The 127507-nt window shown below is 38.4% G+C and overlaps 3 protein-coding genes and 1 long non-coding RNA gene across 6 annotated transcripts; 2 read left to right on the top strand and 2 right to left on the bottom strand.

Annotated features, from left to right (window-relative positions):
- Positions 1–10056: 10056 nt before the first annotated feature.
- Positions 10057–28053, bottom strand: BST1 (bone marrow stromal cell antigen 1). Of its 2 annotated transcripts, XR_005954417.1 has the most exons (10): positions 27722–28033; positions 23506–23635; positions 22328–22463; positions 21766–21848; positions 21102–21178; positions 18526–18618; positions 16965–17051; positions 16447–16506; positions 12314–13368; positions 10057–11659 (listed from the first exon to the last, which is right to left on the bottom strand). XR_005954417.1 is itself a non-coding variant. In XM_041458671.1 (9 exons), exons 1-9 carry the CDS (start codon positions 27889–27891, stop codon positions 13254–13256), a joined length of 951 nt encoding a protein of 316 aa, XP_041314605.1. In that variant the 5' UTR covers positions 27892–28053; the 3' UTR covers positions 10057–13253. The 2 variants fall into 2 exon arrangements, 1 of the variants encoding a protein (XP_041314605.1); XM_041458671.1 differs by having other exon boundaries at positions 10057–13368; positions 27722–28053.
- Positions 28054–32164: 4111 nt separating this feature from the next.
- On the top strand, positions 32165–66507 carry FBXL5 (F-box and leucine rich repeat protein 5). The gene is made up of 11 exons (XM_041459261.1): positions 32165–32320; positions 44062–44277; positions 45991–46086; positions 46868–47051; positions 49276–49458; positions 51800–51925; positions 52406–52554; positions 52740–52822; positions 54605–55327; positions 58106–58254; positions 65862–66507. Exons 1-11 carry the CDS (start codon positions 32183–32185, stop codon positions 65936–65938), a joined length of 2124 nt encoding a protein of 707 aa, XP_041315195.1. The 5' UTR covers positions 32165–32182; the 3' UTR covers positions 65939–66507.
- A 627-nt stretch (positions 66508–67134) lies between these two features.
- LOC121349143 lies at positions 67135–75596 on the top strand. The gene is made up of 4 exons (XR_005954465.1): positions 67135–67264; positions 68835–69042; positions 72336–72425; positions 75487–75596. It is a non-coding gene; the product is annotated as an uncharacterized LOC121349143 (long non-coding RNA).
- Positions 67226–120746, bottom strand: CC2D2A (coiled-coil and C2 domain containing 2A). Of its 2 annotated transcripts, XM_041459240.1 has the most exons (34): positions 120631–120746; positions 115348–115436; positions 114737–114838; positions 112809–112910; positions 111694–111867; positions 111375–111525; positions 110063–110199; positions 108663–108794; positions 106988–107197; positions 104704–104804; positions 101799–101939; positions 101228–101384; positions 98939–99168; positions 97873–98050; positions 96546–96702; positions 95291–95438; positions 93152–93290; positions 92119–92322; positions 88701–88793; positions 86826–86917; positions 84958–85125; positions 83402–83507; positions 81987–82096; positions 81770–81866; positions 80423–80521; positions 77698–77874; positions 75609–75812; positions 75052–75141; positions 74226–74339; positions 72659–72793; positions 70757–70879; positions 70068–70126; positions 69431–69608; positions 67226–68462 (listed from the first exon to the last, which is right to left on the bottom strand). In XM_041459240.1, the coding sequence occupies exons 1-34, from the start codon at positions 120668–120670 to the stop codon at positions 68274–68276; spliced, it is 4626 nt and encodes a 1541-aa protein (XP_041315174.1). In that variant the 5' UTR covers positions 120671–120746; the 3' UTR covers positions 67226–68273. The 2 variants fall into 2 exon arrangements, with proteins under 2 accessions (XP_041315174.1, XP_041315182.1); XM_041459248.1 differs by lacking the exon at positions 112809–112910.
- Positions 120747–127507: the final 6761 nt, after the last annotated feature.

Raw genomic sequence — 127507 nt, 5'->3', positions numbered from 1 at the left:
TTATCCAACAGTATAGGAGTATTGTAAGACAAAAGCAGCTAGTTCCCACTGCTACCTGAGAGTCCTGTGGATGATATTTTTGAGGCAGCTGGGGATAAGAGACTATCTTCCAGCTATTCCTAAGGCCCGATCACTCAAACTTTTGATTATCCTTTTCTTTTTTTACTGTCAAATGTAGATAGTTCAGGCACCCAAAGCATGGCTGAGGAGAGAAAGAATCCTTCATGGTAGAAACTGCTGATGAAAGGGGGTGTGCAGCAGGTGTGACTGAATCTTTCAAAACAACCACAATATCCACAGTGCTACTAAACACTCCCAGTACTGTGGACACCTGTAATTTCTGGATGTCACTTCTCAGCAGAACTTACAAATGAGAGAACTTGATCTGAAAAGAGCAGAAGCTGTTATAAGAATTAAACAAATTATATCTTCCCTGGATATTGTTGGAATAGCAGTGGCTGTAATCTCACTGATTCCCAATTTCACAAAGCAGATGCTGTCATAAAATTTAGGGAATGTTTGAGAGGAACACTGAAAATTACGTGATCAAAAGGCTGAGACAAAGAAACCAGCTAGCACAAAGAGACAGCTGTGAAAAAAATATGTGCCATCTAATCACACACACCATCTCCTGCAAAAAAAGCCTTTGTAACTCAGTGTCTGGGCATCCAGTTCAGCTCTTCTTTCTTTCATCTCCTCTGTAGATGCTGCTAAAATGTAAATTTTCCTGGTGAGTGGTGCTGTGGGCCCAGTGCATCACCTGCAGCATATAGGAGCTATTTTACCTGTAATTTGCTTTCTATTTTCCTGGTGGCAGCCTCCACTGCACCTAACCTAGAGCTATAGTCAGGCAAAGAGACTGGCAGAGAGACAGTGGTGCCTCATCTCTGTACCTGCACTGGTGGCCATCTAAAGCACACAAAAAGTACCCCATTGGTGTCTTCTGCACAGCCACATCTGCTGCTGGGAACACAGGACATGTTATACTCTGTTCACCAGATGAGCTGCCTGGAGCTGGTCTGAGCATCAGCATTTCCTTCCCAGCCCCAAATCTTTTTTTGTTCACCTGGTTGATGCTATATAGTTTTCTTCTTCAGTATTGTCATATTGTCTTGATCACTTTATGTTACTCCACACAGATTTCGACATTATTTACACTTGCTTCTCCTGTAAATTCTTTAAGATTACTTCTGATGACAAAATGCTTTATTATATGTCCGACTCTAAGTATCAGATATCAGGGAGGGTTAATCTCTTCAGAACAGGATGCTGTGGCTTCCATTCACAGAAGTAATACAAACAAGGCTTCTGCAGCCCAGTACATAAGATTCTGGTTGAAACTGGGTAATTAGTGCACAAGAATTTGGAAGGAAAAAGACTGACAGAGAGAGGAACAGAGAAGCAAACCAAGTGATTGCATAGGCTTCCTTTCTTTTGTAAACTCAAGGGAAATTCTCTTCCCACTTGCAAGGCTGCAAACAGCAGTGACACAAAGTGTGATAAATAAGCGACACCACTTGCTGCAGGTGCAATATAAAATCTACCTGATGGATGAGGTAACTGGCTGTCAGAGCTTTGCCAGCTGATCTGATACTACAGTGTTCCATAGTATATTGAATTTTTTTTAACCTCTTCAGCATTTTCTCAGTTCTTTGAAAGGATATTGTCTCCTTTTGTCTCCGTGCCTTGCTGCATAAAGAAGCTGTTTGAAAGTACATAAGCCTTTCTGTGTTTCCTGTGTGGTTTGTATACAAAGTGCAGGGCTCTGGTAGCACACAACAACTGCCTTGCAGCTTGTAGCAATTGTGTAGCAAGTGTAGAGATAGATTTAGCTTCCTCCAAGCTGAGGCTTTGCTGCATTTACCTTATAACTTTGGACTACCACATTGAATCCCTGTTTCGTTCAAATGGAGATTTAATTTGTACCTGACCTTTGTCTAAGTAGCTCACTGGAGCAATCAGTAATGTAGATATAAAATTGACCACTGAGTTTAAAGACACATAGCTGTATTTTCACTGTTTTATTTTAGACACTGGCAGCTTTTCAAATCTCTAAGATTTCAGTCCTGAACTCTTCTTCTAAGCATCCCGAAAAATTGTAAAAAAATTAGCTGTGCACCAGTCCTCAAAACTAGAAATGCTTTCTGTGTGTGTGAGGGCAGGTACATTGTCTCACTGCTACTGAATTTTTGTGAGGAGGTGCTCCTGAACTAATTTGTTGGGAAAATTAGTAATTTTTTAATTGCTATCTGCTTCTGAGTGGACACTTGTGGACTTGCCAATGCACTTGGGTTTAAGCACCCGGGACTTTTCAGTGCAAATAGAAACACTATTAGATCTTAGGCATCCTTGTATTTAAGAATTGCTGGATAGAAAGTGGTGTGAAACTACTTTCCCAAGTCCTCATACCTATATTAGTCACAAATGTGACCATACACTCTCTGAGTGTTCTCAGTATGGCTACTTTATTCTTATTTTTGCTGCAAGTAAGGTCATCATGATGAGTATTACCTTCCTTAGGAAGAAGGAGAGGTATGGGGCAGATCATTGCATTACATGCTGCTGTACACTACCACTTGGGCAGGAGAACACCAGCTCTCATCTCTGTTATTGCTGCATCTAGTTGTGGATGCACACACACTGCTCCGTGCTGAGGGTATGTTTTGGGGCTAACCCCCCTGGGTTTGGAACTGGGACTTCATCCAGGCTGCTTCATGCACAAGCTCTCCAAGGGGTGCTGCAGGCAAGAGCAGACCCACCTGACCTGTCAGGTTAATGGTTGGGCTCAATGATCTAGAAGCCTTTCCAACCTAAGTGACTCTGTGATTCTATGACCACAGGGCAACAGGCTCAAGTGGTTGGACCCAGGGCACAGAAATTCATCCTAGAAATTGATGAGTCATTATTTGCAGTTTGCCCACTACAGGCTGCTGGGGCTTTCCATGTCTTTCACCTGGATCACTTGTAAGCAGCCTGTTTTCCATGTGGAAGTTGATTTGTTTTGTTTTGTGTGCTGCGGAGGGGTTTGGGTGGGGAGACGAGAGTGCTGGATCAGCCCGCGCTGATGAGCACAGTGCCTGTGTCCTCTCAGTAATGCACTCTGCTGTCTCCACTGGAAACAACTAATTTTTCCTATGCTTTCTCACACAAGAGAGAGTGGGAGGACCAAATGTCACCACTGTGCCTTGTAGCTTTTGTTGGTGACCTTTTTACTACCCTGCACGCAAGCCTGGCTAAACAGGATGTAGTTGCTTCTTGGAACTTGAGCAGGAAGTTGAGGGTATAAGGAAAGAAAGAAGTAGCAATCTAACAAATCAAATCTAACAAATATGATAGTGCTTCTGCTTTCTGTGTAACTAATGTGGGAAAGTACATGCACAAAGAGCTTAATGCTGGTCTGCACCCCAAGGCTGATGCACCAGTTTTGAACTGGAGAACCAGAAAGAGCCAGCATAACATGTGACAAAGCAACATCTAAAACGAGAACTCTTGATTCAAGACAAAACCCTCCTGTATTTGCACATCCTCATGGCAGTCTCCTTCCCCCATCCCTTTTCCCTCCTCTTTCTCAAATACAATACTTGTGCACTGCTGAGGGGCAGGATGGGGGATCACATAAGGCCACCAGCACAAAGCTATTTTATTCTTGTGTGAGTCACTGGATGAGCTGTCCATCTGTCAATCACCTGTCAGATCTGCAAATGGGAAGAAGCTTACACGGGGCCCAGTGGACCTGCTTGGGCGGCTCATGGAGGTCCCCCCTCCATGCTCACAGCTTCTTTTGCCATCTTCTGCAGCTCTCTGCCTCAGCCCCACTTCTGCAGTTTGTCTGTGCAAAACCAGCCTCTCAGGGCAGATCAGTGCTCTGATGCTGGCCACCAGCAGTGACCTGGTACAGTAGAGAAGTTGTGCTTCCCTGTTTTTATGGGGGATGAAATGATGTAGTAGTAGTTTTCTCAAAACTCATGGAGTCAGTGACCTGTTTCTAGATGTCAATCAGCAGGATGGTAAATCAGAACAGACTATCAGTCAAAAGTTACTGCTTAGGGAATGTTGAAAAGTGGCTTTATGAAGGAGAACAGATACAGAACTGTAAATGCACTAACTTTGGTGTGATAGAAACATTTGTGACTGAATGACTGTGGTTTCTCAGAGGCCTGGTGGGTGTGACCCAGGATGTGATGTTCAGGAGCCACTGAACATCAAAGGAGGCCAAGAGAACGATTTGATTCAAGGACAATCTCAAAGCATGACAGTAGCCTATTCCAAAGGGCAGGAAGTCAAAGCTGTGGCAGGAGTCCAGGTTGGCCAAAGCAGGAATTCCTGACCAAGACCAAATGTTGGAAAAAAGAATAAGGGGAGAGTAGAAGCAGGGATGGACTATCTGGGAGGAATGTAGAAGCATTTTCTAGGCTGTTAAATTATGTAGCAAAGCTTGTCTGCACGCCCACAAAGGACCTTGGAGAGACAATGGTGGGGTGGGGAAACCAAGTAACATTCCTCCTGGGATATATTGTGGGATGCAGGAGAAGAGCAGTTCATGATCACAGAAGGCTTATACGAAGACATTTAGGAGGGGAAGCAAAGGTGGAACAAGAGGGATTTAAGTAGATTGTGAGGAATGAGAGTGGTAAAATAGACAGTGAGGGACTTGAAAGGGCAACTGCATATGAATAGCTGGCTGGTCAGTTTGCTTGGCTGTGCTCTGTGTCTCATTGGGCCAGTCTGTCCTGACTTCTCCAGCTCCTTCCCAGCTCTTCCCTGGGCGATGGTTTTCCAGTCTGTGTGCCCAGGTGTGTACTGGGGTGTGAGTACAGCAGTGGGTCTGTGTCCCTGGTGCTGGCGGCTGCAGTGAATGTGGGTGTGGGAGTGATGGTGTGAGCTGGTGAGCAGGTGACATGACTTGGGAGCAAGGGGGTGAATGTGTCTCTAAGGGTCCATTCTGGATGAAGCAACACTGGAATGTCTCTAAAGTCAGGAGCTGTGGGACCAGGAGAGTTCCAGCTGGTCCTGTGTGTGTGACAGACAAGCAGGGAAGAAATTAAGAAAGCCAAACCTAAACCAAAGTTAAAACTGGTGAGGTGTGGAAGGGCACCAGGAATGGCTTCCACAGACACACACAAAGCTGAACAAACACCAAGAAAAAGACGGGGCCACTGATGAACAGTGTAGGTGACCCAGTCTCAAAGAGCACTGATAAAGCAGAGGTGACTCAGAAACTTAACATTCTCTTCACTGGCAAGGTCTGTTCTCATGTCTCATAGGGTCTTTGTGCCTACAACACTCACATAGGAGTTTGGGGCAGAAAATGACTCCCCATAGCAAAGACTGAGTTGAGGACCATCTAAGCATGTGTGTTGAATACAATTCCCAGAGGAGACATATCTGAGGGCCATAAGGACAAGCGGGCTGATGTGACTGCAAAGCTGCTCTTATCTTGAGAGCTGCCTCAAGCTGTGACTCTCTGAAACTATCATTTTGTGATAATGATTTGCAGAATGTTTTCTAACCACTTACTAGTGGAACTGAAGAACTCTATCAGACAGGTCCCCAAAGATACTGGGATTTAGGGAAGTGAAGACAGATGGAAAACTACCTAATGTTTCCTTGAAGAAAATAGCTGAAGCCAATTACATGTAAGAGAAACCTCCAGGTAGCTTAAGGTTGACTGTGAATGCAACATGCTGTGGAGCATTATTTGTGCTGCCTAAATTAGAATTTTAAGTGTTCTTGATAAAACATGTTAGGCATCAGGTTTTAAAATAAATGCATCCATTATGACTGCTAAAATTCTATGGATGGCTAAGGGTGTCATAAAAATAAAGCCATCTTTCCAGTTAGGCAGTAGTGTCATGAAATAAAAAAGAGGACAATAGTGTGACAGGCCCGTCCAGAAAGAAAAGACTTAGTCATTGCCATTCTTGGAAAACTTAAAATATTACTGAATGATGTAGGGATGTCTGCAGGTTATCTGGCCCCAGCAATTGCTCAAATCATGGCTAAGTATAAGGTTAAATTTGGTTACTTAGGGTGTTCTTCAGTTCTTCAGTTTTTTTCTTCTACCTCTATGGATGAAGAGTCAAGAATCGATTTGGGAAGACACTCTCATGGTGATTTTTTTAAATGTTTAATCAGAATTTCTCTTGCTGCACAGTTTTACCATTGTCATTTGTCTTTTCACTGTGCACCCCTGAAAACCTATAGCTTCATCTTGACAAAGCTCTCTAGATAGGAGGAGAAATTATCCTTTCTGGATAACTTCCTGATATTCTTTTGGAAGATTTGTTGCTGTAGCATACAGAAGTGTCTCATGGAGAGCTGTGGTGCTCAGACTTTTATAAGTTCTGACTCCCATCCGCATGACTTTGTAAAGATTTTTTAGAAATGTTTCCTCTTAGATCAATATTTTTGGAAGAAATTGACGAGATTAAGGGAAGCTTAAGGGTAAAGAGTTACAGCATGGCTGTGTCAGGAGTAATTCAGGTTTTTTCCCCAAAAATTATTCCTGTTAAGGATTTGGTAAAGCAGAAGTTGTGGACTCTGGGTCCTTGAGTTCTAAAATACAATCTCCATCTCACCTAATTTGTGTCCTTCCAAATGTGTTTACTTTCACACAGGAGATCACAACTGGAAGAAGAAAGGAAGAAAACTATATTTTCCCCTCTTCAAACACTCTGTTAAAACATTGAGGAGAAATCTTTTATCAGTAAGTGCTAAATTTTCCTGATCAGTAAATTAACTTACAAAATCTTTCTGATTGCCTGGTAAGGTATGTTTATCTTCATATAGATGGTTACTCCTGTTTGCCTGTTTTCCTGTTAAGTTCTTCTTCAATTAATGGTTCAGGGATGTTTTGAAAAGCTTTTTAAATTTTGTGTTTATATATATTAATTTATCTAAAAATCTTTCCAATCAGGAAAGTCTTACCAGGCATACCATAAAAAACTACCTCCAATTTTTTGTATGACATGGTTTCACACCAGGCTATGGAGACAGCATAAGAAATAAGAGCTTTTCAAGGCCAATAACGGAGCTTAAGATTCCTCAATTAATTGCCTGTTTTTTTCCATGGGTGTTATGCTCTGCTGAAATGGCACTGGAATGACACATTTTAAATACAATATGAGTGGATGTGCATTCAAAGCTCATGTCCAGGGCAGGGCTGTTTGGAAGCAGCTACTCCTTGATCATTCTCCATGCAGACATGTACAGCCTGGTTCCTTTCCCTTGTCTGTCTGAGCAGCCCCAGCCTCTCTGTGTGTTGGCTGTGCGAGCTCGCTTGCTGCCAGCTGGAGCCCTGACAGCACTGACAGTGCTGTTCTCTGTCAGACAGGGTAACAGACACCAGTTACTGATTTTTTTTCTTTGTTCATTGTAAACAAAGATCCCAAAGGGTCCAAAACATTCTCCCTCTTTGGATCAAGTGCCTTCCTCCCATCTCCATGCTTGTTTCCCCTGCTGGATCTCTTCAGCGTCATCCCATCTGCTCCTTCCCCTTCTCTTGGAGAGCCTGGCAATTCTACAGGTGCATCCTGATCTTTGCTGTTCCTGAAGAATTTCCTGCTGCCACCAGCGCTGCTTCTTGTATTTTGTAATTCCCAATTCCTTTTTTCTTTAGCCAAAGTGCTGGGTTTGTAACAAAACAAAGTCACAGCTGGGGTTTGCACATTGATTTTGCCAAGGAACGAGGCAATATGCCAAGAGGTCTCCAACATACCAGCACACTGCTCTGGTGGAGAGGGATGTGGAGTAGCTCCAGAACAGTTTGGGGAAACAGGTTGCTTCATTCTTTTGTATCCTCTTCACCACTTTTTGTTATGCCTTTCTATTATACATGTCAGAAAATGATGTCCTTGGCAAACGAGAAGAACACATTCCAAAGTATATTGTTTAAAGTACAGCTCTGAAGAGTGGGAGGCCCAAGTTTAATGACTCATTCATTCTACTTGAATCAGGATATGAAGAAAGTGTTTTTTACTCAAGACATATTTAATTTATAAAAAATTTACACAGCTGTGCCTGTTGAGTTTGCAAGTAAGTGAAAGCTGTACCAAAGCTACATCCTATCAGTGAGTGATCTTACCATGATTTCTGATGAGGCTGCTGTGCTTTTCTTGTGCAAAGCATTTTTCAAGGTTTAATTTGGTGCAGAGAAAAAGCACATGCAGTAATCTCACCAACTTTCATGAAACTGAGTGCTTGTTTTCTAGCCAGTACTAATTGTTATGCTGCTCACACATTCTGAAGAGAAATACCCATAAGGCTCCCATCCCACTGAGGCAGCCAAGGAAACAAAGTTGATACAGAATTAGGCTCTTCAACTCCAGGAGTGCGTAAATAGCATAATTACTCCTAAAAGAACTATATAGGGTAGGTATGCCACTTGTAAAGGCTTTATGTGATGGCTCAAAGGTCAAAAAACCAAAACACTTGACAAAGATCTTGTCTAGTTGACAGCTATGTAAAATATGCATTTGTATATATGTGTAGAAATATTTGTCTGGGATTTGATGCTGCATTTTACAAGAGTATTGGTTATGCTTACTGTCCTTAACTGCTTTTGAAGTGATATACGTCAAGTGACATATGTCATATAACCCCATGCTAATGTGCGGTGGTGACAGAAAGTTCTGGGTGAAAGCCCAGAGCATACATTCTGAGTTGTGAAAATACCAGCTCTGGATCTTCTAGTACCTTTCATCAAAGCAAAGGGATAAGCAAAAATGAACTCAACACAGACCAGCATTTCCTACAGTTGGAATTTGGTATCAGAAGATTAAAATTTCCATGGGATGCTTATTTCTTTTAATTTTATTCTTTGCTTGCTGCTCTTCAGAATGGCACAAAGTGACCTAGGATCTTTTCCACATCTGTACCTTGACACAGTGTAGCAGATAGGATGCCTGTCATTTCTTTAGGACTCTTGACTTTACCAGCTGCAAATAGGGAAAAAATAAAAGATCTTCCTGCAGTTTGGTAACCCAGAATTCACCACAGTCTTGACTTATAATTCTGGTTTCTGCCTATGGTACTTAGATTCTTTGTTAATTATTTATTAAATATTGCAACTAAGGGCATAAGATACTCCAGGCATACTGGAGGAATTCTGGAGGATCATCTCTGTCTGCACTTATGGAATTTACTACACTTACTGCTTCCACAGCCCACAGGTATTCCTAGTCAGATGGCCACAAGTGAGAGATCACTTACATCACTTCCACAGCACTGCCTGCTGCTGGAAGGAAATGTATCCTATAATTTCCACCTTTGTTCTCCTCTTACAGAATTTCCAACAGCATCATTTTCTGCTCACATATTCTGCCAAAAATACAAAGTAACTCATCTGAACGGAGGTCAGGTTCACCTTAGCTGCAGAGACAGGGAGAAGGCAGCAGGAGGGGGCCTGCCAGGCAGCACGGGCCCTCTGGCACAGGGTGAGGGGACATACGTGCCACCCTCCCAGGCTCCAGTTTCCTGCAGCAGTCTCCCTGCCAGCCTGCACTGCAACTGCGCTGCTGCCCTAAGGGAATGAGGATCTCTGAGCTTGCCTTCGTAATTCTCAGGAAGCTAGGAAATCAGATGCCTGTAGATTGTTTACAAAATCTGACAGATTATATTCTTTTGCCTCTTATATAAAATTGCATGTAAATTTAGACTGGGCAGAAGCTGGAATTAGGAAAAACCTGAAAATCAAAAAGAACTTGTGAAGTGTTTCAACCACCCTGACATTTGGCTAAATTAAGATACTGTGCCTCCCCATACTGAGCTATTTTAAACCAAACTTCTTGGCTCTGCTAAAAGCACTCTTCTTCCACTTCACACTATTGTTGAAGCAAAATACATCAGAATTATTTCTAGGTAATTCAGTTGAAGAACACTATAAAAAGAGTTAGCTTTCATGGAACAAAAACTATTGTTCAAATTCTTGAGGTTTCAGGTCACATTTCACTACACTTAAGATTGTTGATTGAAAACATAGTCATGTCAGCTGAATATCACATCGAGACCAATATGACAAAAATAAACACCGGCAGTATAAAAAGGGCAGAGAGGTGATCAAGTTGTCCTCGCTTTATTCTCATAACTTTTTACTCCAGAGCACTCAGGACTTTGCATTTAAAAATAGGCAGAGCAGGTGTGAGCAGATGTATAAGTGTGCATGCACATACAGCTGGAAAAAGGAACTACTCTGAATTAGAGTTCAGCTTATATTCAGATACAATGATTGAAATGCATGTAGCAAAAAGAAAAAGTAGGTTAGTGGGAGGGAAGTGTATATTAATTTCTATACAGGAATGAAGGATGTGAGATAACGAAGTTCTTATGTGGTCCACAAAATGGGCACAGCAGGAAATACTGCCTTAGTCTCAGTAGCTTCCACAGGTCTGTCTGCAGAAATGCAGAAAACCTTGTAATGCTCCTGCACATGATGTTTTCATTTGCCACAAGTAATTGGATATGAATAGATTTACACAGGATTTTGGCATCCAACAGGACTCAATATTAAGTGATATACATATTGTTTCATCTGAAACATTTTCTCCTTCAAATTCACATCTGGGACAGCTGTTTTTGTACTATTGCTAGTACAAATATGAATGGTTGAAACATTTTGAATCTATATTTATGAACATACCCAGGCTTGAATGAGTTTAAGGAAAAGGGCAGATGCCTTTTGGACAGTATGATTTCTCCACATTTGGCACAGCTCTTACATTAGACATTGCTAATCAGAGCATTTTCACATTTTCAGAGTGTTCAAGACATAGCACAGGCTCACCTGGCTGACAGTCACTACTTCATTGTAACACATATCTGTAAATAGTGCTATTCATATTCTTATAGATGTAGAAATTAAAAAAAAGGCATGTTCATGTCTCTCCCTCCCTCTGGGAGTAACAAATAATCTCATTGTTTCTTGCTTTGCTGACACTCCTGCCCCTCAGCTTCCGAGGCGCCAGTCACACTGCTCTTTTGCAGATTAAAACCATTATGTTAAACTCAGAACAAACAATTCACACTCAGCTTGAAATTTGCTGCCTCTAAAAGTCTCAGGAAACCTATGCATCTAGACCTTTGCCCTGTTGATTTTTTTTACTAGTTATATTAGTTGTTATCTTTACAGATCTTCCCAAGTTTTTTAAGCAAGTTTGAGACACTTTATTGAACAGGTATTAAAAAAGAAATTGCTGTCATTGCTACTGAGTTGAAGTAATGGAAAAAGAGGAAAGAACATTAGAAATAAGAAAACACTGCAAGAGGTTCTGAGTGTGTTGTTTTTGACATAAGGCTATGCATTAAATAATCTCAATTGTTTCAATTGAAGTTATCTTACTTAATATTTTATATTTTTTTCCAAAACAGAATTATTTAGCACATTCTACAGAGTGTTTGGTACCATGTGCCAAACACTGATTGTGCTGCTGGAATCAATTACATGCAGAGGCTGGAAAGCAGAAGTTGGCCAGCTGGGATGCTTGGCTTGTGGCTGGAAGTTGCCTAAGAGGCTCATGGCTGGAGAATGGTATTGAGCTGTTCTCTGGATCTCACACACAGGTCAGCAGGTAGCACACACCAGCCCTGATGATGGCCGGGACACCTGGGAGCCTCTCACACACTGTCTCTGCAGCCTGTGGCCCAAAATGTGTCATGATATGACCTGATGTGGGCAAACAGAAGATTGATCACAATTGCTTGGCTTTAGCTATCTGAGATGTGACTCAGATACCTTTAGCTATGAGGTGTTACAGATACCTTTCTTACTACTCTGGTGGCTGCTGTAAACAATAACTCATGAAACAAAACAAAAAATGAACAGGATGTTCAAAGAACTAATCAAAGAACTAAAGTTACAGCACAGATAGGGAACAATTTTGAGGCATAACACAGCCCAGATTTTTAAAGGTCTGTAACTTCTGATTTCAGTACTTCTGCACTTTCAGTACGTTTTTGTGTCTGAAACAGATACAAAAATCCTTCAGGCTGGAGCCTAAACCCACCTGTGATGTAGGCAAACCCAAATATGTGTGCAATGTAAACAGATCTGCATTAAAACCAAATTAAAGATTATTACAGGCAGGGAAACAAGACAGATAAGCAACTACAATATATTTTAAATACTTTATCTTTCAAACATACAACATGACACAGCTGCATCAGGGATTGAAAGGATGTAAATCTACTACGGACCCTTAAATCAGATTCACTGAGATAACAGGAACATCCTCTCCAAGATTCCTGGCAACCAGTCAATACAAACACAAATAAATAATACAGGAGGTAACACAAAATGTGCAAAAAAATAGCTACGTACAATTATTCTCTGTAGAATGACTACTTTTTTCTGAAGATTTATGTGTCATCTTGGTAACTGGATGTCCTGGTGGTTTAGAGAAGCCTCTAGCTGAAGCACTGGAATTCACACAAGTAACCCAAGAAACCTCCAGGATGGCATCTGCTGTCTCCTCAATGTGTTCTGAACCCTGTATCCGAGTTCACTGCAAGCAGGCCAGTGTCTGACTTGGCAGGTTCTTATCTGAATTTGATATACCATAAATCACATTGTGGTGGAAAAACTGTGGAACTTTCTAGACCTGGTATTTCTGACTATTTGCTATCCAGTGGCCAGGAAACAGCCAGCTGAGGAACAGCTGTGAGGATGATGAAACAATTGATATTATGTGGTAAAATACTGTATGCAAGTATGCACCCAGAATCTTGCTGTACCCTAGTTTTTAAGTTTGGCCCAAGTACTGGAACACTTATAAAAATGAGTTTACCTTCCCACTGTCTTACCTATTGCATCTTGTATCAAGTGAGCAATCTAAGATCTCTTACACTTGAATTTATGTTTCACCTCTCCAAACACAATAATCAGTCACTTAGTTTCCAAGGTCAGATGCTAGAATGGTTTCACAAACAAATAATCTCTGTGGTTGATGTATGCTTAGTATAATTTTTCTTTCTGAAATATGTGAACATGTGAGCAGGAAGTATTTTTCTTGGTTTAATACTGGAGAATAAAGATAAGAGGAAATAGCAATGAACTTCTAGAAAAAGAAAATGAAGGATGAGGCTTTCTAGCAGCAATGGGATCATTTTTGATACTAAAACAAGCCAGTATCTAGTATGCAAGGTTTTAATATGCAGGTTTTGCAGTCCCAAAAGCAGGATGAAACTGCAGTTAGAAATCAGCTGAAGCAAAATTTATAGCCAGCTAAGTCAAACAGAGGATATGGATTCAGTTGATTAACTCAGTACACTAAAGCAAATCTGAACAAAAAGCCTGCAAAAGAAACAAACATGAGCTTGTTCCAGCTGCCTCCTCTGTCTGAAGATATAGGTCCTCTTTGTGCTGCTGGTGCAGATCTGAAGAAGAGAAAACAAACAGGATGTTCACAGCACAGAGCTGAGTTAGGATTCTTTTAAATATCAGGGGTTTGTTGCCAAGGGTGAAGTTTGTGGCACAAGTGCTAAGCTAGAAGTTTCTTTATATGAGCCTGCCAACAGATTCCCTTTGGCTGTCATGTTTCTATAAACAGAATATCTTTGCAAAACCCTGGGAAGTCTTCTTTCTACATTCACACAAGTGCCTTCTTGTTTCTCTACATCCATTTGCTGTCTCTGGCCTTATGCTTGTGATTTTATAGTGCTCTTCTATACAGCAGTGGTCCTGGAGGAGTGTATTTTCACAGCACTCGGTGCAATAGTACCCAGATCCACTCCTGTTTCTCCCTGACATTGCAATAATGCAAGTAATCCACGCCACCACTAACAGCTTGCATCTGGCTTCCTTCCTGCTTACATTCGTGAGCCATCTCTGCCATCTAGTGGGTATTTTTTACTCACAAGTTTATTCTAATGTCAGGGTGTCACCTTAACCTTCAGCTGAAGTCCAAATTTGACTGAGCAGGAACATCGTTCAAGTCTGGAGAGGAGTTAAGGGGCACCACCACCACGCAAGAACCCCAGGTACATTACAGCACCTTCTAGGCCATCCTTCTGCTACCCTGGCCCAGCTCTCTCCTGTGCTATGCCCATGTAACAGGAGTTGTGGTGACATAAAAAGTCATTACTTGTCCAACTCTGATGCTTTTGGGCTCAGGACATTATTCTCTGGAGGCTGAGAGGGCCTTTGCTATCAGCCTTGTAATAGCAAACAGCCCTGGTGAAAGGGGATGCATGAGCCCCTGCATGCCTGTTCCTCTGTTTACTATGGAAGTATGAACACTGACAGCACCTACTCTGCAAAGGAAACTTTTCCTAACAGATACCCACTCCAACAGTGACACCCCTACTGACCAGCCCCCTGTCAGTTAATGGACCATCACAGAACACAGAAAACGTACCTAAGAAGGTAATCATCAAATCATTTATATGCATCTGCCTAAGGCTCCTTCTGAAAAGGGAGCTACTTTCCATGGAGGTGGTGTTATTTACTGCACAGAATTGAGTGATTCTGGGAAGAATGTAAGTATTCATTGGCTTATAGTATTTAAATTACTTAAATTTCAGGGAGAGGAAATGATAGTTTTGCATTCAGATTGGGAAGCTCTATTGTGATTTGGGATATATAAGAAATTAACTTATATATCCCAAACTTATTACAGTGCCATGCACAGAGGATGGAATAGAGTGCTCATGAAGGAAACAAGCAAGGACACTTTCCCCAAGGAGGATGAGAACAGTTGAGTTGCTCTGGGGTTACCCCAGGAGAGTGTGAGACTGGTGTTTCAAGTACACCAGGGATTATGTTGCTTTGAGTACCGACATGGATGGGAAGGAAGGGGCGGCTGCTCCCCTGCTTACACACTGCAAACGCCATGCGGCAATACTGCAGAACTGCAGGCTCACCCCTAGCTGAAAGGAAAAACACATTAATGGTTTCCAAAACCTTCTCATCCAGGTTTCCTCAGCTGAGTAACACACACACATCACAAAACTTTGAGGGAAATTATTTAAAACCTGGGAGAGGAGAAAAATCTTCTGTCAAGAGCTCAATAAAATATTATATTTTTCAAAGTCCTGCTTTTTCTTCCAGTTTGTTAATATTGTCACTATGTTCACAGCTATTATTTTAAAGGGGATAACTGTATTTTCATTTGACACATTGTCCTGGGGTGACTATTCAGTTGCAGAACAAGGAAACCCTATTTTAATCCACAGTGCAAGTGGCATTTTGTAACCAATCAAAGCCCTAACAGGAAGCCTCTTCTATGACCTACCGCCTAGAGGTCTGGAGCTATCAGTGGTATTTATAAACCCACCATTTTCATAACATTTATATGCTGGTGCTAGGATATAATTTGCATGCAAAAATACATGTTGCATTGCAAGGTAAAAGATTTCAGTAACCAGCAAGAAGAGGGAATACTCACTTTCTCTGTAAGTGTGTACCAAAAACTGGACACATGTTAGAGAAGGTGATGTCCACCTCCTTTTCTGTACTGCATGAAGCACTACAGCCCCTCCCAGAGGCAGGCAAGCTCGGGTTGCACCTCTCTGCTGCCATAACCAGGGACAGAAAATCAGGACCTTCATAGCAGAAGTTATCATTGCAATATCACACAGGTATTAACAAACAAAAATTTGCACGTGCTTGAATAGGGAAGAAAGGACAGTAAGAAATAAAGCATGGATTATCCATAAGAGGAATATAACCACAAAACAGTGTTTATGTATCGATATACTCTACAGCATTCCAAACAGTGAGGAAGTTCTCATTCAGATGTTCAAGTATCTCATGTGTACCTATATATGCAACAGCATATAGATTATGAAACATAGTAAAAACTGAAAACAGCAATTTTTACTGTAAATTCACTGAAATACATAATAATTTAATGCTTCTCATATAATATAGATAAATATGGATAAGTAGGGAGCTTGGGAGCAATGCTTGCTAATAAGAAGTTATGTCTTGGATGTAATCTGCATTCTTTGTAGATAACTCACTGGCCCAAGGTAAATACACCAAAATATAGAGATTAAGTCTCACACAAAATGGAAGATCAAAAGAAAACTTCCTCAAAATTTAGAACTGAAAATTCCTGTAGTTGGAGAAATGTGCTTTAGATCTGTTGCCATTTGATCTATACTTTGATTATTCAAGAAATTATATCAATGAAAGCAACTTCAAATTTGTAATAGATTTTATATCAGAACAGTGATATGTACAAAGTTCACATCATCAGTGATATACAGTGTTATTGTGTGATCAATGAGAAGCCATTAACACCTAATTTTGAACAGCAGGTGCTCACAGACAGCTCTGCACAATTTGTGAATAGAAACTGCTAATTCAATCCACAGTAACTAACAAATTCAAGACCACTGTGTATTGCATATGGAGAATATACAACAGGTGGTAGAGGTGGGATCTGTTGACTTCTGCCTAATTTATTCAGTTGTAATGACACTGGGATAGGTTGAACTTCTTTTACTTACGATGCAAGGGCACACTTAGAATCATCAGGATTATCCAGGCAGAGTAAGAACATTACAGACCTGTGAAAATACTATCTTATTTAGCACCTTTCAGGCAGACAACTGAGAAAAAAAAAACGTGAAAAAATGAAACAAATTCACAGTACTATCATGTTTAAATCTTCCCTTCATTAAATTTATCTTACAATCTATGGGAATGACTAGAGCTGTGAAACCTGTTGTGAATAACTGGTAATTCTGCAACATTCAATAGTGTTTTTAACTATTGTTTAGATTTTAAATCCAAGTACAGGAGGCCATCTTTTCTGACATTGAGTAAGTAAAATGTTCCACTCAATCATACAATAAGTCGTAGTGTTTTGCTCAATAAACAACCAGAAAATTACAAGTCTGAAAAATGTGACATCATCCCTTCTGAAGACACAACATTAATGGCACTTCAGTATTGCACAGTAAGAATCAAAATAGACAAGGGTGCTTCTGCAAATGCAGCATAATAATAAAAGGTTTTCACTTACTTGTAATTGTCAGTGCAAGTGACATCAAAACCAAGAGTTTTCAGCCTGGTTTCTAATGTCTTTACACTATTAGTTCCACAGGAATCTCTGTGAGGAAGGATTTCAATATTATTCCAAATCTTTTGTTATATAATTTCTTTTCACTGAACTTGGTGGAATTAGTAAAGTAAATCCCCATTACTTTGCCTCTTCTGTATTCCATAACACCTCCAGAAGATGGTGTACATTGCTCTTCATGCTTCATTTGCTTACATTACTGTTGTTTCATAATTTATCCTTTTACAGTTTACAGAGTCTGGAAGATTAGCTTCTGTCAGTGTAGCATTTTCAGATTCTATTCACTAATAATCCCACATTTAATATTTGACTAGACAGAAAAAGACCTAAATAATTTTGTAAAATAGTAAGTGTTTTGTTTGTAATATTCTTTGGCAACTATTTAGGTAAAGTTGATGCTATCTGTATTTACAGAATAAGTGAGTTATAATAAATGAGAATTATACTTGTTGTTAGAAGCTTGTTCTCTCTATTGAATATTGAATAATAGAAAAATACAGAGAGAAAAACCCCAGAAACAATCCTAAACACAGCTCCTGTTTCTAGCACTGATTTTTTAATTTGTAGTCCAATTAGTGTAAGAAAGTTTACAGAATCTACTGAGACCTCTAAACTTGCACCAACATAAAGTATTAAGGGCAGTGCTACTTATCTGCTGGTCAGGGTAGATACCCATGACTAAAGAAACCATATGGAGACCAACAAAGTAATTGTAGAAAACAATTGATAAAAATATAGAATTATTCCCATGCATCCATTTACTGAAACATAAATTATGATTCAGTGCTTGTCTTAGCTTTTCTTTGTAAAAAGGGCAGCTTTTGCAAAGATTAGCTCTATGCTTTTTCCCTCCAAGAGGGTATGATTCTTTGATTTAGAGAGACAGGCTGAAAAATGCTAATCTGAACTATGCTATGTAGACTCCACAGCATTGTGGTAAAATACACAACATACAGCCCCAACTATTTGGACTGATCAGTTTTGTTATATTTGTTTATTACTTATTTGTTTGTTTGATTTATTTAAATTACCAAAATTAGACACTTTTAAAGCCTACATTTTATTACTGGATTAATTATTGAGAGAAAAAGAGCCATCAGAAGTTTGCCACTTCTACAAATTTTCAAACAGTTAAGATAGGTGAAAATGAAAAGAATGCATATGGCAAGGTGAAAGAACTATTACTCATCAGCACTTAATCTGAAATTCAGACTGACTTTTAGAAAAACTGTTCATGCTCTATCTTCATTCAGGGTCTGAAACCCACACACACACATCTAACCAAGAGTTGGCTCCAGATCTAATATTAGAATTTATTTATATTTTCTCTAACTCTGGTATTTCTCTACTCTATGAGAATGGCAGGTTGTGTCTCCTGTGTTCATGAAAGCATCTAAAATATTTTAAGTAGTATGTAAATATAATCAAACAGAAAGATAAGGTGAAATTTTAAAGAAAGGTCCAAAAGGGAGAAACTCATTTTTATTTTGAAGACATAACTTACCTATCTGGTCCTCCAATATCATCCACAACCCAAATGACAACTTGTGAGATTTTGTCTTTCTGGAAATTAGGTATTTCATAATCTGCAAAGAAGCTGATTCAACAAAAAAATTGAACTATAAAGAACATGAAAATTAAATAGTCCTTTTCCTCCTCTGTATTAATGAATTCACCTAAAAGTGAACAAAAATGAACTTTTAAAAATGCAAAAACAAATCCAAAAGCCTTTGATACTTCCTCATAATATCTAATCTAAGAAGATATTAAATCCAAAGGTTGATTTTAATGTCTCTAGATTGATTTTTTTTTTTTTTTTTGTGAGATGCTGACATTTCAAAGCCATAGATTTCTAACCTTTTTAGCAAGATGTAGTGTAATGATTTCCAATCTTTTAGGGGATTTTTCACTCAGAAAGCTTGTAAGGGCTGTGTCCTCACTGAATGCCTGGTCCAAGTCTGGGCCTTGGTCTCTCCTCTAACTTGCTATTTGCCTATCATGTGTCTTCTTAAACGTCTATATCAGCACTACAGTGTCTCCAAGCCCTTTTATATGTTCTGAGATCTCCACGAGAAGAAGGGACCATTAGCTGCCACTTCCCACTGGGTGTGACCAGCAGTGACAATGTGGGTCTGTCTTCCCAGGGCCTTCACGCTCTGCCATGCAAGCACAGGACATGTGCTGCTTGCCAGTCTGTTGGTTCATGAAGTCAGCAAATTATTTTAAATTTTTGGAGAAGTGGAACAGGAGGACAGATACCAAGAGTTGCTTTCTCTGGTCCGGTCTGGTATGGTAGTAGCTGACCAAAGACCAGTAGCAGCAACAGCAGGTTTGCCTTTCTGTCCAAGGCGTCCAAGCCTGTCCAATACATAGTGAAAATACAACAAAAATTAAAGATTACAACTCATTTACTCAGTCATGCATATTCTATTGCCAGAAAAAAAAAAAAAAAAAAGCTTGCTCCCAGATTTGGAGAAATCTTTAACTAGAGAAGTCAGAAACTGTGGAGGAACAATGTACAACTGACTTCAGTAAAACCAATTTTTGAACTGGCTTCTATTATTAAAGAAATCTGCCACCTAAATTCATATTGTGTGAATGAGCAAAGTTATTTTGCCATGAAATGAGAAATAAATCTTAACTGAAATGATATCAGGTGACTTAATGGTGATTTAAGTGTACAAACTTTAAAACCTAATAAACTTCGAAAGGGGCTTTGAAATACTTGTAAAGAGACCAGAGAGATGGTTAGGAAGACAGGCAGATCTTTCTGCTATTAATTATTCACCTTCCAACTTTTTTCAAACATGATCTCTTAAACAAATTCAGTCATAAATGGACCAGAAGACACACAGTAAAGAAAACAGATGGAGTAACTGGCTTTGTTTTCTCCTTGGCAGGCTGAGATCTAGTGGTGATTTCACTGGTTAAAATACCACCAGACTGGCAACCCAGGGAACTGGTGGAATTAATGTGTGCGTGAGATGTTTTTGAAATAAGGAATCTGTAAACTAACAGAAATAAGGAATCAAATCCTAAAATAAGGAATCTATAATAGATTCTGGGTATTGGCCTGCTGCCAGGTATTACCATCTGCAGAAGATTTGATCCCAGCTGACCATGTGACCAACCCAAAGAGATTGTTTAAGTCTTTGTGATTAGCTGAAAGCTGTGTACAGAGATGTTTTGGGGGACAGAGGTAAGTAGTCAGGAGGTGTTTTAGAAAAGATGGTTCTTGTTTCTCTCTTATCCAAAGATAAAACTGCCTTTTCAATGGTCATTTTTAGTCCTCAGTGAATACACAGGAGGAGGATGTCTTCTATGGGTTTTTAAAAGATGTAATTTTTGATCTGCCTTGGACAGGACAGTTGCTGAGGTAATGAAGGATGCATTTCTTACCACAGGTAAGCAGTCACTACAGACACATAGTAAAAGTTCTAAAGGGTGTACTTTTACAATAAATTTTGAATGTAAGCTTAGATGAGCTTCTGCATGGTGGTACACCTCTGAATCAGGAAAAATACACCTGTCCTTAATATAAAAGGAACTAAGTAGGAGAGGAAGCTCATCTTTGCTATTATTCTCCTCAACAATTATTTTTTTGCTTTCTGAAACAATAATAGACCGGAAACTACATCCACTCTTCGTCATGGAGAAATACATACTTTCCCTTTAGAACTTACCAAGTTTGCTGGTAGGCATGACAAAAGCTACACACCTTGGAACAATATCCTCTATTTGGATATGTCCCTGAGGAGACATTTTGTTAACATTCATCTTTTTGAAGATATACACATTTTGCCAGAGCATTCACCGTGCTTGCCACAGCAGTTTGTAAAATGCAGGAGTTGAAGGATTGTTCCCATCCACTGTGTATTAATCCTTCACCTAGGGACAATTAACAGTTTTCCCCACAACTCAGCAGACTTTGATACAACAGGTCCTTTCAGCTACACTTCCCATGCTTTGTGAAGCAGAAGACCCAAATAATTGGTTGACTTTTCTTTTTTGTAGTCATCCAAACTCTACACAGAAAATCACACCACACAGTCTTACACAGAAATCAGTCATTTCTCTTACCCTGGCTGTGGATAAGCTCCTCCCTCTGCAGAACCATTCAGCAAGACCTGTATCACCCCCGAGCTGTGCCGTGCATACTGCAATAGATAACAATGCTTTTCAGATCTCACAGGTTTGTCATGTAACTTGGTATTTTATTGCAAACAACATTAACCAAGGAAAGAATTTTACCATGAAGACTATCAGAACTGCAAAAATAATACTAGACTGGCACCCTAGCAGGTCATTGAAGTAAAAAGGACAGGAACAAAACAGGCCATGGTTTAATTCAATGATTCTTCTCAAGCTATTTTCTCACATTTATAAGTATTCTTCAGCACAAGAAAAAAGCGTTTTAGCATTCTCTGTTGAGTTTGATATGTGAGTAAAATGTTTTCAGCAAGGCTGTCCAGTTAGGACCTGTAATCAGTAGACAGTCAGTGTGCTTACTGTGCTTAGTATATGGTTTTTATTAACAAAGCTAACAGAATTTTAACACGTTATCTAGCTAAGGTGAATGTTAAGTTCTCCTTGCTAAAACACTGCAGCTAGTCTAAAACAATGTATTTGTATCAGGGGAAATAATCCAGTAGAGTTACAGTTAAATCTGTTTTGAACTAGCAATTCCTGAAGCAACCTGGACACGCTCGCAGATGTATGCAGTCAGCACTAATAAAATATTTACAGTGATTGAGGCCATCCTCCAAAAAGAATCCACTGCATTGTTTTCACACTCCGTCATGGTAGGGCAGGATTCATAGTCCAGGTCTGTGGGAAGGCATGTGATTTGTGCTATTAGACAGATGATAATGACTATAAAAAGCGAATTTAGCAAGCAACTAAATATATTTGTGCATTACTCACTGAACCCACAACCTGTGTTTGACATAGCACTGAAAGTTGTTGTATTTTTTCAATATTTTTCCATCCTTTGTAGTTTACACAAATGGTGACATTCTGAGGATTCAGTAATTTGGCTGAAATGGTCCTAACTCTGTTCCTGGGATGCAGGGAGCTCCAGGTTCAGAAGACTGAGAAAGAGGTTTATCCCCACTGCAGGACCATTTAGATTTCACTGTGTGCTCCCCTGACTGCAGTGTTAAATATTCACATGATACAAGAGAGAACAAGACAGTGAAGCTATCCCTGATTTTTCATGAGGTAAGAGCAAATTTGGTTTCTCCAGGACACAGTACTGGTCTCCATTGTGGTTTTACAGATAATTATCATAGCCCTCATTGTCTTACCAGGGCTGTCTGCCTGCCCACACCAGTTCAGAAAATCTCCAACGAAGCCAAACAGAGTATCACCCACAGACATGTAGCGACGTCCTCTGTCAGCAAAGCTATTGACTAGTAGCTGATTATTTTCCCAGAAAAGAGACTAGGAAAAAAAACATAGAGAAGAAATGTACCAACACTTGGGTGCGGACACAGTGACATTATGGGGTATGAAAACAGTTGAAAACATGTTTTGGTATTTCTTTCAAAATCAAGCTAATAACCAGAAATGTTAGCTATCCCTTTAAAGGAACAAAGATTTTTAATTTTCCAGAGGTATAAATTCTGATCAAAAGTGACTTGAAGAACAGTAGTAGTTTGATGAGAAGGGATATAGTCCTATTTTAAATATAGTTAGGCCTGGCTTTGCCTGCCTTAGAAGACAGATTTAGGGGAAGAAGGGAAAAGGAAGATATTTATAAGCCAGATATATACTACCAGAAATCTCTCACATTGCTATGTTGGCTTATGGTGTGAAAAAACCCCATATGTCTAGATGTTATTTCTGTGTTTGTAGAACTCCTCATGAATTAAGCCATGTTGACAGTAGTATTTGTTGGTTTAGCTTGTGTCATTTAGAAATGAGGAATAATTGTGCTAGAGGAAAAACTGTATTAAAGCACAACATGTCTTTTGTACTTCCTGGTTCTTTGCAACTGCCAGCACATCAAACTCTTACTGTCCTCTGGCACAGAACAACGTCCTCTCTCATTTCTGCTTTTGCTTGTTCAGCGTGTCAATGTTTAACATGGTACTGCCATGAGACTTAGCTGTGAGGAGTAAAAGCAAAAAGTGATAGCAGGCACAGCATTTGCAGCCAGAGCACCTAACTTAAGGAAAAGCAGAAGTGGAAGTTCAGGAACTATGGCAAAGCTCCCAGCACAACTGGAAAAATGGGGGATCTCTGTAGTATGAGAAGAGAGACATTGCTGAGAAGTTACTGCATAAAATAAATGGAGCCAAACACATTGAAACATGCTATCAAGTCTGAGTCTAGTTTATAAACTACAGAGTCCTGTTTATAAACTCCAGAGCAGTAAAAAAGAGTGACTCACAAATCAGTTACAGAATGACTCGTCAATTTTGAACTGTGTCATGTAAAATCTGTTGTATGTCACAGGGCAATTAATATAAAAAATTATTACCTTGTTAGGTGGAATCGTGTGAAATGTGAGGTTGATAAATAATTCATAATCCTTAGGTAGAATGCTGCAAGGATCCTTGTTAATAAATGCATTTTTAAATGCCTCCCATATCTGTGAACAATTCTTCTCACTGTAATCATTGAAACAAACAAATAGCAAAATTGTTTTTTCAAAGCTGAGCAAGAAAGATATTTGTTCCCAACTCCTTCAAATACCCCAATTAAAATCTGTATAAGGCTAAGGCAGAAAACTGAAGTCAGGGTGGTAAAACACTTGTTGCTCAGGAAGACCATAGAGACATTTTCTGAGTCATAACTGCAGCACACAAGGAAGTAGTAGCAAGGAAAATATTAGCATTTACAGTGTGGAATTAGAAACACATTATGATTCAACAAAAATCTTAGTAGGTATGGTATACACAGTGAGTTTGCTATTCAACACTGTAGAAATACTGAAGAAAAAGCTTTATCTGAAATTTTCCAGATTCAAAAAGTAATTTCAAATTATTCAAATTCATTTCAAATAAACCATAGCTAAATATCCAATGCTTCTGGAATGTAATACTACTCTTAAAATTTCAGATTCAAATGCAGGACCAGTTGCTAAAAAGCTTTGATGGTAATGATTGTTGCCCTGTTCTTCAAAGTTCTTCTAAGCTTTCTGATGTTTACATTTTTGTAATGGAGTTCTCACACACTTTTATGTAAATAATGATTGTTTTTGCATTCCTTTCTGGAGGAGGAGAAATTTGATGGACCGTTGGTTTGACCAGTGTCATTAGAGAGGTGGCAATTTCATCTTCCAATCCAGGGTCACTTTTTGAATTTTATATATATCGAGGTCGAGAAATAAACTTCCTTCTTTTTACCTTGAAGGTTTCAGAGTGTGTGTCATTCATCTCATGTCCTATTTTGACATATGATGGTGACAGATGCCTTCAGCTTCTGGGCCCTGGGACTGTGCAGTTTTATCTTGCTGGAATCAGTACAGTGATCAGGGACTGTGTGACAGGGACACGCTGTCACTACACAGTAGCTACAAGAACTACAAGAATGTTGTTAGCATGCAACACTTCAAGTGTTGAAATAAGACGCTAGGCTGTGCACTCCAACATTTCCCTTCTGCCAGCTCTGTCTTGGGGACAATAGCCTCCATGGAGGGACAAGACAGGCTGTCTACAGTGTCCTATCTCTTTGGACTTTCAGGATCTCACCTGTCACAGCTCTGAGCCTGCCTGGAGTAATTAAGAAGCAAATTTCTGTTTTCACCACTATTCCACAGTACCTTCCCCACATAATGCTGTGACAATGTCTATGCCAGGAACACTCTGCACAGGAGAATAATTATGTTATATGCATACAGCATTCATAACGTGAATAGCTGTCATTGCAAAGTCCCAGCTTGAACAACTGCAGTCCTGATAAGTAAACCAAACTTTGCCATTACAGTGTTTTGTTCATTTAGCATCATCCATAGACAGCATGGTTTCTGCTGGTTCAGGTTCTTTAGGGAGCTGCTTTGTGACACTGAATGTCACAGACACTTTAAAGGAGCCCTTGTGATGAACTTTGCAGGAAACAGACCACAGATTTTCTTACAGAAATCTCTGCTCATGCTTTCAACAACTATGTAAAAAAATCCCTACATACTGTAAGCAGATATGGATCTTGACCTGAAAATTTTCAGTGATGCAATATGATCCTTGATCAGTAGTTTCAAGGTTTAAACAGATTTACTTAATAAAAGAATTTGGACTCTATTTCTGATTTCAAGCTGCTATACTTTGGCTTCTGACAATTGTATATACTTAGGTCTCATTTTGCTAAAGAGCTTTCTACTTGAAGCACTTACATTAGTACTTGTGGGTTATGATCAACCGAACTTTTAAGATCTTTCTTGACAGGTGCATCCATCAGTAATTTTCTGGTTAACTCACGTATTGCTTTTTTTTTTTTTTTCATGACTTCTCACCCAGTTTTGAACAGCTTGTAAATCAAAAGGATTATTCTGCTCTGATACTCAAAACTTCTTAGCTGGCAAAACCACTTTTTGAAACTACAGGGTAGGAAAGGACTGCTTCAGGACAATTCCTTCTAATCTTAATAGACACTAATAAGTCACATTAATTTCACACTATTTAGTTAAAAAATTGTTTTCAAAGCTTTCATTATATACTACAAACAAACAAATATGGATGAAAAGCATTATAGGAACATTTGTGTTATTTAGTGTACTCCTGTTAGGAAATGTCAAATATGATCTTAATTAAAATTCCTCACTTCTGCATGGCCACAGCATTTGGTAAAGTGCCTCTTTTCATTGCCATTTTGTATATTCTGTTTTAACACGTAGGAAGGTTTTTCTTATGTTCCTGTAAACATCTTTATGTTTTAACTATCTTGCAGTATAAAGACATGTTTTGCAAGCTTCCTTTAATTTAGCAAAGTATTTTTAGAAAATTTGCGCATAAATTCAGAAGCAAAACCTATCCAGGTGGTCATGTCTCTGTAAAAGCTAGCCAGGGGCAACTAAGAAACAGACAATGAACATAAAGGGCTATTAATAATTGTAATACCTATTTTGCAATAGATATTACAATTGCAATATTGCAATAGACCTGTGCAATGTGAAATTTCCATTTTGTTTGGATAACATTATTTGCTTGTAGACCTAAGGGAAAGAGAAAAATCCCCATAATTAAAAAATTGTAAGAAATCAGTTGTGTAGCTCTTCTTTTAATAATTCCATTTTTGGTCTAAATTCAGGAAAGTAGTCCTAATGTCCTGCCTGGCCTCATGCTATCCTGAGCAAGAATACTTTGATGAATATGTTCAAACTTCTCAACATGATTTTAAAATCATGTTGTGAAAGTGTAACCAGAATTCAGTAAATCACAAAACTATCATAAACATGAGACGTATAGAAATGTTTTCCAGAATATTGCATTTATATCTCTAAAAGTCCAAATCAGTTGACAATACGGTTCAAATTTCTACAGCAACTGTCCTTTATGTTGCTCATTTTAGCATATTCTGTATCATTATTCATGTCCTGCTTCAGATATAAATGAAGTGGCATCTGTTAAGTCCTGCAGAAGCTCTACCTGTCTAGAGCCTACTGCATGACCAGACTACCTACACAACTGTAAATTAAGTTCACATATTTTATATCATGTAATATATCGTAGGAATGTAGAAATCTACACTTAAAGTTTACTTCCACTTTCCATTGTGACATATTTATAAATTTGCCAAGCTTGAACTGTTCCACTGAAATTCATACTCTGTGTTATTTGCATTAGGATGATCTTTTTTCCTTCATAAAAAACTTGAAAGAAAACACTTCTAATAGGTTAAGAGTATTATTGTGCTGAAGTGTATTGTTTTGCCTTTGTTAAAAGTGAAAAATTTGTTTTAAGTCCTGTGTCTTCCTCTTTTACAACAGGAACTGAAAATGGGAGGCTGGGGAATCGAGGTGATATTTGCAATAATCCTGTTTTAAGACAGCAATTCAATGCCACAGGAACCCAGATAGGGCCCCTCTGCAAATACCTCTTCACACTTTTAGGACAACATTTTAGTGGAAGAATAAAGGGCTGAACTCCAGGAGACTGTCCTTCTTATTTTCTTCCTTTTTAGTGAAGCCCATGAATGCAAGGAAGACAGAAAAGTGCTCATTTTAGCGAAGTGTGAGATTTACCTCCAGTTCTGTATAATTAGCACAACCAATAGAAGCTTATAGATAATCCCACCAGAGCAGTTGATTAACACTTGATTTTTCAGGTGGATGAGCTAAACAGGTTCCTTCAGTACCACAGGACGGCTGTAAAGTGAGGTGTTCCCCTTCTACACGACCTGATATAGAGGCATGCAAGGCAAAGCTGGTCTTCCCAGGACTGCTGTCAGATTTGGTACTTCCAAAATACCATCCCTGTCATTTCTGTGTGTTGTTCTCCTTACAGAAAGTAAGGGGGGGGGGGGGGGGGGGGGGCAAAAAAAGTGAAATAAAGAACTGAAGAATTATAAGTCTTGCCTCAATTACTCTACTTTACTTAAAATATGACATCCATCAAAGTAATTTTGTTATTTCCAGACAGCTACAAGCATGTTGGCTTCAAAAGGATCACTTCCATGGCTAGAAGATAACATCAAGCTTCTGATTAACACCCATTTTGTACAGAACATAAAAAACTAATCCAGAAACAAGCAAAACTTACCCAACAGCAGGATTCACAATTCTAACATAATCATAGCATCTTCCAATGACAATACTTTCCAGGTTTTGAGTAGTACCTTCACCTTTCCATTTCCTTCCCTGCACTCCTGAGAAGCTGTTCATACACAGAACAGATACAAATAAAAGAGGAAAAAAAAGGCTCATCATCATGAATTTTTGACAATCCAAATCCTTAACAGAAAAAAAAAAAAAAAAAAGGAGAGTTCAATGATACAATTTAAATGGAAACCTTCAGTCTGAACGTTTAATATTTTCAGTACTAACTACAGCTGAGTACACAAGACAAAGGCGGAAAAAAAACCTTGCTGGAAACTATAACCTAACTATTTCCTGGAACGATTGCAGCACAGGGATACATCACTTCCTCGTGTCTAAACTATTCCCCACTTCAGAAAAACGAGAAACTTTGAAGGCCACCTGGTGATAACAGAAGAGAATTGCAGTATATCTCCGTAAAGGGAGGAAAAAACCCCTTGCCACTTGAATACTTAGCATGGCTTTGGTTCACTTAATACTCGTTGCTGTGCTACACTTCCCTAGACCACTAAAAAACGCTTGCAAGCAAAACAAACCAAAAACTAAAATACGCAGTTACAGCAAGGACAGTGTAAATATCCAAGTCCTCGAGTTATCTTGTATCACACACAGGGGTAACATTAGTCAGCTCTTTTTCCATCTCTCCCCTGGACAGTGACAGTGGCATTTTGGTGTGATGATGCATGCATCATGTCTTTGTGAAAAAAACCTGCCTTGCAGTCATGAATCAATCATAACGAGAGATATAAGGATTACGACTTACATCCCGTGCACTGAACAAATGTCTTCAACTTCATGTCTTCATGTTTTCAAAGAGCTGTCGTTCTCCTCCAGGCTCTTTTCCCTTAAGTACTCTGCTAGAACATCAAAAGGCACCAATCAATCTAATCTTCAGAATATTCTCTGGTACACACTGCTGTAAATACAACCACACTGGGGTTTTTTTCCTTTAAAAAAATAAATTCAACCTCCAAGTATTTTGTATTCAACCTCTAAATATTTTTGCAGTCACATTTTGGAGGACCATGCTAGTTCTTCTCTTTCTCTCTCTCTTTCTTTCTTTCTTTCTTTCTTTCTTTCTTTCTTTCTTTCTTTCTTTCTTTCTTTCTTTCTTTCTTGTCAGTGAATATATAACTTTTTTTTTGTGTACGTATTTATGTAGTGTCACACTTCTGTTGATGCACTGGTAGTCAGCTGGTGGATTTTGCTGAGAGAAAAATCTTGCTAATCGTTGAGTAAATTCCTGATGATGGATTTCTGCTATAAACGTGATAAAAGATATCCAATTGGTTTGCTACCTGCAGCAGAGTCTTCAGGAAAGCCAGATTTAGTCAGAAATGGATATTCAGTGTTGTGCTTGATTTGGTGGAGACACAGGAAATGATGTACTTTACTCCTGTTGCTTCTCTAATGCTTTTTCTTCCTATTTCTCTTCCTAGCCTCTCTATGTCCATGCTGATAGGGCACCAGAACAATAATCAAATGTTTCAAGCCAATACTTTGGATTCAGCATTGGAGAGTGCAATATCCATGTAAGCCACTGAATATTTCCTTTTATTATTAACTTTGCTGCAACCAAATTCTGTTCAGTAATTTCAGAATCTAACAGAAACCAGTATGTGATGTGATCTTCTATACAGAAATGTGCAGAAATTGTCACTGATTTTTGCATTAAGGCTAGAACTTTTGCTTAAAATATGCAGTATAAGTTAAGAAGTCACACAGACAGATACTCTCTAAGTACATTCTAGGTTAGGATGCAGCACCTTGGTGAAGAAGATGTGGCTTCCCTAACAGACAGATAACCTGTCAAAACAGCCCAGAGGAACTGGATCCAAGAGTTGTTGGGATCCCCATTTCAACTCCTGTCAAGCTTCCTTTCCTCACTGGCAACTTCTGGAAACACAACATCAGGCCAGAAGGGTCTCTATCTGACTCAGCACAGCCATTTTAAATTCCTAGTTTTGTTCTAAATATTTCACATGAGGGCTAAATTAACAAATTCCAGGGTTCCAGTGGTTTGATAGCCTTGAGAGAAAAACCTTAGCTCTGGCCTGAACTTGTCTACTTTTAGTTCCAGTCACTGAATCTCATGATACCTTTTTCTGTTACACTCATGAAGAATCCATCCTCAGAATCATCTCTCCATGTAAATTCTTGTAAAAAAATTACCAAGTCTACCCTTAAACTAGTCCATGAAAATTCAGTATTTTAATCCCTTTATCAGGTAATTTCTCTTGTAATATTGTAATTCACTGCCACAAACTGGCTGCCCATCTTGACTCCTGAGGTCTGGCAATTCATGGTGGATGCAGATCACTGTTCCTCGCTCTCCCTTCTCTCCTAGAAGATGTTACTGCTCATGAAGAAAAGTCAGAAAATTGGCAGTGTACCTGCTCTGGAGATACTGTAGTTCACAAACTGAATATTAACCCAAGCAACCATGAAATTCAGCATGTGTTTACATTCTGAACCCCAGAAGATGAGGAACCAACATGTTCTCTCCTGTTATTTCTATCAGATGGGAGTGGTAAGTTCCAGCAGCAGGAAGGTGTAACAGATGGTAACGTTAATCCTCTGTTACTACTCAAGCACGAATTTTGGAATAAGCTCAATTCTCTATGACCACATGCTTTAGGCCTGGAAATAAGACCTGATATTCACAAGCTCCTCTGTAAGCAATGAACTTCAAACATTGTTTCTTAAGGGTTTGTGTCTTCAGTGCATAAGTCTACCTACAGCAGTAACACAAGATCTCATCTGCTCCCTTGTGTGCCAGGGCACACTCTCTGTGAAAAACATGCTCAGAGCTCTGCTCACTTGCCAAGCAGTAAACACAGCTGTGTGCTGGCTAGCCAGCTGTGTGACACCTGTGCTTTGCCTTCCTTTCTTCCCTCCCATGTAACTGCTTTTTTTTTTTCCCACCCCAAAGTTGTAAGAATTTAACCTTCTGAGGTTTGTACATATTTGCAAATATGGCTAAGTAGGTCAGTGTGTTCAAAAGTCCTTCGAAGAGGAAAGGATTCATGGAAAACGCCTAGTACTGCAATTGCTTAAGACTAATTTCCTTAGATAAAGAGATAAAAAGATTATTGTGCACAGTGTCAGCTAAGTAATGCTCACAACACAAGCTCTTCTGCTTAGTTCACTATTTACTGCTTTCACTGGCATTTTATTTCCAACATTAGTATGTTGAGAAATACCAGACTAAAAAACTCACGTGACATTGCTGAAAATATTTCAACATATTTACAATGAATTGCTTACACCCATGACCTTGATAGCTCTAATAGATTTAATACCTGCAGCATAGACCTTGTACAGCTTTCAGTCACAAGGGCCTGCTGCACCTATTGTGTGTTTGACAAAGTATTTTGGTGGCATTTACAGAACGTTGCAATGCTGGTCAACAGTTTTACAACACTACACGTTGGTTGACAGTTACAGCTTTTGTCAAATCGATGTGCAATCTCAACTTGGCCCAGTGATCCTGTTTACTCTGAAATGTTGCACAAGCAGATCAGTATGACAGGCAGGTGTTTCTGGTCCACTCGCCTCAAATGTTAGACAAACACACTTAACTTTACTTGTTTGGCACAAATGCTGCGAAAGGCTGGGTGCAGATTCCGTGCTGTAACGTATACAACTAGCTTTCCTAGGACCTTTCTTGATGAGGTCACACCGCAAACCCTGTGTCCAGTTCTGTGCCCCTCAGTTCAGGAAGGACACTGAGGTGCTGGAGCCTGCCCAGAGAAGGGCAACACAGCACAAACCCTGCGAGGAGCAGCTGAGGGGGCTGGGGCTGTTCAGCCTGGAGGAGACCAAGGGGGACCTCACTGCTCTCCACAAACACCTGAGGGGAGGCTGGAGACAGCTGGGGGTTGGTCGTTTCTCCCAGGCAAATAGCAGTAGGACAAGACACAGTCCTAAACTGCTCCAGGGAAGGCTCTGGGTTGGACATTAGGAAGAATTTTTTTCGCAGGAAGGGTGATTAGACATCGGAATGGGCTGCCCAGGGAGGTGATGGAGTCATCGTCCCCGGAGGTGTTTAAGGAAAGGCGACGTGGCACTCAGTGCCACTTTCTAGTACACAAGGTGCTGGGCTGCGGGCCGGAGTCCATGACCTCAGAGGTCTTTTCCAACCTAAATGATTCTGTAATGGTTTTTACATCCACAAGCTGTGCCAAGGCATCGGCTCTCAAGTCGCACAGTACTGCAGCTCACTTGGACGAACCGAGGCTGTGCCTCCGAGCGCGATCGCATCCCAGCCCGGGAATTCCCCGACAGGAGCCACCCCGGCCAAGCAAGGCCCGGCTCCGCCGCTCCCCGCGGGAAGGGGCGGGGCAGCCGCGCACGCGCGGGGCGGCGGGCGCGGTCACGCGGGGCGGGCGCACGCGCGGTGCGGATGCTCGCGCCGCCGTTCGCGCCGCCGGGAGCGGCGCGGCTCCATGGGGAGAACATGGCTCCCTTCCCCGAGGAGGTGGACGTGTTCTCCGCCCCGCACTGGCGCATGAAGCAGCTCGTGGGGCTCTACTGCGACAAGGTAGCGCGCCGGAACGGCCCCCGCGCCGCTGCCCCGGGGCGGGAGGGAGGGTTTGGGGAGTGCGCAGCTGTCAGCGCCCCGGCCCCGCCGGTAACTTCTGCCCTGCGCTGCCGCGGGGCTCCTGAGCCCCTCAGGGGCTGCCGGTGCCGCTCCCCGGCGCGCAGGGCTGCGGCTGCCCTGGCTGCCCTGCCGGGCCGGCCGGCGGGCGCCGCGCGCAGGGAGCGCCCCCGGCCCGGGCAGCCCGGCAGAGCCGCCCGCGGGCCCGGCGCTCCCTGCGCGGGCAGAGCGGCCCGGCCGTGTGCCCGTCGGGCAGGGCGCGGGACCGTGCTCGCGGCTCTGTGCACGCCGTTCTGCTGGTGAGCGGCGTAAAGGTACCCTAGGTACGCTCTTTTATTTTAAATAGATGTAGTTTTGCTCGTGGATAAAGGTAATTTTTATTCTTGCATCAGGGTAGTTAAGTAATCAAGGCTGGGGTGTCACCTGAAAGGCAAACTTCCCTGCAGCAGCTTTGAGTGTTGTGGGAGGGTTTTAGGCAAATACTTCACAGCCAGCACTCCTACTGCAAGAAGTTTTGCCTCCCATCTCCGGGCATAAATGGATGTTTGGGAGAACCAGATTGGCTACAGGCACTTAAAAGAGCGGTGAAGTTACTTGGGAGGCAATTATCATAGCTTACTGCTGCCAGCAGCATGGGGGAGTTCATGCTTCCCGATTTCCTCATGGCACCTTGCACTGCTCTGGGATTCACCAGATCCTTTCGTGTGCCTCTTCATTTGCTGATAGGTTAAAGAAAACGTAGAGCTGTTTTTTGCAGGATTTGCTGACTGGACAGGCTGGGCATAGGGTCTGGGGAGAGGAGAGGGGGAGATCTTGTGTAGTTTCTTTCACTTTGCTTTTTATTTAAGAGTACATTTGCAATCAACTTAATCTGCAGCGGCAGAAAAATTTGAGCTATCGTAACAGAGTGGATTTTATTGGAATGGAAACAAACACCCCCACTGACTCCTGGTAGCTGTTTCAGTGTGTTGTTGACAGCAGCTGAACAGGTTTCATTTAAACACCCAAATCGTGCAGTTGTTTGGGTTTTGTTCCTAGAGAGGCATTTTTGTCACTTTTATTGAGCCTCCCACAAAGTTTTGACCAAATTTACCATGCCTGATAAAACTTCCTGGGGAGCAGTTACTGGTTTTCCTGAGTATTGGAAAATTTTATTAAAACTATCCAGTTTGTAATGTTCATAACCTTTCATTTTCTAATAGTCTTTAGACAGGGATTTTCTTGCTCCCTTTTAAAAAAAGTGTTCAATTTTACATCCTTTAACCCTATTGCAGAACTTGGGTTCTGTGTGCCTTGCCTGTGTCTTGGGGTGTGTGCCTTGCCTGTGACTTTTTATAATGCCAGCTTTGCACCAGAAAAACTTTCCAGTATTTGAATTTCCTTCTTGTGTGATTGAGATGCTGCAATTAGATAAGTCTGTAGTTCTGCTTACATGGCAAGTGTAATCTCCAAAGCCATGCTCTTGGTAAGTTTAGTTTGACCTTGAGGGTTCTTTAATTTTGTGAATTACATGTTACCTGTATTCATCGGGTTCCCTGTACACTGTAATATAGTTGCTGCTAGTGTCTGATTTTGGTAAATTCCACCGAATGTTAGTGAGGGTGAAATGGGCTCATCCATCTTTGCTTCTCAGGAGAACAATTACATTGTTTCTGGTGGATGAAGTGCGTAGGCACTTAAATAATCCTTTAGGACAAAGATACACAGTTTATTTTGTTCTTCCAGGACTTCATGTGAGACAGAACAGTAAATTGGACATTTAAGCTGTTTAGTGCTTTAGGAAAGTTATCCTACTTTTTTAGCTGATGCTAGCAAAGATCTCCCTATACCTTTGCTGCATTCTTAAATGGCATTTTTACCTGTGTTGTGTACACTGCCCTGGACTCCGATAATATGCGTAATTAGAATTATGTTTAATAAGGAGATCCACACTGTTGCCAAATCTATCTCCTAGTCTGATAAGGAAATTCGTTAAGTGCTCTGAGGATGTCCCCCCTGTAGGTAGTGGAGTGCTACAGCAGACAGTCTTTATAACTGAAATGCTTGTCCTAATGGCTGACGTCATCTTTGCCACAAATAGAGCAGATTCTGTTTTCCCATCTCTAGTGAACCGTTCTTCGTTTTCAGAAAGATCTTGTGTCGATTTGCAGTTGTAGCCCTGTCCTCCATCTTAGTTGTGTGTTCTCTGGCTTAAGCAAACGGATTCATTCTCCTTCATCACGTGGGTCACGCTTGTCTACCTCAGTGTACTTGTTGCTTTTGTCAGAACTAAGCTGCCGTTCCCTAACAGTTTAAGCTATCTGACTGCTGCTGTTATGATTTGCCTGCCTCTCTAGCTCCCATCAGTGCTTGAGGTGACTCAGGCTCCAAACTGGCAGAAAACATTTTTTTTTTCTGAAGCAGGGTAGGTTTTCTGTTGATGTAGTGCTGCCAGCAAGCACCGGTCAGATTGGTACTGAAGCCAGTGGGAGGCAGAGAGTGGGACTGTGACAGCCAGCGACTAGATTGACTGAAGTTACTGTGAAGCCTCAGCCTAATTATGTCTGTGCTTTCCTGAAATCTTGTGCAGAATGGGACAGCGCTGGTGTCGAGTAGAGCAGATTTGTTGTTCTGCAGTTCTTTTTTTAACATCAGCATACTCGCTTTGTGCTTCTCTAATCCCATGCTTCCCTGAGGACTGATGCTCAAATTCCCTTTCATTTTTGTCATTAGACTCCTATCCTGTATGGAGCACTATGCACTCATCCAAGTCCGCATGCTGATGTCCAGTGAGGCAGTCTCTGTTTTCGCATTATGGTCTTGTGTTTTCTGCACTCGAGAATGTGCCACTTGTCTAATACCATCTTTCCTAGCTGTGTGTGAAAGTATTGTATCTGTCACAAACAAAACAACACAGATTTCAGCTGATAATTAAAATCCCATTTTGGTTTGGCTGGAGACTGGTAGCTTGGGCTTGAGAGCACTGTTTGCAAGTGTTTGAGCTACCCTGTGATTTCCTGCAGGCTCAGTTACTTTGCTGTAAGGCAAAACAATACCAAAAACCTTATATCATGATCTGTAACATGTATCATTTTCCTTTTAAGTGGTTTGGTTATCTTATGAAAAGGAAGTCAGATTCTTTTTTCTAAACAAATCTATGCTGGCCAATTGTTACTTCTTATAGCTTGAAGATTGGGACTACTCAAGTTGCAGACTCTGGTCTTCCTACAGACTGCAATGAAATTTTGGCTAGGCCTTGCCCAGAAACAAGACACTGGTTCTTTCAGTATAGGATTTCAAGCTTCCTGCTCGCTTGTGAAGTTACTGCAGCCAAAGCATGTTTTCAAATCTTTGTGTTACAGAATTGCCCAGCGAGTTTGGGGTGCTTTAGGAGTCAGAAAAATGGTTGCACTCTTAAATGCTGTAATGAAGATATCGGTGTTTGATTGCTTGTTCTCATGTCCTTCTGTCTGCCTCTCAAAACTGGTGTGGGACTTCATACTGTGACTGAGTGGATGTAATAACTGGCTGCTGCTGGAAGGGTTAATTGCTGATGATATCCTTTATGCTTGTCTGGCCGCTTGATGAGCAGCTAGTTCATCTAGGGAACTGAAGCGAAAGGAGATTCAGTAAAACTGGCTCAATAGGAGGTCGAACAAGCTCCAGAACCAGGTTGTCAGTATGGGAGGGAGCAGGATGAACCATGGCAGGAGGGAACAGCTGCTTTAATAGCTCACCTTTATTGTGAAACCTTTGGGTGTTCGAGCAAAAGCATCTAAGGTCCTTTTGTTTGCCTGACTTCAGTCTCCTGTGATCTCATCTTTCTACAAAAGACCTCTATAGTTATTTCTCATGGTTCAGTAATTGCTTTGGCTAGTTCTTCCTGGAAATTTGGATCAATTTTGTTGTATTCTGGTGACTTGAATGCATTGAACTTGCATAAATATTTAACTAGTATTTTTCTTTTCTAGTCTACACTTCTGACTCTGCTAAAAATTAATTGCCATAAATATTTTTCCTAGTTAATTTTTTCATGCAGATTTGAGCAAAGGAGACATTAAGTTTTTCTTTTGTCATCTGCCTTTCCTGTTAAATAGTTGACTTAAAGTATCGCTTCTCTTATTTTATAATCTGTGTTCTCTGTCCTAATTTGAAGTCTAAAGGCTGTTCTGTTGAAGTTACCTGCACTTACTTTTGGCTTCTGCTGAAGAGAATGAAATGTGTTCATATGTTACATTTGTAATTTTGTTATGCCATCTGTAGTATGATGAACCATTTAGAAGTGAAAAGTACTCTGAATTGAGTGGATTTGGCATTGTAAAGCATTGGACAGGGCATTATATGACCACGTCAAGATCATCCTTTTTCTGGCAGCCAGGGAGACTGAAATCTGAAAAACTGGACCAGTTAACTTAGGACTTACTGTTTCAAAGTGAAATGTTTTTCCCTTGATGCCCTTGAGAGCAGAAAACACGTGTTCCAAGAAGATAAGTGTATCTGGGTTTCTAATAAAAAAAAGTTGGTAAAGCTTTTTTTCTCCTTTTGAAATCCCTTTTCAATATTTCAGTACACTGCCTTTCATTTTCCAGTGTTGCTTCAAATAAGTGTATGTTGATTTAAAAATTCATACTTTTTGGTTATTCCCAGTTAAGTGCTGTAGCATTGAGCATCTGCCTTCACCTGTGTTTAGGATGAAAGAGCTACTTGAGATGTTTAGTCCTAGTGAGTCTGCAAATTTAGGCAGGCTATGCTTTCACTGCAGGCAAAAGATGGAAGGAAATTCCTTCATTGATAGAAGGAAATTAAATTTCCTCATTAGCATCCAGGGATAGAGGGGCAATTTGTTGTCTATGTTTAGTTCATCAGGGGCTGTACCAGTTATCTTCCATCTTAGCTTTGGGGTGCTGAATAGTTCAGTAACTTTTTGCCATACCTTCTGGGTAATGGCAGCTTTGAATTTTTTTTTTCTGAAGAAGAATATTTTGAAAATGAATCTGGAAGTGACAATGTGTTTAAAATATCTACATTTTAAATATGTTTTGAGTGCCACAGGAGGTCTGAAATGAGGGACAACAGTGATAAAATGTGTTTGGGGTTTTTTTTGAGGTTTTTCAGAGCTGTATAGCAATTTCACTTTTTTTCCGGACACTTCCAGCACTTGTTACCTTCTCATTTCTTTAATTTTGGTTATCAAAACACCTATTTTTTCTTACTTACCAGATGCTTTTATATTTTTTTTTTTGCCTGCCAGACATGGTAGTGGTTTTTTTCTCCCAAGTATTTGCTTATTAACTATTTTTGCCCCAGCATTATATGAGAAAAGTTTTCTGTTCACCTTTCACATTCTGCTCTGATTTTTCATCCTCTCTCCCAGTCTGCTCTGGAGAGTGGTAACAACTCACCTTTGTCCTTTTTGCAACAATTTATTCTCTCATGTTCTGTGTTACCAAAAAAAAAAAAAAAGAAAGAATGAAACTATGCCTTCTACAAATCCTGGAACTGAGGAACTGTAATGAGTGTGTATCAATATTAGTACAGGTTTTGTGCAGCTATCCTAGAATATGTGAGTATCAATATTAGTACAGGTTTTGTGCAGCTATCTTAGAATATGTTGTTTTTTTTTTTGCAGATTAAATGCTGAAAGTTGTAATTATTGAGACTTGGCTTTTTGCTTTTGCAGTTAGTGCCCAAGATGGATTAAGCTGGAGTGGTGAATTTTTCCAGTGTCCACCATTGTGTTAGGAACTTGTAGTCAGGCTCATACAGAGGTGCAAAGACATTTTTGCTCTGGTTCTGTTTTGTGAGTTACTGCAGTGGGAGACTTACACCTGGGGCTTCAGGTATGACCTCACAGAAGGCCAGAAGAGCAGGTCTTAGTAGGAACCTGTATCCTTGAGGGTGTAAACCAGGAAAGAAGTCTTCCATGGCATGTAGAATAATGTGACACAGATAGATAAATAACAGCATAGTTGCAAGTGTTCATCATGATTTCATTCAAGGCCCTCATAGCTCATATATTTAGTAGCTTTTTCATTGGTTTTAGATTTTTAAATTATTTTTGGTTCTTCTCTACAGACCTGGTTCTACAGACCTACAGGCCTTTGTTCTTCTAGCCTTGGTAAGCTTCTGCCTGTGGAAATCACATGGTGAAGGAGGCTTAGCTGATTTTATCAGTGCATCTTGAGCTGTGCTTTCTACTGTGAACCCTAAGAGGATCTGACATTTGTAGCAATTGCATCACTGAAAATCTTGGTTGAGTTAGTCCCATGTTGTTATTCATATCTCATTGTGAAATGCTCTCCATGATTCAAAACCTGATCTATAGGTGTTCATTAGACAAAATTGACTGTGGATATAGTACAGGACACTGATATGGCAGACACCAATAAAAATGGAAATACAAGAGGTTTTTTCACTGTTCTCTTATGCTTGGCATTTATCAGCTGGATCTTAGCCTTTGAAAATAGAATATGAGGTTTTACCTTCCCTGTTGCCGGTGTTCTTTGAAAACAAAATAATTATGTAATTTCTGTGTGCCTGAATGTTCTGTGCTGTTTGTTGGTTGGTTTTGGTTTGTGGAGCTTTTTGTTTGTTTTGTTTGGTTTAGAGGTTTTATTTTTTGTGGGGTTTTTTTTTTGAGGGGTTTTTTTTTTTTGAGTACTTGGGTTTTTTAAAAAGAGATTTCAGGACTTTAGTGATGCTGCAAAACAACTACAAAATTACACAGAGGACGGGGTTGCATTGAGAAGACAACATCAGGGCATTTGAAAGCTTTGGATTTCTTGCTGAGTTCTGCCACATTCTGTCCTTCCTGCTTAACTAATTGCTGTTATTTTGGGTTGACCCATTGCCAAGAAACGTGCCCAGGATAGAATAACTGATTTCTCCCCTGACTTAAGGTTTCATACACATAAACAGGTGGGAGTGTGAAGCAGTTTAGCTAATTCTCTTACTATTCACCTCATACGTTTACATAAAGAGCAAGCCAAGGAGAGGTGACACTGAGGACAGTCATTCTCTTGGCTAGGCTACCTCAGCACCCGAGTTCTTCCTTGGGAACAATATTTCTGAAACTTCCTGTGGATTCCTTGTAAGACATGGCTTGTAACTGGGTGTTACTAGTGCTCCAGCCAGGTGAAAAATGAACCCAGTAAAAGGCAGAGCTCCTCCCTGGATTAGTACACCAGATGGGTTCATCTTGCAGCTGCATGATTGCTAGCACATATTCCAGGGAAGCAGCAGGAACGTACAGTCAGAGGCAGGGCTGCTCCTTTGGTGTTTCCTCCTTATACCAACGCCCTCATTTCCAGCAGATTAAGTATAACATGAAACTGCATGCTCTTGCTGTTGACACAGGCACATCTTGTTATGGCTTTTGTTCCTCCATTTTCTTGTGCTTGAAATTGAGATAAATACCTCTGCAGAGTCCAGATTTGTCCTTAGAGTTTTAGTGCTACTGCATATGCAGAGTGCTAATACCTAAGAATTAGGTAGCAGTGAAAAGGTACAGCTGACTAGTAATGCCTACTTCTTTTTTCTTCTGGTGCTATTCTATTCTAAAATTCAGTTGTTTTTTTTTTCATAGAATAGGATAATAGAATAGTCTGAGTTGGAAAGGACCCATCAGGATCATTGACTCCAATTCCTGGCCTTATGCAAAAATCCCAACCCCAGGAGTCAAACCATGTGCCTGACAGTGTTGTCCAAAAGCTTCTTGAGCTCTGTCAGGTTTGGTGTTGTGACCGCTTCCTTATGGAGCCTGTTCCAGTTCCCAGCCACATTGTGGGTGAAAAACTTTCCTGATCTATATGCTGATATATTTTTTCTTTTAATCAGAATGGTCTACCAGCTCCATAATGAAAAATATTTTACTATTTTTAAAATTAATTTTAAATCTAATGAGTTAACTAGTGGTAGAAGTCTAATCTACATTGATTGTCAGGAATATTATGTCTTTTATATCCTGTGGCTGTCAGCTGATTGTCTTGATGTGGTTATACATGGAAAACAGAATATAGAGGAATGACCTGTCAAAAATGTAACTTGGGATGTCACATGAAAAAGAACAACAACTGATCAAGAAGACCAGAAAGAAAAAAATGTCTTCAGTTTTTTTAGGTTCCAGACTGAATTTTTGAGGTTAGTGGTTGTTCAGAATTCTTATGCTGATAGGGAAAATCTTCATTTGAAATTAAGCAGTTTGTGAATTTGTGGCCGCATTAAACTTTTTAACATTGAGAAAAGGTTAAAAAAGATTAAAAAGATTCCATTTTAAATTTGTGAAATCTGTAGGAGAGTGGAAAAATAAATTTTTCTGCTCCTATTCCACTTCCTCAAATTTGTGTTGTTTTCCAGCTTGTAGTTGGGAATAGAGATACTCATAACTGGGAATGTTAGCATGCAGCACAGACTTCACTTACGGCTGTGCTAGTCTGATAAGAGCAGTGTACTTTTTCGTTATTCCTCTTTGCTGCTTTCTCTTGTCGGTTCATAGTATTCTTGGAAGGAAGAAGCAAACATTATTCACTCCTTAAATGTATTTTTGGCATAGTTAGTAGGAAAAAACTGTTTCAGTTTACTTACTGTAAACTAACATTGCTGGAAAATTAATTTCCTTTTTCTAAGAAGACATTTTTCCATATTGGCACATGTATAAAACACTTCCAGAAACCAAGTTAAATACTGTGTTTTGTTTGATTTTTTAATTAGCAGTTTTGAGCTTCCTTATTTATTCACAACATTTTAGATAGAAATGTCTATGTCTTCATCAGATAGAAAGTTTCATTTTTTTAATGAATGCGCTAAAGTAATGAGGGAGATGCAAGAGTTGAGTGTAGTTATTTCAGTTGAGTGTTGTGAACATGAAGCACTGTCTAAAGAGCAATTGCTGTTAATATTGCCAGTATTGGTATCTTGTTCTTAAAACACAAAAATTAAACAGTGTGTTTTAGAGATGTACAAGTCTGTACATTCATCATGACCATGTTAATGGCTCTGTTATAGTCCAGTAGGGTGGACACTCACGTGAAACTGGCGTGTACTTGTCTGAGCTACAAAGATTTTTCAAGTATGGCTATGCTTTAATTGCATAATTTATTGTCTTTTAATAAAAGTTTAATAAAGAAAGTGAATTTAAAAGCTCCTGGCTACTTCTAGATGATGCCTGCATCAGCCATAAGTCTCTGAAATGTTTCAAACAGTTGTTGCAATACAAAGGACTGAGTGTTTGGACAGTTGCTCAGGCTGTTTGGATTATGAATAATTCTTACATTTCGGGAGCTACTGAAACTGTTGCTCTTGTAGTACTGCTCCTCAATTAGAGTTTGCTTTCCAAACACAAAACCAGTTGTGCTGTAATGTACAGCTGTTTAAATATAATGTCTTCAGAAGCCCAGAGAGCTCCCAAGTTTCTTGAACACTGGTGGCTGTGGTTTAGTGTGGTGTATTTTAATCCTGTTCAGGGTTTTCACATGTGCCGTGCTTAATATTTTTGATGAATCAAAAAAAAAAATCCATTATACAGTCCATTTCCTTCTCCTTGCCATTCTCTCTTTGAATCTGGGGATGTGTGATTTTTCTTCTTGCACTACTAAACTCCTGCACTAGTTTTTCTTGTTAGAGCTGGTGAAAAGTGGACCTTGGAATGGAGTAGCTGCTGTCTGTTAATAGTCTTGTCCCCTACCTTAAAACTTCATCAATCCTGGTAATGAAATTACAGGTCTGACCAAGTGACTTTGTTGCTAGGCTACCTGTCCTCTGAAAAGCTAGTTGTTCTCAGCTTTGGCTGACCTTTTTAATACAGTGATTTCTGATTCAAGTGTAGTTACTGAACTTCAATATCCTCTCCATAGGTCCTAATCTGTTGGGTATCTACTGGAAGCCTCAGGAGCAGAAGTGACTATACAATGTTACCGTGGCTTCTATAACAATCCGTTTCTAACGGAGGCTCTTAAATTGCGTGCACAAAGAGATTATTTATTCCAGATTTGTGGATGACAATAGGTGGATTCAACAGAACATTTTGAGTCTTGAAAAACCTTTGAGTCAAGATGATGAGAAGATGCTAGATTTTTATCAGAACCATTTTCATTATTTGTTTTAAAGCTAACAGTGCAATGCCGTAGATTTGTGGAACCTTCCTGTTACCCACTTCAGCAGTCTTGTTTACACTTTTTAAGTCAGTCAAAATGCTAAGCTTTTGGGAGCATATGGGATTTTTGGAGGGAAAAGGGTCTTTAGGGACTGCCTCTAGTTACTTTGTGGATCCTTGTGGGTAGAATGAACTGTATCTACACTGTTCTTAATCAAAGGAAATGCCACCTGAGAAACCCCAGGTAGTTATTGAGATGTGACTCACAGGTGCCAGGAGGTGGGGAGGCTGTCCTGAGGAGTTGCTTCTGTGCCCCTTGCCTCTCCTGGCTTAGGCTTCTGCTTTTCAGTGTGGAAAATCAGGCCCTCAGTTTCATGTAGTACCACTGCTTCTGGTGCTGCATTCTCTAGTAGGGGATTGAAATGACCTTTGAAGCCAAGATCTTTCCCCATTAGGAATACAGAGCAACATATGCTTCAAATCCTAACAGTGTGTTACAGACATGAATTTTTTCTGACTTCTGTCAGTAGTTGGTCTAAAGCGTATTGGAAAAAAAGAGAATAACCAAAAATCCCTCTTAAACCTCGCCATGTTTTCTCTCACTTCTGAGGCTAAGTAACTTTGTCTTTCCATAGTGAGAGTCATTTTGCTCATATGTACAGCATGTAATGTACAGTATGCACAGCTGACTTGGAGTTACATAAGGATTTGGCAGGTGTCCAGCACGTTTCAGTTGCATTTTGCTGGTGGCTGCCAGGAAGTGGCAATGCAATGTCACAATGAGTAAGTACATTTGGGGGTTTTTAATGAAAAAAAAAATTTTTTTGCATATCTCAATTTGTAATTGTTTTTGATGTAAGTAATATGTATGTCTCAGATTCCCATTTCTTGTAAAACTCGTAGATTCCAGAATCTTTGTAGCTAAGCCACATTTGAATATTGCAGTAGCTTGTTTTCTGAATTGGAGTTTACTTTTAGAGTGCTTGGTCCTGTATACTGCTGTAGGCTATGATTCTTGAAGCTGCTCTTGGAATAAAGCATAAGAATGGAAAAGTCTCTGGTTTTCTTTCTACATTCACCAAAGGAAAGTGCAGTTTTAAAATGTATTGTTGCTGATACATGTTGTATACATGTAAAAATGGCACTACTGTATTACCTAGAATTTTGATCTGTCTTGATTTGTCGGGTTTTGCTCCCCTGGAAACCTTTTCCAACAGCTAATGTAGTTTGTATTCACTGGTAGGACTCAATATTCCTTATGGGTAATACATCCCTAAGGATGGGCTCAGGGGCCTGTGTTAATGGCTTTTTGGTATGGACAAAAATGTGGATTCGGAAAGGTCCTGTCAGTAATCTGCTGGACTGGGGAGATTGCATTGACTTCCGCCAGGAAATCTTTCTACATTTCTTTACCTCAGTGTTTCACAAGATTTGGTTTATGTTGCTTAAATACAACTTTGATTTTAATGGCTTTGTTTTATGTTAAAAACTGAAGCTGTTTACCTTTTATAAGTAAGGGGAGTGATGAATTCTTTGGAGCTAATACCTATTCTAAGGATTTAACTTGAGTTTGACATTATTTTCATTTTTTTTTATGAACTTTTCTTTCTCCTAGCTTTCGAAGACCAACTTCTCCAACAACAATGATTTTCGGGCTCTGCTGCAATCTCTTTATGCTACATTCAAGGAATTTAAAATGCACGAGCAGATTGAAAATGAGTGTATCATTGGTTTGCTTCAGCAGCGTAGCCGGACAGTGTACAATGTACACTCGGACAACAAACTCTCAGAGATGCTTAGCCTTTTTGAGAAAGGGCTAAAGAATGTAAAGGTAAGTAGACTATTTGTGACCTAAGGAAAACAATCTGTGATTACATATTAGTTTGCCTTGGATCTTCTTCATATTCTTTATGAATAAAACTAAGGAGGAAGAAGAAACTTTTAAGTTTTTTTGATACTTCCTAGTCCGAAACACAAATTCTTTTGCCATTCACCATAATTACAAAGTTTCTAGTAAAGTCTTTTCAGAGATGTGTTTTGTGGCAGACAGTCTTCACTGTATAATTTGAGGTGTTTTAGAGAGATAGCCAAACAGTCTTTATACTTGAAACTTCCCTGCTAACTGTTCAGAAGTTCCTGGTGATAGAAATGATGGGATTTTATTAATTTGTTAGGAAACCTTGAGGATCTTTTTTTTTTTTTTTGTGATTGTTGTCACAAATGGAGATGATTCCCAGACTTAAGAAAAAAAAGCAGCATTGTTCTGTTCTGTGGCTCGTGTACTCCTTCCAGTAATCTGTGGCTCAGCAGTCCTGTTAATAGTCTAGTCATGAAAGAACTCTTAAATATTATTTCTGCGTCTGGCTTTTTTGACAGTAACTTATCTGTAAGTTCTTCTCCAGTAGAATTCTTCTTGAATTCTTCCATGTCTGTCTCTTGGGGTACCCAGCTCAACTCCTTCTTCCTGCCCCATAAGAACTATAGTCTCCAGTGGTCATTTGACATCCCACATTACATTTCTAGCATGTGTGGTCCAAATTTTCAGTAAGAAAAATACTAAATATGCAGGTGATTGACTCCATTTTACCATCTAAGCATAATTTTGACTTGGGAACCCTACAAATGATTTTTTCCCTATGCATAATAAACCTTAAATTATTTTTTGTGTCCATTAACAAATCAGGAAATTAAGGAAAGAAGGAAATTTAACACTTAGCCTTGTGTTACACCTTCTGTGATAGGATGTTAATGTTATTCTGTTACTGGATTTCTTTAGTGGTTAGTTTCATTTAAACTGATGGCTTAATCTTGTCTCTGTAATAGTCAGGGTTTCCTGATGTTGTAGAAGCTTGAAAAAAAAAACATTTACAGTAAGAGTCAGGAGGAACTTCAGTATGTTGCAATTACTGGGCAGATTTCAGAACCAGCTTCTTATAATGACTCAGAGAATAATCTAACAAATTGATACATGAGGTTGGACGAACTTGAATGTTTACAAGTCAGTTCTATCTTTACTTAAGACTTCTTTCAATTTCCAAAGTAAAAATCTGTTCAGCAAGTCTGACTGTAAATTTTGATTATAATTTCGAAGTTAGAATTTTAGAATAACTAAGATAAAATGTATTCAGTTAAAAGATTAAGTAGAGCTGTTTTATCATAGAACACTTGATATACAAACCATGCAAATACTTAAATTAGTCTGCTGCTACTTTGAAATTTGTGTGAGATTGTAGATTAGCAGATTTCAGTCTTTGCTCCAAAGTAAAAATGGGATTAGAGAAATGAATTCATATATGCTAAGACAATAAATTGGACTCAGGCAGGAATGGAATTCTTTGCTCTGCCTGCTAACAGGCCAGTACACAGTGTCAGCGTCATTAAGTAAACAAGTTCTTACCATGAAATATGCTCTTACCGTGAAAAATGCTGCATGCATGGGAAAGGCATAATGGGCTTTCCTTTGAACCACTACTTTATTGGACAGTTCACTCCTTGGATGACTGGATGAGATTGGGCAACCATTAAGTCTTTGCTTTCTTCTCAGAATGAATATGAACAGCTAAACTATGCGAAACAGCTGAAGGAGAGATTGGAAGCCTTTACCAGGGATTTCCTTCCTCATATGAAAGAGGAAGAGGAGGTAGGTAAAGATTTTCTTCAAATGTGATGGAGATCTTCCTTGGGGTTTGGAATAACTGAATAGGGACAGATGGCTCAGAGGTCTATTGTTTTTTCACTTCTCTGTTTTTATTGCCATGCTAATTCACATTCAGGACTGTAGTGTCATTGTTCAGTACTCTGACTGGAAACTGACATGTTCTGAAACTGAGTATATAGGAAGTTTATGCTGAAATTCTGGTTCTTAAAAAAATTAATAACAGAAGTCCATTGGGGCGAGGATTGTTTGCAGCAAGTAGTTTAAATGGATATGTAGCAAAACTTAAATGAGAAAAGAGACGTCCTGTAAACCAGTGCTTCATGAGTCAAACTGACACTCCCAAACAGCTTCTGACCTATATTTGAAACAGACTAGTACTGCCAGTCTGATGATTTATGGGTATCCAAAAACTGGGAAGCTTCTTCTCAAGTCTGTCCATGGGAAGTCTTTTCTCATGTTTCTCTGCCTTGCTACTTTGCCTTCCATGTGAGTACTTTGATAAATTATATAGGTTAAGCAACTTTAATCCCTTCCTTATTCTGGTGGGGAAAAAAATTAAAACAGCTTGCCTGATACTGTGCTATGTTCTGTTAGAAAGCAGGGGGTTGGAATTTAAAACTTCCATGGTCCTGTCCTTAGGTTCACTTAGTACATGACATGTTTTACTTGGAGAGAATTTGAAACAGGAAATTCTGTGTAGGTAGATCTGTGTAGCATTATTGACTATTCCTGTCAGCACCAGATTTTTTTCCCCTTGTGTTAGGTTTTTCAGCCAATGTTGATGGAATACTTCACTTATGAAGAGCTGAAAGATATTAAGAAGAAAGTAATTGCACAACACTGCTCACAGAAAGAGGCTGCAGAATTCAGAGGTCTCAGTAAGTGGAATCAAGCAGAAGAGCTTCAGAAGGTCTTTAAGTATTCTGTGGATGAGAAGGCAGATCAAGGTGAAGTATCTAATTAAAGTAACCTTCAGACTGCAGTTTTTATCTAAAAAACCTAGTGATGTATGGGCAGAAAGAGTAATTCTTATAAAATGGGCATATCTGCAAACCAATTTTGAAACTTCAGAAACTTAATTGTTTGATATGGGCATCTTGGCAGGTTGTAATGGAGATAGTACTTCACTGTTTACCTGTTCTCAACAGTCGTCTTCTCCCTTCCCTCCCATGTTAATATTTTATGCAATAAACAGATGGAAAATGTAATTAACTTCTAATTTCATGCTTCCATTGAAATTGTATTTTCTACTTGCAGACTCTGCATTTCATTCTTGGTTTTTAGGACAGCTTTGTAAGCTTCTTTGTGTTGATGTTTTAATAACACAGAATAGTTATCAAGGTGACAATATTTCAAATTAAAAGCATTCACCTTCCCAACTCCTCTGCCTAACTTTCCTGAGCCTCTCAGGAATGAGAAAGGACCTGTGAGTAATGCAAGTGTATGAATCTGTGCAGCATGTGAATAAGTCAGAGGAAATGCGTGTTCTGAAAGTGGATACTTACTTTGCATTTATCTCCAACTGCCTTTTCTAGTGAAACTTAGAATAAATAACTACTAAAGTAGACTTCAGGCTCATTTTATGACTGCTGAATCAGCCTAAGTTGTCAGTATTTACAGTTTTCTCTCTTAACAAAAAAGAACTGATGCCCCAAGGAAGGAGAGTTAATGTACCAAAAGTGTAATGCTGGTGTGAGTCTGATATGTACAGTGAGCTCTCAAGGACTGAGTTTGTGATGTTGATAAGATATGCTGCTCTCATTAGAAAAACTTGATGAATTAGTCTGTAATCAGATTTTTTTGATAAAACTTGACTTCTCTGAACTACTCAACTGGTCGTTTTCTGCCCTCCAGGTGAAGCCTTCAGAAAAGATCATGGTCCATTCTGTGAAATACTATTGAGTCTTAACAGATGAATGTGACAGACGTAGCTTTGTGGCATTACTTGCTGTTAAATCTACCTGAAATAGCAGTTTTGGGACAATAGTAATTCTGCAATCATTGTGTTTTAGGCTTTGAGAGAGGAGAATATGTGTTTTTCATTAATTTTTAAGAAAAGGAAGAAAGTTAAATAGCTTGCAGTCCTTAGTGCAGGCTTAACTGCATTTTCCTGCGAAATTCTCTGTAATTCATGCAGCAACATGCTAGTTGTACAAATAAATACATTGATTCATCAAGTGAAACTGTATTTAATTATATTTTTTGAAGTAGCAATAACTTATCACATGATAAAGTTTACATTATGCTCACTTTTGAAGCTTCTTTGGAAAACAAAAATCTGATGCTTCTCTCTGTAAAAGTTCTAGGCACTTTAGAAGTAAAACCCCACTATTAGTGAAGCCTACTATTTGAAAGGACTCCTGAAAAGTCAAGGAAATGTTTTCAAGGAAATTTTTCTGAAACAAAACATTAAAAATCTCTTAAAACACCCAAAGGCCTCACTAACCAAAGCTCTGACTTCGTTATTTTATATAGTTTGCAGCTCTCTTTGCAGTATGGCGATCAGGGAGAGCTGTTGGAAATAGCTCCCACTGCTTTCCGTTGAAGTATTAATTACGGTGGTCAAATTTTAGTCCCTCATCTAGTACTTAGTATTATCTCATCTTAGTATTTATTACTTTACAGCCTGAATGGCTCATCACCATTCAGAAGTTAAAATTGTCAGTGCTAGCAGCTAAAGCTAGAAATAAAATTCAAGACAGGTGCCAAGAGTTGAGCATGAACTTTTCTGTGTCCCAGTCAAGAGGCTGAGTGCTTCCAGCGAGAGTGGTCCCAGCTGGTAGGTTCTGCGTGCTAGTACTGTTTCCTGGGAATGTGGCAGACCAGGTACAGATACCATCTGCAACAGAAGGCATTTTTCTTAAAGCATTTCATTTATAGCAGGTATGGTTTTCATCTTTCTGTGGTTGAGTAGCATTAATTTACTTTTTTTTTTTGAATGAATGAGCCAGATGAGAAAGTGGCAAACAGAAAACTGAGCTGGTTTGTTGTTGTTGTTCAAGGTGTTGTTACAGTGAAAGCTTTTTAAAGCCAAACTAATACCTATCTTTAACAGTTGTTAACATTTCTTCAGACACATTTTTTGTTTTTTCTAGTCAAAATGTGAGTTCTACTGCTGTTATTAAAGCTGTGAGTCTGTGCTTCACTTAACACATGCTTTCTGTATTTCAGAAACTGAAGTAACAGGGCACACCACAAATATTACTAATCTCCCTCCTGAAGTAATGGTGACCATTTTCAGTTACCTTAACCCCCAAGAGTTATGTCAGTGTAGTCAAGTAAGCACTGAATGGTCACAGTTGGCTAAAACTGGATCTCTGTGGAAACATCTTTACCCTGTTCGCTGGGCCAGAGGTAAGTTCCATTTAGCTCCTTTCAAAGCACATCAGTTATCAGAATTTTTGGGCCTGTAAAAAAGAGTGTTTTAGTATAGGCTGAGCCTGACAGCTGAGCATGTGAGGTGTACCTTTCTGACAAGGATAGTGTCCTGAAACTTGATTGAATGTTAAAAATCCCCAAGACATATATCAATTTTGTAGCATTAAGAAACTAGCAGTTGTCTTGGTTGAAACTCCTGAGCACATTTTGTATTGAGCTTACCTAGATTTACTGAGGTAAAATCCCCTTTTTTTTGCTTGTATGAATGCTAATAATATGTTCACTAATACAACATCTGAATTATTAAATTATCTAAGAAGTTTTGGATTGTAAATGCTGCTGTTACACTTATATCAGTAAAATTATTTTCTTAGGTTACTAGGTAGAAATGAAATGCATAACTGCAGAAAGGAAGTTTGAAATAATTGGAGTTCTAATGTTTCCTCACAATCTAGTTAAGCTTCAAAGAAAACTGAAAGAATGTTTAGTTTTAGTATTGATTCTTTAGGTATATTACTTCAGTAATTTCTACTGCAGTGTTTTTTTAAAACTTTTTTCCCTCAAACTCTTCTGTTAATTAGAATTTCCTATTGAGAAGTGTGACCTTTGCAAAAGTACCTGTTCAAATACCAAATACCCTGTATTCCAGTGAGGGCAGTTACAAGTCATCAGAATGTATTTGTAGCCTTATGTCCATATTGATGTGAGTATTAAAGAATCACTGGAGTATGGAACTGCAGGCTTCACAGTGCTGTCACGTCAGTGTAGTTCAGTAAAAGGAGACAGTCTATGCTGTTTAATAAGTCTTTTGTATGCCTTTAAGATTTTAAGAGAAAAGCTGTGTTTATATAACTTAGCTTTAGAAATACATAAAAACTAAAAACTTCTTTATGGCTTCTAAAATTTGTACAAGGCAGAGAGGAATTAAATAACTTCTTTCTCTGATTTTTTTTTTTTTTGGCAAATCTTCCTCAAGGAAATAGTTTGGTTCCCAAGCTTCCAAAGACTGAGTAGAGAGGCTCCAAAGTTCAAATTCTTAAATTTGCATTTGCACCATAACTGTCTTGATAATTCAGTGCTGCACATGCACACACACAAAAAAAAAAAAAAAAAAAAAAAAATAGGCAAGTGCTTAAAATGAGTGCTTCTAAACCTGGCTTGGCACAACAGGAAGCTGCTCTTATGGTGTACTGTTTGTACTACTACAGTTGTTTGTACAGAAGTGCTCTAACTGGGTGGAAGCTTCTCAGATGGGATTTACTGCCACAGGGAGAGCAGAAGAATTGTAGTTTTATGTAGGCTTAGTTAAATTTTTTACTTTTTTTTCCACTCCTAGTACACAGAAGGCCTCTGAGGCTTCTTATGTAATATGAAGATGGATTAAAGATAATGAGAAATGTTACCAAAACTAAATGGTTGACAGTCAATTAGAATTTCATTGTCATTGTGTTATTCATAGAAGAAACATTGTTCTTTTAGCTGTCACTGAGTTGCTCTTGCTTTAGGAAGAGAAGGGTTCCCCCCTGTAAGACAGTTCAGTAAGGTGGTTTGTTTTTCAGCATGTGTGCATCAAGGGAGGCAGCTGAGCTGCTTATCCTGAGCCCAGTGCTGCCATATATCCAAACTAGAAGTGAATTAATGCCTGTGCAGTAACCTTGAGGGGAAAGGGGTGCTCCACCAGCTAAGACAGCAGAGCTGTTGCTGATCTTCACTTTCATCCAGATGTTCTAAAAAATGATTGTGTACTGTTTTGAGTCATATGTATGTTACAAGTATTCTGTAGCTGTTTTAAGAAGGATTCTTTCGGAATTTGTTTTTTTGTGATCTTAGAGTTGTCATGTGCAGGGCTGTTAACCAGGCTGGTTAACTGTATATTTGTAATATTCCAGAGGAAAAGAGAGATATCTTCAACCAAGTGTTACACTAAAAGCTGATGAATAATTTATTTACCAGAAGGAACTTGAGCACCTAGACAGTCCAGATATTTCATGAGTTTTTCTGTTATTTTTGTGATCCTATTGGTCCCTACTAAGCAAGTGAGAATAGCAGGTGTGTCTCAAGCAGGCATAATAGGCTATGAGTTCTGGGATGGTACTGAAACTGTTCTAAGAATCTTTTGAAGCTTAAGGATAAAGATCAAACAAAGAATTATTTTAAGGTTTAGTCCAGCCTTAGTTGGGATGAATTCAAAATTCATTTATGTCCCTTAAATCAGGTCACAGTATACTGAAAAGCTTTCAGTGCTGCTTTCTGCTGCAGTGAGAAATTTTTATTAACTTTGTTTTCCTTCTTCTTTTTGGGGGATGGTGGTGAGTAGGTGATTGGTATAGTGGTCCTGCAGCAGATACTGAGACTGAACCTGATGAGGAATGGGTGAAAAACAGAAAAGATGAAAGTCGTGCTTTCCAGGAGTGGGATGAAGATGCTGACATAGATGAATCTGGTAGGTAAAATTGATTTTGGTGAAATGTTTTGTTTTTTTTTTCCTGAAGATGACATAGCTGTAAGAAACAAGCTGAGTGGAAAAAAACGGAGATGGAGGTGGGTAGGAGAGAAGCAGGCATCTGATCTTAATGACTGGAATTAATTTGTCTATGAAAGAGCGAACATGAGAGGAGGTAGAAGAGTTATGGAGATGTGTCTGAAGGTACAGATTAGGCTTCATCTCTTCAGAAAGTTTGGATGAATCATCTTACATCCTGATGCTCTAGGCTTGATTAAAAACTTGTCCCAAGCTGTTAAATTACAGCTATAGATATATTTATGTATATATGAAATGCCCTGTGAGATAGTATTTTGATATCTAAAGCAAGTTGGTGGAAACAGCTGTCCCGGGCTGCCCTGAGCAGTACATAACCTGTAGTAAATATTTCTCCAAGTCCTTTAATGATTTTAAATCTTTCTCTCTGGGTTTATTTTGCAGAAGAAGCAGCTGAAGATTCACTTGCCATTAATATAGCACAAATGGAAAAACGTTTACTTCATGGCCTAATTCATCATGTCCTCCCGCTTGTAGGCTCCTCAGTGAAGACACTGGTATTGGCCTACAGTTCTGCAGTGTCCAGCAAAATGGTGTGTAATTTGAAACTTGAATTTAATAATTATGGCTATGCAGTCTTTAATTAATAACTGACGTGTTTGGGTTGTATAAGTGGGTTGTAGTCCAAAACAATGCTATTTTGTAAGTTGTCTCTAGACACTTTGTGCAGCCTTAGTGGCTTGTATCTTTACTGATTATTTTCCTTTCTTTTTTTCAGGTTAGACAGATCTTGGAGCTTTGCCCCAACTTGGAATATTTGGATCTCACTCAAACCGATATTTCAGACTCTGTATTTGAAAGGTTAGATAATTATTGTTTCCTTTAAAACAAACTTTTAATCCAGGTTTTTGAGTGTTGGGCGGAAACATTCAAACATTTCTTAGTCCATTGCCAAGAATGAAAGAAAGAAAGAAAGAGAAATCAAATTGGTAACTCCCATGTGACTTGTGACTAAGAACTAAACCAGGGTAACATCACTAAAATACCAAGTAAAACATGTAACTTTATAGTGGCCATTTAAAATTCTCTGTCTTCACTATTGGATGCTTTTTACTTATCAGTGTGTACCTACCCATAACAATAGTTGTGGTTTTGCTCTAGTATTAAGAACTTGTCCATAGGTTTGTATGGAGTTGCTCAGTTAAGGAAGTTCTCTTGGTCTGCTACAGCTGGTAGGGTGTGGAATACTGCTATTTCAGACACTCAAATCAAATGATAGGCAAAGCTCTAAGGCTTAGGTGTACTGTCTGTGGATTCCTGAGTTTTACTGAGGCCTGCAGAAATGTCATTGATGTCAGTGGGATGGTGTATGGATGCAGAACCTGCACCAGTGGGTCTTACTGTGGTATTGAAACTCAGTGGGTATTTCAGTATTCTGCATTTACATCATGTAGTGCTCTCAGGTAGTGTGAACACCACACAAAATCTCTCTGGCATGGATGCTGGCAGCAACACCCTGCAGCTTGTATAAGAAGTTTTATTTGAAATAAAAGCTTTATAGAATTTTCAGGGCTCAGAAGTCAATATCTAGTGAAATTTACCTTATTTGCCACTCATCATATATCTGTATTTACAACACTCCAATTTGTAACTCAGAAAATGAGTTTGGCTTGCTCTAAATATAAATAATCACTTATAGAAGTAAATTACTTACAGTAAATTTATAGTAAAATCAAATGAATTAAAATGTTTATATAAATTAAAATTTAATATAAATTTACTTATAGTAAATTTACTTAAAGTAAATGATAGTAACATTAACTATGGATAGGTAAAGGTCAGTTAAATTACTTACATACTTTTATAGCTAATAATGTAAAAATATTACTGTAGATAAAATTTCTATTCCACTTGAAAAAGGTAAGACTAAGCTAAAAGGTAAGAGTAAGCTTTTGTTAAAATGAAAGTCTGATTTTTAATTAATGATGGAATAATTAGAAACACAGGTTCTGTTTCAGGAATCCAATTCCTAGGAACAATGGGAAAGGACAGGAGGATGTATGATCTAAGTACGCTGGCGTTTCAGCCAGTTTTTGAGAAACTCAAAATTCTAGAAATTACAGCTGTTACATTACTTCAAACTGAATATGGAAGCTCAGATGTATTTTTGGGGGGGTGAAATTTGCTAGTTCAGTATTTTCAGCCTTTTGAGAAGTAACTTTGATGTTTAGTAACTCAGATGTCTCTTGGTAGCTTCTGGTGAGTATAATGCACTTGTTTTTCAAAATTGTTATATGTGCATTTGGTGTTTGCAGTCTGATCTATTATTCAAGTATTTGTTCAGTATAAAGCAAATTTGGACTTCTTTTAAGTCTTAGTACAGGGAGAAATATAAGTTGTTACTGATTCATGAATGATTTCATGTTTCTCTAGCCAAAATTTTTCTAGGTGTATACACTTACAAAATTTTTCTAGGTGATACTTGGAGTATCAAATCTAATCTGTCTCGGGTTGCTTTTTTGTATGTTATGTGAAGTGTTTTTTCATACTTTTAGCCTTAACAACTATTTCTGAGCAAAACCTCAAAAACCTCAACCACCACCTCTCAACCAAACCACTTTTTTTTCCCTCCCCTGATTTCAGTTGGTGTTCAGTTGGGTATTGTCAAAATCTACGCCACCTTGATCTGTCTGGATGTGAAAAAATTACAGATGTGGCTATAGAGAGGATTTCCACAGCACTGGGTATCATATCAACTCATCATAGCAGAGGCATTCTGAAAAGCTGCAGGAACAGGAACACTAAGACTTTGTGGAAGAACAGAGAGATTACTCTGCAGCCCAGCCAGAAGTATAATGGTTTGCATGAAATCAGCAATGAAAATCTCATTCAGGGAGGAAATGGTGAGCGGCACTGGACTAAACCTGATGGCTCAGAAAACTTCAGTTCTGCTTATGTGTGGATGCTAGATGCTGATGATTTAGCTGACATTGAAGATGCTGCAGAGTGGAGACACAGAAATGTTGAAGGATTTTGTCTTATGGAACCAACATCCCATATTAATTGTTCTGCATTGTGCTACAATAGAGACATTTATGGGTTAAGGACTAGAGGGTGGCAGCAGCACTGTGCTTCTACTGACTTGATTTACTGCGGTCACTCGTTTTGTTGTGCTGGGACAGCACTAAGAACTATTCGAGCACTTCCAGAGTCCTCTGCACTGTGTAGAAAACCAATAAGGACTAAGCAGTCAGAGAAAAAAGACTCTGCATACTCTGGGAGTGAAAAAACAGAGGAAGAGACTGCACGAGTTCTTCAGTTTCTCAGTCTGTCAGGCTGTTACCAGATAACAGACCGTGCTCTCAGGTGAGGAGATGTTTTTGAACTATTTTGCTGCAGAATATTTTTTCTGATTTTATTTGTTGGGCCATTCTGGGATGAATCTGCCTCATTTCAGTAGAAACATTTTTATTGAAGAAACTGGTAAGTTTTAAGTGGTCTTTCTCTCTTAAATAGTTACAGTACTAGACTTGAAAACTTTTTCCAGCTTTTCTTTTGGAGATAACAGTAAAATCTTTGATATCTGTCTTCTGAAGTCAAGTATTTTTGTGGATTTGTTGTTCTAGACAGTATTAATGCTTTTAGATTTGCTAGTGATTTATTGTTAAGAAATTGTGTTGATTCACCAATTTTTTAATTATGCCTGCCAGTATGCTTGAAAGTTTGTAAAACTGGAGTAACATCTTGATTAACCTGTCTGGATAACAATATAATTTAGGCTCAGGCTGAATCAACAGGCTGAGGCCAGTTGTCTGTTCAATGAGATGAAGTGCCAGGTCCTGCCCTTGGGTCACAACAACCCCAGGCAGTGCTACAGGCTGGGGGCAGCGTGGCTGGAAAGCAGCCTGGTAGAAAAGGACCTGGGGGTGTTGTTTGACAGTGAGTGAACACGAGCCAGCTGTGCCCAGGTGACATCTGGCCTGTATCAGCAATAGTGTGCCCAGGACCAGGGCAGTGACCGTCCCTTTGTTCTTGGGACTGGTGAGGCCACACCTCAAATCCTGTGCTCACTTTTGGGCCCCTCCCTGCAAGAAGGGTATTGAGGGGCTGGACTATACCCAGAGGAGGGCAATAGAGCTGGGAGAGAGTCTGGAACAGAGGTCTGCTAAGGAGTGGCTGGGGGGCTCAGCCTGGAGAAGAGAAAGCTCAAGGGTGATCTTCCTGCTCTTCACAACCACCTGAAAGGAGGCTGTAGCCAGGTGGGGGTCGGTGTCTTCTCTCAAGTAACAAGAGAAAATGGCCTCAAGTTGCACCAGAGGATGTTTAGATTGGCCATTAGGAAAAAAATTCTTCACTAAAAAGGTTTTCAAGCATTGGAAGAGGCTGCCATGGGAAGTGGCATACCTAGAGGTATGCAAAGGATGTTACGCTTGGTGCTGTTAGGGGTGGATTTGGCAGTGCTGGGTTAACAGTTGGATGTGATTCTCCCAAGAGTCTTTTCCAGCCCAAATGATTCTATGATAATTCTGTATGTGCAGAGCAACATGTTCAATACAGCCTCATGTAACAGTTAAAGGAGGAGAAAAGATGTTTGACTTGAACATTGAGATGGCTTAATGAGTTACAGAAGTCTCTGTTTGCTATTTGCCACTGATACTTTGTATTGTCAGAAATACGTAGTTACTGCTTTGTACAGAAAATGGGATGAGGCTGGCGTACTTGCAGCCTCCAGCTCAGGTGTGCTGCAGCGCTTAGGGCTAATTAAAGCTTCTTGGAGTGGGAAGACTTCATGCATTTCTGTGCTGTTTGCTGTAGTAACTGAGGAGTAGTGTGAGGTGTTGCTGGCATCAATTTTTCTCTCCTGAGATTTTGTTCCCATTTGATGTTCACAACTACCAGCTGCTCAGATGTCTCCTGTGATTCTTCTGACACTCACTCACCAGTGTTACTCTTCCTTACCTGAAGGGTATGCTTCAGATATCTGGGCTTTGTGTTGGAGCTTGTTTCTCTTCAAGTGTTGCAGTGGACTTGTCCTGACAAATTTTGTTAGGTGCTGATTAGGTTGTGCTGTGTGTATTTGACATGTTACTGGTCTGGTTTTTCATGACTCAGTAGTGTGGGAGCAAAGGGAGATTTGGTCACTGAGTCATGGCAAGGGTTTAATTGCATTGCCAGTTTCCCATTGGTGCTTTTTGGGTTAAAGTATTTAGGAGCTGAGAGTGTGTTGCAACAAGTGCTTCTTGTAGTCACAAGAATACTTTTGAGTCCCTGGGGAAAGAATAAAACCCCCAAATACAAACACATGCCAGTCCATTTGCTTCATAGCTGGTTTTGTGGCCTGCAGTTCTGCTTCTCCCTGCTGACAGGAGAAGCTTGTACAGTGATGCTCTGAAGGCATCTTCAGTTTTAAATCCTGGCTTGAATCTGCAGTTTGGTGATTCAAGCCTGGTGTTTTTTTTTCAGGTGAGTGAGCTTGTTTCTGCTTGAACTTGGGCTGGCTGCTCTGTGGGCTTGCAGGGAAGAGAGCAGGTTGACGTGCAGTAATTGCTCAGGTGTGGTACATCTATGTGCCTGTTGAATCAGCAGCCTAATTCTCTTGCACTCAGAGAAAGCTAGAGAATTACATTTGAACAGTAAGATGGTGTGTTGGAAGAGAGAAGCTCTACTGTCAGTCCTAGGAAAACACAAATTTGAATTCCAAAATAAGTTTAACAAAAAAAAAAGGGTCAAACTTTGGGAAGCATAATGCACCAAACTTGGGAGTGTCATGTTTTAGTATGAAATGAAGAATATACATCACCTTGGAAGACCTGACAAAATAATTGGTATTATGAAGAAGAATGGCTTTGTAGTTCTTTGAAATGGTTGGTCATCTCTGGTGTCATCCATAAAAAAAGTGGTTTCCCACTAAAGTCTGTCTGTGGAATTGTTACCTTCTGCAGAAGTCTGTGCAGGCCTGTTGTGTGGCTCAGGGGTGATCCTCCTTTAAAAGAGAGTATAGAAGTGGCACGTTTAAACCTCGGTGGTTCCTTGGAGGCGTGTCTGTTGCAGGAGTGCAGCGGGTCTGTGATGGGGTGGTGCAGTGGGGCGCTTGTCAGTGCTTGCCATGCGGACTCTTAACGCGTCTCTTCTGTGTGTCCACAGGGCGCTGACTCTGGGAGGAGGACTGCCGCATTTGGAGCACCTGAACCTCTCGGGCTGTCTCACTGTAACTGGTGCAGGCCTGCAGGAGTTAGTTTCTGCATGCCCCTCTCTAAAAGATGAACACTTTTACTACTGTGACAACATTAACGGTAATGTCTTTCTAGGGAGATGTGATGCTTTTCTGGGGAGTGATGCTCAGTATGGGGACTTTTTAAAACAAAAAGAACAACCAAAACCTCACCTTTTTTTTAATGTCTGTGTAGCACTGGGTTTCACAGATTAATTGCAAAATTATCACTGTTAAATCGGTTTTGCCTTTTTTTTTGTTTGTTTTTGTTTTTTGTTGTTGTTGTTGTAACACTAGTACAGTTCTGTATTACTTAGGAAAGCATTTTTAGTGCCTGTATCTCTTAACTGAGTTTAGCATAACTAATAGGGGTAGAAAGTCTCCATAGCTACTATTACACTCTTGCCCTGTCCATATTTCCACTGTAAATCATGCAGTTGTATGTTTTCTGTATGGTCATAACCTCAGACAGAGGCTTCATTAGGTTGGTACCAAAGCAGGGATTTTTAGGAAACCAGTGATGTGTGTCTTGCCATCCAAACCTCCCATATTGCACTAGTTCTGGTTTTGATTCTATCATCACATGTCCTTATGGAAAGTATAGTTCAGGGTTTTTTTCTGTTTTTGCTTGAGTCAGTAACTTAGGGATGGATCTAAGCTGGAGAAGGATCTGTATAAATGCATAGTCTGTTCATGGTGCAAGTCTTTTCAGTGCTTGCCACACTGGAACTCAGTCTATTAATCCAGTAAGCATTCCTAGCATTAGAGATGGGAGCCATGGTGTGACTGGTATTCCATGTGTGAATTTAAAACAGGTAAGTGCAACAGAAGGCAAGGAAAGTAGATGATAGCCAAGTTCATAGGTCTGTACATCTTATTTTGTGTAAAAACCAAAATGCTATTACCTGGTAGTTCATGGTGTCCAGCTCAGTAATTTGTGTCTGTATTGAGATGCAACCCCAGCCTGGGTATCAGATGCCAGAGCTTTGGTATTGCAAGTAAATCTATACTGATATTTGGGTATTCAATCAATTGAAATCTATACAGTATGATGCATTTGGATTGGATCATAATATTAGAAGTGAAAGTATTAAATCTTAACTTGTTTCCATAATTTTTGCACCTTATGCACTTTTTTGACACTGCTTTTTTTTTTTTGACACACTTGCTTTTTGTTACTTCCTTGCATTCTGTCTATACTACAGCATTTAAAAATCTATTTTCTGTTGTCTTTCATTTCTACCTGAAAATTTTAAGGTTCTTTTTTTTTTTTTTTTTTTAATCCTTCACTGACTCTTTTTCCTGCATTCTGTTGAGTTTAAAGATGTCTTCAAAGACCAGTTAGAATCCTGTTCCTTTTATGTCTGATTGCTTGCTACTTTTCCTCTGTTTATACTTCTGTCAGTAACACCAGAGATAATTTGTCCTCAGACATTTCTGGTTTTCATCTTGTCCCTATAAAATACACCATAACGTCTTTGTATTAGTTTACAATGCCCAAATCTGTGTTTGAGCCCACCACTTTAAAGCTTGGCTGTTTCATAGTATCCTCAAGAAATTGTTTAAATTTAAACAGAATAATTTTGAATTATTCTGTAAAGTTGTCTGGTCCTCTTCCTGTTTATTTCCTTCTTTTTACTGCCTGCTGGAATCTGTGAGCCTATAAGCTCTGCTTAGTTCTCTAAAGCATCATGCATGCCTTTGGATCAACAGTTATTCCTGTAGAGAGAAGTGCACAGGACAGTGAGCCTGTAATGGTCTGACTTCTTACATCTCTTGAGAAATAATGTCATCTTCGAAATTTATGGCTTTATGGAAAGTAGCCTTTATAAATGAATTCCCTGCAGTTTTGTCTGGGTTTTGTTCCTTGTATTTTCAATCAAACTTCATTGTGATAGGGCTGTTCAGTGTGAAACTGATGCCTTATTCCATTCTGTGGGCAGCAGGATTTCTACAGCAGCTGTTTCTGTATCATTTGGTGTTTCTAAAGTAACTAGGGAAAGCAGTAGCTGTTTCATGTAAATCAGTCCATATCTGAAGCTGTTTATTTGCACATTTACAGATTGTATTCCTAACTGCTGCACAAAGTTTACTGATCTGTAAGCATGTCCAGAATAATTTCATAATTTTCTTTGCCCACCAGCTTATCAGTGGTTGTTTTTGGGGAAGGAGTTGTACTCTGGAATCAGAGATTGGAAAACCTGTCAGTCTTGCAGAAAAAAAAATGGAGCCAACAGCATGGAATTTAGCCATCTATAAATAATAAAGATACAGCTTTGTCATCTGCTGATGATTAAGGGCTTTACTTTTACCTGCAGCTTATTTTCAGATTTTTTTTTCCCTACAAACACTAAGCCTAATGGGACTCCTTAGATACAACCCAGCTTCATTGGAATTTCTTTGTGGAGGGCTTGTGCACGTGTTTGGTAGGCACATTGGTTGCAATTTTTGTATTTTCAGCAGGTGCTGTTCTACCTTTTTAGTAGAGCAAGACTAGAAAAGTAGAGCAGCTGTAGTGAAGTAGTTGGGTTTAAATTTGACTGCTGTTGCACACCAGTAACATGGTACAGTTTTTATGACCAGAAACCATGAATTTGCATACACTTGCAGATCTGTTTTGTGTTTGTTTACTGTTAGCTTCACTTCAGTTTTTTGTTTGCATACTAATGTTTAGGATTTCTTATATTTTTCACAGTGCTGGAGACTTGGAGTTAGATAACCCTCAGCTGCAGCTGAAAACAAATCTGTCAATGTACATCCCTTTTAATGGCTGATTTCATTTGTCTAAAACAAATTTGGTTGTGGATCACACTAAACTCAGCAGGAAGAGTTTAATGTTTGAGTTACATCTTGCCACTGAGTTCTTGTTGTCCTAAGGCTGTTTTGTCCAGCTGTGTCCATTTTTCTGACTCGTTTCTTCATTTCAAAACCTGGAGTGGTTTCAGCTTTGGCATTAGAAAAAAGGGGTCCCTAATTTCTGCAGCAGTAGAGCTTTTCAGCATTTAAGTATGATTTAGTTTCTAGAGTTTTTTTAATTATGTAGTCCTCAGATTCTGTAATTAAAGAAATAGGGCATTAATGAAATAAAGTTTGATTCTAATTATTCACTCTTCTGGCATTTAAAAGTCCCTGGTCACAGTTGCTCTGTCTTTCAGCAGTCAAGCCAAGAATTTGCCAGTTCTTTTAAGGTGGACCACTGTGCAGACTTATGTGGGAACACAGTGTTCCAAGTGTAGGTCTCAGTCTAAATTCTACAGATCACCAGTGTACTCACAAATCTCTGGAAGGATATTATATAGTGGTGGCAGCCAGTTGCCCTGACAGGAGACGTTCTTTTACTGTGGTCTTGGTCCATGTCATCATGGATTCTTGGTGGAATGCCAAACTTCATTCTAGGGAATTCTGACTAATTTTTGTTCTATTACTACATGTAACAAAATGAAGTAATCAAATAGCTCTGCTCCTCCTACATTACCAAATGTGTTTCTATGTTCACCACAAGTAAACAGACCTCACCTCTATTCTGAGTCCCCTAAGCATCTGAGTAATCAGATGTGCAGGTAAAGAGCATTACAGTAATCCAGTTTAGAAGTAACTAAACCAGTAATGTAGACTGTGGTAGGTTAGATGAGAATGTGATTAACTTTGCTTTCCCAGGTGAACCCAAAACACGTTTAATGTAGCACTTCGCTGCTAGCACTTAGTAAGTGTTCAAAGAGGGAAGTACACTTCTCCTTACGATCCACTGCATGTACTGTTCTTCCCCACACTTCCATCACATGTTGTTTTAAAATACTACATTTTGGGCTCCTTGTTAAGTCCAGCAGTGATGGTATCTGGCTCATCCCTGTCAGGATGTTTTATTACATAAGCCAGTAATTACCTGACACTGCAAACACCCAGTGGTTGCTTGCTATACCTGGCCATCAAAACTGTCAAAGTTCATTCAAATCATCAGCTGGTCTTCAAAGTATGCAGTGTGTGAAATTGCTGTATGGAGCAGTGTCCTCCTAGATACACAGTACATTGCTAACTGGGCTGTGCTGAAAGCGGTAATGGGCAAATGAAGATGGGAGATAGTGGAACGGGTTGCCCGGAAAGGTGGTGCAAGACTCATCCCTGAGCACATTTGGGGTTAGGCTGAAAGGGGTTTCTGAGCAACCTTATCTAGTTGAAGATGTGCCTGATTATTTCAAGGTGGTTGGAACTAGATGACTTTTAAAGCTCCCTTCCAACCCAAACTATGCTGTGATTCTGTGGAAGTGATTCATCTCCACTGTTAGGTTGAAATGCCCATCACACTGGACAATATGAAAGGAATATATGCAGTTACCATATTGCTTAACCTAATGCATCAGTGAGGTGAGAGGAGTTGGAGACCTCATACACAGAGGAAACAGAAGACAGTATTCTTTTGGCAAGATTAGAGAGGCCATTTGAATTTAAACTGAGAGAATTCTAAAACAAAGTCTAGTCCGAATGAGGTCGGTAGCAAAGACTGGGGAAGTCAGAGGTTAGGAAGCCAAAGTGATGTAGCCAAAGGTCAGTGATCATAAATAAAACCAGGGAAACAAACCCGGTGTCTGTGGCTATCAAAAGTAAAGGCATTTGAATTTGCTGTCTGTACCAAATGTAAAAAAGAACAAACTAAGCACTAGGGATTTTATAGAGGAGGTAAATGACTTGTGGTGGAGGAGATTAACTGACATGTCAAACCATAAATAACTCAAACTCAGATGGCCTTACTGTTAAAACAACCATCAATGATACTTACTACCTTGTTATAATAAGAGCATAAAACACCCTCAGAATGATGGGAATTGCCCATATATGCTAAGAAAGAGTACTAGGAGGGCAGATTTCAGAAGATGTGGTTGAACCCTGAATGTTTCATTTTATCAGAATTCTTTATTACAGGCTATAAAGGAAAGTTAGTGGTGGTATGAGGATTAGACATGGGACAAGAAATGCAGTGTGGGAAGAAGGGTGAAATTTCACTGTGATATGCTTAATGTAATTTGTAAGTCAGTGCCTAATAAATTGGGAAACGAATATAAAAGCTTTTCAGATGGTCCAGTTTACTTAGAAGTATCCAAGTTTTTCAGATCTTAAGTTGCTGTTAGAACAAGACAATTGGGGATAAAAGCATCATATAGTCAACCCAGGACAGAGTGGTTTAAATTTAAAAACTGAAAGCTAACTAACAAGAAAGGGCTTAATGGTCATTGTTCAGGAGAGGAACCTGGGAGGTGACAACTTTCTCCCTGTTCTCCCATGAGTTCTGTGCTGAGATCAGTCTTTCTTGTGGTGTAAGAAATGCACACAGTAATTTCCACGTTTTTGAGTGGTGCTGTGTGGTCTTTAAGTAATGATAATAATGCTGATGATTTCTGGAAGCTTCACTGTAGCTGTATGTGTGGTTGAAGGTCTGGGTGGCTGGGAAAAATCAAACTGTGATTGCATGAAACAGAATTCAGAGCTGGCAGGTGCAGTGTGGAGACAATGATTTCAGAGAGCTGTTGGTGCTAATTCTGAGATCTTTCCTATTTGCAGCAGCAGCCAAAAAAGCCACCAATGTTACCATCGTCAGGGTGGTGAGAACAAGATAGAGGGTGCTGTGCATGGTCCTGGAAGCCTTGGGGCATTCACATGTGGAACACTGCATGATGGGTTTGGTCTCCCCATCCTGAGGAGAGTATACACTGGAGTTACAGAAGATACAGAAGAGGCCTTCTAAAAAGTTAGGGAACTGAACACTCAGAAGGATGCATGTTCAATCTGGGAATGAGATGGCTGAAAAGGGGGCATGACTGTTCCAGAAACGCTAAAGCAGTAGATGAGGTCAATGTGCAGTGGTAATTCTGCAAGTTTTGCAGTGTTAGAGCTCAGGGGCACTGGGTGAATTTTACACAGATGCACAGTGTAGTGAACTTTTGGAACTTGGTCCTGTGGAGAATTGCAGAAGGAGGTTTAAAAAGAGGTTATAAGCTGCATGCACAACTGAGCCATAAACAAGTACTGAAGGAAATGGACTTCAGTGTCCCTGATGCAACAGTTAGGGTTGCTGGAAAAACACAAAAGGTGTGCATGATAGGCTTATATGCTGTCCCTAGACACCACTTGCTGTCGCCAGTGGTGAAGGTAGTGTTAGATGGAGCATTGGTCAGACCTAGAAATTGGTATGTTCCAGTTAGGAGCGTGAGGAATACAAAATGAGAAAGAAAAGGATGGAAAACAATATTGAATTATAATGAGAATTCCCTTCCTTGGGATTTTATGGTTTGTCAACAAGCATTTTGCTAGAAATGTGACAGTTGCTTCAGAATCACTACTGTGCTGTGTAGTTGTGGCAGTGCTGGGGAAGGTCAGCTACGACTTGGAAAATGCTGCTGCACAGAACATGCTCTGCTAAACCAGCTGTTCAGAAGCACCGAGTCTCCTTTCTAAAGGACTTGCGAAGAAGCTTTCAAACTAGCTCGTAAGTGACGTGGAGGATCAAAATTTAGTTCAGGTGAATAAAAAGATTTGAAAAGGAAAATGACTTTATTGACCAATGAAAAGTTCACTTAACTAATCTTTCATTACAGTTTCAGGTTTTTTTTAGTCTCATGTATCTTAACTTATTTACAATATAAAGTATTGCTTATTGGTCTGTGGAATGAAGTAGGAAGCTGTTTTCAAGGCCCCAGATTCTTGGAAATTTAATTGAATTATGGCTTTACTGTTGAAGGAGGTAAAAAAAGCCAGGTATGGCATAGTGCCCTAGTTCATTAAAAGATTTTGTTAGAATTTCTATATACATTAAAAACACCTGAAATATTTGTTGATTTGTTTCTCAAACAAATGGGGAAAATTTGTGTTGTCCTGGTTAGGTCTTCACCAGCTTTTATGAATTGGCTCAGCAACCCACTTCCAGTGTTTGTTGGGTGCTAGAGTTCAGCCAGCCTGAGTGTAAATGGGTCTCAAAGCAGGCTTATGGCTACAGGAAATAAAACCCTGTTTGAATAAATACAGTAATTTCTTATCTCATGGTCACTTTAACATTTTACATTAAAGGAGTAAGTGAAGGTAAGTAGAGGTGGGTAGACTTGGTTTGTGCTTTCTGTGCTTGCAACTCATTCGTTTTTCTGAATGGCTCATTTTTAGCCTTATGGCTTCTGATGACTGCAGCGATGCTAAGGTGATTGTGTCTTTAGCTTTTGAATTTCTAGTCAAGAGTATGTGAGAGTCTGGCCAACCATGAAGAGTTCATGGAGGAAAAAAAATACTTCCTGGCTAAAAAGCTGTTTCCATTACCACAGACATAGTTTTGGAGGTTATGGTTTCTTTGGTAATGATCATTTGAATTTGAAAAATGGGAATTAAAAGTACATTGTCAAAACCACTCAGTTCTGAAGCTGTGGCAGCTTGTGAAAAGTTGCTCATTTAGTGTTGCTTATGGTACTTCTGTGTAATCTGGGATGTGTTATCTTCGTAGGACTAAGCTATGAAGCAAAAATTCTTGAAAAATACCTGTTCCAAGTGAGGTTTTGACACCGTGATAGTACCGGCACCATTTCGGACTTCACAGTACTGAATGAAGTGTAGTGCATTGTAAAAAATGATACTTTTCTGAATCACCAGTTTGAGAGTTATGAATCTAAATGAGTGGCCTTTCCTTCTTTTCACGGTTCTGTTGTTTTTGTGCAGGTCCTCATGCTGAAACCGCCAGTGGATGCCAGAATTTGCAGTGTGGTTTTCGGGCCTGCTGCCGCTCTGGCGAATGACCGCTGACATCTCATCTTTCGGTCTACTTCATTTAGCTGAGCAGGCTTCCTCTCATGCACTTTACTTACAGCTCGCATCTTGTGTTAACAATCCTTGGAGTGAGACTTGTTATACTAGCCTGACCCTGCCCACAACTTCAGAATCTTAATTATGAGTGTACTGTACAGTGTTGTAACAATCTCACAACCTCATTTGGCTTGAAGGGTGTTGGGTTTTATTTTACGTAATTTGGGGAAGATGGGAAAATCTTCAGATTTTTTTTAATGCCACTTTATTCCAATTTTGGCACTTAACTGTACTTTACTGAATTATTTTGTGTTAGGTGACTTTCTTTTTTTTTATTTTGAATCCGTAAGTACAATATAAACCTCTGCAGAGAATTTGAATTTTACTGTTTGCATTTGGGTAACAATTATACATCTTTAGGAGCCTGGTTTCTTCCCCTTTCCTCTCATCCTGAAGTTGTTCTTTATATTGCAAAATTAGGGAAATTGCCAACTTCCTTTTGCATTTGGTTTTGTATTTGGGCTTGAAAGACATAAATAAAACATTCCCACCAATAAAAAAATGTGTGCAGTGGTTGAATATCTGTGCTTTTAGAGTGCCATGCCAGAAGCTGCAGAGGTTGGGCAGGTGGGAGGGTGTTGTCATGGTTGCAGAGCTGTTAGCTGTAGAGTGTGCATGGGGGTTTTGGTTTGTTTTTATGGTTCCTATGACTCTGCTAAGTTGCATTTTTGAAACAGCTTCCAGGGAAGTCAGTTTTCATTAATCTGAACTCTGCGAAAGACAGCAATACATTTCCCCCCTTGTTTGATAGTTAAAAAGATTCCTCTCTGAACAGTAGAGACTGGCAGGGCGCAGATAATGTGTTGTGGTTAGTGAAATGTGTGCTAGGAAGAGAGATGTGTGGGTGTGGTGGTATGAGGGAGGGCACACTGTGTGAGGGATGAGTACTGTAGCCCATGGCAAGTTGTAAACTTCAATGGCCAGCTGCTCATGGTTGGCACAGTTGCAGGCTGGTTTTTTTCTACAGCAGAGGAGGGGCAGGTGTTTGCTTTTGTAGAAGGCAAACAGGTTGTTTTCTTTTTCCTATTGTGCCTAATTTTTAGGACTAACAATACAAAGCTAGTAATTTTTACCTGCTTTACTAATTGGATAAATTATTTTGAGTACTATTTATTTAGAACACCAGTCACGGTGACCTAGTAGCTTTCAAGTTTCTAGGGAAAGGTGTCTGGGAAGTCAGTGTGCAGGCAGAGCTAGAGGTTACTGGAGGAAACTGCAAGTTTTGCCACCATCTTGGTCACGCTAAACGGAAGAGTAAGGTAAGAAAAACACTGGTGAGTGTAGACACAGCTGAGGATGGAATGAGCTGCAGATACATCATGGAATAAGCTTGGGAGATGCCGTCAGTGTTCAGCACAGCATCATGTGATGACAATGTACTTTCTAGTGGGGCCTGTAGAAGGGTGACTGACCCTTCCTAAGCTCAGCCCACTGCCATTTTCAGTTGAAGAGTCTGATTAGCAGGATAACAGCAGGAAAAGAATATGTATATCAGTATTAACAGCACAACTACTTATATACTAGTAAGTGAATTTGATTTTTAGTTAACTATTCTTTTGATAAACATCTACTCACAAGTTTGCTAACTTGCAGACAAGGATTTCATACTCCTAAGTAATTTAATCAAATTCATGTATAAAAGGAATGAGCTTCTGCTTAAGGTTTAATAAAAATATTTATTAAATCCTTCGTCTTTAACTTCTTAAGAAAATGTCTTCCAGCTTTAAATGGTGCTGGCATTATACAGACAAAATACAGAGCAGGATATGACGCACCCTCTCAAAAATTGAAGTATGGTCTCTTCACTGATGGCTCTTAGGTATATGAAATTTATTCATAGCTAAAAATTCAGGAACTAAGGTACAGGAATTTTTTTATTTACAGGTGTCTTTTGAAGAGGAAGATCATCTGTAGATAAACTGCCTAGCTACAGGGATACCAAGGAAACATTTTACTCTGCACTGTCACTTATATGTGGACGTGTAATGCTTTAAGAGTGTAAGGTCCCACAGGAAGCTATAAAAGACTGTATATACACCTATTAGTACTGGAAATTTATGCTGTCAGTCTCTTCCTTAGCAATAATTAGTTTAGGGCACATTTAATAATTATTTTTTATAATAATAATTAGGTTTTAGGGCACATAAAGCTACTAAAAATCATGTTGTCATTTGATTGTTAAAATACTTGGAATAGTTCAGCAGTGAGAGAAATCATATATTTACACCTATATAAGCAAATTTCCTGCAGTATTCAGACTGGTCTGTACTACCTATTTCGCACAAGTGAAGCAACATAAATCCATACAGAGAGAACATTTTGGGGATAAGCATGAACATACACAGCCAGAGCAAATTCAACATTGGAAACATCAATGGTGTGAACTCTTGTGCTATGTACAGCTTCTATTAAAGGTCTCACTTCAGAATATGGCATATGAATAGGAAATCCAGAGACCTGGAAAAAGAAAGAAAAGAAAACATGTAAGAAGAAAAGATGAAGGCGCCTGAATAAATACATAGTTAAAAAAAATTACATGCTGAGTAAAACAAATTATCTTCTCTATTGCCAGCCTGAGGTGATGCAATAGAAGAACTTATGTTTGTATTTTGATAACACCTCCCTTTTTCACATACTCCAGGCAAATCTTCTGCCATTTTTCCGCTTTAATTTGGTTTAAGTTCAAAGTGTATTTCTTTAGAATACACTAGAATAAAGTTATATTAATGAACACATATAGTAGAACTTCACTGCTTTTTTGCCTTTTGGCTGGTTTTAAATCACTCTTCTTCTGGCCTGGGATTTGAGCAAATGTCTCCTGCTCAACAGGAACCGAAACCTCAACTCATTTTGGAGCTGGCCAGAGCTGCCAGTACTGTCGCAGATGTTCCATGTGGAAAGCAAAAGGCCCTTCCAACAGCCTGGAGGAATAATGCACAGGCACACCAGTGGCTGCAGTGAACACAGCAGTCAATTTTAGAGAGTGAAGCAAAGACTAAAAACTGAAGAAAAGCATGTTGTGTGGGCTCCTGTGCCTGTAAGTAGACTGTGTGTAGCACTACTCAGCACCAGCAGCAGGTTCCTACTGACTGAGAGCTGCTGCTGGGAGACTGCACTGGTGCTGATGTACTGCAGTGGTGGCTGTTGTGCAGCAATACATGTTTCTGCTGAGCATAACAATCTAAAGTTAACTGGGTGCATTGTTGTTTCATCTTCAACATACAAATGAAATAAACCAGATCATCACTCCTTCACTCTATTAATATTATAATGGTTTCTCTTTGGTATAAAATCTCTTGTGTATTTTGGTAGTAGAAGACAGAACTAGCCTAGGACACTCTTCTGTACCATGGAGTGGCGATTCTAAAACCTAGGGATTTAACTTCCTGCTTCTATGCACACGCCATTTATGTTCACAAGTGTACCCTGTAATCTCCCAGCTGTTTTTGCAGCTCTGCCTGATGGTCATCTTCTACATCTTTGCCTTGATTTTGTTCCAGCAGCGGCAAAAAGTTACGGAGGGTGGAGGTGCAGTATCTGTTCCAACGTGTTGGGCGCGTTGGTCTCCATTCCATAATCTTATCCTTTAATATTTTTTCAATCCTGCAGTAAGATAGACTGATTATTACAATTCTAGTATTGGACATCTGAACTGATCTCCCTTGGCAGACCAGTACAGATTCTGAGAACCACACATGACCTCAGTTAAACTTACTGCTCACTAAAAGTGCAGAAAAGCCAGCAGAGCTGTGTAGTAATGTCTGAACTGTCAATGTCTGCATGGGAAGCCATGGAATTACAACCCCTTTTACTTTACACCCTCTCCTCTCATCCCCCCACAGCATTTTGTTCTTTGTGAAATGGTAGAGCAATGACTGATTAGTTCTTTCTACCTGGCAATCTCTATTGAAAAAGAGAATTTTAAAAAGCCCTGAAACAATAGCTTCTGATTTTTTAGGCCATTCTCCTGGCATTGAAAGCAGATTTTTAGGAGCTAGGCATGAATACCTAGGAATGCTCTAGTATTAGCACTGATGGCACTTGTTCTGGAGGTAGCATTACCTGCTCTGCAGTTCCAGTGCAGCAGCCTTATCTGAATGCTCATAAGTTAGTTCTTCAGGCTAGTAATAAATACATAAATATTAAAACATGCAATCTCTTCTAAACATACAACAATGTAACTTCAGGAGTTTCTGCCTTGATGATGCTCACAGAAGTTTACATTTATGCAAAAATAATCTATTCTTTAACAGAGACATGATAAAAATTTAACTAGGTATTTGTGTGTAATTCTGGGTTCCCCCCCCCCCTCCCCCCCCCCCCCGCCCCCAGAGAATTTGAACTGTTTACACCTTTCATCCCTGTACAGAAATTTCTGGCTTTTTACTAGTGATGTTCATACAGCATGAAAAAAATGCCTTCTTAGCCATGAGACAAAAGTTGACTTTTTCTTTATAATACTGAGTTACTACTTTAGATATGTTTATGTTAAAGATGTATTCCATTTACTTCACTGTTGCCCTGAGATCTTAGATAGAGGACAAATACATTAATTCTGTATAAAATCAACTTTTTTCAGTATCCCTGCTTTCATTTTTTAAAGGAATAACTAGGAAATCTTTTTAAAAACCAATGCCATTACATAAATATACTTAACCAAAGAATTCCAAAGAACTTAATATCTGCTTCTTTATACCAAGTCTGTGATGTCTTAATCCCTCTTTTGGAGTTAGCAATAGATCCATCAATACCTGAATGCTGCGGAGACCAGGGAATGGCAAACTTCTTGAAAAGAAAGGCTTCCAAAGTTTTGGTTTGCTGATATCAAAATATATCCTTCCTGGGGAATCATATTCTTGCATATTAAACCAAATCTACAGGAAAGCAAATTTGATTTAGCTTTCAGCATATAATCAACACCTATGGAACACATTCCACTTACACAGCAATAAAATACTATATAATGTTAGCCTCCTGTAGCAATTTTTTCTGCTGTTCTGAGCTGCATTTCCACCCCAGTGGACTGCTGCACAATTCCTTCTGAATTCTGATTAAATTCCTCCAAAAGCCCACCCCAGTGCTGCTGTGGCTGTGATGCCTGGTAGCTGCTGCACCCCAACACTACTGCTCTTCTAAGTGTACCTTGCAGAATACAAGCAGAGACTGCAGACACACAAGTCACAGCTCCTGTGCACATTTTGTCAGCAAGTGGAACCCATGTCTTGCACTCCCCTTCTTTACAGACATTCCTTTTGGCCTCTGTGCCTAGTCTGGAGCATGCAGGCACTGTAGGATTCTTGTTCTAGCAACCTTTAAATAACTATTTCTAAGGTTGCAAAATGTACCACAACTTACTATGTAAATGTGTGTGATCCTTTGTAACTGAGGTTCTGTAGAGCCTTCTAGGACAGCCAGTTCTGCCCCAGCTGCATGTGAGGTGGTGTGGCTCTCCTGGCTGAGACTGCTCAGTCTCACTGAGATGGAATTAGGTGCCTTGAATGTTGTTGTGTTCTGCAGTTCAAGTCAGTGCTCAAGTCCTTACTTGCTTCTGCCAGCAATTAACAACTAAGTTACGTTTTTCTTAACTGTAGGTCTAGAACTGCTTACAAAAACACCAAACCAAACAACTCTGCCACTCCCCAAAATGCTTTCAGTGAAAGAAGTGACACTTTTAAAATAAATGTACTTTATAATATCAAATTCTCATCTAAAGTTAGGATCTGTGTTTAGAATAGAACACAGGAGATTAAATAACAAAACAAAACTCATAATGCATGGCATTCCAAAAAACTGAGGAGCAAACTTTTACACTCAACATCCAGTTTCTATTCAAATAAACCCTAGGGTTCTTTTTTTTTTAGTTTGCCTTCTATTTTCTCATTTTCAAACCTTCACACATCTTTCTACCTTGTTATCACGACCTTGTTTGTGTCCCCAGAACGTGGGAGGTCTGGCTTCCAACCAAGTCAGGGAATGCTGCTGGCAGGACACTTCCCAGGGTTTCTGATCCTCCCAGCACAGGCTCAGCTCCCAGCCCGTGGCCACTCCTTCACCTGCCCAGAGCTGCACAGCTCTACAGTCTCTCCTCTCTCACCCCGCTGCCTCAGAGGGTTTTACTGCCACACAATGAATAATACATTATGAACATGCACCAGTATTACTTGCTTATTTTCAAATAAATGGGAGGACTTGATGCCAAGCAGAAAATCAGTATTGTTTTTGTGCCCTGAGGTGCCAGCTCTGTGTTGTGCATGTTGAACCATTCAGGCTGTGCCTAATGTCACATGGGCAACGCAAGTGACTCTTTATACTTTTTTTCTCATTTTTCAGCCACATTTCACCTGCAAACTATTACCTTTGAGGAATGACTACTTCTCACCTAAGCAGTTGTAATCTAAGCCCATGCACTCTGGGAAACATGTAAGTAAAACTCAATAATGAAAATTACATTAACAAATTTCTTGATCCACCTAAATGCTAATTAAAAAATCTCTCTTATTTGAAGTAGCTTAAAAACCTACTTAAGATTTAATAATATTTCTAATAAATGATAGCCTAAACATGTTTACAATAAAAACAAATGATGCCAAAAAAGAGAATCAAGTTATTAACTTTCATGTGTACAGAAATGTGACAAGACTGGGCACACTTACATTATCACAGCTGATCAGAGAGTAGACATTTTGTAAGGGGCAGAAAGTATCATACTGCCCATAAAAACATCCAGTACTGGGATTCCAAATTACATACTGACTTTGTTCCAAAGTTAATACATATGCAGTTGGTCCCTAGGAAGGGAAAAAAAAAAGTATGAGAAAGATGTTTGAAAACTGGCTACAAGGACAGTATGCTTTCTATTCTTTGTAATACTAAATTTTTACTATTGAGGTTGATAGTGCTTTTTGGAGCAAACTGCTTGGAAGAATTTACAGGTTCATTACAGTTCAACACTTGTATAATAATGTGGCAGAGAAACGTCAGACATGCAGAGCTCCGAGCCATTCTTAACATATAGAGTCTGAAAGCTCTTGTCTCACTACAAACAATGTGAAATTCCACATACAGGAATGCTTACCAGGTGCCACTTCAGTATCAACACATCCTGCTTTGCTACCGCCACAGCTCTCATCCATGGGCAACCTCGGAGCTGAAGGACTCCCATCCAGGCAGCACACTCTGTGTCTCAGCCATCAGCCTCCCTCTCTGGCATGCAAGGAATTTCCCAGCTCTCTTTATATTCTCTATCAGGAATCCCTGAACTGCTCTCCTGTGTTCTTGTCATCCCTTATATTTTCCAAGTATCTTGAAATACCTGGAGTAAACTCCCTCCTTACAAACGTTTTGCTAATGACTAGCATCTCAATCAGATTTTGAGGGGAAGGAATGTATCTGGGTACTTGTTCCTGCCACTGCAGTATCTCAGAATGTGCTTAAGAAAGTAGGTTAGACAGAAATTTTTACCAAAAAAGCCTTTCATATGTATGTAGAAATTTGCATTATAAACAGTTACCACCTTTTTGAAAAGAGCAGTATTGGTTAGTTGGAAATCTGAGTGCTTCCCTGAGAACAAAGGCATCTCCCAAAGCAGCAACACAAGCCCAGTGTTTCAGTTCTGGGCCAGTCTGAGCCCAGCTGCTGGCTCAGTGGCTCCCAGCAGCCCAAGGCAGAGCACACACCTCACCTGCCTGCATTACAGTGAGCAGAGGGAGAGGCACTTGTCCAGCCTGAACAAATCTATCTTTACTATTGCTGAAGCTCTGCCATCAGCCAGAGAATCAGCACATGTGTGTGACCGCTAAGAACCCCTGGCATGCCCCTGGGCCTCTCCTATCACCTCTGAACCTGTACCAAATCCCACACAAATTCAGTTAGATCCTGTGAGATGCTGTGAAGGGCCTGTCTCCATCAATTTGTTTTGGATACACCATTTATACAAGCTGAAGTCAAATGAAGGGTTACAGATGCTTGGTACTGTATGATGATGACAACTACTACCAGTTTAAGCATGGAAATTTAGGTCCAGGAAAAAAACCCCAGACATACACTAAGAAATACTTTCAATTTTTTATTTACTTCTCTGAAAAGAATCAGTGCCCAGCACCAATCTTTAGATAATATCCTGGAAAAACATCCCAGCAAGAAACAATTATCCATTGTTGGGGGCCAAAGACTTCACAAAATAAAAGTTAATACTTAGGCCAAATGAAAGAATCCTCTTACCTCAGGAATGGCATTTCCAATGATAAGCCAGGCTTTTTTCCCCATACCAAGAAAATAATTACACAAGAGCACGGCGTGTTCTTCCTCATCTCCCGCCAGGAGATAGAGAAATTGCTAATTGAGGTATTAAAAAAAAAAAAAGTTTTCTAGGCAGTTAAGAACTTAGAATATTTGATAATGTTTCTTAACACATCTGAAGCAAGGAGTCCTCTCAGATCTTTGCAACTGATCTTTACTGTTTATTGGTCACTGCTTCAACACACAGGGTCTTTGTCTTTTTTAGAAAGACCATTTTTCAGAGAAGTTCCGAGATGATAAAAACTTCATCTATGATAAACAATGTCTGCTGTTATTCTCTAAATTACAGCATTTGGGACAGAATACTAAATATCCCATTATTGCTTACACTAAATGCAATGTCTTTTCTGTAGTTCCTTGGACTGACAATGATCCATTTTAAGTCTAGATGTAAAGTCTCCATCAGTCAGCATCCCTTCACTTGTGCATGTCTATGACATTATGGACTGGTTTATAACTGAGAAAAAAAGGGAGATGGTTTGAAACCCTAACGTATTATTGCAACCTATCAAGGATAAGATTTTTGTCTCAGATCAGAATAAGCAACTTCTTTCAAACTTGAGTCCTTATTCTTTCAAATAAATAGCTCAAATAAAAATATTCCTCACAATAACAGAATCGCAGAATAATTTAGGTCTGAAGGGACTTCAAGAGCTAATCTAGTACAACCTCCCTCCAAAAACATGGCCACTGGGATGTTCCATCACATTCAAGAGGATAAAGAACATCTTTTTAATACATTGCTTACATCTGATGTGCTCCATAAATCACAAATTCCAGCAAATGACACACTATCTGGCAAAAAAGGAATCAAAGCAACATATCGAGCCACCAGTTCCTGCAAGAAAACAAAACAGAGCAGGTCACCCCTTTAATTCAAAATGCTCTAGTGTTACTATACCAGTTTTGAAGAATATTGCTGTTTCTACTCAATGACAAAACACTGAGGAACCTCAGTACAGTAGCAGCTAGCTCATTTTAGAATTTGTATAGAAGACTGATATGATTTACTGCCACTGAGGTTTGACATAGTTCTTTGTCTTTTAAAGGGCAATACTCATTAACAGACTTATTTTTTCCCCAGAGAAAACAAATATTATTTTACGGTATCATTATTGTTGGACTTACTGTGTATTACACATAGTTATTCATAGTCATTACTAATTTTATTTTGTATCTGTAGTTTTTCCTTTGCAAAAGGTGTACAGCAGAGACACAAAAGCTTATGTGCATGTGCCAAGGCAAACAAACAAACATCTTGAAATCTGCATCCCAGAGACTTCACTATCTTTTCTAAGTACTTACTGCTGCTGTTTGAGATCTATCTGGGACAGCATCAAGAAGCTCCTGTGGTGGATTCAGAGGTTTGATATATCTGGTAATAAAAACTGTTTTTCCATCAAGATCAATTACAGTTGTTAGGCACTGGCGGCTTGGGAACTTTGATGTACATTCAGCTTCATATTTTTCTGCTGCCTGGAGCAGTTTCTCATCTTCTTGGGTATCAAACTTCAAAAGACAGTAGAATTTATACAAAACCAGTTTTATTTATGGTTTGGACTTAAGTCTTTACCATATTTGGCTATATTTCATCATTTAGAGGACAATAAAATGATTGTTAAATTCTTTTCTAATAGCACTTTGAATTTGCCTTGTAGTATAAAGTTTTGCTTACAGACATAAAAGGAAGGTCAAGGCAATGGAAAATCAAGCATTTTGCACTTCATATGAATGCCCATAATGATCTGTACAGATAAGCTGGCTTTATTAAAGCACTGAAAAATGTAGTGGAAGTAATGGCCAAGTAACACTGGAGGCATGAGGATGTAACACCAGATATTAATTCAAAAGTAAACAATTATGGTTAGGTACTAATCCTATGTGCTATTCCCACAGCATTCCATTAAAACCACAATTGACATTATGCGTAAAATCTCAATGATTTTTATATAAATAATACTGCAACAACACTGCCCAATGCCAAAATATTTGCAGAGAAGGTTCAAGTGAATTTTAGATGAATCCTTATAATTCAGAGGTGTCTAAAATTTCCACATGGTTAAATAGGATTTTTCAGAAGCAAATATAGGACTCAAAAGCACATATTAATTATAAAACAGTGACAATTATTTTATGATGGTACCTAAGATGTCATCTTTTAAAGGTATTAAGATTGGTCAAAATTATCTATTTAGAATTCCTTGTATACTTCCAGTGGTGCTGAGAATTAAAGTTCATCCTTTTTAATGTTTTTGTTTAAAATAAGCCAGTTTTGTAATTTGTTACTCTTAAACTAACCTGAGGTGGAACTGGGCACTGCCCTGCAGCTAGACCTCCAAGTTAGAAGAGAAGGCACACAGTGGTGATTCTTCTTCACCATAATTAAGAGCAGAAAGTAGAGCCTCTGGCATGTTGTAAACTTAAATGCAGCAATTTACTGCAAATATTTCTGGCAAATAAACAATTACTATGTCACAGTCAAGTAACACAAACTACAGAAAAGCTGCTGAATGGCACAAACCCGAGCTAAATCTTAAACTGGGAACAACAGGAGTATCTCAACTGATTTATTAATGTTGTACCTTCTTAAGCATTTCATTCATCTAATAGAGGTTCAGGAAGGACAGCAGGAAAGAGAGGAAAAATAAGTAAAGAAACAAAAAAGGTTTCATAAAATTAAACTGAAATTATGCTTAGCATCCTAAAGCACTACACAAGCATTTCAAATTAACTGCAGGTCAGGAATAGGAAGAAAGTATGGCAAATTATTTAGGTTGTTTTTTTGCATAATATGCCAGACTCTTTCTATAATAGGTGTATGTGTTGCAGCTGGAGAGTTGCAGCAAAGAATTGTAATGACTATTGTTGTTAGTCTAAGGCACTCCTGGTTTACTAATGAAACTGAAAAAAATAGCAGCTGCTGTTTAGGAATTATTATCTTCAAGATCTCGAGGCATGCATGAAGCCATAAATAATAAATGCTCATTTGAACAGTATAAACACAGAAGCAAGAAAATACATTTCGCACCTGCCACCTCCTTTTTGTCCGCTGTTCACAAATACTCACACAAATGCTTTATTGTTTACACAAGTACATGGAAAAACTATATGCTCACAGAGAGGAATGCCAATTTGCTTTCTCTTAGGACTAAAATTAGATACCTGGGCAAAGTTATTTTTCATGCATTAAGTGCACATTTCACTTAATAGTGCATCTAATTAAATTGAACTGAGATAAAAAAAATTAAAATAAACTACCCCAAATTTGTATGAATGTCCTTCTGTACTTGCATTCATGTCCTTTGGTACACTAAGGAGAGCTATTAATATGCATCTCAAGAAGTGCACCACTGGAAACAAAGAGCAAGAGTATGATGAATTAGTGATTAGTTACCTTCTCTCTGACAGACTCTCCGGGGATGAGCTGTGGTTCAATGGTAATGAACAGTGTTATATATGAGCCCTCACTCAGATTTCGCACAGAATCATAACCTCTCTCCATACCCACGCTCTTTTCTTTGCTGTAGCCAAGGAGGACTGGAGGAATATTGATCTTAAATGTACCATCAATCTACAACAGATACAGAAAATACTGAGAAATGTTTCTCATTAAAAGCAAAAAAGCCCTCTCACATAAATTTGCTACTTGTGTCTGCATATTTTCTTCTTTTGATTGTTAGTTTAAGTTACAAAATAATAAAATGAGAGATTATAACATTTATGTTGATTAACTGTGGGGAAAACATGAGGTATCTCATTGTTAAATATATTAATCACAACTTGATTTCAGCCTCTCTTGCATATTATGAACACTAACATTTAATGAAATGGAAATCATACACACTAGTTCACAGAGAAAGAAAGACTGCTGGCATTTCACTACTTTTCTTTCAAACAGCAAACTCTACATGGCTCTGTTTACCTGGAAAAATGAAAAAAATGGCAAAATACAGGTTGCATGACTATGCTTCTCAAGGCAGCAGCAGACTAACAGGCCTTTGCCTATGAGTCATGTGGGAAGGATGCTCCAGCATCTCAGAGATCTCTTCCATGCACAACACAAGATGCTCCTTGGGTGGAACTGGAACTGGGCCCATTTATCCAGCTTCTGTATGGAATGACTCTGCCAGACCCACCAGCGCTTGGCAGCTCCCTTTGTTACCACAAACAGAGAATAAGGTCTTTCTGAAGGGCTGGATGACACAAGAGATGGCAGGCCCACACCTGCTTGGGCAGGTTTCAATAGTGGAAGTACCCAGCTTTAACAGAAAAGCAAAAACAGTAAGCTCTTGATTTGGACACAATTGAGGCAACTTCCACCAGAAAGGGTATCTTCAGTGGATGAAGATGGAAATGAACAGATGACTCACTGGCACGGCTCATCAAACATTTAAGAACAAAATTAAGTTTTGATGAGGAGAAAACTGAATATATCACTCAAAATTTCTGCTCCAGAGTATTAGAACAGGATGATGAAATGCTTCATTTGCTACTGAAATTTAGTTGCTAGATGCACCTTGATGTAACCACTGTGCTTATCAGGTTTTTTCAAATTCCATATGAAATTCTATTCAAATGCAAAGAATCTCTACTGCTGGGAAGATCTATACAAGCACTCACACTCTGCTTAGGCAATCATGACCTCCTCAAAGAGACTCAGAAGTATCTGACAGGAATTCTGGAGCTACTCTGGTTCTACAGCAGAAAGACCAAGAAGCTGAAGAACAGGGGTTGACATCAGTATGGGAAATCCTTGAAGATGGATTGTGGATGGTGGCTGTATTGGTAAGCAGTCTGTTAAAATGTCAAGTCTGCCCATTAGGTCTCTCTGTGAGCAGACACACTTCTCAGGTAGATTTCATTCATTCAATATGGAACAATTCCCCAGAAATGACCATTGGACTATGTTGTTTCCTGTTTGATGACATATAGCAATGGTGATCACATGATGTGGCATTTTCTGCACAGGATGGCCAAAGACTCATGAAAAGAAGGTCAGATCCTCTTACTACTCACATCTTCTTTAAAATCAGTGAAAGCTACACCTCTCAAAGAGAAAAATTAACTGATTAACCTCTCAAGTTGAAGAGCACATAGTATTAATGATCTAGCAGAAACAAGTGGACTTAGCCTCCTTAGACACAGACTGACCAAGATTTCTCAGCAATGAAAAGTATCCCATGCTTTCCTGAATCCTGTAACATTCACATTCTGTTACGCTTTGCAGATAGCCCAGGAAAACCACTTTGATCACCAAGTACTGCACACAAATGAGACTCCTACAGACTTTCCCTCCACCCAAAAAATCTGGGCGGCTCAGAGTATGTCTTGAAGTCATTAAGGTTCCTAAAAGTGCCCCATATGGCCAGAGAATAGTAAATGAATGTGTCATTAGGAATGCAACTGATGTCTCAGTTTCTCGCTTCATGAAGATTCTGACTTTTGTGATCAGATGATTTGATCTACAGGAAAAAGCAACTGCCATGTAGAAGTATGCATTACAGCTGTATTACAATATGATAGGACTAACAATGGAAAGAAGTAGTTTCCTTAAACTAAGTCCAGGATGAGTGGTTGGACAAAAAAAATATTTCCTCTGAAGAAGAGCATATTTTACTACTACTCCCAAGACTAACTGTGACTATTTCTTGAAGAAAGTTTCTCTTGAAAAGTTCTAGAATTGGAAGAAAGAAGGGATTGGGAGAGGCAAAGATCAAAATCTTGTGATTCGTGGAAAGGGTGAAAAAGAAGTTCAAATTTCCTCACGTATCTAGGTGATTCTATTCCTAGTTCATCCATCTAGACTGTGCAATACCAGAGCCCTCAAAAGCCACTGAGAAAACCACCCAAAAAAATCTGTGTAAAACATTGCTACTGAAGGAAGTCAGGCTGCATTGCCACTGTTGAGTATATTTTGTCTCTTCTCCCTTCTAAACCTTGAACTTTCTGGGAAATACTCATTAAATCTGTCCAAAAAATCCCAGTGGTTTCAAAGGCATCTTCAAACAATCCCATAAAAATAAACTAACAATTGCAAAGAATATAATTAAATCTGACATTCCATTTCCAGCCCTTTTCCATTCTCAGTTCTGTATTTTACTTCAAATAAAATCACTTACCCTTGCTTGAAAATATATGGTGGTAAAAGGAATCTTAACACATCCCAGCCAGTGCCTCTCAATACGAGTGTGGATTCCACTTCCTCTTTCACGATCATCCTATTAAAAAGTTGCCCAATATAACACTTTGTAAGACAGCTTCATTTCCTTTCATTCAATCAACAATTGAATCAAGACATTAATAAAAAATTCTGTATTCATTTTCTGTAAGTATCAGCTCCATTACTTGTGCAGCAGTAATTATTCTGCACAACTTTCAAGCACACCAGATGCTGAAAATATATATTACAGTCCATGATACAACGTGCTTGCACTCTAGGGTTTAAGTCCTGTATAACATAAGAGAACTTAAAACTCTGATAAGGAGTCCACAACACTCTTCTCGACAAAGTAAATGCAGCTCTGGTCCTGTAATGAAATATTCTATTAGTATTTAGAAGAGCTTTTTGAAGTTAAAATTGTACGAAAATCTAAGTAAACCCTGGAAATGGGAAAAACTGTTTTCATGTGTGCTGCCTATCAGATTTCCAAATCTTTTATGATCAGCCTAGAATTATTTTTAAAAAAACCTCTGGCATGACATCCAAGTTTCAAGTGTGTAGCTTTCTTCCTTCTGCTTCATCAAGTATCATTTCAGTTTTGAGGACAGAATTCTGTTCCCAGTGAAGTGTGTGCATTATTTATTTCTGGGTTATGTTTTCAAGAATGTTGAGTGCTGCTATTTTTGTGTCTGCTGAACTGACTAGGAAAGCTTTCACTGGATTCAACAGGGGAAGGAGTTATGCCAAAACTGAGAGCTTACAAAAATTTCTTGTTACTAGTACTTGCAATTCTTGTCTCATTCAAAATAATTACTACAAACAACCAAAGATGGTTTGGGCTTTTTTTTTTTTTTATTTCACCAAAAAGCTTGTAAAACAAGATGAGATAAAGCATAACAAGATAGTTAGCAAAAAATACAAGAACCTGGATCACTCATCTGGAATGAAGTAAAAAGCTCTGATTCAGGTTAAGAACAGAATTCAGATTACAATTCATGATGCCTCAATTTTAGGATCTTCAACTTCATTAAGTATCAGTAAAACATATTACACACATGTGATGTGTTCAACTCTAGCAGCACTTTATGTGGCACAAGCTGAATTTTTATAAAGGTTAACACTGTAAAGATTGCTCCCTCTGACAACCTTGCAGTGTTGACCAGATATAAAATCATAAGGAATGACAAAATAGAGAAAAGAGAGGCACAGGATGGGAGAAGTCATTACGTGGAAAATTCTTGGTCTGACAACTTCAAAAAGCTCACAATGCTGTCTAGTGTACAATGTCCTTCAGTTATGAACTCACCTCTACAGCATCATGAAGTACTTCATCAAAAACATTAATGAAGACTTCATCTTTTACTGTCTGCAAACTGTGGGTGCTGTAGTCACCATTAGGAGCTCTGAAGAGGTTAAATAAATCAAAAAAAGTGATTTGAACAGTACAGGAAAATGAAGATAAATTTGCATGCTCAAATTAAACTATTATTATGCAGAAATAATTTGGTTTCATTTTGCCATACCTAAAAGGAAGCTCAAGTTCCTCATTCCAGCAGGGGCTTGGACCTTCTGCTGTTGTTGTCCGGCAGACTGCTCGCTGAAAAGAAACTTCTACAAAAGGACGGACCAAAACCTAGAAATAGATATCAAAACAAAGGAAACACACCTCTGTGGAAATTCATCACAGCACATTAAATTACACATTTCATGCATTTAGAAAAACATACATTGTGGCAATCAGGCTGGTTCAGGCCAGATATAACTTTAATACACCTTAAATATTGCACTTCATGGGTTTCTAAGCATTTATGAAGCTTTTAAAAATATTTTATACACTAGCATTTCCAAAAATTTATGTGTATTCAAAATACTTGATGTATTTATATACACTGGCAAAACCATATTTTCTCCTGAGAGTGGAAAAGTTACAGACTATCTAATCAAGGAAAGTAACTGAAAGAGAACATGTGATCCAGTCACCAGTGGAAAAAAGTGCACTTGTATCCTCTTATCTGTAATCCAAGAAGCCTCCAGCTACAATCCCAGTTGTCCCTGAAACTGGCTCCTATGACAGATAAGCAACTTCATCTAGACAAAACAAACCCCTAATGTGATTAAAAATGCCTTATTCAAATGCATATGGCAGAAGCTTTTCTACATTTCAAAAAGCTGTAATTTTGAAGAAAAATCACAAGGAAACCAGTAAAAACCCTGAAGGTCTTTCATCTTCATTCAAAAGGATGCTGAATTTAGTTTTAAATAGCAAGAAATTGTAATTTCAGTGTCAGCCATAAGAATTCTGTGCTGGTTTAAACTAGGAGTGTACTGGACCCAAAGTGCAGCCTATGAAAACAGCCAGCAGCCAACACACAGAGAAAAACTTCAAACATTTTCAGATGAAAGACTTTCCTAAGTCTGTAATGATTTTTCTATTAAGTAACTCCCAATGGATCACTCTTCACATACTTGCCCAATACCCACTTCAGCACAAACCAACCTCTTTCATCCACAATACATGCAAGCAACTTCTCTGGGCACTGACCAGCTGCTGAATGAAGAATCACAACTTTCTTTGAAGGTTTGTTTTGAACCTAACTCCTACCAGCTTCCTTTGCCCATCACTCACATTTGTACGTACAGTGCCAGGAAACAGTCAATCCTTATCCAGTGTCTATGACTTCTTATTTTGTGCTTTTCTACCATATTTCTCCTCCTCTACTCACAGTTATGGGTCTTCTGGCTCAAAGTCCCACCATTTTTCACTGGGCAGGAGCCATTCTGTATATTCTTCTCTGAACCTTTTGCAGATTTACTCTCCTTCTGGAGACAAAGGAGTGGGCAAGGAAACCTTACCAATAAGGTATCTTTCTGAAGGTGAATGCTACTGTCTGTGGAAAATGCTCACAGCTTCACAGAAGATGTCAGGTTTGTAACATACCTGGTTGAATGCCCAGTCTGGGCTGTTAGGTGGGCTTTGAGCTGATGGAGAGGCTGCAAACATCTCGTTAAAGGACCTTGAAGACTTTGATGGCTGTTGAAGTTTGCTACAAGAGGAAACAGACAACAACAATCAGGGAAGACAGAGAATTCATTACTAAATATTAATCCCTCACATTGTCTATTAGCCATACAGATACTGGCAATACTCCTGATGGTTTTTGTTACAATTTTAACCTTGGGAAGATATTTATTAGATCACATAAAATGCCAGAAAGGGGTATTGAGTGTATACTTCTTACAAGCCTCATTGCAAAAGAGGACTTTGTGCCTGGAGGCTCTCTTTTCTGAAGAGTTTATTAACTGCAGAGTTTTTGTTTTTTTTGTTTTTTTTTTGCCTACCCTACACAATCTCTTTCACTACAAGTTTTTAAGTTCAAGTAGTTGAATCCCTGCAGAATTCATGAACCATGTATATCTCATGGTATTCAGGCAAGGCCTCTATGGCAAAAAAGAATTCATATGAATATTACAGATTTTCAACCCATGAGTGAAGTAGAAGACAATATATATTAAAACATTTATTTTCACAGCACTTCCACATAACATTTTGTGGTAAGACCACATTATAGACCATAAAAGAATACCTATTAACGTATAAAGCAGCTCAAAATAAAATACCATATAATGCAAAAAGACTAGATGAGGTTTTAATTATTGTTGTAATTCTGGTAATGAATTGAATTTTTCATCTTCTTTTTCCTGTCAATGATTTGCTTTTCTCAGTATCAATTTATTTACAGAGTGCAACAGAACCTCTAATAGCGTAAGAGAAAGAACAGCCAACAATGCTAAATTCTGCAACTGGCCAGCTTGGAAATAAAGTCAAATGAGTTAAATGCAAGGTGTATTAATTTTGGTGGGGGGGGGCAGAGAGAGAGAGTGAACACTGCATTAATACATTGCTTCTGGAGCTGAAGCAGACTGTTCAGTGTCTCCACATGACACACCATCATGCAGTGCAGGCATTGTCTTAATGTGCCTGAGTGTAAAGGTCACCTTTAAAATTAGAGCCACATTAGGCTCAGTCTATTAACTTAAACGGTTCATCAAGGAGAAGATCAACATGCTGCACTCAGGAGACAAATATAGTATCCCACAGTGAAGAACTGGATTTTTTAATATTTGTTTTTGGTATTTAATTAAGATATTATGAATTAAAATTTCCCTGAGTATTATCAAGAGGTTTCCTTAAGGGATAATTCATCTGGTATTACCAGAGTTATAATGCTGTCAAAGCTGTAACTGATCTTTCTGACAGTTACTGGTAAAACATGTCTTGAATTTCACAGCTACTGAAAAATTATTATATTAATCTACAAACTTACAAAATATCAGTCCTTTATCATCTTTGTGAAAAGATAAATGTATATTTGTATGTTTTTATCCTGAGAATCAACACACATGGCTGAATTGTAACATCTGTTGCTTCATCTGTCCTCAAAACAGAAGAAGCCAGAAAACGAATCTGTACTGGAAACAAGCTTTTAAACATACCTCATCACTGGCTTTCTCACTGGAATATCATACGCTCTGATGATGTTCACTAACAGTTTTACGTCTCCATCGGATAAATTCTGTGCTGTGACCTTCTTCCTTTCTTTTCTTCTTGGCCTTAATGGTCGTTTTGGCTCTGCCAGTTTAAAGAGGCCAAGTCCCAAAATGCTAATAATCATAAACCAGGTATTTAGTCAGTTTTGCATAGAATCCAGCATTCCAGTGTTATCGTGACCCACATGAAAATTATGCACTAACACGAAAAGGAAATATTTGCTCCAAACAAAACTCCCTGAAATGTCAAAATGCTGCAATTGTTTAGTACTGCACTAATCCAATTCTGTCTTATATTTCAGGAATTATAACTTCAATGTGCAAAAAAGTTTGGTTGTTTGTGGTTTTTTTTCCCCCAAAACTATGTAAGGTGCAAAAAAGACAATTACTTCAAGCCAGATCTAAACTACAGTGCTATAAACAAGGGATCTAGCAGATGATGATAACCACTGTATATAAGAGGCAAAGCATCTATCTACATAGCTATGTACACTGAGTAACAGGCTACAGAGAGGAAGCAGAATCAATACACCACAACATACCCTGGACCCTCAGAACTTATAACCCAAGGCAAAGCAGAACCAAAGGAAAAAAGAAAAACAGGAAAACAATAAAATGAAGATGTGTGTTTCATTTATGCAGATATATGCAATGTTTACATCATTGATATCAACTGCAGACATTCAAAAAACACACTTAAAAACTGATAGCTAATGGCATTTCTTTCTTATATGTAATAAAGCCCCCACAGTAATTACTGTTAAAATAGCACAGAATCATGAGTCACTGAAATATCTCACTAAGTGAATATTAAACAAGCCACGGTGTATTTTAAATTCAGTAACCATAATCTTTGCAAATAGAATACAATATGAATTAGGATTCATGATGAGAAAATATAAATGAAGCATTTGATTCTAAACCAAAAGCTAATTGTAGTCTTGTTCAGATTTTTCTCTACTGTGATGTGAAAACATCAACTAAAACCAAGCATGAAGTCTTTTGTAAAAGAGCAAGTCTCTGTGTCTCCAGCAGATGGGACTGTTTAGATTTATACAGCTGGTTGAAAAACACTTTGATTGTATATGGGTGTTGTGTTTAGAGTGAACAGAAGCAACTTCTACATGAAAGAAAAAAATAAGTTTCACAATTTGTTCACTTACACAGATTTTAAATGAGCAACACTACGATCCATCTATGCTGTGATGATTGATACATGTTAAAATTGATAGGTATGGGATTTGAAACAAAAATCCAAAGTACTCAAGTATTAAAAGAAAAAATTATTTTAGAAGAGAAAAGCAGTAATTTCCAAACTCGGTATATTTTTTGAACATAAGCAGTATATGAGAACATTCAGCATCAGAAGTATATGGGAAGTAAAAGAAAATTACAGTTAAAAATCTACTGCACATTATTTACAGGGTATGTATGACTGTATGGAGGCATCACCTACAGAACCAGTCAGTAATAGTGTTACTAACTCTGATACTTGCCTGAAAATTGGAAATATTCAATCTGGCACCACATGGACAATGCTCAGCTCATCAGAAATGCATCATATCCTTGTATATCTTATTTACACACTGTCACTTTATTTCTGTCAAAACCAGACTTTTTCTTAAAGAAGTTTTGACTACACTTTGTTTTTCAATACACTGTACTGGCACAGCGATTGGAAGTTTATCTATTATACTACACGCAAAGTCACATTAGTTAGTCACATCAACACACTTTGTAAAATAGAAATTAAAAAAGCAGGTGGTTTTACATTAATCGTTTTTATTTGGAACAAATAAAGATAGCTCTCTTACCCCAGGCCTGGAATCTCCTCTTCATTGACAAGGTCAGAGAGAATGAAATGGTGTTTTGCTATGAGGACACGGTTGATTACTGATTCTCGCACCTGTGAACGGGGAGGGAGAAGAGAAGAAGTGCCTTTTTAATCCAAACCCACTGCCAATGTTTGTATTCTGATTGTTAAACACAAAACATCCACATACATACTCTTCATTTTTTCCAAATTTTACAAGGGTCACAGTTGAAAGAAAAATTTCTTTCCACCAGCTACTTCTTTAGAATGTAAGAGCAGCTCATTTTACCAATACAATGCTTCTCTAGAAACATACTGCCTAGATTGATAGAAGAATACATGAAAACATACAATCAAAAGATTATGTCTTTATCTGCTTACAGCTCACCATCAGAAACAATTACAAAAACAAATGACACCAACAGACATAATTTTCCACATCTAAATAAAGCTGCAAAAAAGGCTGTAGAGAAATCTTTATGGTACCAGTTATGTGGATCAAAAGAAATACTTTGGACTACAGAACTGGTGAAGCCTGTATTAAAAATACTGTGATTTCAAATAAATGTTTAAAATTCTTAGTTCCTTACATATCTTTGCTGATGTCATAGAGTGAAGCATAGAGATAAAAGTTTTCCCTCATCTCCACAACTATGTGGAAGCAGACTGAAATAATATTGCCTTTGTCCTTTCCTCTTAGCACCTAATGCTAGCAGTGAGTGGCTTTATACTCTGTGCTAGTACAACATCAGAAGTGATACACATATAAAGATCACTTTTCAGAGTGAACTGAATTTCAGTTTTGATACAAGAAACCTACTTTTCTAGTCCATCTGACAATTTACTGAAGTGTAAAGTATCCAAGTACTGTTTTAAAAAAGGTTACTTGTATTTAGTCTACAAAAGAGGCAAAAAAAGGTACTATAATGTATGCTATTCTGTACTACTCTATTACTATTCAGTGTGCTGCAAAACCCATATGTTCAATGTCATGCAAAACATATGGGGCTGACACAGACATGACAGCTTTGTCAAAAATAATTTTTATACTCATATTGAATCTGGACTTTGGCACTTGCCTGGGAGATTTAAACACTTTTTTCTCTAAGCTTCTTTCATGAAGCATTCTTTCTAACCAATAATTTGTTTTGTCATACTTTAATTAAACCTTATATTTCGTGTTTTGCTGGCAGGCTAGGATTTGATACACTTTTTGATATTTACACAACTGGTAAGAAACTGGTAGCCATGTTTCACACTTGCTTTTTTGTCAGTCTGAAATTGTAAACTTTTCTTGGTTACATGATGAATGTTTTCTTTCTTTTTCCCTAAGGATTAAAGAGAATGTCATCTTAATATAATGAAAACTAGAAAAAATAAATAAATCAATATAAGGGGAAGAATTACTCTAATACCACAATGAAGGTGAATGTGACAGAAGATATGCTCTCTGCCTTAAGCTGCAGGACAAGACACTGTGTATTACATTAAATGATTTTTTAGAAGTGATTAGGGCCACTTTCATGGAGATGATTAAGCTCTTAGCATGACAGCTCACAACAAGGAAAACAGGGAGGAAGGAAATCACTAAATTCCTGAGACTCAACAGTACAAATCTCTGGGGCACTGAAGCAAAGAAGAATTTTCAGAACTGACAGAAATATTCAGAATGGCTTTTAATTTTGTATATTGCATCATCCTCAATACCATTAAATAACACAGACCTCCATTTGTTCAATTATACCAGTTTCAGGCCTAACTGTAGGTCATTTTTAGAGATGAATCAGGTTTTAGTATTCAGGGAAATAAAGTCTCTAAGTACTGAAGCAACATACGGCCTACAGGAATATGGTGAAGCACATATTTAGCATCTTACCTTCTGTAGATAGTTGGCAACAACTGCTCTGTGTGCATCTAGATAATTTTTGCTGTCAATCACATCCCTCTCTTGCACTCTCTTCTCATAGTCCTAAAGATATTTATTACAGTTTGTGCTTCAATATATATTCAGTACTTTATCACATGTAAGAAAAAATGGTAAATATTTCATTAACAATAATGTAAGGACCACAGTGAACCACAGCAGATGTGAGAAGTTTGTAAAGCTATTTTTAATGCTAGTGTATACAATATATGCTAAACTTTCATGAACAGAGACAAGAATACCATTCAGTTACAAGATTTATGTGGTTTAAATTACAATTAATAACTTGACAATTTCCTTCTCCTTTTTTAAAGCTGAATTTTGACCTGCTGTTATAAACTGAAATTCCACTTGAACTGCAAGTGGCTTCACCTATTGCAGCTTTAACAGTAAGAGTCCTTTACAAGCAGAAATGATGCAGGATTCTTGGAGGATCGTCAGAAATCTGAACTGTGTTTTAATACTAGTAAAAACTTTTCCAAATAATTAGTAATTACTTTTCATAGATTGTAAAACTCACTTAGTGAGTAGAACTGCACTTGGTTCTTAGGAAGAAGTATGTTGATGGGATATCTCTCAGGGCTGTGAGAGATAGATGGGCCAACAGTGAAAGCTCTACTGAGAGATGAGACTTGTATTCACAAGTATAGGAAAGTGTCTCATAAATTAAGAAAGGCTAGAGCTAACACTCAGCTTTCAAGCAAAAACCATAGCTTACAACTCAAGAGGCTCTCCCAGGATCTGAGAATCACACTGGCTTCAGAACCACAATGAGTTATGTAAAAGTACTTAGTAAAATTAATCCTCAGGTCTGAGCTCCAACAGTAAGGACAAACAGCTCAATGTCTAATTAGCGTCCTCTAAAAAGCAAAGGACCTCTGGGATTGATTATATTCAGTTTCTTCAGAAGTGATCTGGATGAGGAAACTCAATGCACTGACAGTAATTTAGCCAAGGATACTTGATTAGGAAGAATGGTTAATATGAGTGACTGAACCATAGTTCAGAGGGCTCTTTATGACTTAAAACTACGACAACTGAAGCCTCAGTTACAAAAAGGGAAAATTCTGTATTGAGGATTGAAAAATTTGCACTGGCACAGACTGGAAATCAAACAGAAGAATAACAGCCATATTGAAATAAGTCTGGGTTTAATGACGACCAGTGACATGTTCTTGGCCAAAGGCAAACCACAGGATACATAAGGATCAGCATGTCCTACAGACAAAGGGAAACTACCAGCCTCTCCAGCCTAACACTTCAGGGGGCATACCTGAAATACTGCAGCCAGTTTGCAGCTGCCAATTCAAGAGGCATGTGGAGACACTGGATGGGATCCACTGAAGGGCTACTAAGACAGCAAGAGACGTAGAGGACATGACTACAAGAAGAGGTCAGAATCCTAGAATAATGTAAATTTGAAGAGACTTCTGGTGGTCATCTGATCTGAGCTCTGAGTTGGAACAACGCCAATCAGAATGCTCAGGGCCCTGGACGGTTGAATTTTCACTATCTCCAGAGATGGCAATTTTACAAACTTGATGGACAATGTGTTCAAGAACTTAAACATGTTCTTAGTGAAAAATGTATTCATTATATTTAACTGCAATGTCACTGGGAGTAACTTGTGTCTATCATCATCTCACCTCTAAGATGAGTCTCTCTCTTGTTTTCTCTGCACCACTAGGTACCTGAAGGATGCAGTAAGAAACCCCCTCAAGCCTTGCCTGCTTAGGCACAAACAACCTTAGTCCTTTCTGCCTCTCCTTGTTGCTCATGTGCTTCAGCACTGCACATGTTCTGACAGCTCTGTACTGGACTTACTCCAGTGTTTCAGAGTTGTTCTTGCACTGGGCAAGGTGTTCAGATTCATCAGTCTGGTGAGGAAGAGATTAATGAGCAATGCAGTATCTGCCCACAACTCTTTGAAGGGCAGTTACAAAGGACAGGGTGCCAAAATAATCTCTCTAGTTCCAGGCAATACAACAAGGGAAAGCAGCCATTAAACACAACCTCGAAAGCTCAAGTTAGACATGACTTTTTTTTCTTTTTTTTTTTTTTGAACAATCTCTGGAAGGATAGCAAAGCACGGGAACAGGTTGTTCAAAAAGGCAGTGGAGTCTCCCATTTAGAGGTTTTCAAGACTTGGCTAGACAAATAAACAGCTGACCTCATCGAGTGCTGGCAACAGTACCACCACTTCAGTGGAAAGCAGGACCAGATGATCTCCAGAGAATATTTTCCAAATAGTATTTCCATGATTCTACGAACTTCCAGACCTTTTTGCCAAATAGCTAGTAAATCAACTAGGAACAAATCACTTGAAACTTAGTTTTGAAGATCACAGCATATAAAATAAACTTGGAATGGGCAATCATGGGTTTATCCAATTTATCCTTAATGGAAAAAAACCAACACTCCATTGAAATAATTCTTAAACTATGATTTTCAAATTTTGAATGATAACATAAAATGAATGAAAATAGCCCATAAAATGAACTGGTTTAGAAACATACAGCAAACATGTGGTACATATTTAAATAAAAGATACAAAACTAACCTAAAATATCCAAAGAGATAGATATGTCTGAATTAATAAATATCTTTTTTTAAAAAATATCATCCAATAGAAAGGAAAAAAGTAATTTTTCAAATAAATCTATGTCAGAAGAAGTAGGGATGAAAGAGAACTTGCCAGAATATGAGGTGACTCTGATCCTCCTAAGCCAAAGAACATACTAAAATGCTCCTTAGGTATATGAATTGCTAAGAAAAAAAAATGCATGACTTAACACTAATAAGACAGTTGAGATAAAAATAATTGAAGTATAACCCAAATTAAAAAAAATGCACACACTGCATTTCAATAAGGTAATTAACAGGCAGGCAAGGACAAGGTAAGCCAATTGGAGCAATGTACTATAACAGGAATATCTGTAACACAGGCTCTAATAAAACAAAAGAAAGGTTTTAATTCTTGTTAGAGTTATTGCTTCTAACAGTCCCTCCCCCAAAAAAGGGCTCAAAAGCTAATAGGACGAAGCTTGAATTATCTCTGAATTACCTTTTTATATCTAAAATCACTTTTTAAAAAAGAATCTCAACTGTAATGAAAACTACTAACTTATAACATTTTTGTTTACAGCAGTTTTTTTAAACTGTTTTATTTAACTCTTAACGAAGTATGGCTGTGGAAATACTGCCTTGGAAGGAAGCTAGTAATAACGTTAGAAAAGACTAAAGAAATAAAATTCTTGGTTTTTTCATGTCAGCATAGCTTTACATTCTTTAAAGAACCGCTTGACTTAACTGCAAGTCAAATATTATAAGCAATTAAAGTAGAAAAGAAGTATTTCAGATAACATTCTACCTGGAAGATTTTCTCACTGATTTCTCGTTCATGTAAAGGGACTTGCTTATAGTTTCGGAACTCTGCCACCTCCTCATTTCTGAGCTGCAACAGTCGGAATCTCTTTGATCTATTAAACTCCTCATCAGAAACAAAATTAAATTCTTGCTGCAACTGTTCCAATCTGAAGAAATCAGGAACGTGTGCCTCTCCACTTGTAGCAATCTAAATTAGTAACAAAAATATTAACTTTTTCATACAAAGTGACAAATATCCATAAAATAGCTTTTGTAAGTTTTACATGCATATTGCAAGGATGTTAATTTTAAGCAAAAGCAAAAAAGATGGATCACACAGACTGAAACACCAAGTATTTTGTAGCAGTGTTTTGCTGAGCAAAGCATATGAGATTATACATTACAGAATATAATAAAATTCTATTTCCTTGTATCATAAACAAAAGATCAGAAAGCATGAAAACTACAACATGTCAGAGTAACCTAGGAAACTGTATGGTAAAGGAGATCAATTTACAGAACTTCAGCTTTGTAAATAGCTATGTAAATTAAACAGCTATGTAAATAAACAGCCATGTAAATTAAACAGCTATGTAAACAGCTCCTCAATTTGTTGTTCAGAAAAGCTGAAGCCTTTACAACATCCGAGATCTCTGTGCAATCCTCATTAAAGAGCAGCTTCTTATTTAGTACCACCCAAGTACACTGGAAATTCCCTTGCACTTTAAAAGAAACAACAAACTCCAAAATCCATATTTTGTTTTTAATTTATTAACTGATCTGTATGCGCATTCCCTTACACCTATTTTTTGCCACTGCTGAGTGGATTAATAAGTCATATTCATTAATATGTAAACAACACACTACTAAATGCATTAATCATATTTTTAGTAGATATTTTGCTTCTTACCATTCACACAAGTATGTCCACCATGAATTCAAATGCTGCTATCTCCCTGGCATGCATACAGATTGTCTGGGGAGGTTCTGGTGACTAGGAGTTGCACAACTCCAATAGCTCTGAAAACACCACTTACCATGATCAGCTGCATTAGAGCTGCATTGTTTGGGTCATTTGGATCAAGTTTTGCTTCAGCTGCCCACTTAGCTAGTTTCTTCATATCAGTTAGACCTGATGTGCCAATGGATGCAATAGCATCAATATTTTTTAAAGCACTAAAAAGACAGAATTGACATGACTTACACCTAAAGCACATTTGATTTAGTAATATAAAAAAAGTATTTAAAACAATCTTAAAAAAGCCCAAAAAGCTCCCCACAACCTGAATAGTAAATTCCAGTTCACAGTTCTTAGTTGTAGCTATGGAATTGAGGGAATGATCAGCTGCAAAGCAAAGTAAATGGGAAACATGAAGGAACTGGTGGAAGACAACTTTTATACAGCTAAGAAACTGCTTTTTGATATATTCCTCATATACCTATGCTATTCCACATTGCTGCAAGTAAGAAGATAAATTGCCTCACACTGTGAAAGGTAACATAGAAGTTTTGACAAAGAACTTCTCAGACAGACAGTCCTTATTTGTGTTGTATCTTAGCTCCTGTCTTTGACTTGTCCTCCTGGATGGTGCTTTCAGCCCTGCATTTCAGCCCTCGTCTCTGCCCCCTCCTTGCTGTTTCTGCATAGACCCTGGGCCTGAATCATTCCCTCACCATGTCTGGGACTGCTGCCAGCACTCTGCTCTGCCTGCCATGTCCAGACTGCATGCTGGCTGGAGAGGACACTGCCTGTGCTTGGGAAACCCTAGCAGCCTTCTCTCTTGTGATGCAGCACTGCTTATGATCCTCCCTGTAACTACAAGTCTTTATCCTCTGGGTGCTCCTACTCCCTTTCTTGTATTCACAGTAGGCAAGAAGTATGGCAGGTGGTCTGGAGGCCATTTTGTAACTGCCTTGCTCACCATGTGCATCTTCTCACAGAAGCCACCTATGAAGGCTCACTGCTACTCAAACCTTGACACAGAAGGCCAATACACCACGACACGTGTGTTATTTATTAGCCAAATACCACTGGAGTGGATGTTGCCCCTTCTCATGTTAGGGGTGCTAGTTTCAGTCCTTGATCTCTACTTGAGTATTTTCAAGAAAGCTTTGAAACTTACAAGTCTGTCTTGTGCTTGGTAAGAATCAGCTAAATATCCAGCAGTTACTGGAGCAGCAGATAAAGCAGGAACATCAAGTTTATCTTTAGGCATCAGTCCTGAACAAATGCCAACTGAATCACAATTGTTCTAAAAAGCTCATGGGCAGCAAAAGCTAACATTAGTCATGAAAATCCTGTCTCTGACCTTCCCAACAGACAATGCAAAGTCACAGGGAGCTGTTCATCTTCACAAAGTGTTTCAAAGAAGAGTGTTTCACAGAAAACTTCCTTTTGAAATTCTTTAGTTTTCCATTTATTACAGTGATTAGTCTCCAGAGTTAAAGTTAGCTGTTGGGAATCCATCTTTACATTTTAATCTCACCTATTCTACTCTCACTGAAGTCAGCAGAGTACTGATATGCTGATCAGCAAAGTACTTGAATGGCTTCAGCTTGGTTAACAGTAGTAACAGAATGATTTGTAAGACAATGTCTAGCTTCTAAATAAATGAAAACCTGACAAATGAATCAGCTGGAAGAAGTACGCATACTTGCACAGTATTAATAACTATGGGAAAAGTTTTAAGGGTTTATAGCAAAGGTACCTAGGGCTTACAAAAGCAGCCTTTATGTATAATCTCTTTGGCTTTATGGAATTAAATAAAAGCAATAGAATGGACAAATAATCTACAATAACCAACTTGCAGCCTCTGGGCAGATTAGACATAGCCTCTCCAAATGCAGTTCAGATAAGAAAGAACTGGAGTTTCTGCTCTTAGCAAAATAATTACAGGAAGGTTCCCTGACAATATATTCACTTTCTATTAGAAAACCATAAAATTGAATTAATTAGATTGAATTTTCTAGAAATAAAATGCTAAAAGGAAAGATTTCTAACTAAAATACATTTACCAAAAACATGTATCCTGAGATACATGCAGAGGGTTACAGCACAAAGTAAAACATCTAAATTTAAGGAAAAAGATTATGAAAAGTCTTGATTATGAAATATTTTTTTAAAAAATACTACTACAATCTTTCCCATGAATCACTGAAAATTCCTGTCTCATTACCTTGGAATGCCTGTGTTTTGCTGAGATACTGGAGGAATTAAGGGGATTCCTTTTTCTCCAGCTGCCCAAGAGACACTACTGGATACTTTCCCAGAGGTCATGAAAGTCATTCTGTTGCTACCATCAGCTTCAAATGAAAAGGACACACCTATCAAGGGGGAAAAATCCAAAGTAGTGTATTTATGCATTCAAACACAATATCTTAACATTTTCAAAAATACTTACAGAAAATGAGTAGTCAAATAACCTGTGCCTTTATATAAAAAGGTTAATGTGAAAGAATGATCCTGCTGTGTGCTGTGGGGAAGAATTCTGTTCTACAATAATGAGTGAAAGATTCCATCACACCTACAGAAAAGGTTTCCATTTGAGCTGGAAGGAAAGGCTGTGCCAAAGGCTCATTTTTTTCCTCCACAGATGCACACCATTTAATGTTTCTGGTACTTTTCAGATTCAGCATACTGTTATTAACAAAACAGAAATTCAGAGTCAAAAGAATTATGTATGATTGAAAAGTCAGTCCTAAAGCTTTTGACACACAATTGTACAAATGCTCATCATAGTCAGTGACATTTACACACACATTTACTGTAATGATTTTTTTACCCTATTTTTTTACTCCTCGTTTTTTTATCTATTCTGCTCTAGCTTTATTTGTATTTATATATGGCAAATTTATGCAAGTCAGTCTCTCTTCTGTTCAAATTCATTATACACACTTGCAAGTTCCATATGCTACTATGTATTCTTCTTGTTTCCCCTTTTCCTATCTCTCCTTGTTTTATCTTTAGCCTAAAGCTCCAGGGAAAAGATGTGTGCAGGGTGTCAACAGAGCAAAGAGAAGGACAAAAAAATTACTGTGCATATACACTCCTACAGACAGTTTTTCAGTGGTTTAAAACATTAAAATCACTGGAGCTATAATGACTGGTATCTGCTTGCTCTGCAGTGTCAGAGGTCTGATTACTCAAATGCTCAAAAAATCCCAAACATCTTCTGTAGCTAGTAAAACTCCACTAATACAACAAGACAGATAATAAACAGACACATTTTTATTATGCAAAGCTTAAAATTAGTAAGCGACAAAAATTCTGCAATGAACTTCAATAATAAGAATCATGACTATTATGGAAGACTGTTACACAAGCTGTGAAGGCTCTTAGCAGGACTTACTCTGAAACCCCTCCAGGCTCTTACTGCTACATGGTTCCAGCAAAACGAGAAACACTGAGCTAAGGAAAACAAGAGTCCTTACCACTCCCAACTCCTTCATGATCCAATACCACACGCTGATCACTGCTGAACTCTATTTCCTCCAGAGGAGCACTGCCTGTCAGAACTGCAGTCTCAGGAACAGGCAAGAACACTTCAGCTAACAAGGTGGTACTGCTGATACCTGTCGTTTCATAAATCTAGGAAAAATATGATGAGGGACAGAAGAAAAAATTTACGTGTGCACTCTTGAGAAGTTGAAAATATATTGCAGGATATTTAGAGAAAAGGTTTTACTATGGCTTAAGCATGAAATAAATAATTTAAGGCAATTGTATTAATTCACTTTCTAAAATATCCAATTAGCAGACATTTCAGCAGCTATCAGCAGCTTACTTGATGTGAATTCTTCCTACAAGTCCATCTTCTTCACTTTTCTAATGCACCTGAGACAAGTATGACAAATGCAGGCTTTTAAGAGCATCACTGTACAATGTGCAACTGCTTGTGACATTCCCTTGGATCAGCTGAAGATTCTGGAGGGATTCTGCCTAATTCTCCCTATGAAAGGCAGGGTATGGCACACAGTCCCCATTCTGGCAGCACTGCAGGCTGCTTCTCTCTTTCCTAGCCTGCTGCAGGCTCAGAGTGATGTCAGTGGCTTCTCCATGCAGATGTTTTGAATCCAGGAAAATGGTATTCCTTCTCCTTTTCAATTTACATGTTAAATAAATAAGCAGACAAGGGGTTTTTACAGCTTTCCCTGAACTACCAGTCTTACCTAACCAGAGGAGTCTCCTAAAGGGAGAAGTAGGATCCTGATCCTCTTTCCTCAAAATATATTTCATATTAACACTGAAAAGTATATTAATTCATATTTGGAAGGGGGGGTGGTAGTGGCTTGATTTAACTGCACTGCTGATGAAGTCAAGTGCAGTTACGGACATTACTAGAATTTTTTTTTTTCTTATTTCCCTCCAGTAAACATCATGAGGGTTTTACTGTGTGGAAAATAATGTTTTAAGGAGACCATGTCAGCAATTTGATCTGCAACACAAATCAGTTTTTTCAAATCAAAAGGCCAATGCACTAACATATTTAATCACAAGTCCCAATTATTTAATTTTTCCCATCCAAACTATATTTTTTCTACATGTTTCTAGAAAGCATAAACATCAAAAACATAACAGCAAAGTTAAAAGTTAAAGACTGCAGAAGCAAGGAAGGAGTGTAAAATTGATGATTTACAAAAGGTCTTTCACAGGTTTTTCAGTTTTTATGACACTATCATAGAGCAAAACAGAAGCATTGCAGGAGTAATTACATTTTATATCATCTTTTAAAAGTTATTGCAATAAATCAACATCTACCTGTAGTTTCAAACACTCTGGCCAATTGATTATTTGTAAATTGAAAATCTGTCCAAAGTGAACTCTAAAATCGGAACTTATTGGTCGGGTAACAGTCCTTGACACTTCTTTGGAGTTGAAAAGGACTTTAATAAATGCTGAGCGTTTCTTCACATCCTCTCGTCGCAAAACTTCTGCTCTGTAAATATGTCAAACAAGCTATCATATAATTTTTAATAACATTTTTATTATTTATTTTTAATGAAAATCTGATTTCTCATGGGGAGACAGAACCCACCTAAAAATAGATGGTATTCCTCCAAAAATGTCACTGCACAGGAACGACTTTAGAACTCTTACTTAACTGGCATTTTATCTTTTTGTGAATATAAAATTATTCTAAAACTATGAAGTCAAATTTTGGATCCACAAAAGCTAACTCCATACAAAAGAAATTATCTAGGGAAAAAAAAATTCTCTTCCACCCTCTTCCTTCAAAGCACAAAAATGAAAGCAAGCTAAAATTTCGAAGTTTTCAATCACTGGGAGTACAACAGCCAAGCAGCATGCCCTGGTGATGCTATTTGTGAACTAAGTACAAAACAAAGCAGTATTCAAATTACTGGAATACAGCAGATGTATGCTAAATTGTATGTGCAAATATGGAAAGTAACAGAAAACAAGTACATTTATTTCTTACAGTGCAATCTCTTGCTTAGTACACAATTTCTTTCTTTTCCCTTTGTTGAGTACAACACAGACCTTGTGTACAGGACTAGCTAGTGAAAGTGGTACTATCAGCAGCAACCCAGACTCCACAGTGAAACCAGCTTCTTTGTATCTACACCCTGTTCTGTGCAGATGCTCAGGGAATAGCAGAGGGTTCAAAGGGATTGTGCAGACACGCATTTTGAAGTGCACTATATACAAGATTATATGTGACTTGAAAACGAATGAAGTTGTATCACCTTCAAAAGCAGAGGTTTCATCACTAGGCTAAACATGCATCTGAAGTTGTATAAACAAGCAATTAATAAATTATAGAAATTCACAAATAAGGTAATTTGCTAGCCAACATTTATCTTACCGAGGACACTGCTCAGTTGGAGTTATGCTTCCTGAGAGGGTCAGCTCAGGAACTAGAATAGGCTCTCCAGGTTTCCTTCTGCAGTTGTCAGCTTTTTCTCTAACCTGCTGCTCTATTTCCAGGCTATCGGCCATTTTAGGTGGGATGGGTTTTATACGTTCCTCACCAAAATCATGATCTTCTGATTCTTCATCTACACGAGTATCTTTTTTCTTTTTCTTCTTGGACTTCTGCATATAAAAACAATAACATTCTTTCTGATTGTGTTTCAATCTCTGCAATTTTTTCCCTTGTTCTCTTGATTCACAAGTGCTAAACACAGATGGTGTATGTACAGTAAAATGACAGTATAATTTTAGTATTGCACACAAACACATAAAACATTTCTCTCATTGTAAAGGACTGCATCAGTTTCAGAATTCAGCAATACATTCCATTCATATGCTTCAAAATCATAATGTGCTCCAAGCAAAACATTTACTTAATCCTACCAACTTTCAAAATCAGCATGTTTCTTGAACGTTCTGGCTAGATGCTGCGTTCTCATTTGCCTGAGCTACCACGTACATTCTGTTAGGATTGAAGGAAGATTCTCAGCCAGTAGACACAGTTGTTTGAGATGCACTGTCTGCACATACACTGACAAAACAAATGCACATGTGCCACAAACTCTGGAGCACAAGTGTTTTTGGCTTAGCAGTGTCTTCAGCATGAGCAGAATGATCCTTTCCCTTCCTCATGCCAAACAAGAATAAATAAACAGAACAACACATGCCTTTCAGCATCTCCTGTACTACAGTGTTTACGTGCATGCTCAGCTTTAAACAGCTGCAAAACACTTCCTCCTTCCACAGACTTCTAAATTACTTGGAAGTACAGCTTGCTTGGAAGCACCAAGCCACTTCACAACTTAACACATCATATGCAAAGAGGAAGGAGAGCAGATTCTGCTCATTAACTAAAGTAGTAAGCCAAACAACTTGCTCACATATTTTTTTAAAAAAATATTCTTTCTTTGCCAAATTTTGTGTTATCCTTCTTGCTCTTGTATTTGCTTCTAAATTTATTTAGTCTCACCTTGCTCTAGTGTGTTTGATTCACGTGATCTGTACTAGGAAGAAACCAAGAGGAGTGATTACGTCAAAAAGTACTCTGAGTGAAAATAAAATAAAGCACTTGTGGGTATGAAAGAAAGGTAATTTCATTCTAAAAGGAAAGAACCATAATCTTCTCAGTCTGAAGATAGTTTGTGACTAGCACAATAAAAAGATGCCACAATGGTATTTGTGAAGGAATGGATGAACAGTTTGCATTAGGATCAATGTTCATGACTACCTGCCTTCATTTCAAGGTTTACACTTACCTTATCCTACAAGCGAACCTACATGATGCTAATGAGTCATGTGCCCACTTGTGTTCTGATAAAAGGAATTTCCAATTCTTGCATATTGGCTTCCTCTCAAATATTTTAAATGCCTTCCATAGAGGCTACATGTACATGAAAAGACTCTCCATAAAAGTATCAGCAGACACACTAGACTCTTGACAACTGTATTTGAAGCATTTTCTTAAGCTTTATTTTTCTTTGGTATCCAAAAACCCAGGGTGCTCAAGCTGGGCAATAATCATATTAAAGTATAATCACCATTACCCTGAGGAATCCAGTATATTGCCACCTAACTGTGAAAGCAAACCTGATTGTGCCACAGTTGATTTCAAAGATCATCTTTTGCAGTGTGCTGCTGAAGCACCTGTACTTCCCAATATCCCTTTGAAGCACTACTGCGACCTTAACTACAGCACAGATTGTTAGCAATAAAGCTTTGCAAAGGTGAAAGGCTAGAATATTAATTAAATCTTTCAGTCAGACATTCCTGAACATAGTGAGACATTCCCAAACATATATTTACATGAGATGATATCAACTGCTAGTTCATTAGAAACACCCCTTAATTATTCTGCTTTGTTACTCATAGGCACACAGTTCATCCATGTTTTTAGTTTGCAAGAAAGAAATTAAATTAACAGGAATGCTGCAAAATTACCAAACTGAAAGAAAGAATTGAAGTGCTGAAAAATCAGTAGCAGAAAAACAATGCCTCACAAAAGCCTAATATATTCTAATTTTTTAATTAACAACTACCTGCCTAACTAATTCTAAATAGACAGAATGTATCTGAACATAAAACATATACATAACTCTGAATTTTTTTCTGTATTAGAAGGAGAAATTTTTGACACATTCACTGGTAATTTTGTTTTCTGTGAAATTGAACGATTTAAACAAACCTGTGTCTTCTTCCAGGATTTCCAGTCATGTAGCTCAGTTTTATATTCCTCCATTTTCTTTTCATATTCTTCCATACATTCTTCTAGCAATTCCTTTATCTCGGCCTGAATTTCTGCTTCATATGCTTTTTCATCTGATTTCTGATCAACCTCTTCCCTTCAAAACAACCATTAGCAGCATGTTGCATAAAATTACATAAGGTTTACAATTAAGTCTGTAACATATAACAGAAATCTACTTCTCCATGAATTAACTTCATTATATCAAAAGTATGTTTTATTTAAAAAGACTAGCATAGATACTCTTAATTGTTGATAGCAGATAATTATATCAATTCCAGATAGTAACTTTCCTTACTCATTAATCTGTAGCAATTCCTTTCTGCTACAGTTATTACTTATTTAAACTTTCCCTCTTCCCCAAACTCAAAAGTGGCTGGCTAAAAGTGCCAGCACTGCTCAAAGTCTTACTTCTGCATATCAAAATTATAAATTTCTAAATTAACTAATCTTATTACAACTCCACTGCTAGCAAATGAAGTACAATAATTATCAAGTTATCAAGACATACTTCCTCAAATAAAGTTTCATGGGTGTGTTAGTAAACTTCTGAAAGTCCCGGAGGGATTTAATTTGTTTCCAAACTTTGATAATGGTCTTAAGCAGCATTCTGTCTTTTTCTTGTTCAGCATCACGAAGTCTTCTGGTTTGTCTAGAAATATACACACATAGGACAAGATCAATCAGAATTGTCTCACTCAGTGGAACAGACTGAAAACTTGGGATACCAAAAGCTAAGTGATAGGGGTTTCAGGTTGATTGATGGCTGCAGTGGTTTAACTCCAAGGAACATAAAACCCAGACTTGAAGATTGCAGGATTTTATTTCCTCCTGTATTCCCGTCTCTTTCATTTGGAACAATCTGACTTCAATTAAGTCTGTTCTTTACAGATCTCACAGTATTCGGAAATGCTTATTACAGCTGTACATAATTAAAAACATTTTAAAGTAAATTCATGTAAACATCAGCCCAGGAAATCTACACTGCTGCTATGAAGTAATGCTCATTACATGTGTACATTATGAAAGATGTTTTAAACTTCATATGCCTCTAGTTCCAGTAAGAAGGACCTGAAGAGATGAAGTAATGTAGTAAGTCCTTTGACAGACCTTCAAGATTCTTAATACAAACAAAATTAACATAGCCTTTTTTTTGGTCTCAGAAATGGTATTTCACATTTTCACCCTCTAATCTGTTTGGAAAAGAGCTATTCATTAGCACTTTTAATGACCATCACACATTTCCAACGTAAATGTCCATACAGGACAAGCACAGGCTGTTTCACTATTATCCTGGTACAAAACCAAGTCTGTGATTAAAAAAAAACAAACCAATGTAAACTAACACATTGCTACTTGTAATATTCAGAGAATGTGGAAAACAGATGGAGTTAGAGCTCAGAGAAGAAAGACATCATACATCATTTAACAGCATAAGCCAATTTAGGGAAAACAATAAACAAAGAAGAAATGCAGACTTCATAGAAAGCCATGAGTAAATTCTCCACTTCATTAGCTAGCAATCTGCATATTACTTATCCATGTAGCAACTTTTTCTTTTTTGTCTACCAGATGATGCTAGAAGATGAAACTTAAAGGCATGAGAAACATAGAGATCAGTAACCACACTTATCTAATGTATGGGATTTGGAAGTAGGACCTTTCAGCAGAGAATCATCTCTGCTAAAATACATTACCCACAAGAACCTGAATCATAGAATCTATAGCATATGTTGGCTTCCTACTTCAGGAAGTGAAGATGAATTTCCTAATCTGCAAAAGTTTTCTGTATTCAGATGACATTTCTTCCTCAAGCCAATGGAAAATTACAGCTTTGATCTCCAGAAAGCAAACGGTATATACATCTGTTATGGTATTGCAGGGTGGAGAAAACAATTAGACTATTTTCCATGCTACATGTCTGTAACTTCTCACGAGTGTTCTACACTGACCATCAGGGAAATGCAACGTTAAAAGAGAGACAAGGCAGCTCAGATTATTTTACCAACATAAGTAGTCCAAGTTAGTACTGAATACCATAACAGCAAAAATTCCTGAGCCCATCTGACCTTCATATGTGTAACAGCTTTGAATAACAGAGCTGTAGCCAAAATGAATTACAGATATGAAAAGCTCTAGAATAATACCAGCCAAACTCATCTCATGTTACTTAAGCAACACTAATCTCACTGATTTCAGCTGAGTTTCTCCAGATTCATAATAGCACGAAACTAAAGCACTCAAGATACAGAAAAACACATCAGATACACAGAAGATGTATTCTTTCTTACTGGAGTTCACCATCAAGTAAGCCTCAGGTGGCAAAACCCAAGAATCTCATTCCCACAGTGAATCTTCCCATCACCATTCCCATGCTTTCCCTAGTGAGAGCTCCTCTCTCCAAGGTACAGTATGGTAACTGCACACCTCCTGCTCCTTGTCCTCTAGCAGATATGTTAATAAGATACTGATAAAAGCTATTCCATTTTCAATTGAAGGAATTACTTTTCTTTTAGTATAAAATAATAAATTATAGACTACTTTATGCTCTCTCTGAGAGGAGTGTGTAGATGTGTAAGTTTAGCAGATGTAAATTTCAAGGCTGAAAGTAGAGTTGTTATTAAAAACATTTTTCTTCTTCATATTGTGCTTGTGTAATGTGACCCATTACATCACTTTATAGTTCTGTTTCTTTAAATGAATACATTACTGCCTACTCTTACATTGTGAAAAACGTTCAGACTTTTGTTATCTACTAGTTAAAAGGCTGTTCAGCATGGATATCCAAAATAACTTCTTTTTTATCATACTGCTAACACTTACAGTCCATCACTGTCCATTTGCCAAAAATAATACAAACTGTCACTACCAAGCCAAAAACTGTACTATATTTTTACTACCCAGCTTTTCTCCAAGAACAATAACTGTAATCTTGTAAAACAAAATTCTACCACTTTATTTGTATTAACCCATTGGCAAAAACATGGCCAAAATACCTTAGAATGGGAAGGAAATCAAGAATATTCATGTAATGAAGAAGAGGATGGAAAAAACTAGGGTTTTTGTCTGTTCAAAAAATTACTTTATTGCATTGTAAAAGCTTTGTGCATCCAGCTGAAGTCTACTGAAACTTAAATTATATTTAATTATACAAAACATACCAGTAAATAGCTACTAAGAAATTAATAAACATAATCAAATTAGACCACTTTTGAATGAAAATTTCAGCCTAAACTGTATTTTCTTCATAATGTTTTATGCAACTTATCAGTGAAAACTCTTAAATCCTCAAAATTCTTCTAGAGCTGTTTATAGTAGAATTTAAAAGTCTGACATGAATCATATTCTGTACCAACATGTAAAGGAAAAAAGGAATACAATTTTAAAAACCAACAATTTAATGAATTCATACCCACCTGATCTCCATTTTGTATTCAGGTATGCTTTGTTGAGCCACAGGAACACCATCACCACCACCTTCCATACTACAGTGCACTGCACTCCTCAAAGCATGCAGCTTGAACAAAGAAAAAAGCAATTAACAGATGGCTTAACAAGGTATGCAGAGTACTGCACTTTGAAAGGAAAGAGCTAATTACTAATGACAGAAAACCCTGAACTATCCTGATTCTGCATTTACAGGGTTTTGCCATGTTTGAGGTGATTCCTCAGCATGACATTTTAATTAGGATCCCTGGATATAGGAGGGAGATTTACTAACTTTTATCACTGCAGCAGATCTAATCAAGGGAAAGACTGATCTGCGGAGCATTCTGAAAGCTCAGGAATCAAAGCTGTAAGTGGAGAAAGACCTCAAGCCAGCAAAAATCCCCAACTTTCACAAAAGCCTTTCTTGGGACTAGGAAGGGCTACTAGAGGTAATCCTTAGTGGATCAGAAAATCCCAGAATCACAGAATAGAATCACAGAATCATTAAGGTTGAAAAAGACCTCTCAGATATAAACTAAATCACAGCCCTAAGTGCCATATCCAGTCATTTCTTGAACACTTCCAGGGATGGTGACTCCACTTCTTCCCTGGCTAGTGCATTCTAATATTTAATCATCATTTCACTGAAGAAGTTCTTCCTGATGTACAATTTAACCTTCCCTGGCACAGCTTCTGGCCAGTCAATCCTCTTGACTTGCTTCTGGTCGCCTGGGATAAGAGACTGACCCCCACCAGGCTACAGCCTCCTTTCAGGCAGTTGTAGAGAGCAATAAGGTCCCCCATGAGCATCTCCAGGTTAAATCACCCCTGAAAGGAGGCTGCAGACAGATGTTGGTCTCTTCTGTCAAGTAACAAGTAATAAGACAAGAGGAAATGGCTTCAAATCCCAGGGAGGTTAGATTGGATCTTGGGGAAAAAAATTTCTTCACTGAAAGTTTTGTCAAGCTGGAACAGGCTGTGCAGAGATATCCACCATCCCTGGAGGTATTTAAAAGAAGATGTGCAGACTGCCACTTGGGGGTTAGTAATGGATGTGGCAGTGCTGGGTTGATGGCTGAACTTGATGGTATTAGAGATCTTTCCCAGCCTTAATGATTCTATGGCTTTATAGGTTCCTATAATGAAGACATGGGTAACCCAAATGTTCTGTTTCATACAGCACTAAGGCAAATCCTTCAAAAGTACTAACAGAACAAAGTATACCAAGGAATTATTTTGAGACACTGTATGAAATGTCTAAATGCTCTGCTTCACAGAGCACTAAGGTAAATCCTTCAAAAGTACTAACAGAACAAAATACACCAAGGAATTATTTTGAGACACCATATGAAATGTCTGTCCATCATTAGAACTATAATCTAATGCTTTATATAAAAAATCAGAAATATCTGTACACTACCACCGACGCTCATTACATTAATCTAAAAATGAGCTTATCAATGATTATTTTTCCCTTATAATAGTTCTTTAATGTATAAAATAATGACCTTCAGTCAATGGAAATCTGAATGTATATATACTTAATAATCCAACCAATTTTTGACAGACAAGTGTTCTTGTGTGCCTTGATGACATCAGAATCGTGTTGACAATGCCTAATGTTCATGCGCATGCTTACACCAGAGAAGACCACTTCCATTACTTTCAGTGTACAGATAGAGGAAGAGTGGTGGTACACAGGGGATGAGCAGCCCTGTCAAGCTCACCCAGCAAGCCAGCAACAGAGCCACCAACAGGAGTCTACATCCAGCCTTGGGTTTTGCCATGTGACAAGAGTCCCGCAGTAAATGTGGCAGCAATATGCACTTACAACACAGCATCTGCCACAGATACACATCTGGAAATGGGTTCCACTTTTGTACAATCTGGTGAAATTAAACTGCTTCCTTTTACTTTGATTTGATAACTGAAACTAAACTTCACTAACTTCCCTCCATCATTGAATAATGTCTTTTGCTCTCTCCCTGTCAGAGCTGCTGTACACAATCCAGTAATGTCTAATCTGTCACCCACTGGGAAACATTTTGGATACTCTAAGGAATACTATGCAAATGTTACTGTATTCCTTTTACTTCAGAGTTAATTCAAATTCAAAGACCAAAGAAATTCTTTATCTTAAAAATGCAATTCTGCGCTAAACACACAGCAACTCAGTCAAATATTTAGGTTTTTAACTTCTGACAAGTTTAGTTTTTACCTTAAACTGTCATGTCATTGTCTCAAAAAAGTATGAAGACAGAACAGAAATACCTTGTCTGTGAGAAGTTTGGTAAGATTCTTCTGTTTTCTTGCTAAATACTGATCATATAACTGAGCCAGTTTAGCTGCTAACACATGCTCACGGCTAAAACAGGGATGATGGGTGAATATCAGCCCAGAAATATCAATATCCAATTGAAACAGTCCCTGAAAATCTCCAGGTCCAACAAAATACTGATTGGTAGATGTCATTTTTGTTGCCTGAAAGAAAAAAAGAATAAAATGGATTTAGAGATTCTTACAACAGTATCTTTCAAGGATTTTCTTTGTCAGAAAATGACCCATTTAGCATTATCTACATTTAAATGCTGAGTCTTAAACTGTGTTAACCTCTTGCTTTATTGACAAGTGGGTGGTACCAAACGACCATGGATATTCTGCACAACAGAATTTTTACAGCCCATGTGAGGCTGAAATAAGAAGTCATCTTCCCATACTGAAGGTTTTGCTGAGCAATGAAGAGAATGACTCTGGATTAGAAAAAGTAGAGCCTGCTAGTTCTCTTTTGACACATTTGTTTAGTATGGCTTTATTTCCTCTTAGAACTGAGCTCTAGGATAGAGTCCAGCTCTCACAGAACAGTTCCCCTTGTAGATTAGGAACACAAGGAGCTCTCCTTTTACATTGTGTAGATTAGGAAATATATTGTATTTCCTAATATTTTATACATTGCTTCCCCATTCAAACACCAGGGAAACAGACCAGTGAAGGCAAGGAAAGCTTTCAGCAACAAAGCTTAAAAAGACTACTTCAATCACAAAAGGCTTACATCCTCAAGTTACTGAAATCAGAAGAGAATTAACCCTGCTTTCAGCCTGAGTACTCCTGCTCCCTTATTAGGATCCTTCAGAAGACATTCTCCAGAGGTATTATGGTGCTGTAAAAGATTGTTAGTTATGTAGTGTTTGCTGTAGTCCCTTCCTAAGAACAGGAAAAAGAGGGATTTGGAGAGAAATTTAGTCGCTGCATAGGACTTATTTAGCTCTTTTATAGGACTGATATAAATGGCCATGAAACACACTTGAGTCCACCTGATCCTCCCACATTCAGTTTCTCATCAAAAGATACCATGTATCATAAAAATGACAACTTTGAATTCCTTATGCTTTAACTATTTTTCTGCCCATGAAGAACCCTTAAGCTCAGTGTCTTACCACTGTGACTTAGATATTTCTATGTCACTGTCCATGTCAACACAGTGTTCCTGAAACATGAGCTCTCTTGGCCTATCTTTATATGATCTAAACAGTTAATTTTTCCTGCCTGCAGAAGCACCCTGCACAGATCTGTGCTACTGGATGCAGCCTGTGGGTTGCATGTTTATCACCAACATCAGCTGAAGGGCCACATTTAAATCTGTATCAACAACAACAGTCAGAAACACTTGTGTGTCCCAAATGAGCACTCTATTTAAAAGTTTTAAAAACTCAGCTTTTCCAAAGGGTAATAGACTTCTAACAAGCAGAACAATAAAGCTTGCTTCAAGATTCCTGAATGGTTTTAATGAAACTTAATAAAGTAGAACTGATTTAAAGAACAGATATGAAATCACAAAAAACAGTCAACAGTCATGGTTCTTGGCAGAAAACCCTTCAGGTCACCAGGGTTTCTGGTGCAGAAGAACTGGGACACAATCTCAGGAATCACATATATGAAATATGCTTACCTTTCTATATACTGTTTCAAGTTCTGGTGCAATGCCTTCTTCAAGTGAGAAGATTGGAGGCCTAGTAGAAGACTGTTTAATTGGATTAGGCAATGCTAAGATTTTGCCATCATCACCAAACCATTCTTTCCCCTACAAAGGAAAACAAAATTATATATTGTTTCTTACTTTATGAAGGAATTACTTGAAAAAGTATAATTCTTGCAAAAAATACAGAATAAAAAGTGACTATGGATTGTTTGTGACTGAAATAACCAAAATTTTCCTAATACTTCAAAATTAAATCTTCAAACATACCAGAGGTAAGTTTTGAAATTAAAAGACCAAGATGTTGCTCAAACTTTGATTATACTGATTTATTTTTCCTTCAACATTCAGTGTGATAAATTTGAAAAAAAAAAATCAACATGTCACTTATTTAAATGTTATTTTCTTAAATCACTAAAATGGAAAGAATTTTAAGTCTTGTTTTATACAAGAGCTAAATGGCAGCTCAGATATTTATCAAAGCACCACTCCAATCTTCTAGTCCAAAACCTGAGCTACTTAAACAACATCTATGAAAGCAGACCAGGTAACTATTTTACACAGCAATTGCTATCCATGGCTTCACATGTTCACCATTGTCCTCATTCATCCCTCTCCTCTCTTTACCTGGATTCAAATACAGCTTAAACCAATGCAGCTGTCCAAGGATGCTGCCCTACCCTGTTAGTTCCATTCCTGTTTCAGGTACCTTGTATTTATATTCATTATTATTTTCAATACCAGACCATTGAGCCAAATGTTGATGTAGTAACACCATGAAGTCAAGCAGAAAACTAACTGGGTTCCAACTGCTCATTCAAAAATTTTAGATCCAAATGTTCCCAATCTGATTAGCAAAAGCACATGAAGAAAACACAGAACCACAAAAAAATATAAAGGGCAGCTACAGCTCAGCAGTTAAAGTCTATACTGAATACACACCTTACCATGTATAGGACGATAATATAGGAGGAAAAAATATATCCAAGCTACTTTCCCAAGTCTATCCCAAGTCTTCAAGAAATACTTAAAAATCTGAAAGGATTCTAAAACCTCTCTGATAATCTATACCAATATTTAATCAGCCTTACAGTCTGATCAGTGATCTGTTCCCCAGCAGGCTACAAACAGAGCCAAGAAAAGACAACAGTTTTGTAAGACCCAGTCTGATGTTCTGACAGTGGGGTTACACTAAAAACAGGCTCCTACAAAAATATGCATTTCCCAACATCTGATGCTGCTAAACATTTTGAAGATGAAAGCCCCATATTAGCATGACCATCTACTTACTTAACTATAACAAAAATAAGATACTTATAAAGATAAATAAAATACTGATAAAAGTTACAACTAAAAAGGTAGCAGTGACTTACTTGGTCCTGTCTGAGTATTCTGTTTTCTAAAATATTTTGATTAGACTGTGATACAATGGGCCTTTCTCCAGTGTAAAGACCTTCATCCTCAAGGTACCTGGGCTGCATATTTCTAGGCATCTTCTCAGAAGCAGGCACTAATGAGACATTAAGAAGAAAACCATGTAAAATATCTTGTAGCTGTAGTTTTAATTTGTTAATTCTTAAAATGATCAGCACTGTATATTAAGTATGCTGTCAGAAGTATTTTACTAATAGGAAAAAAAAGAAATAAATATAGAATTGAAACACGTCCTTATCTTAATCAAGACAGATCTCCCATATTAGTACCATCAAATGTCACAATTCTAATAAACCAATAACTAAAAATTTCCTTACAAAAAGTACTTCAAGTTACTTAGTGGAGTTTAGTGTTAATGGTTGCTTGCAGAACAGTGGAAAAAACCTTGAGCAGCAACTAACCAGAGAAGCACTTCTAAGCCTTTCCAATGAAAAATGAAACTTTTAGACTAATCAGACCTTCAGTTAATAAATACTTTGCTTAAGCTAGTCTCATACAAAATATAAAACATGTATAAAAGAGTTATGTTAGCCAAATGACAGCAGGTGCAATTCGTTCTGAAGACCTGCCTGCAAGGCTGTTTCGTTGTGTGTATGGATTCAGTACTTTTCAAGAAAAAATCTCAAAACAGGGAAGGATTGTACTGAGGATTACAACAAAAGTTTTCCCTTAAATCAGAACACAGTGGATCAGACAGGAAGTAGTCAGAATTAAATTACAAGACATGAAAAAACAGAGGCACACAATGTCAAATATTATGACATTGCACTGCAAGCTGTACTGGTACCATTCCAGTATATACTGGGGGACTTGTTTCTACTTCTTCCAGTTCAAATATCAAATAGCAAGTGATACTATAAAGCAATTTTTTAGGACTTTGAAGTTCTGCGGGAATAAAGCAAAAAAAGTCAAAGATATAATCTATGCTGTATACGTTAAATAACAGCAGAAGAGGGTCTAGCACCTTGCACTTCCTACAGACAGCAGTGAGGAAATTACCCCCAACCAGCTGAGGTGCCCTGAGTACACTTGCCAGTGCAGCAGGTGATGACCTGCTGAGGTGTGCATGCCTCCAGCTAATCCATCTGTCAGCCTTTTTCAGACTCGACTGTATGAGCAGTGTCAGAGAGCTGCAATTAAACATCTCTCTCTGCTGCCAGAGATAGTCAATACCAGATTTACCCAGCAGATCAGAGGGTGCCATGCTATGCAAAAATCCAGGAGCTAGATGGATAAGCACAATCTTCATACCTGCTAACATGCTGGGAACGAAGAGAAATTCTTTTTCCCTTTTCAGTTGCTCAGTGTAGCTTTCACAATCAACAGGTTTCTCTACTACAAGGTCTTCATCTGTCTGCCCTATGAATAAATCATCATCTTTCACTAGGCGTACGTCGTCATCCTATAGTTCAAGTGCAAACATCTCTGTTAGTTTGTCTGTTTCTTAAGGAAGTTTCTTGAGAAAGTACACTTTGAAAATTTTTAAGGAAAGCAAAGATGCTGTTTTATATAGACTAAAATTAACAGAAGTCTGAATAAAAAATATTAACATTTATCCTATAGTTCTCACCATTTCATCCTCCTCTTGTTCATCTTCATGAGTTTCGACACATTCGTCCTCCACCTCTTCTTCACTTAATCCATTCTTTCTCCTGGCTTCAGCTTTCATTTTCTCTGGTACAGCATCAAAATTGAAGGTAAAGAAATTATATGCTTCTTCCTCAGAAGGAAAATCATTCTGGAACTAAAAAAAGGAAGACAAAGATACTGTATGTGGTATTTTTAAGAAAATTAGAGCAAGTAAATAAATTGAATAAATGTTCCCATTAATAATATGAAATAGCACCATGTATAAACATTTGTAACAAGACAATTATTATTTTAACTCAAACAGAACTCACTCAAATGCTGAAGTTAACTGAAATTTGTAAATAATTCATTCCCATTAATAATATGAAATAGCAGCATGTATAAACAAGACAATTATTATTTTATCTCAAACAGAACTCACTCAAATGCTGAAGTTAACTGAAATTTGTAAATAATTCACGAAACTTTCTCTATTTCTATATTCTACATTCAATATTTCTTGCAAAGTTTTGTTTAAAAAGTTACCTGGTGTAATTTTAACATTCTTATTGTTTTAAATATAAACCATTTGTGAATCAGGACACCAAAATTTAAGTTCTGGCCATACTGCAGGTACCCAGGTAAACGATATGAAGAGAAATTTCCAATGGCCTTTTGCCTTTGAAGGATCCAGGACTCCTTAGCTTTAGAACAGATCCTCTAAGAAAAGAATTAACATTAGGACTTTGTGGCTAATAATTATCAATATACTAGTTGATAAAATGCTTTAATTGCCAACTGGTGGCATTCAGTAAAAAGGATTTAAACAGAAGACACATTTTTCCTGCAAACTCCAGTAGTGTCCAGATGGATTTACTAGAGCTTTTTGGGTTTTTTAATCAAATTACTCAAAACCATTCTTAGATTTGCATTTGATTCCTTTTATATCCATCAATTATTGACATATACTGCTTGTGAATTTTTAAATTAAATAAAAACCTCTCCACTGCTTAACACTGAATTCCGTTTCATTCTTCAAACATGAGGAATCATGAAGCCATATAAATGTTAAATTAAATTAATATTCATTATTGAAATGGAGGAATTGGTACTTACTGTTGACTTTTGCTTAAGCTTTTTTACAGAATCACGAAACTTTACTTTTGATGGTAAGTGTGATTCACCCTCTGGCATCTCCCTGAATTTGTCATCATCAGACTGCATGAAACATATACATAAGTTTTAGCATACATTTAGTGAATCATAAAAAAATACAAAAAATTGACTACAGCTATTAGATATTGGATTTTTACAGACAAAAAAAAAAAAACAAACCAAAAAAAAACCATCACCACTGTGGTAACAAATTTGCATATTTATTTTACAAGGGTACATCTTAATTCCTTTGGGTCAAGAAATAGACTGCAGAGTATGAAGAAATGGTTCACTGCATGAATGACGGTAGCTGTCCTCACTGCTGATGGGATCATTGCTTCTGCACTCCTGAACACAAGCACAGGCTGATGTCCAAAGGGAGAGCAAGGAGGCAGCACTGGAAGCCCTGCCCTCGGGCAGACAGCCCCAGCAGGGCAGCAGTGCCAGGGGAGCTGCTGGCTGAGACTGCAGCCCAGGTAAGGGAGTCAGGGCTCTTCTCAGACAACCCCTGCTGCACTCAGGAAAAACCTCTCTGGTATTGTTTAAAAAAGGTGGTGTTCATTGCTTGGGTGCTGAAATACACACTTGATTATCTATTTTATTCTTTCAAACAATTATTGCTAGGCTACTCTCTAACTCCACGGCTGACACTCCTGCCTTTTCAAGAAAAGAGGTATCATGTTTATCCACCCCCAGTCCTCTGAAGGCTTATCTGTCCTACACGAAGATCACTGGAAAGATCACTGGTTCTGAGGTTGCTTCAGCAAGTTCATTTAAGTGTTTCAAAGTGATTTTCATCAGGCTTAATCAACAAAAACACACCTACCACTCTATCTGTTCTTCCATTCTATCTGTTCTTCCTCTTTGTGGCTGGAATTGTTACATTAAAGGAAGACAATTCTTAAGTTTACTTCTATTACACCTACATTTCAAAATAATAATATCAAAAAGAAAATCTCAGGCTCTGTCAGTCTGATGGCCACTTGTTTAACAACAAGACAATACCTTGTGCATAAATAAGTACAAGAAACAAAACCAACAGGTAGAAGGTTTCAGATATACTTGACATAAAATTAATAAACAACTCTAATAAGGATATCACTTCTGCATTTTCCTAATACAAATATTTTAAAACAGCACTACTTAACTGAAAGCTGTAATAATTACTTATTATAAGATAAAATTGCCAAAAATCTTCCCACAACGTACATGAAATGGCAATTCTCCCCTAGACAAGTGATTTAGCCAGGCTAAGTCATATTGTTTGGAATTCCATATAAAGGCGTTACTGCTATATGCTGTTATTTCCTGGGAATAAAACATTCTTTGGAACAATTTTCTACAGGCACACAATCTTTCTGTGAATTCTGAAGAATATGAGTGCTAGTTCTGCACAGGCAGAGTCTTTGTTGTTTTTTTTTAATACAAAATTCATTTTCTAACAAAAAAAATGCTTATATAAAAAAACTCAACATAAAATGGTAACAAGGAAATACAATCAAATACAATGACAAAGTTAATATCCCGCATTTAGCAACTGCACTGTTCAAATTTATATAAAGCTCTATTACAGTGGAGCTTTATTTATATAAAGCTCCTGTTATAGTAAATTTTCAATACTTAAGGCATCTTAAGCAACAGAAGTCATGAACCTCTAAATGACAGAATCTTCCCATGATGTCCATACTACAATGTAAGCAATTTATTACTGTTAAATACATACAATAAAAACAATAATCAGAATGGTTCCTTTCTGCTTACTAATTCAAACAGCAGCATAATTTTGTTAAATGAAATTGATCTTCAAGAGTGTGCAGAGTTTGATTTTTTTCATGTTTCACACTCACTTTCTTTTGATAAGAATAGCAAGATAGAATGCACATTTTTACCGTTTTATCCAGTCCAACTCCTGTTTTTTTTTCTCTGATGCCTTTTAAGCGCCTTGGTTGTGGACTGGGGTCTTCTTGTGATAAAGTAATTTCAGCTTTTGTCTAAGCAAACAAATGAAAAAAATGTTTAGCTGTAATAGAAACAGAAATAGATCAAAGCTACAATGATTCCCAGGAACTCAACACTTACTTGTATTTGTGTTAGGGGCAGAATCTCTAATTATAAAATCAGCTTAAGTGGTTTTCCAGATCCATATATTAATGCACCTTATTAAATTGTACAGCAAACACACAAAGAAATTCACTGCTTTCAAAATAGTGTAAGAAAATTTTTGACAAAGAACACAGAAGGAACTTGTAATTATTGTATCATCTGAATTACAAAACAATGATGCCTTTTATGTTACTATCAAAAAATTAAATACAGACTTTAGAAAAGAAAACAGCAATACAGAATGTAACTGTACTGATGAACTGAGTACTCTTTCAGCTTCAGAAATAAAAAAGCAAATATCCCAACTCAAATCCACATAGCATAAGGCAAGTAAAATGAAGTGGGTGTTCCTGATAAGACTGAGGTCAACCAAACAGGACTTCTGAAGGATTCTCACCCTTGCTGCTTTTAGTTTCTCTCTCATTCGCTGTCTAACAGAAAGCTCTGCAAAGCTTGTTCTTGATGTAGAAGGAGCAGGTGGCAACTCTGAAACAGAGAAAAAATGGTAAGGTGCTTAAATTAAGTATTTTCTGAAAGAAATTTACGGAAAATAAAACCATTTATAGCAGAGTCCTACATTCCAACAGAAAGAATTTGGATGAGAAAATATGAATGAATGAAACATTTTTTTGGAATCCAATCCTTACAAAGGATAATTTAAAGGCCTTGAAACTACAACAGATCTATCTTTCATTATATACTATGAACCACTGTAAGAAATGCTTAAGCAACTTTTAGTCCACCAACATTTAGAAAAGAAAAATACATTAAGATAAACCTCACCACCACTGATTCTACTCAGAATCACCAGGAGATTTGGGAGAATTCTAGTATTTCCAAATTATACAATTTGCTGCCTGTATTTGTAGAAAAGAAAATTTCATTGCATTTGGAAACTTTCAAAAGAATGAACAAAGTGCTAACCCCCTTTTTTGCACAAATTTTCAGCATCTGCCTCAATCTAACACCTTTCAAAGATTTATTAATCATTTGAATGGTGCAATAGTGTTTATCTGTGTACAGAAAACACAAGCAAGAATTCTCAGGAAGTCACATTTTCTCAAAGACAGCCTTTGAAAAGTTTTCGGCATTGAGAAAAAACTTCAGCAATTTCTGAAACTTCAGGCTCATGCAAGATTGCAGCACACATAAAAAAGCCTCTGTCTGCTGGAGATGGAAAAGATGAACTTTAATTTCAGTATGAAAGGTGGGAACACACTGGAAAAAAATATAACTTTTTATTCTAGCACTGGAACTAAGTCCCTTAAACAGTTAAGGAATCTTCACCAGCGCAAGCTTTTAAGTTAAAAAACAAAAACAAACAAACAGATAAACCTCAACCCTCAAAAAAACTCAATCAACCTAAAAACCCCACCAAACCCAGGTATCAAGACTTAGAAAAAATATTTCAAGGAGGAAGCTGGTGTAGAGTTACCTTTAGATTTTCCTCATGTGAATTTTTTCTACCATTTCATTCTGCTCAGTTAGCATGCAAAAACATATTCTATTTCATTGCAGCAAATGTGTCATTTCAATTCCATTCTGATAAATGCAAACTAGAAAGCAACAGATCAGATGATCTGAAATCCTTTACAATTGTCTGTAAACATTTCCAGACAAGCTAGATGAACAGTGTAAACATACAAAATTAGGGCAGAAAAAATCTGCTGCTACTTCAAGCACCTCATGAAGCATCAGAACTTATGCTCTGTATGCAGAATTCTTTACAATTCATCTGTTCCTTGACACAACAGGGTCATTATCTTTTCTATACATAATGAAAATCATTTTAAGGCTTTGGTCGTTGCATCAAATACTGTGAGATACTGTCATCAAAAAAAATTACCACATTAAAAATTTTAACCACATTAAAAAAATGGTTTAGTTACTTTATTTCTCTGGACATACACTTTTGCTCTGCTTATGTGAATGGGCTCTACAGCCAACTAAGTTGTGCTCAACTTCAAAACATATCTTTGAAGTGAAGAAAGTAAAACTGATATTCATGAACACATTACTTTGCAGGATCACCATGAGAAGGTTGAAAAAAATCCACACCATGTTTTGGCTCCTACAGTGGCTCTGTATTTTATGTCAGGCAGATCTAACAAGTTTGCTGGATAGCCAAACTGAAATTAAACCTGAGAACCTGAAAATGCCATCTAGTGTTTTCCCTTGATTTCATCTGCACTTAGAGGGGGCAAAAGCCATTGGATCTCAGTGTGGCTTCAAAGCTCTCTGCACTGACTCTCTGCACTCAGAACTTCTGTGAGTTTCTCAAAGGATGCAGAAACCAGGTACAAGACAGATGTTAATGCTGTGACCAAGCATCAGTTACTTGAATGAAAACAGGGGATGGCAACTTCCAGCACAGATCCTAGAAAAACTGCTGTATTTTTCATGGATACAACTGCATAAATGCATAGTAAGACACAAACCCAACAATGAAGAAAAATTTACAGCAACTCTGCAGTTGTGCTGGCTTCACAAGGCAATAACTACCAGACACAGGCTTTCTATTTAAAGCAATTCTTCTTCTGAAATTCTTATTTACTAGTCTAACTAGCGGACTGACATATAGCCATGTCGTTCCATTTAAGAAAGATATAAAGGCATTAAGCGCACATATAATTGGATTAGAGTAAAATACTGAATTTCTGCAAACAGATTGCATTAAAAAACAATAGAGACTGACTGAATGTTTGAAAGAGTAGTACAGAGATTATGCTAAATATTAAGTGAAGAAGTAGCTGATGGACATGTTTCAAGAAAAGCTTGCCATAGTGGGCCAAGAACAATGATCATTCCATGCTAGAAGAAAATAAACCACCTATTTGAGGGATGTGACAAACTGATGATTCCAGAAAAATTATCTACTTCCCACTTGTTTTAAAATACAGTTCTCTTTTCCTGAATAAAGCAGTGTGGGGGTGTATATACTTTTAACACCATATTATGTTTAAATTTAACATAATATGGTGACAACTATGACAAACTAAAAAGGCCTCAGAATAGAGGTGATATATTATCACAGGCATTAAAATAAAAGCAAAATCAGATAGTGGAGCAAACAGACAATGTAGAACTTTTCAATGACACCTGAAAAACTACAAGGGGAAATCATTATTTTTTTAAATAGTTAGCTATCGCTTGGCAAGAAAATGATAATCAGAAATTCATACACAGATCATCACTCTAACAAAGGAGTGAGAAACTCAAATCTACTCTCACTTGATAACTGAGCAACACAATAGCTAACAGCAGTTTTCAACATATTCAAAACTATGACATGTAGAACGCGGAAATTTAAATTATTTATAAATCTGTGAAACTGAATCCTCGAGAGGTGAGGGGAACTGAAATAAGTTTTGAATAGATACATGAAGGCTTCAGCTCAAGGTGTAGTCTTTCTCAAAATGTGAGATGCAACTCCAAAAAACCCAACCAAATAGATGGAAAAATTATACTGCAATTAAGCAAACCAATGCTACAGCCTATCCAGAATACACATGCTGTACTTTTCACTTGATCATATGAAGTCTGCAAAATTACAGGTATTTTGGAAGCAGAAGTAACAGAGCAAAATACTTAGGAAAACAAAACATTTATCACATATGGAAACTAGCAACCAGATTTTTTCTGAAGAGTACTGCTGAGCTATTCTGTTTATTCTTGGAAAATAAGCTTTTGTAAAAGAAAATAACCAATAGAGATTTCTCCATGTAATCAACTCTGAAAATTGTTTGGACTCTATCTGTCAACAGCATATCACTTCCTAGCACAAGCTGGTACAGTGAGACTCAAAAAACTTACAAAAGAAATGTAGGCAGACACTGAAGAGCTGGAAACATCCCTAAATTGTAACTGTCTTTAAAAATTTGTCCGTACCATATTTTGTTAAAATGTGTTTAAGGACAGTACATACATTGTATTTTGGTAAAACTTGACATTGATGAAAAACCAAGTTTGTTTATACTTCACTAGATTTTCATTCTACTGATTTTTTAATATTCTGCTCTTAATTAGATCTTCTATGCATCCTATTTAGGTAAACCATAAACCCATGCAGAAAGATTAGACATCCAGTTCTAGCAGTTTCCCACCACACATCACTCTGACACTCTCCTATGTTGTAGGAGTATTTAATGTGTGACATTAAAATAGCATGCCAATAAATCTATACATCTTTATACCCATGAGAAACACTTTAAGCACAAATTATGAGGTTTACAGTACCATTAGGACTGGAAGGCACCTCTGGAGATCATCCAGTCCAACCCCCATGGCAAGGTAGTCACCTAGAGCAGCTTACACAGGAATGTGTCCTGGTGGGTTTTGAATATCTCCAGAGTGGGAGACTCCACGACCTCCCCAGGCCGCATTCTTCAGTGCTCTCACACCCTCTATGTAAAAAAATTCCTTCTCATGTTGAAGTGAAACTTTTCAGTTTATGACCGTGGCTCCGTGTCCTGTTGCTAGGCACCACTGAAAAGCCTGGCACCATCCTCTTGGCACCTGCACTGAGATCCCTTCTCGGTCCTCTCCAGACTAAACACGCACAGCTCCCAGAGTCTCTTTTCATAAGAGAAATAGGCCAGACCCCTCAGCATCTTCATGGCCCTCCACTGGACCCTCTCCAGTAGCTCCATTCTCAGGAGCAGCAGCCACTCCCCCAGTTTGTACCACCAGAAAACTTGCTGAGGGTACATTCTGTCCCATTGTCCAGGTCGTTGATAAACAAACTGAGTAAGACTGGACTCACTATTGATTCCAATGTCTTTCTTAGTACAGAGGAGCCCACAGCTGGACAAGGCACTCCAGAAGTGGCCTCGCTAGGGCCGAGTAGAGGGAGAAGATCACCCCCTGGACCTGCTGGCCACACTGTTCCTGATGCACCCTAGGATACCACTGGCCCTCCTGGCACAAGGACACTGCTGACTCAGGGACAGTTTGTCATCCACCAAGGCTCCCGGGTCCTTTTCAGCAGAGCTGCTCTTTAGTAGGTCAGTCCCCAGCCTGTGCTGGTACTTGGGGTCATTCCTCCCCAGGCGGCCTCACTGTCCATTCACCTCACCCGCATTTCCTGAGCTTACCTGCAAGAATATCATGGGAGACAGTGCATAAACCTTTGTGAAGTCAAGACAGACAACAGCCATTGCTCTCCCCTCGTTGATCCATCCTGCCATGCCATGACAGGCAGCTATCAGATTGATTTCCCCACGGCAGAGCCATGCTGACTACTCCAGATGACCTCCTTCTCTTCTACATGCTTGGTGATGACCTCTGGAATGATCTGCTCCATCACCTTCCCAGGGATGGAGACAAGGCTGACTGGCCAGTTCACGTTCAATTGTATAAACACCGCACGTCTACATAAATATATCTAAAAACGTAAGGGCTTTTTATAATCTAACCATATTTGAACGCGACAGGAGCACGTCGTTTGAGTGCAGCGCTGTCCGTCCGCTCGAAGCCCGAGCTGACCCGGTGGTGACAAGCACAGACCCCCGCCCAGCCCTCGGATGCCCTGCGAGGAGCAGACCGCAGCAGCGCTGCCGTGTGTGGCCGCGGGGAACCTCGGAGCGGAGCCGCGGCCCGAGGAGCAGCGCCGGGACTCCACACCGAGGGGCCGGCAGCCAGAGCCCGGCGGAGCCGCGCCCCGCCGCTGGGAGTCACTCACCGCGCACTGTCTCGGGGGCGCCGCTGGGCCGTGCTGCCATGGTGCTGCTGCGCTCCGCCCGCGGCCCGCCGGGACCCGCAGCCTCCGGCGGCGGCAGCGGGCAGGGAAAGGCGACGGCGGCGATGGCGGCAGCAGCGCGGCCCGGCCCGGAGCGGACACGGCCGGGAGCGGGACCCGGCCCGGAGCGGGGCAGAGCGAGCGCGCCTGCGCGGGGCTGCGCGTGCGCGGGGCCGGGAGCGCGCGTCAGGGACCCGGCCGGGACAGACAGACTGAGGGACCGACGGACGGACACGCGGCTGCACACCGATATATTTTATATATACAAATATAGGCATCTGCCTTATCTCTGCAGTAATCTCCTCATACCATAGGGGTTTGGGCTTTCTTTTCCCCTCCTGAGATTTTGCCGTTTAAATGTGATCACCTCAAAAGCTGCTCTGCAGGTGAGAAAACAGAGTAACTTCGTGGTTTTGCAACCTACGCAAGGCTAAATATATTTAACCAATAATTGGAAGATAATTTAATCAACGAAGTGTGGATCAATTCGACATAGAATAAAAAAAAAAAAAAAAACAACAAACAGACAAAAAAACCCCCACAAATCCAGAACACATTAAGGGTGCGTAGTTCCAGCAGTGGTACTTAGAGTGTCAGTGTATTTGCACAGAAATTAATTGTGCAGATCTGAAAGAACTAGAATGGTACTAACAGGTGAGAAGAGCTTAAAAGAGAGTCTTGGCTTACTTATTTCATTTTAACAGCTATATATATATATATATATATATATATATATATATAAAAGATTCCTATTAGTCTCAGTGAAAAATGATCACGTAACATATTTGTCGCTGTGAACTGGACACTAACCCCCATGATTATCACAGGGATTCTTCACTGCAGTTCACATGGGCAGTGGCTGATTCCTGGCTGTCACAAGCAACACAGGAATTACTCATAACAAATATGCTTCAATATGTGCATAATGATCATGAGAGCCGTTCCACCTGATGTTTTTCCCCCAGTCACTTAAATTACACTATTTAACATACAGGTGTAGTATGTTAATAAAACTTTTTTTTTTTTTTTTTCATAAAGGAATGATTAAAAATATGTGTCCATTTCCATATAATAGAGAATTACATATAATTCCATATAATAGTGAATAATGTGGCCAGTACCTGCTGTATGAACACTTTTTTTTTTTTTTTTTTACATGAACACCCATCTTTGATCCATAAAGCCCACTGCAATATTCAGATCACAAGGATGTGTTCAATCCCTTTTCTCTCAGCTTTCAGCACTGGACTGAAATCACTTCTACCCACCAAATTACTTCGGTTTTGTTTGCACTACAAAGTAGCTGCATTTGGTAACAAGCATTGTTTATATTTTACATTTATATCTACACAACTCAGTTTGTTGCTGCTCTTCCTGCAGGATCCTGTCCTGCTGTGCCTTTCCCAGATGGAAAACCAGCCATGGCTGTAACTTGTTCCTGGCACAAAGCTTGTGCCAGCCTGGCTGCACCCCTGCAAAACCTAAGGGCCAGTGTACTGTGCTCACAGATGGAGTAAATCACAACAGCATCATTTATTCTGGATACTAAAATCTCCATGAAACAACTTGTGGGAGTGAAATGTGGGGCCTTTTTGTGTACCTGGCTAAATCTTCTTTGGCAAGAGGGCTAACTGAGGCTGACAGAGGTCACCTGTGGTCTCCTTGTCACTTCTTTGTACGGGGTGTGTACAGGCTCATGCATACTTGCTTCAAAAAGCACTTCCAGCCCAGCCTAAAAGATACAGAGTGATCTTCATATCCCTCCTTATCTCTTAGGAGGTACCAAATGAAAAAGGAGAAGTTATCTCCTGCCTGAGGCTTAGCTTTAGCAGCTACTGGCCTCAAGTATTATCAGATTTCCTAATATATCTCAACTAGCACAGGGAGCTGAACTCACCCTAAGCAAGTGGCTTTCCCAGACAAATGTAACTCCCTCCCAAACCAGCTGTGCATTTGCCTCAGCACCACTTCCCTCAGTATCTCTCACCAGGCTAAGGGTTATGTATCTAAAAATGGCCAAATTTCCTTGCTGTTGGCAAGGTTCATTAAACTCTTCACGGCACAAAAAGTACAGCACTGCAAGGAGCAGCAGCCTTTTTATCACTTGGCACATAAATCTCTTTTTCATATCAAGCTTTATGTATCAAATTTAAACAGTCTTTCCTAAAGGCACATGTAAACGTAGAACACTGACAACATTGAAGAAGTGCTTTATGGCAGCTTTCTTTAACAATTTGGTAGTGTTTCTTGAAGTTAAGTACTATAACAGACACTTTAAAATTTAATAAACAACTGGATGCAAGAAGTATAAAGCTCTCCACTAGCTCAGAGGTGGTTTCCTAGCACTGAAAACTAACAACAGAAACACAGAGGTTTCTCACACTGCTCTTTAAAAAAAATTATTGCATCAAATGTACCTAGAAAACAATTTTGAGGATTTTGTATTACTGAAATCTGTCTCATTCATGAAAGTACACTAAATGCAGTGACACTGAAACAGAGCTTAAGGAAAATGTTTGCTTCCTACCTGGGTTTTCTTGTACAGCAGCTCTTGGATCACACACAAGAACCAAACACCACACTCCCCCTAAAAGCAGTGCCCCAGCTGTGCTCTTAAAGAGAAAGAGTCGGATTTCCTGCTTAAACCACTAAAACCCTTCTGGCAAACTTCTTTTTGTAAACAATTTCATCTATGGTAAAAGGAAAATCATAAATAAAATATGGAGAGGATGCAGCTCCAATAAACCTTTTCAGTTACTGCAGTGATTTTAAAAAGCAAATATCCACAGTATATTTTTACAGGGTCAAGGATGGTTATTTCAGACTGAAATACAATAAAATAGTCACTCAACCTAACTTTAAGCATCTAACTTTGTTAAATTATCCGCCTTAATTTCTGTGTACTGCTTCTAAAGTAAGTGCAAGAGTGGCACAGACCTTCTTGGGACTTGTGTGAACCAGAGCAGTGATTCCTAAATACAGATCATTTATGGAAGAGACTGGTTCACCCTGTTGACTACAGAGAGGTGTTAAATCTCTAATTCAGACTATATGACAGCATTCCAGCAAGTAAATATTTTTTTAGGTTAGTTTAGAAACCCTTAGTTTCACTCTGAAAAAAAATCCCTGGAAACTTCATTAAGGATGAATCCTTGAAGTTGATGGTTAGTAGCCAGTTGTCTTCCGAGTGCTTTCTGTGTTCTAATGCATTAAAGTACTTGGAGTAACTACTGGAGATGCATCAAGGAAACAAGACTGCATTATTCTTTACAGGGAACCTTTACAAATCAGCATCAGTCTCAGCAAAGTTCTTAGCTTGTTGTTTGGGGGAAAAATTGCAGGAAACATGGCAGAGTTAAAAAGATATCATCTCTCAGAAGCTGTTATTGGCTAACAGGCTTTTTGCCACCCCAGGATTAAACAAAGTATTAGTGAATGTTCAGAGTAAGAAGACAAATCATAACTTTCTAGAGTTATCAATATACTTTAATATTCCTGTAGCAGAAAAAAAAAGGATATGAAGTCTATGCTAGTTGTTCTAGAACCTGCTTAAAGAGAATCACAGTCTTGAAGCCCTTGTTGGAGAAGCAGAGGAGAGATAGTTTACCTGCTTGTTAAATGCTCACAACCAGCATATGCTGATACTAGGAATGGCAGAAATGTCAGCACTGTGAGATGGTTTGTAGAAATGTGGATTGTCTTATATACCATCCCTAATTTTTGTAGCTACAATTTTTGTAGCTTTCCTGTCAAGTCTGGAGGGGAGTATTTTCTGCTGCACTGGATTATTAATAAAATAATTTCTTATGTTAACATGTGTATTAATATCTCTAGTATGATCAGAGCAAACAAAATTGAGACTACTAAATGGAGTTACTAGATCTATTTATAATTGTCTGTATATAAACAGTCCCTATGACGTCTGAGGGTCTATTATTTGTGAAGTTTTAGTAGTTGGAATCATGTGAAAATAGATGAATAAATAGCTTCTCCTTTCTGAATACTATACTAAGAAGGAAACCATGGGAAGAAGTAAACATAGTAGTTAAAAGAGATTAGGAGTATGCATTTTTATTTGTAAAAAGAGGAACTGTCATAGCTAGAAACATCTGATATGACAAAAGCTTTCAGAAAAGATATGTAATAGGGGGACAGGTTTCTTGGGGTAACATGCACAGCACACATCTCTTTTATCTGCTAAGAATCACTGCATGTGGGACTGTGGAAATGATCCAGTGGGTGAAACTTCATACAAAATTTTGGCAAGAACTCAGGTTCAAGATCTTGTTTTGCTAATAAGTCTGTGTCCCAACAATATACGCCAGTATCAGAAACAGTTGTACAAACAGTTTAAATAATGGACAAATATGAACAGCATTTATGTAAAGAACATTACTGTGAGACCCTAAAGGAGCAGTCAGTCCTTTGCTTAACAGGATGGAAAGCTGCTTAAAAACACATGTCAGTACAATGGCTCTGCTCACAGGAGACATGCCCAATCACAACCACATGTGCTTCCTGGGGTGGAGAACAAGTCATTTATCTTGGTCAGCCTTATGAAAAATGGCCAGCCTCATGCCATTGATCACACTGGGCTGCAGACTTAGTGCTGCACTAAGGTGCTGTGAGCTGCTCTGCAGTGTTAGGTGTGACACTGTCACATTTGGCCATTAATTGCTGTTTTGGCTTTAGAACAGGCGCAGTAGATGGCAGCTTGGAGTGCCCACGGTGCAGGATGCCCCAGAGTGGGCAGTGACATCAAAGGCCCCTAGTTCAGAGTTCAAACATTTTAAAACTCAACAGGGAACAATGAGCCATGGAGTTATTTCTCAGGCTTTGAGTATAATGTAAGGTTTGCTTTGACATATACACCTCTTATTGCCTGCCTAGAATCAAAGTCAAAATTTGTAAAAAACAACAGAAGGGAAACAGCAAGTGTTACCAGCCACATAGAGCATTTATAGAATAAGAGTACATGTTGCTGTGTTCTTAGAGTAGGAATTTAGGTATTGTGTGCAACTCTACAGTGATCCCAGTTTCAGGGAAGTTACAAACAAGAAAGAACCAACTCTGCTCATCTTAATTATTTTTAAACTTACTTACAACACCTTACTCCAACATGACAGAAATCTCAACTTTTCTTGTAATTTGTCACATGCAGTTTAGAAGTCTGTGTTCACACATCAGAACGTCTGACAAAATGTGCATGAAGGCAGGTGGAGCATGGAAAGGAAATCAGCATCAGTGGTAGGAAAGTTTTCAGATGATGAAAGAGATTGTTGTTCAGCTCAAAAGTTTTAAGTCCTTTTCACTTTCTTCTGAGCCTAGAGATAAACACTTCATTGCAAGCAGTGAAATAAAAATCACTGCTGATACATTTCCTTCATGCAACTCACTCATTTCTAAAAAATCACACATTTTTCTTGCAAAAAAAATCACTTAAGAGCCCACTGAGAACCATGGTTCATTTGTATTTTTCAAGAATTCAATATTTTTGTCCCTTTGTTAAGATGTCATAAACAAGGTTATTCTACCACAGGGATGATTTTACAAATTCTGCCTTATATTTTTAATTTGGTTTAGGATTTAGGACAGATTCTTTAAAGCTAAAAAGAAACAAATTTATTATTTTTTACTTTGGTGTAAGTAGAATCACTCTAGGATTCACTTAAGTCTCCTTAAAAATGTCAATATTTTTTATGTACTTATGTGTATTGAATTTGGAGGCATGAGAGGATGGCTAGCCCATCCTAATATATTACAAAATTTTCTGGAGACCAGCCAGGTTACTTCAGTTGAAGTTGTCCCAGGAGGAACCTGATCAATACTTTATGGAAAATCTTCCAAGAGGACACTTCCATCATTATCAGGATACTTCTCATCAATCCACATCTTCTTTCTAATTTTGAGACATATGAATTGCCAAATTATATTATGCCAATTTTTCCACTTAGCAGATTGTTCTTGAAGAGCAGACTTCTTATTTAACTGCTGCCATCTCCAAGTTAAAGGCTACCCTAAGTTAGCAACTTAGATGCAGGTGATGTGAAGCCATGGGTACCTCCTGATTCCTTCTTTCTTAATATAAGTCTCTAATACAGGGTACCCAAACACAGATTTACCCCATCTGTTTCTTTGCACTGGTAAAAGGAGAGACAACAAATAATTTAACCCACACAGTGTTCTTCGAACTTTTAGAAATTAAAGTCAGGTAAGAGAAATTTTACACTAATACTTGCTGCTGCAAGAACAATCTGCATGGAGGAGAAATCTCCTTACACCTCTTCAAGCAGGTAGCTGCCAAAATTATAAAAAAATTATACTCAAAATTGAGAAATATGAGCCAAATAATCCAAGACACCTTTCTATTTGTGAATATTTGCTATTAAAAGATACATGTGTAATATGTCTAATTAATTTTTCTTTTCCCTTCAGTAGTAAGTTTCATTAATTGGTCTGAGGTATGCAGCTAGGACAAAACCGGGTATCAGTGACCAAGGATTTCATGACAATATTTTGAAATTTCTTCGTGGATGTGAGGAAGAATTATGCTACTGAAATTCCGAAATGCTGACATAATCTCAGTTGGGAGTGTTGACCTAAGGAGTTACAGAAAAATGTATGTGACCTCTAAATGCTCCCTGAGCTGAAGTCTAGATAGTTTATGCTAAAAGGACTAATTTGCTTCTTGAAAGCATTACTCATTGGTAAAGATAGTGGTATATTGCTTTCTCAGCTCTATTTTTTCCTGTTTACTTTCATGTATTATTTCTTGGATGGGACTCATCAGCTACTGAATGACATATCCAAAACAAGCCCC

The sequence above is a fragment of the Pyrgilauda ruficollis genome, unplaced genomic scaffold (assembly GCF_017590135.1).
Source record: "Pyrgilauda ruficollis isolate IOZ18807 unplaced genomic scaffold, ASM1759013v1 scaffold1, whole genome shotgun sequence".
Lineage (NCBI taxonomy): Eukaryota > Metazoa > Chordata > Aves > Passeriformes > Passeridae > Pyrgilauda > Pyrgilauda ruficollis.
The sequence above is the reverse complement of the archived record's forward strand: the minus strand, read 5'-3'. Positions and strand labels throughout refer to the sequence as shown.

Excerpts from the sequence above, each read along its gene's own strand:
- FBXL5 (XM_041459261.1), top strand. The coding sequence starts at position 32,183 with ATGCTCGCGCCGCCGTTCGCGCCGCCGGGAGCGGCGCGGCTCCATGGG. Across the intron at positions 46,087-46,867 it reads ATATGAAAGAGGAAGAGGAG|GTTTTTCAGCCAATGTTGAT; the intron begins GTAGGTAAAGAT and ends CCCTTGTGTTAG. Across the intron at positions 47,052-49,275 it reads GGATGAGAAGGCAGATCAAG|AAACTGAAGTAACAGGGCAC; the intron begins GTGAAGTATCTA and ends TCTGTATTTCAG.
- CC2D2A (XM_041459240.1), bottom strand. The coding sequence starts at position 120,670 with ATGGCAGCACGGCCCAGCGGCGCCCCCGAGACAGTGCGCG. Across the intron at positions 101,940-104,703 it reads GAATACAAAATGGAGATCAG|ACAAACCAGAAGACTTCGTG; the intron begins GTGGGTATGAAT and ends GTATATTTCTAG. Across the intron at positions 93,291-95,290 it reads CAAAACACAGGCATTCCAAG|TGCTTTAAAAAATATTGATG; the intron begins GTAATGAGACAG and ends CTGTCTTTTTAG.
- BST1 (XM_041458671.1), bottom strand. The coding sequence starts at position 27,891 with ATGATGATGAGCCTTTTTTTTCCTCTTTTATTTGTATCTGTTCTGTGT. Across the intron at positions 18,619-21,101 it reads GGAGCTTATCCACAGCCAGG|CTTCTTTGCAGATTATGAAA; the intron begins GTAAGAGAAATG and ends TTGTTGAATCAG. Across the intron at positions 16,507-16,964 it reads ACTTGCACTGACAATTACAA|GTCTGTAATGTTCTTACTCT; the intron begins GTAAGTGAAAAC and ends GTATTTTCACAG.